The sequence below is a fragment of the Neolamprologus brichardi genome, chromosome 9 (genome assembly GCF_056152115.1).
Source record: "Neolamprologus brichardi isolate AB-2024 chromosome 9, ASM5615211v1, whole genome shotgun sequence".
Lineage (NCBI taxonomy): Eukaryota > Metazoa > Chordata > Actinopteri > Cichliformes > Cichlidae > Neolamprologus > Neolamprologus brichardi.
Window position 1 is genome coordinate 36,012,581 of NC_142112.1, and position 126,139 is coordinate 36,138,719.

Here is a 126,139-nt window from a genome sequence, read left to right on the forward strand (position 1 = left end):
CATGAATGGTCTCAGGACGCTTTACTGTTGGCATGACACAGGACTGATGGTAGCGCTCACCATTTCTTCTCTGCACAAGCCTTTTTCCAGATGCTTCAAACAATCGGAAAGAGGCTTCATCTGAGAATATGACTTTGCCCCAGTCCTCAGCAATCCATTCACCATGTTTACATGATTTTTGTTAAGTTAAATCATGTTAACATGGAATAAACAGAAAAGGAAAATTGTGTTCTGACTTGTTTAGAAATATATTTTTCTTTTGTTTTTTTATTCTTAGTTTTTTTTTCCAGCTCCAGTCCGTAAAGTTAATCTCCAACAAGTAGGACAAAGGATCACCTGCAGCTCAGACGGGATCAACCTGAGCTCACCTGGTCCATCAGCCCTTCATCCAGCATCACCAACAACAACACAACAGCCCATCAGACATTGGTAACAGTGAAACAGTTTATTAGTAACGTGGGATCGTTTGTGTGATTTAAGCTGACTTGCAGTGGTGAAGGATGACCCACACTGATCACAGAGGTGCTTTTTAACCCCACTGTGAATCAGTTTATGTTGTTTGAAGTAACTTGATGTGGTGAAGCTTCTCCCACATTCTTTGCAGTATTTCAGTTTGTCTCCAGTGTGTCTTCGTTGATGTGTTTTTAGGGAGCCTTGCCAACTGAAAGTTTTTCCACAAAGGTCACAATGAAAGTCTTTCCCACCACCACAGCGATGACAGGGTTGAGAACTGGATCCATCTGTGTCGCTCTGCTTCTAAACAAAGACACAAAGACAGTGTAAGTCAGTCCTTCAACATTTTTATCCTGAACGTCGCCTGAAATAAAGAGCATCTCTGCAGACGTCCAATTACATTTTACTGTTTCAGTTAACACAGATAAAAATATAAATACATACCTCACACTAACTGCACTTGTAGAGTCTCTTTCTGGTGTGGATCTTTTGGTGTTCTCTCAGGTAACGTGGAGATTTAAAAGTCTTCTCACACAGGTCACATTTATAAGGTCTCTCCTCAGTGTGGGTAAACATGTGGCGTTGTAACTGTGCGTCACCTGTGAACTGTTTGCCACACTGATCACAGCAGTACACATCATGTCCAGTGTGAATGCGTAGGTGTATATTTCGGCTGTCTATCCGACTGAAGGTTTTTCCACAGATGTCACAGCTGTATGCCTTAATTCCAGAGTGGGTAACTAGATGACTCTGTAAGTGGCTACTTTGAGTAAAAGCTCTGCCACACTGATCACAGCTGTACGCTTTAACTCCACTGTGGATGAGTTGGTGTGCTTTTAGAGCACTCTTCCAGGAAAAAGTCTTTCCACACAAGTCACAGCTGAACGGTCTCTCTCCAGTGTGGATGACCTGATGACGTTTTAGTTCATACAGAGTAAAATCCTTCCCACACTCATCACAGGTGTATGTTTTCTCTCCCTTTCTTCTGTGAGGTTTGTCGGCCTCCTGAGAGCGCTGACTTCTCGCTCCATGTTGGTCCTGCAGTGACAGAGATACAAACAGAGCCAGTGAGTGAAATGCAGTCGTGGGACAAACTCAACCTTCAAACTCCCTCCATTAACACTAGTTTTAAACCTGAAGGTGGAGTGTGGCACCAAACACCTTAAAGGTCTCTTATCCCCCACCTGCTGGTAGTAGAAACACATTACATCCAACCTGGTGTTAAAAATAATTCATGACTGTTCAAACGTTTCACTGTAGTAAACATTGGATTAATTTTTGATTAAAGGCGATTAAATGTCATTAATTTTCAATCTATATTAATCGCATTTTTATTTATATGAGCAAAAAAACTCAAAAAAGGGAAAATATACACACTTAATGTGTTTACTGCCTGATATCGGGCTACCGTTGTGGTGCTTTGAACGTGTTTTTTGCAGTGATAAACCAATATTAAGTCTGTTCGAACAACAATAATACCAATAATAATAATAATATTATTAATAGTAATCAGAATAATAATAACAATAATAATAATAATAATAATAATAATAATAATAATAATAATAATGTACTTCCACAGCATGTCTATTATCCCAACTGCTCTCTGCAGATGGCCCCGCCCCTCTGTGGGCCTTATTCTGCTGGAGGTTTCTTCCCCTTAAAAGGGAGTTTTTCCTTCCCACTGTCACCAACATGCTTGCTCAAAGAGGGTCATATGATTGTTGGGTTTTTCTCTGTATGTATTATTGATTCAGAATTTATTTGTCACATACAGGTTGCCCTGCAGTGAAATGAGACACCCCCCCCCCCCCCCCCCCCCCCCCGACCTTACACATATAACACAGACATTACATTGGGGTTACAAGTCGGAGATCGGCAGTTACGGAAAAAAACACTGAAATGTACACACAATGGGAAGGTACAAGAGGAAAAAAAGAGACCCCTACTCATGCTGTGCTTCCATGGTAGGACAGCACGAGAACAGGAAACAAAAAAACTCCTCTGCACAAAAAAAAGCACATGAATGTTCACAGCACAACATTATGAAGACATAACAAGCCACAGGGATGGGTAGGGGATGAGGAGTAATCCCAGGCAACACAGCAGACATTGTAGGATCCACATTACAATTAAAAGCACCTTGAGGCGACTATTGTTGTGACTTGGTGCTGTATAAATAACACTGAATTGAATTGAAAATTTAATTAATATTTATGGGCTCAAAGTGTAGTCATTAATATTTTGTACTTGTAAATCAGTTTTGTATGTGTAAAAAGAATTTGTGTGTGCGTAAAAAAAGATTTGTGTGTGGACTTAGCCAAAAAACAAACAAACGTGTGAATCTCTGCAAGTTACAAGTACGAATTTTGACCCTATTTTTCTTCCTTTCATCTGATTGGTCAATGTCATGTTAATCACAAATGTAACAATCCAATCAGAGAACAGATGGGTTTGGCTGTCGGAGGGGCACTTTTTTGAACTGGGCTGTAAAACTGGGCTGTAAAAACTACAATATTACCACCATAATACTACATTAATACTAAAATCATAACTGAATGCAGAGCGACTGAAAGCTCTGTTCCCCATAGTACTAAGGTGTGAGGACGGAACAGTAAGATGAATAGCAGATGATGATCTGAGAAGGCAGGAAACAGTGCTGATATGGAGCAGGTCACACAAATATGAAGGAGCAGATTTATGGATACACCTGTATGAAAGAAGTAAGATTTTAAAATGTATCCTGGCTTCTATGGGCAACCAGTAAAGGTGCTGAAGAACTGAGGTAATATGAGCTCTTGACAGAGTGCAAGTTATGACCAGAGCTGCAGAATGTTGAAGAAGTTGGAGTTTATGAAGGGACCTTTTAGGGAGACCAAATAGGAGGGAATTACAGTAATCAATACGGGACGTAATAATCACTCAGAGCTGCTTTTCCATGCAGTAGAATTGCTAACATGCTAACACAGTTTAATGAGCAGAGTTGTTCCAAACAGTCAGGCTAATATGACAAGATCAAAATATAAATACATACCTCACAGTAACTGCGCTTGTGGAGTCTCTTTCTGGTGTGGATCTGTTGGTGTCGTCTCAGGTTACGTGGAGCTTTAAAAGTCTTCTCACACAGGTCACATTTATAAGGTCTCTCCTCAGTGTGGTTAAACATGTGGCGTTGTAAGTGTGTGTGTTTAGCAAAGTGTTTGCCACACTGATCACAGCTGTACACATCATGTCCGGTGTGAATGCGTAGGTGTATAATTCGGCTCTCTATGTGGCTGAAAGTTTTTCCACAAATCTCACAGCTGTATGCCTTAATTCCAGAGTGGGTAACTAGATGCCTCTGTAAGCTGCTACTTTGAGTAAAAGCTCTGCCACACTGATCACAGCTGTACGGTTTAACTCCACTGTGGATGAGTTGGTGTGTTTTTAGGCCACTCTTCCAGGTAAAAGACTTTCCACACAAGTCACAGCTGAACGGTCTCTCTCCGGTGTGGATGACCTGATGACGTTTTAGTGAACCCTTCACAGTAAAATCCTTCCCACATTCATCACAGGTGTATGTTTTCTCTCTCTTTCTTCTGTGAGGTTTGTCGGCCTCCTGAGAGCACTGACTTCTTGCTCCATGTTGGTCCTGCAGTGACAGAGATACAAACAGAGGCAGTGAGTGAAATGCAGTCGTGGAACAAACTGAATCATGCCCATCCCTCCTGCTGTACACAAATATTAATACTAGCATGCTAACACACTCAGAAAAGTAATGAATGTTTACCAGATCTATACTTATTTTTATATTTCCTGTTGTTGTTTCCTATTAGATATTTCTATAATTTTCTCATTTTTTTAATAATAATAAATCCAATGTAACAGTTACCAGCTTGGTTTAGTGAAGGAAAATGTCAGAGTCTGATTGCAACCCGAGGGATTTATTTTATAAATCATACTAACTACCTAAAAAAAGGGAAAAAAAACATCTGTATTTCTATCTGCTTAATTTACAAAACAGATGATTTATTTGTAAAAAATGTTTGGAATCATGTATGATTGTGTTCCACTTCTAATGTCTACACCACTTTGTATTGGTCTTTCACGTGTGTCAACAGAAAATTGTACTTAGTAGTCAGTATAATCTTTTAATGACATAAGTTTGCATATGGTAGAGTACTGCATGTTGACCTTTTGATGACTTGTTGTTCACTACAAGACTTGTTATAAATTTCTTCCCACTGCGATAGTGACAGCTGGACACTCTTATCTTCACTTTGTACCAGGCAGAGGAGTCGTTCCTTTGTCACACGCACGCACGCACACGCGCGCACACACACACATATACACATCCACATTCCAGTGTAACGAACAAACGCACCCACTGATGTATATAAATAAAGACCAGGGCAGTCTCAGAGCCCTCACTCCCGTGCGAGTGCTCTGTGACTGCCCTTGCTGCAAGTAAAACTGTGTGTTTCTCCTCTCTGATTCTCAGATGAAGAAATGTCTTAGAATGCATCTCTTGAAAACGTGGTATTCCAATGAAATTGATTCATGTTTGTGGCTGTAATGTAACAAAATGTGAAAAAAAAGTTAAAGGGAGCCAAAAACGCAAGCCACTGTAAGTCCTCATGTGTTGAAATCAGACATTGGGTCTGTACATGTGACATTATGTTTTTTCAGATAGTGAAAGATGCTGCAAAACAATCTGAGGCAGATTAACTGTGTTATTTAAAGACTGCATGAAGATCCTCTGCAGGTTAGTGCAGGATAAACAGGTTAGTTTGCTGAACTGTGATGGATTTAAAGTAAAGAACAGTGTGTGACTGGTGCACAGTGACTGTGGTGCTCATGTAACAGTTAGATTACATCAAGTGTAGCAGAGATTCATTTAAACTGAAGCTCATGATGCTGACATTCATTCCCTGAGTTCCACCTTCATACCAACAGTATAGTGTCTAATATAAAGACAGTGTACTGTCAGTGTAGAGGATGGAAATCAGCCAGGACAGCTCATGAAACATCTGCTGACATCTGGTTGAATTCAGTTGTGTACATCCACAGAGAGCAGCAGGTCAGCTGATCACAGCCTGTACTTTAAGAAAATCTACTGGAGCTCTCAATAGAAATTATTGTGAGCTGTGATTCTTTTCCCCACGCTGAGCCACTACAGCTGATTTTAGGGTTCCCACCTGCTCAATCCCACTTTAACCTCTTCCCTGCTCATGTTCCTGTTTAGAGGCAAAGTCACCCTGTACAATGTAGGCAACAGAAAATACACACATGTTTTATTTTCCTTCATTTTCTACTAAACTGATTCAAACAGAGTACCTTTATTAGAAATAAATAGTTTTTATTTCATCTACTAATATTATTTTGACATTACATTAATAAAGCACAAGGTTCAGTTAGTTTTGGATAAAAATGTTCTTCAAGGAGCTACTTTTACTTTCTTACTCTAATTACATTTACTAGCCTGTACTTTTTCCACTGTTACTTGAGTAAAGAAGGCTCTGTGAGCCTGGTTCTGCTGGAGGTTCCTTCCTGTTAAAAGGGAGTTTTTCCTTCCCACTGTCACCAAAGTGCTTGCTCATAGGAGGTCATATGATTGTTGGGTTTTTCCCCCCCCCTCTGTATGTATTATTGTAGGGTCTACCTTACAATATAAACCATGTTCAGGCAACTATTGTTGTGATTTGGCGCTGTATAAATAACATTGTATTGAGAATTGAATTGATAATACTACTACTAATATTAAAGAAGGATAATTGATTGTGACTTCTTTGTGTTTGTAAACATAATTTAAAAATACATAGTATACAATAATATACAACACAGTGATATAACAGGTTGGGAGTATCAGAGTTTTAGACGTGACTGATTATTTGGTGAAACTGTGATGTTTTCCTCACCTTCTGTGTTGAGCTCATTGTTTCCTCTGTAGTGACTCAGCTGAGTCCAGATGGCTGAAAATGTTCCTCTGCTGCTCCGTCAGACTCTTCTCCTCCTGCTGATCAGCTGGGACACAAAACAGATCTTTGTTAGGCTCCACACTGCACTGAAGAGTCAAAGTGTCTCATATGTTCATCTGACAACACAAAGTACAAATTTCACTCTGATTGCTTGTAGAAATCTTGTGAGACGTGTTGTGCTGCAAAGTGAGGAAACTCTCTCACTCACTTATACTTCAGGAGGAACTTTGTGACATTGGCTCTAATATTCTAAGCAGCCCTTTACATGACAGGGCCAGAAAGTCCTATTTGAAGGTTTGGGAGAAGGACCATGTTAAAGGTGGATTGGGGTTTATACACTTTGTTATGATACAGGTAAGGCTGTAAGAGCCTGAGAAGGTGTCCTGAATGAACCTTGTAGGAATGTTTAGCTTATTTTAGAGTTTAGAAATGTGTTAACATAGAATGTAGAATTGTTGTAGAGACACTGACACTGCCCTCAATGTAATAAAGGCCTGACTGTGTCATGAACTTAGGAGTAGATTGTAGGAGACCCCTCCCCCAGTTGAACTGTGAAAGTAAGACAAAGAGGAGTTAATGCTGAGTGGAAATTCCCCAGAGGATATCTGGGTGGGGTCTCAACATTTGTAACTGGATAACTGTGGCCTGGAAGGGAGATGGGTTTTTATGACCTCTAGGGAGTCACCTACACCCACAGTGTTTTAACTGTCACGCACACACATCCACATGCACACTCACTCACAAGCACTCACATAGACACGCGGGAATGCGCACACACAGGCACTCACATGCTCGTGCACATAGACACAGACACCGAGTTTGCAGCACACCGTGGGGGGGTTTTATGATGGGGTCGCCTCTATAAAGCTGGCTGTAACTGACAAAGGAGTGAAGATTTTGCAGAGGGACATCGGCCTCGACTTCCCTTCTAGAAGTGCATGCTTGAATGAAGATGAATAAAGGTTTTGTGAAATAACTACTGAGTCCCGGTGCCGTCCCTGGATGCCTCGACGAATAAAAGAACCGGGGTAGAACTGATTTCGCAACAACCTCTAAAACCATCAACAATTCACACCCAGCAACAGCCTGAACAGCTCCTCCTGTGGTTTCCACAAACAGAGACAGACCTGTTACTCCCCCACACCACACTTTCCACACCTTCAGCCCCCCAGTCCCACAACCTCCACCATTCCCCAAACTTTGATTCTGTTCATCTGGATGTAGCGTTTTGTGGGAGAAACATTTCGTCACTCATCCAAGTGACTTCTTCAGTTTCAACTGACTGCAGGTTTCCTCAATCTTCAATAGTGCATTTGCATAATGACTGAAACGAGCACCACCGAAGGAACAATGGGCTGGGAGGTCAGTTATTGAGCATTAATATGCAAATTCTCATGAACATTGATCAACAACCACTGATCAAAGCTCATTGATCAAATGCTGTGATTGCAGCGACTCCCCAACTCTCTGTGAATGGTACTCATGGCCATTGATCAGCGATCTTTGATCAATGAGCTTTGATCAGTGGTTTCAGTGCTTTCCTTCCTGCTTTGACTGCAGCTGTGTTTGACACAGGAAGACATTATTACATTCTTCTTGATTATACTTTATTCTTTTTGGGGGAAGTGCAGCTTTAAACCTTCACATGATTCAAGTCAACCCAACAAATTAATCTTAACAATCACAGGTGAGAAAAACTTCTGTAGACTAAATGAAATAAAACCCAACATTCAATCCACAACATGATTAAAAACATGATTCTCCCAAATCACCAAGAGCTGCACATTAACCACCACAATATATTTTTATTCTCTGTGCTTTCAAATATGAACACTGTTTACTTTCATCTCTGTTTCATTAGTTTTTGTTAACATCTTCCTGTGCATCACTTTACAGCAGCCAGACTCATTAAAATGACACTTTGTAGGAGTTCACTTCCTCTCATGTGTTCATCCACAGCAGCTGGACAATAAAGTTTATTGTGACCCTGATACTGCAGCAGATCGCTCTCATCCATTTCCTGTTATCACTTCAAATAGAAATGAGGCTGTAGAGGTTTGGTGCATGCAGAAAAACAGCTGCAGGGACAATGAAAAGACTTTTCTGCTCCAACTTCTCCCAGCATGCTGAGCTAATGATTAGTTGGTGTTTTTCTCCAAACACTCTCTCACTCTTCTCTCAACGTGTTCACAATAAACTGTGAACAGACACCGAGGAGAGCAGCAGAAGACCTCATTCAGGAGCTAAACTCAACATGAACTGAACTCACAGTAAAGTTAGCTCGGTGCTTACCTTTAGATGAGCCCACAAACCGAGAGAAACTCCGTGATGAAGCTGGAACTCTTTCCAAACACAGGAAACAGATCAGGGAGCAGAGACCCACGTGGTTCACGCTGATCGCAGCTACGATCCAGGAGACAAGGGTGGGCAGATCGATGCAGATATCGATCCAAACGTTGGTACTACTTTATTCTCTTTGAATGAAAAAGCAGCTCTCTGTGCAAACACCTCCTCTCGTGCAGCGTCCTCACTTTGTTCCGCCCCTCCTCCTCCTTCTTCTTCTATATATCGGATTTTGGCGGTTGTCAAACATCAAAATGGTGAATTACCGCCACCAACTGGTGTGGAGTGTGAACTGGAACATCGACCAGCAACAATTTACTCTCTTTTAAAAGCTGGAATAAGGCCTGATAACTTTCACTTCTTGAGTCCTTTTGCAGTAAATCAATAAGATCCAGTTTCATTTTTATGTTTCTGAGGTTTTGGATCAGTTACCTTCTCACAGTGTAATGTAACATGTTCTATAGTTTCCTCTTTTTTTAATGATTTGAATGGAGGTTATAATCCACCATCACTGAACAGAAATGAATCTCTAAGTAGGAAGTCATCAGTTCAGTTTTTGATCAATTTGAGTGTATTTTACTGTGCTGGCTGAGTTTGATTCGATGAGGTTTTCTTAGTGGTTATATTAATGTCATTAAATAGTTTTTTTTATTTTTTATTAATGCATGTATGTATTTCCTTTTATATATAGCACAAATTTACAATGGGAGTTTCCAAGTTGTGTTTTGGACAATTTACCTTGCCCGGTGGCGCCAGTGTCCGGCAGCCTTGCCTCTGTCAGTGCGCCCCAGGGTGGCTGTGGCTACAATGTAGCTTGCCATCACCAGTGTGTGAATGGGTGGATGACTGGATATGTAAAGCGCTTTGGGGTTCTTAGGGACTAGTAAAGCACTATACAAATACAGGCCATTTACCATTTAGAGATTTGTAAACATATTTTAATAATCTTTTAACAGGAGTGACTGATTTTAAAAATGGGACTTTATGTCTGTGTAATATTTCATTAATCTCTGTTACTCTGTTATTTCTCTCCATAACAGATCCTCTGTGTGCAGCGCTTTGTGACTACCTGTCTATGAAAAGCGCTTAATAAATAAACTTTACTTTACTTATACATCACATATTATAAATCTTACTTTGATAAATATTTAGATCATGTGAAAACACAGAGCAGCTCTCTATGTGTGAAGCAGGGGTGTCAAACTCATTTCCATTAGTGTAAAGAAGTTACATATTTAACTGTTTTTCTACATGATGAAGAAAAAGCTGCTGTCAGCATGACTCTGAACCAAAGTGGGGAAAAATGTGCAAGATTACAGAAAAAGTACTTGTAGCTTATTGCACAAACTGAAAACAGAAACTTTTCTTTCATTAATTACTTTGTGTAGTATGAATGGCTATAAGGACTGTTTTTATCTGTAGGAAATGCTGTAAAACTTTAAAGTCTGCTTGTGCTTGTTTGCAGTGAGCAGCAGATCAAACAAGTTAAGAATTATAATTGGCTTCAAACACACATTCAGGCCTGTGAGACTCATTCAGACACTCAGTGAGCCACGACTCTGTGTTACAGGCACACATTTCTGTCACGGTCCTGGGTCTGTGTCCCTGTGTTTTGTGTTGTTGGGTTAATTCTGTTCTTCAAATTCTGTTTTTTTGTTCTGTTATATTTATTGTTCCTGGTTTCTGTTCTGTTCCTCACCTCATGTTACCATGTCTCAGTGTTGAGACTGCGTCTCTGTGTCTGTCTTGTATTTCCTCTTTTACTTTGACAGTCTGTGTCTTGTGTCATGTCTTCAGCTCTGCTCCCCGCCTCGTCACATCTATTTAATCAAAGCTGTGTTCCCACCTGTTCTCCATCCTCTCATTGTCCTCTTTGTGTATATTTGCTGTGTGTTTCCTTCTGCTCCCTGTCGGATCGTCTGTTTGTCATCCCGGTGTTTCACTCTGCATTTCCTCCTCAGTGTTTGTCTCATGCTCCTTGTTCCTGGTTGTCAGGTTTTTGCTATGTTCTCCATGTTTCACTTGATCCTTTGTTTAGCTGTTTCCAGTTTAGGTTTTCCTTCAGTTCCCTGTTTGCTGCTTACTGTGTAGCGTTGTGTCCAGCCAATAATAATTGTTTTTGTTAAATTCACCTCTCCACAGATTCTGCCTCACTGACTGTGACTATTTCTGCATCTCTCCCATTCAAAAACACTCCATACACAGTTTATTTTATGTAATGTGGGAACAAAAAGCAGAGAGAAGAGTCTGTTTCCCAAATCCCAAAGCTCGGACGGAAGTGAGGGCTCCGAGACTCCGCTCTGCCACTGCCCTCTTTATTATATACATCAGTGAGCACAGAGTGTGACCCCATGAAGACTCCCCAAAGCTGGTGCCAGGAGTCTAACGGTCCATCTAAACAAAAGGCACTTAGCCTAAAACTGACATAGATACGTTTATCCTACCATAAAACTATAAGAGAAGGTATGCCCTTCAATTGATTCAATGTAGAAGGTGTAAAAGTGAAGAAAACATCTATCCCATGATTTCCATCATTTTCTAATGTATTTACTTGTTGAATAATGTTCATTGCAGTCTCATTTATGTTGATGTCAATATCTGGAATGATGGCATTATTGTCTGTTTGAAGTTCTGGTAATGGCCCTTCTTCATCAATGCCATAATAGCTATCAACATGAAACATGTCATTTATAAACGACTGGATTCCCACATTGTTTGTGACACCTGGATGCCACAGCTGAAGAGGCATCTGTCCTCCTTGTGTAGAGAGACCATGGTTGTTCCACTGATTGACAAATTTGTTAATGCTCTTTCAATCCTTGGCAAATAAACATAATGCAGACAAAAAAAGATGTAGCTCATTCAGTGAATCCAACATACCCTGTTCTTCCATAAAGTTAAAGATATTTATAAAGTGTCTTGATACAACTCTGTTGAGTTCTGCCCACAGTCTTTCAATTCTTTGGTTATGTACTGAAACACCTGTAATAACACTTCCTACTCCTCTTCTCTGTAACATAAAACAGGCAACCTGTATATTTTCCATACCATGATCACACCTGACCCGTAGGGGCAAACCAAAGTTTTGTATTCCTTCCAAAAATAATGACAAGACACTTGAGGCTCTGTTTGTTAGAGTGAATTGTTAAATGTTGTCATTTTATGCTTGCCAACTCTGATGAAAGGGATTCCACTGTCCTTCCCCCCAGATTCTCGAGGTTCTGGGGGGCTGTAATGTTTTATTACAGACACATCCTTGTGCTTTTTGATGTAGGCTTCCTGCTTTTATGACCCTTTTGGTCAGCAGGAGGTCACACACACACACACACACACACACACACACACACATTCTCACATAACACACACACACACACACACACACATTTTTACAAAAGTTCACACATATACATACAATGCCTTGTCTTAGAACCATGTGGGCGTGGCTTTGCTCTGATGTTTTTTGTGTGAACTGTCTGTCAACAAAAGGCAGCAGGAGTCGAGGTCATTTTCGTGGTGGACACAGGCCTCCCTTGAGCAAGTAATCGATCGATCGACTGTCTTGTTTTCTTCATGATGAATAAGTCTCTAGAATTAGCGGGGCTTGTGGAAACACAGACCCAACACTGTTATTGGATAAGCTCGGCTGAAGCCATAAACATAGCCATGCAGGACAAAGCGTCATCTAATCAACTTGTGGTTGCTGTCTTTCTGTTGAAAGATCAGAAAGCATTACCACACTTCCATATGTTTGTTCATATTATTTAATAGTGAATTCCTGACACTGTACTTAAACAAAAAGAGGTACCATTTTGTATATTTAGTTCAACACCACCACACCTTAATGTCTTTTTCCACACTACGTTTACCTGGCACAATCGATGTTAGAGATTAAAATTGTGATGTAAAAAATTTTCAATTATAAACTTTTGTTTGCTCAGACTGCTTTCGTTTGTTTTGTGTGTGTCTTTGTGTCTGTGCAGTGATTTTTTTACTTTGTTTTATTGTATAAAACTAAATAAAAAATGATTATTTAAAAAAGGATTTAAGACCTTTTCTTAAATTTACGGTCAGAGTTTGTAATAAGCTGCAGGAACCCTGTTCAGTGAGAGGGACTGACTGTAAACATGTCTCCATTTGTCACTTCAGTTTTTACTCTGAAATACAGGAAATGAAATCACAGCTCAAACTATTTCTTTGTTTAACATTTTAAATGTTTATTTAACCATTGCAAACAAACCAAACAAGAAAGCATCTGCTGGACATTCTGCAGGACACGCTTTAAAATACATTCAATAAAAACTTGATAACATGACAAAAGATTTTGTCATTCAACTGCTGGAACAAAGTGAACCACTCGACATGAACACTGAAGCAGAACACTTTAGAAAGCTTAACCCTCTGGAGTCCAGGGTATGATCGTCCGTTTTTGACTACTTTGGATTTTACATCTCTGTTTCACCTCTAAAAACTTTTTACTTTGTCTTGTTTGGTATCATTCTTTTCAGCACAATCTCACGTCTGAATTTAGTTAATTTCTAATTTTAAGCCATCATGGTAACCTTATTCCCCCAACGATGTGGAGATCCAGCTTTTTTAGATCCCATTACAATCAAGAGACTCAAAAAGATCCTCTGGAAAAACGTAGAATTCGTCTGGCAGCTGAGGTGAGAAAAACAATCCAAGGTGTATCCCCCACAGGCATGTTTGTTTATCAAATAGGCTTTGGAAACACTGGACACAACATGGGGCAATAAAGAGAGCAGACAGAAAGAGTCCCAGGTGCACACTCAGCAGGGCCAAGTTGAATTAACTCTGTTTTATTTTAACAGTCTCTCGTCAGTATGCGTCATGTTGTGTTTGCTCCTGCCCTGTCTCGTTATGATAATCTGTGTCAGCTGTGTTTCCCGTGTGCTCCCACTTCCCTCGTTAACACTCTGTGTAGTTATGTCCACGGCTGTATCCCAATTCAGGGTCTGCAGCCTTAAAGGCTGCATTTTAAGGCCGATTACATCACAGCGACGTGCCGAAGGCTGTCCCAATTCAAAGGCTGCTCGAAATGCGGCCCTCAAATGCGTCCTTCATTTCCCTGAATTTTAAGGCTGTGGCAGTGTAGACTTCGTGGCCCAACATATCCCACAATTCATAGCGCGGCAGTCGGTGTGGATAATTTTGCCGCAGACGGCAGAAGCGGAGCGGCCGAAGAGTAAACTGTTAAAAGTAAGTACTGAATATTATGTCACTTATGTGCAAATGTTTAATAATGGAGAACATTAAAACATTACTGTTGGCCACATGTCGGCAAAGTTATGTGACATTAGCGATGTTTGTACTTTCAGCGTTTACTTGGTTTTAAAGCCTTTCAAATATACGCCGTTCGATAGTCGACCATAATCTTACAGAGAATGTGATGATTTTGTGGATAATTAAAGTCAGTCATATATCCACAAACACAACAAGCTGAAAGTCGATGATGCTGCTCGGTTTGCAGTCCTGAATATCACGGCACAAGCAGGACTCACTGCACTGTTAATGTTAGCTATGTTATATTGCTGCCTCTGTTCGGTGGTGTCGAGCTGACGGTTCACTCGTTAAGCTGAAAGAAAGATGCTTTAATCACAGGAGTCACACATGTGTCCACTTTACCATCTGGGAACTCTTCTTGTTTAGCACTCGTAATAACACAAACACTAAATCCTCATGTTTGTAGCAGTGTATACACCTGAGACACCTGTCTGTCTGTCCTGCACTCTCTCTCTGTTTCTTTCTCTCTGATTGTGGAATAAAAGTATGAACATGTATTTATAAGTTACACTTGTGTCTGAATCCTGCAGCTTATCACACATTTGATTTCCATGTGCAGTAGCGGTTTTTGATACGGGCGACACGGGTGGTTGCCCGGGGCGGTATCGTGGTGGGGGCGGCATCACGGGCATCGGGAAAAAAAAATTGTTCGTACTCATGCTGCCCTGACGTCAGCCAGCGCATAATGGCATAGGCACATCTCCGCTACATACAGTCCAGTATATAGAGAGACGAGACGACGAGGCTCCAGTTACAGCAGTGCAAGTAAACAAACAATATATATAAGAAGAGTAAGAAAATAAATATACACTTTAGGACCAGGAGTAAAGGGATCAATAAATGGTAAATGACCTGTATTGGTATAGCACTTTACTAGTCCCTAAGGACCCCACAACAACCAGTCATCCACCCATTCACACAAACATTCACACACTGTGTGATGGCAGCTACATTGTAGCCACAGCCACCCTGGGGAGCACTGACAGAGGCGAGGCTGCCGGACACTGACGCCACCGGGCCCTCTGACCACCACCAGTAGACAACGGGTGAAGTGTCTTGCCCAAGGACACAACGACCGAGACTGTCCAAGCCGGGAAGCAGCGAAGCGATTACAAGGCGAACTCCCAACTCTTGAGCCACAATCGCCCTGTACAATAATAATTTAAAATTTATAATTTACAGTTTGATGATTTAAAGTCTCACACACAACCCATCGAAAGGGGAGAGAAACCTGCCGCTTCCAAATAGAGCACATTTCATTCATAATGTTGTAAATCCAAGCCCATTATCTATTCATGATTTGAACCCTGGGTTGTGCGAAATCCCAGAAATAAACCTTAGACAAAGTGAATCTGTGAACTAAGGTGTAGGTCTGTTAGGTTATGTTGTGGTGATCCTCGGGTTGGGGGATTTGTGTTTATACTGGAGTCCAAAATTAAAACCAATGGAAGATGGACAAGAAAAGTTAAAAGCCATCAGGTGCTCAGTTTAGAAAAAATAGAAAAGAAGAGGAGGAGAAATGAGGGAGTGTTCGCCCGGGGCGCCAAACAGGCTAGGACTGCCACTGTCCATGTGTGACAACTGCAAGTGTCCAGAGTGAGGACAGATTGAGGGACCCACTGCTGCACATCATCTGTGAGGCTTTGCACCCCTGATGATCCACCAGGACAAACTCAGCAGTGTGTGAGGAAGAGGAGGAGGAAGAGCCAGCAGCAGCTGACAGATGGAGAGAATAGACAGACTGTTCCCTGTTTGTGAAGGACTGCTAGAAAAGTTTAAAATAACTAATTGTCTGTCCTGAATCAGTCTTATTAGGTAATGTTCAAATAATTTTATCATTCCAGTGTTTTCAGTGTGGGAGAAAGTACTCAGGGCCTTCAAGTTACACACTATGAAAGGCAGCAACACGTTTAACGTTTAGAAACCTAAAGTATGTATCAGCAGCAGAATAGACCTAACAATAAATGTTTGTTTCAGTTCTATGAAGCTTTGAGTATTTTGGATCAGTAGCACTGCTGTGTTTGTTGCATCATATTGCTGTAATTGTTTATATGCTTTATATATTCTGAGGTAAGTTGATCTATAGTGTTACATCATATTCTATAAGGATGTTATGTGTTTGTAGACTTTCTGCCCAGTTTGACCCATTTAGCAGAAGTCAGCCTTTTTAAGGCTCTGATATCTATTCTGTATGACTGAAAGCAGTTATGACATGGTCTGATTTTCTCACCCAATAAAGGAATATTTAATATATCAGTCTACTCTTCATTCTATCAGAAACAGTTATCACAGCTCGTACATTTTCTTTTTACACATATATGTAAGCATTGAGCCAAATTTAGTAATGCCAACATACTGAAGGAACAAAATTTGTCTCTTATATACAATAGATCTATATATACACTGTCACAGATACTTGACTGTCTTTGAGTGAAGATTTAAGGTGATAGGTGATATAAATAACTGCAACTTGAATCTTTACTGAATCCCAGTATTTGACACAGAGTTCACTCACATGTGCTGTACCAGTGTACCTGCACATGTGATGTGACAAAAGGGATTTGATTTGAGACTTCAAACTCACTGCTGTAATAACTAATAATGATTAGTATATTAACTATAATATTGGCCATATTATATTTACACTGACTTTAGTCTCATGAACAACATTAACTATTTGTGATTTACTAGCTAATCTTAAAATGACTGTTCAGTACAGAAATGAAGCCCAACAATCATGTTTTACAGTCCTGTGGTCTCAGCCTCAGATACTTAATTAAATCACACAAAGCTTGTGTAGAAACAAATGTACAAAATATGTTCTCCTTCATTTCTGTGAACCACACATTTCCAGCTGTTAGTATCATGGTTGCAAGGCAACCTGGGCAGCGCGACGGAGGCTAGACCATCCCATTTCACAAGCCTCGCACTTCTGGCCTTAGCGGTCTTTGAGTACGCGGCCCTTGAGGACCGTTGAGGCTGCGTACTTTAAAGCTGCAGACCCTGAATTGGGATACAGCCCACGTCTCCCTCAGTTCAGTGTCGCTTCATCAATGTCTCCTCCCCGAACCTGTGTGCCTTTCTGTGTTCCCTCGGTCCTCAGTTTAGTTTTCCCAGTTTAGTTCTGTTTCTTTGTAGGGCCTGCAATAAAGCAGTGATTTTGAGTTCAGTGAGTTTTGCATTTGGGTCCTCATCTGCCTTCACACAGCTAGTTCATGACAGATACTGTATACGAGTATATATGATTACATAGTATATCTGTGAGCATATATCCAGTGTATACAGGTATATACAGTATACATAAAAAAATCCACAATACTGCCTTTGGTTCCATTTTTTGCATTCAGCAGTTGCCTCACTGTTCTGACACACAAAACAAAAAAACAATTGACTACACTACACCAACTACAAACACAGTAACCGTCACAAACCTCTCACATCTTAAAACTCACTCTCTTTCCTTTGCTCTGTCTCTCACTGGCATCACTTCTAAAACCTCCACCTCTTCTGAAACAACTAAATGTAACATGTTGCCATATAATGTTTTTGATCAACATTGTACGCTTCAAATCCCATAGGGATTTGTTTCCTTTAGCCCACAAGTGAAGATTGTTTGCTAGCGCTATTCTTAGAAAACGCTGTTTAAACCATTTCTTCCAACTTTAAATACCACTGTTCTATTCAGAATAAAAACCCCATTGCCCGTATTTTTTAAAATCATAACTGGTTTTGTGTGGACTATCAACTAGAGATGGACCAATCCGATATTACGTATCGGTCCGATACTGATGTAAATTACTGGATCGGATATCGGAGAGAAATAACAAAATGTATCCATTAAAGTTAATTGAAATGATCAGCTGATCGGCTTTTCTGTCACGAGTCCGTCTTTCTTGTTTATTGCCATCTTCGCGCCAGAAAGAGGAAACCAGCAGCTGAACAACTGCAGCACGTTTAAGCTTGATAAGCTGTTGTTAGAATTTATTTACATTCTACACCAGGATCCTTTTCTACGTAGCTGCTGGCTGCTAACTGTGCAAGGGTGGATCTAGCAAAGTTTAGCCAGGGGGGCCGATAGGGCATTAACAGGAAAAAGGGGGGCACAAAGACATACTTTTCTTTCTTATTCTCATTTAAAATGTCGAGCTTTTAATAAATAATTATCCGAATCTTACACCCAAAGTTTTAATCTGATGTAAAATCAGAAGTCCATTACTGTATATAGTAACTATTAAGACTAATATACTCTAGTAAGCTATACTACTTTTTCCTTTGGGAAGATACCATATGTGCAGTCTGCAAATCTGTTGAAGAAAGATGTTGAATCTATTTAATTATTCTTGAAAAATAATTGATTTCTGAGCATTTTTTTCACACTGCATCAAATTAAAGTTGATTAAGTCAATTAAGCATCAAGAGGTGGAGGGTGGGTGGTTCCCTATTATTATTATTTTTTTGCTGGGAGTTTTAGAGCCCTATTAGTTAGGTTGCATACTCTTTAAAATACCAGAATAGGGAGGATGGAGCAGGTTTAAGTATATTAGATTGATCAGTTTTGCTGAACTATGAAATATTTTGGGTGCAGTGAATTTTTTGCATACAGGTATAACAGAATAGGTTTAGCTTTTGTGTTTTATTTTTAACTTGAGTATGAACTTATACAAAAAGCAGCAAGATATTAAAAAACACTTTTCTTAATTAAAAAACACACTATATCAGATTCATGTCGGTATCGGCAGATATCCAAATTTATGATATTGGTATCTGTATCAGACATGAAAAAGTGGTATTGTGCCATCTCTACTATCAACACAATTTAAAAACTGATATATACTTTAAAGTCTGCACTTTCAACCCAAGTTGAAACGGAGAGTCTGGGTCACTGAATCTTGTTGCTGCATCTTAAACTGTTCATGTGATTTTGACACACTGGCGCCTCCGTTGACCCCTCAGGGTTAAAATGTAACTAGGTGGATATTTTCATTGACAGCTACATCATCATGTGTTTACATCTGAACTCTGTGGAGCCTGATCTCAAGAGGTTTAAGTCTGACGCTGAAACCAGAGGATCCTTCTGTCTCTGCAGATTCACTGTGATTCTGTGATGGCAGTGTTTTCAGCCCTGAGTGATCACACTGATGTTTGCACAGAGCAGATAATGAAGTGAATGTTTTGGCACATTGGTAACAGTGAAACAGTTTATTAGTAACGTGGGATCGTTTGTGTTCGGAGTATGAACCGAGATTCCTGAAGCTCTTGTCACACTGATCACAGCTGTAGTTTCCTTTCATGTGTGTACGTTCATGAAGGTTACGACTAGTTGAATGTGAGAACCTTTTTTCACAGTGTCTGCACTTGTATGGTTTCTCTCCTGTGTGGACTCGTTTGTGTGTTTTAAGGTTACTTGCACTGAAGAAGGATGACCCACACTGATCACAGACGTGCTTTTTAACCCCACTGTGAATGAGTTCATGTCGCTTTATGTCAGTCATTTTGGTGAAGCTTCTCCCACATTCTTTGCAGTTTTTCAGTTTGTCTCCAGTGTGTTTACGCTGATGTACTTTTAGGGTGTCTTTTCGACTGAAAGTTATTCCACAAAGGTCACAACGAAAGTTTTTCCCACCACCACAGTGATGACAGGGTTGAGAACTGGATCCATCTGTGTCGCTCTGCTTCTAAACAAAGACACAAAGACAGTGCAAGTCAGTCCCTCAACATTTTTATCCTGAACATTGCCTGAAATAAAGAGCATCTCTGCAGACGTCCAATTACATTTTACTGTCTAACGCACTCAGTTTACTGGGCTGAAATAACTACAATACTACCACCATAATGCTAAAGTAATACTTATTTAATATTACAGTAACATCTGCTTTACATTGAAGTACTACCACACTAATATTTTTAGCAGGGCTCACAAAATCGCTAGCCCGATGTCCCGGGGATAGCGATTTTGCCAGTCGGGCTACCAAAATCTATATCTGCCCTGCCCGTCGGGCTGTCATAGGAAGGAAAAATATATGTCAATGCTTTTGCATTTTTTCGGAAAAGTAGCTGGGTAATTATGTCATTGGCATCGGTGAGCCACTGTCAATATGTGACATATTGAAATCGCGTTTGAATTTGCGCTTGTTTCTTGCTTTCACTTTGCAATCGCGCGAACTGTGTATAGAGAGCGACAGCACTGATTGGTGAGTGATGATAATTTGCGCACCAATTCCTCTGACATCATCTTATCAATCGTTAGCTTACTATGCAAACATGACAAGTGAAATCTCCCGCAGCAAGCTTAAACATGTGAGAGGTTGATCGCGCAGAGAATCGCTGAGCGTTATGTGAGTGCGTGTGTAAAAGCAGCAGGATATATATTTTAGTTCTGCTGAGCCAAATAAGACAGGTCAGGGTGAAGAAGTGACAGCCAAAGAAAAGCTTACCACAAAACAGAAAAGTTATGACAAATCAGACTATAAGGCAAAAAGAAAGTGCAGCTTTATGGTTTCATGGACAAAAGAATTTCTGTGGCTGCAATATGACGAGCTAAATAACCAGGGCTGCACATAAGTGGTCCGCAGTCGCGCATTCACTATCAAAATAAAAAACGCTCACAAGATAAGAAGTTGAAACGCGTGTTTGCGTACATAGGATTTTCTGGAGGAGGACAGACATTTGTTTAGAACTCTTAAAGATGTCGAAGAAGCTCCTTTAAGCAATTACTTTGGTGTTCCTCCACCTCCAAAGAAATGTCAGAAGGAGTCCGAACCACAAAAGAAGCACATATTCTCGGAAAAGTGGTTGCAGGAGGTGAGCTGGCTTCAAACAAATGATGAACGCACATAGAGATGGTGCAGAATGTGCCGTGAAAATCCCACTCTAGCGGACAAAAACACTGCCTTTTATATGGACGCAAACATGCGTTGCAACTTCTTATCTGGTGCGCGTCTTTTATTTTGACAGCGAATGCGCACATGCGGACCACTTATGTGCACCCGTGTAAATAACATAATGTTCTGCCGGGTGTGTTGTTGGTTTTCCCTCGATTTCTGAGTCGACAAGCGCCTTTGTTACTGGGACCAGTCATTTTAAGAAAGGCCCCCATTAGAACCCATGAGAAATGCATTATTGCTCAGTCTGCAATATCTTTCCCAGAACAAACACCAATTGCAAATAACATACTAAAAATAAACCTGAAAAATCTGTTTAGAACAGCGTACTATGTTGCAAAGAGTGAAATACCACTGGCAAAATTTAGCAGTCTTTGCAAACTTCAAAAAGCAAATGGCCTAGATCTTGGTTCCACTTGCCTCTTACCTGTGACTTCAGTGGAAATTTCAAATTTAGGATCTGACACAGACTGATTCATGTTCTACACAGTTCTTACAAGTTTATAGAAATTTCTGTTCAATTAGAACCAAGTATTTGAATTGATGATTGTAATTTGTGTTTCAACAATTTTTTGATTAATGTTTTGTTTCCGTTACAATATTATACATCAATGTATAATATTGTAACAGAAACAAAGCAGGAAACAAAACATCAATCAAAAAATTGCTCTTTTTTTATTGGGGCTACTTAAATTTATTTTGGGCTACCAAAAACTGAAGAGTCTCTGCCCAAAGGGCTACCAGGGATTTTGAAATTTTGCGAGCCCTGTTTAGGGTACCAATACAGTGCTAAACTACTAATGTACCACTGCAATAATACTGTAACTGTGCAGTTATAACACTCCGCTGAATGGCACAAAAAAGAAAATAATACCCTCATGACACTGCAATTATAATTTTTGTTAAAAGTCATAACTGACATGAAAATCTGAACAATCACTCAGAGCTGTTTTTCCATAAAGTAGAATTGCTAACATGCTAACACGGTTTAATGAGCAGAATTGTTCCAAACAGTCAGGCTAAAATAACAAGATAAAAATAAAAATACATACCTCACAGTAACTGCACTTGTAGAGTTTCTTTCTGGTGTGGCTCTGTTGGTGTTGTCTCAGGTAACGTCGAACTTTAAAAGTCTTTTCACACAGGTCACATTTATAAGGTCTCCCCTCAGTGTGGGTCAACATGTGTTGTTGCAAGCTTGAGTCTGTTGTAAATTGTTTGCCACACTGATCACAGCAGTACACAAGATGTCTGGTGTGAATGCTTAGGTGTCTATTTCGGCTCTGTTTCAGGCTGAAGGTTTTTCCACAAATCTCACAGCTGTATGCCTTAATTCCAGAGTGGGTAACTAGATGACACTGTAAGCTCCTACTGTGAGTAAAAGTTCTGCCACATTGATCACAGCTGTACGCTTTAACTCCACTGTGGATGAGTTGGTGTGTTTTTAGGGAATCCTTCAAGGAAAAAGTCTTTCCACACAAGTCACAGCTGAACGGTCTCTCTCCAGTGTGGACGACCTGATGACGTTTTAGTGAAATCTTCCCAGTAAAATCCTTCCCACACTCGTCACAGGTGTGTTTTTTCTCTCCCTTTCTTCTGTGAGGTTTGTCGGCCTCCTGAGAGCGCTGACTTCTCGTTCCATGTTGGTCCTGCAGTGACAGAAATACAAACAGAGGCAGTGAGTGAAATGCAGTCGTGGAACAAACTAAACCTTCAAACTCCCTCCATTAACACTAGTTTTAAACCTGAAGGTGGAGTGTGGCACCAAACACCTTAAAGGTCTCTTATCCCCACCTGCTGGGAGTTCTAACACATTACATCCAACCTGGTGTTAAAAAGAATTCATGACTGTTCAAACTCTAAGATCATGCCCATCCCTCCTGCTGTACACTGTTATTAATGCTAGCATGCTAACAAACTCAGAAAGGTAATAAATGTTTACCAAGTCTATACTTTTTTATGTTTCCTGTTTCCTATTATATATTTCTATCATTTTGTCATTTTTCAATATTAATAATTACAATGTAACATTTAAAAGTTGATTCAGTGAAGGAAAATATTTTACTTTTGCTCCCTACATTAGAAAAAGAAAATTGTATTTTGTACTCCTTACATTTACAAAACAGATGTGTTACTTTTAAGGCATCTGAGGGGTTTATTTCATCACTGCAGGCATCAAACATCAAACCAACTTGAGAAATGGAAAAAGTAACACATGAAAGACAATCCTGATCGTGTACTAATCACCAGGGTATGAAACATAAAAAGAGATGAAAGAGGCAAGACTGTGAGTCATAGTCAGGAGTTAAAGTGAGACGTTGTTCTTCTTTCTTTTTTGCACAGCACCTGAACAAACAGGTAATTTCAAATGCAGCGTTTCTATCAACAAACATCAGCAAACACACAAACTGTTTGTGTGCAGTTTGTCTCACAGAATACGGCCTCCCGTCTGCAGCTAAACACCCCATTAGCTTTTGTAATAGCTTTAGCCCGGTCGGATTGGGCAGCAAAGGGCTGCTTAAATACCGCAAACTCCTCTGCTCCTCCACTTGGACCGCTAGCACTGGCCATGATTATCACTTGACAAACTGACCACGTGCACCATACACAGACTTTTTTTCTCCTTCTTTTTCGAATCTTCGGATCACGTGCGTGCCGAACCGTGGCGTGGAATCGGTTCAGATTACGGATCAACTGTGATCCGTTGCACAACTACTAGCTTGGTTCACTGAAGGAGAACATCAGAGTCAGATTGTAACCTGAGGAATTTTTTACTTTTACTCCCTACATTACAAATATATATCTGTATTTTCTACAACTTACATTTACAAAACAGGCTTTTTACTTTTGGTTGAAGGTTTGCGGGGAGAAATTTCATCACTGCAGGCATCAAACATCAAACCAATTTGAGCCTAAACAGTAACACGTGAAAGCTAAGATGAAGATGAAAGAGGCAAAACTGTGTGACATAGTCAGGGGTTAAAATGAGCTGGTGGGGTTAATATGAGCTGGTGGGGTCCCCCCCCTGCATAGCACTAAACAACTGCAGGTGCTCATAAGTTGCAGTCGCAGTACTTCAGTACCTAGCTAGCTTGTTGTGTGCAGTTTGTCTCACAGTGTGTTGCTCGCTAAAGGTCCAGCTGCTGTACATCACAGGGAGAGAAAAGAAAGAGAGCTAACATCACTCAGAGATGGAGAAAGATAAGACACACAGGACAGGAGAGGAAGAAGAGAGGTTAGATTTAAAGGGAAGGACTGCTCAGTGGGATTTGATCAACTTGAGATTAAAGCTTACATGTAAGTCCTCATGTGTTGAAATCAGATATTGGGTCTGTACATGTGACATTATGTTTTTTCAGATAGTGAAAGATGCTGCAAAACAATCTGAGGCAGATTAACTGTGTTATTTAAAGACTGCATGAAGATCCTCTGCAGGTTAGTGCAGGATAAACAGGTTAGTTTGCTGAACTGTGATGGATTTAAAGTAAAGAACAGTGTGTGACTGGTGCACAGTGACTGTGGTGCTCATGTCACAGTTAGATTACATCAAGTGTAGCAGAGATTCATTTAAACTGAAGCTCATGATGCTGACATTCATTCACTGAGTTCCACCTTCCTACCAACAGTATAGTGTCTAATATAAAGACAGTGTACTGTCAGTGTAGAGGATGGAAATCAGCCAGGACAGCTCATGAAACATCTGCTGACATCTGGTTGAATTCAGTTGTGTACATCCACAGAGAGCAGCAGGTCAGCTGATCACAGCCTGTACTTTAAGAAAATCTACTGGAGCTCTCAATAGAAATTATTGTGAGCTGTGATTCTTTTCCCCACGCTGAGCCACTACAGCTGATTTTAGGGTTCCCACCTGCTCAATCCCACTTTAACCTCTTCCCTGCTCATGTTCCTGTTTAGAGGCAAAGTCACCCTCTACAATGTAGGCAACAGAAAATACACACATGTTTTATTTTCCTTCATTTTCTACTTAACTGATTCAAACAGAGAACCTTTATTAGAAATAAATAGTTTGTATTTCATTTACTAATCTTATTTTATTAATACATTAATATAGTACAACATTTAGTTAGTTTTGGATAAAAATGTTCTTCAAGGAGCTACTTTTACTTTCTTACTCTGATTACATTTACTAGCCTGTACTTTTTCACTGTTACTTGAGTAAAGAAGGCTCTGTGAGCCTGGCTCTGCTGGAGGTTCCTTCCTGTTAAAAGGGAGTTTTTCCTTCCCACTGTCACCAAAGTGCTTGCTTATAGGAGGTCATATGAATGTTGGGTTTTCTCTGTATGTATTATTGTAGGGTCTACCTTACAATATAAAGCACCTCGAGGCAACTATTGTTGTGATTTGGTGTTGTATAAATAACACTGAATTGAATTGAAAATTGAATTAATAACACTACTACTACTAATAATAATAGCTTCTGACTTCTTAATGTTTGTAAACATAATTTTAAAATACATAGTATATAATAATATACAACACAGTGATATAACAGGTTGGGAGTATGAGAGTTTTAGACGTGACTGATTATTTGGTGAAACTGTGATATTTTCCTCACCTTCTGTGTTGAGCTCATTGTTTCCTCTGTAGTGACTCAGCTGAGTCCAGATGGCTGAAAATGTTCCTCTGCTGCTCCGTCAGACTCTTCTCCTCCTGCTGATCAGCTGGGACACAAAACAGATCTTTGTTAGGCTCCACACTGCACTGAAGAGTCAAAGTGTCTCATATGTTCATCTGACAACACAAAGTACAAATTTCACTCTGATTGCTTGTAGAAATCTTGTGAGACGTGTTGTGCTGCAAAGTGAGGAAACTCTCTCACTCACTTATATTTCAGGAGGAACTTTGTGACATTGGCTCTAATATTCTAAGCAGCCCTTTACTATGACAGGGCCAGAAAGTCCTATTTGAAGGTTTGGGAGAAGGACCATGTTAAAGGTGGATTGGGGTTTATACACTTTGTTATGATACAGGTAAGGCTGTAAGAGCCTGAGAAGGTGTCCTGAATGAACCTCTAAAACCAGTTTTCAGCTAACGACTGCTTCAGTCTGGAAAACAGCAACTACAAGTTTAAAGACTCCATCAACAATTCACACCCAGCAACAGCCTGAACAGCTCCTCCTGTGGTTTCCACAAACAGGGACAGACCTGTTACTCCCCCACCCCACACTTTCCACACCTTCAGCCCCCCAGTTCCACCACCACCACCATGTAAACAGACTCTTTGACATACAGACCCCAACAAAGCAGCTAAACATTCATTTCATAGAATGAAGAATTCAATTATACTCAGATCTACCTGTGCTTTAATGACGGGGCCTTTAAACTCACACACTCAACAGCTTTAACCAGCTTTCCTTCCTGGCTCTGACACAGGAAGACATTATCAATCAATCAAAATTTATTTATATAGCACATTTTAAAGACTGAAGTATAACAAAGTGCTTTCCAGTAAAATCATGATACAGATAAAAATCACAATATAAAATATAAATTACAGATATAAATAAAATAAATAAAATATAAAATAATTAAATAATCTAAATGCAAAGCCAGATGTAACTTACCCTAATTATAGCCTTGAATGCCAGGTTAAACAAATACGTTTATAGACGTGATTTAAAAGACTGAATGGAATCTGATGCGCAAATATGACGAGGAAGAATATTCCATAACCTGGGTGCAGCAACGGCAAAGGCACGGTCTCGTCTAGTCTTCAGCCGAGACCTAGGTTGCACTAAGAGCAGTTGGCCTGATGATCTTAGGGCTCTTAGGGCTATACAGACAGAAGAGATCAGCTAGGTAGTCAGGTGCCATATTATTTAGGATTTTATAAGTAAACAATAAAATTTTCAAATCAATTCGATATTTAATAGGAAGCCAATGTAAGTTGGCCAGAACAGGGGTAATAGAATCATACTTTCTAGTGCCGGTCAAGAGACGTGCCGAGGCATTTTGGACCAACTGCAATCGCTGAAGGAGGGAAGATTGGAGGCCCAAGTAGAGAGAATTATAATAATCCAGCCTTGAAGTGATGAAAGCATGAATGAGTTTCTCCAGATCTTTGCGTGGTATATAAGGTTTAGCCTTAGAAATTAGGCGTAGTTGGTGAAAGCTGGTTTTTACCACAGTAGAAACCTGTTTATCTAGTTCGAAGGAACTATCCATGAAAACTCCAAGATTCCTAACAGCTTCAGTAAGGTGATTAGCAACAGGCCCGAGTGTGCCAGTCAGTTGTCCCAGATGCATATTTCTATGAAAAACAATAATTTCTGTCTTCTTTTCATTTAAAGTAAGGAAGTTACGTGATAACCAGTCTTTGACATCCCTCAGACAATCAAACAGAGGATGTAGTGAAGATGAAACATCCCCAGTCAAGTGAAGGTAGATTTGAATATCATCAGCATAGCAGTGAAAAGAGACATTATGTTTTTAAAAAATGGAGCCCAAGGGCAGCATGTACAGAGAAAACAACACAGGACCCAATACCGAGCCCTGGGGCACACCACAGCGAAAAAGGGCAGAAGAGAAATATGATTTAAACCATGATAGAACATTTCCTTTAAGGCCTACTACTTGTTCCAACCTTGCCAAGAGGAAATCATGGTCACCCGTGTCAAAGGCTGAAGTCAAATTCAATAGAACTGTAGCATTCCAGCCAGACTTTATTCAGACGATGCACTCAATGATCATTACGGATGGACCATGGTGGGGTATTCCAACCCATTTATTTACAAGTTACCATAGACACATCGTAAGAGCTGTAATCATGACATAAAACAAAATAAACATTCACTTGATAGATTGATTCACGTTTCCGTTATGCTAATTAATTCACAGAAAAGGCACAGGAGGTGCTAGCATCAGCCTGCTAGATCACTCATAAACTTATTAACAACCAAGTAATACATTTACAAATTGTCCGAAATGTAAACAACAAGTACAACAAACAAACATACCTGTTCGCCTTCCAGCTAGATGCTAATTTAAAGATGGATGGAAAACGGTAACTTTTTCATTAACCGTTTCTATGGCAAGCAGTAGCAGTACATCTTCCTTCTCGGAAGTTGCCCGTTCCGAATTTCAAAATAAGAGTCTAATCTATATTATAAGGTATAATTCGTTCAGGGATTTAACTGTTTGAAAAATATCAATAAGATAAATAATCTGGGTCATTTACAGAACTAAGACTGCAAAGCGCCCAGAGTCAGCGATTAGAAGAAGGTCATTGAAAACTCTTAGTAGGGCAGTTTCGGTGCTGTGACGCGGTCTAAATCCAGACTGGAATTTATCACTTATACTGTTTCTCTCTAAGTGGGTCTGTAGTTGCTGAAGCACTATTTTCTCTAAAATTTTTGACATGAAAGGGAGTTTAGAAATCGGCCTGTAATTTGCTAGAGTGTTATGATCAAGGCTGCTTTTCTTGATAACAAGTTGCATGACTGCATGTTTAAAGACAGTCGGAACAAAGCCAGATAACAGTGATGAGTTCATTAAAAATAAGATACAGGACCCGATTGCATTCAATGCATCCTTAATGATACGAGAAGGAATAATGTCTTGCAAAGAATTTGAGCTTCTCAGGTTATTAATTATTTCCCTCAAAGTCGAGGATGACACAGGTTCAAACTGTTGAAAAATCGTTGAACATTCGGAAACTGGGGCTTGATTTACTACCGGAGAATGTGGGGCCCTTAACACTGAGATTTTATCTATAAAATAATTTTCAAATTTTTCGCAGAGGGCCGGGGAGGCACCCATTGAAACATCAGAGCAGGGATTAACCACTGAGTTAAAGATTTTAAACAGAACTCGAGGATTGTGACTATTAGTTGCAATAGTGTTTGACAAAAAATAAGTTTTTGCCATTTTGGCAGCCTTCTGAAATTTAGACCGGCTCATATGCAGGATGTCAAGGGACACCTGAAGTTGGTCTTTTTTCCATCTCCTCTCAGCTCGACAACATTCACGCCTAAGAGCGAGGGTGGATTCATTTAGCCACGGTTGGCGAGAGGTTTTACGGCGTTTAGTCTTTACTGAAGCCACAGTGTCCAAAATAGAAGAGCATGTAGAAATAAAAGAGTCCTTTAGTGTGGGTTGATTTAATCACCCACTGAGTGATATTAAAAGAGTCAATAAGGGCAAGAAAGTCCTTAGCCAATAGGTCCGCCTCACAGCATATATGAATGTTAAAATCACCACAAATAAGAACATGATCCTAATTTAAAAAGATAAATCCTAAAAGATCAGAAAATTCACGGATAAAATCCTTGTTGTGCTTCGGAGGTCGACACACCACCGCACAGAGAGTCCGGGGGGGACCGGACAGCTCCAGTAGTTGTACTTCGAAGCTGGAATAGAGGCAGGAGGCAGATGCACTCGGAATTTACTTCTAAAAACCGAGGCTAGACCTCCACCCCTGCCCACGGTCCTAGGAGAGTTAAAGAAAGCACAATCCAGAGGAAGAAGTTCCGAAAAGGAAGAGGACTCACCGGGGCGAATCCAGGTCTCCGTTAAAAACAGGACGTCCAGCCTTGACGCCAGAAAAATTCGTTTACAACAAAGGACTTCTTCACCAGTGACCTAGTGTTTAGCAGAGCCATTCGGAGCGTAGTCACATTGATGCTACTAGGAGCACGTCCCAGCCGGCGGAGAGTGCTGTGATCCACACCTGCTCCAGAGACCCGCTTCCAGCTCCATACAGGTTGCTGGCCAGCATAGCGAATCCATCGATGACGACACAGTCTGAAAGTATACTGGGAGGGCCGCAAGATGTCTATGAACGAGCGGTGATTAACCACTCCATGTGCTTTTAAATAGGCTTTAATACGAACGCGAAAACCACTCCGTTTACCCCGTTTCCTATGTCGTTTCTTGTGTGGTGGAAAAAAGGCAGGTAGTATGTGCAGGCGGAAGTATCCGTTCGAGACTTCCAATATAGATCCGGCTTTTGATGATTCAAGGGTTGAAGATTTAAAAGAGTTTTTCAATCATAGGCAATTAGAGCAGTAACATCCGGAAAACATATAGAAAATAGTAAGGTGAAGAGTAAACAAAGCTCGCCGTACACACTGGCGCCATCTTGAAAAATTACATCATTCACACTCTCCTGTACATTAACCAGCACAATATATTTTTATTCTCTGTGCTTTCAAATATGAACACTGTTTACTTTCATCTCTGTTTCATTAGTTTTTGTTAACATCTTCCTGTGCATCACTTTACAGCAGCCACACTCATTAAAATGACACTTTGTAGGAGTTCACTTCCTCTCATGTGTTCATCCACAGCAGCTGGACAATAAAGTTTATTGTGACCCTGATACTGCAGCAGATCGCTCTCATCCATTTCCTGTTATCACTTCAAATAGAAATGAGGCTGTAGAGGTTTGGTGCATGCAGAAAAACAGCTGCAGGGACAATGAAAAGACTTTTCTGCTCCAACTTTCTGCCAACAAACGCTCAACTTCTCCCAGCATGTTGAGCTAATGATTAGTTGGTGTTTTTCTCCAAACACTCTCTCACTCTTCTCTCAACGTGTTCACAATAAACTGTGAACAGACACCGAGGAGAGCAGCAGAAGACCTCATTCAGGAGCTAAACTCAACATGAACTGAACTCACAGTAAAGTTAGCTCGGTGCTTACCTTTAGATGAGCCCACAAACCGAGAGAAACTCCGTGATGAAGCTGGAACTCTTTCCAAACACAGGAATCAGATCAGGGAGCAGAGACCCACGTGGTTCACGCTGATCTCAGCTACGATCCAGGAGACAAGGGTGGGCAGATCGATGCAGATATCGATCCAAACGTTGGTACTATTTTAGTCTCTTTGAATGAAAATCCAGCTTTGTCTGCAAAAACCACAAGAGCACCTGGCTGTAACCACCGGGGAGCGCCATATTGCGACCTCGACATTAACCGGAAACACGTGACCTCCACAGTAACCGGAAATACGTAAATTCAGTTAAATCGATTTGACAGCGAAAACTAAATTGTGTTTTTGTTACTAGTGATGCTGCTGATAAATAAATTTGGTTCCAAGTGTTTTTTAATACTCTGAGTTTATTAAAAAAAACATCACCATCCCTTTAGCTTGTTCGTGGCCAAAAGTGCCCATGTGTTATTTTTTATGTTTTCGGTTTTTTGCTACTTTTTCTACATAAAGGCTTTTTCATAAATATAAAATAGTCATTACTTTTTACATTTTTTATCCTTCAAACACCTTTTTCTGGTACAATGCACTTATTTGAAGACAACCTCAAAACTCACTATATATCAGCAATGCTGCTGGAAATTATTGTACAGTGGTCACTCGCTGTTATATATTTTTATTTTTTACAGCACATTGTGTTGTGCGTTCTGATTGCTGTAGACCATTGTCAATCAATCTAGTGCCGTGTCTCCTGTACAGCAGCGGTTCCCAACACCCGGGCTCATTTGGTACCGGGCCGCGAGAGTTGATGCTCGGTTGTGAAGTGTATGGTTTTCAGGGTTTTAAATCGTTAAGTTGGTTTCCCTCGGTCTTTTCTCGTGTTGTAGTCGTGTGTCTTATTTTGAAAGAACTATTTACGCGTTACCATAGCGACTAGAGAGCGTCAAGAAGCAGAGAGGAGGATGTTACTCTCAGTGTTGTTGGTTTCAGGAGTACGCTGATAATAAAGTTACACAATTACACAGTGAATTCGCGTTTATTTTTCTATTTACAAAATACCACCGTTTTTTTCTTTGTCTGTATCATTTTATTTTGTTGTATTTATCCGCGACACCTTAAAGGCCGGTGTTGTGCCAAAAAGTACCGCGCTCAAGTGAGCCCTCACTTACGAAGTCACAGTCAAGCTAGCTGCACCGCCAGCCGCACTTAAAATGTTGTTGCACTATTCTTACGCATATTACGGTACGGTTGCCGACTGGTTTAGAAACGCAGTCTTTTGTGTCCTAGCACTATATTACTTCACAACAGGCACGTGCAGAGGGGGGGGCTAGAGGGGCTTGAGCACCCGCCCCTTTCCTGATGGGTGCCCAAAGTGCCCTTTTGTTGAGGCAACTTTTTTATTTATTTATTTATTTTTTTAATGTGTGTGTGCGTGCGGAGTCCTGTCTGTGCCCCTCAACAATAATATTTAACTATTAATCACAGTTAAATAAAATAAAAGGATCTGGCTTGCATCTGTCACATGATCACATTTAACCAATGATCGCCCTTGACGGCAGAACGCGCTGGTTACGAGCCGGGAACGAGCTCACAAAGAGCACGCGCATTTTTTGCGGTCCAGAGCTGTAGGAGAAACACAAGTTAACTCAGAGACACAGACTGATGCGACGAAACCAGTAAGTAGGTGTACAGCGTACACTGTAGTGTATAGCACACAGGAGTATTGGCTTATTATGTACACGTTGGTAAGCTGTCTTGTTGCAACTGACGAACTGAAACAAACGAGCGTGCTATGTGTGCAACAGCGTGACAAACATTACCTGTCCTTTTATTAACTGCACAAGTAGTGCTGGTCATAGCTGCTGGCTACCTGTGTAAGGCTGTCATGGGTCTGTAGCTCTGTCACCGTTTTAGGGAACATATTTAGTTTTAAAGTAAGTTTCCGGGCTTTTCCTGCCTTTCTGGAGGGATTAAATTTCACTAAAAAACGGTCTAATATGCATGTCCACATAATTATGCATTATTATAATTATAATATATTAAAAAGCACATGCTGTATTTTAAAGAACATACATTAAGAAGCAGATTATATTAGATTATTTTTTAAATAAGACAAAATTTGGATTTTACAGCAGTAAAATTATTGTATCTCTACAGTTTAAAAATGTAATAAGCTTTGCCCTGCACAGAGTGGATAGTGAAACAAATGGAATCATCATAAATACATTGTTTCATATTTATTACTTCCCCCTCCTCATTGCTTTATTATTGTAGCTCTAATAATAAATAATAATGTAAGGATTCTGGATCAGCACCATGATGCCCATAGTATATCCAGTATTCTGAAGAAGGTCTAAAATGTCACTGTGTGTTCGTGCATGTGTGTGTTTTATTTAGATGGATTTTTAAAAAAAAAATATTACTCATGATATAACATTGTTCAGACATGCCTGGTAAGGACATGAGGAGGAAACAGTAGAGCTGTGTGAGGCTACTAAAGGCAGTGCTATAACATTTTTCTGTCATCATTTTATTATAGATTAAGTGCAAGAGTTGTTAGGTGTGGATAATTAGATTATCGTTTATTGCAATAGCAAGTTGTGCCTTGTTCTCAGATAGACATCAAGTGGAGAGTGATATATGAAATGATGGGATGGAAGGAAGAAGAGAAGCAAAGAGTGATTCACAGGCAGAGCCTAAATTATTTCTCACAGTTTTTTGTGTCCTTATGGTTCCAAGCGCTGTCACCAATCTTTGCATTTTGTTATTATCTCATGACACTTGTTTAATCAGCTACCATCTCTCCTATGGACTTTTTATGTCTACAGTCTCAGATCAACACAGCCCTGCCCTTCCCATATTAGATTCTTGATGAATGTGTGTTGTTGTTATTCAGCCTGGCTCAATGTGCCCCTTTTTAACTTTGAGCACCCGCCCCTTTAAACCTCTCTGCACGGCCCTGCTTCACAATCCACTCCCAGTTTTGGTTCATCTCCACTTATCGCCCTGTCATCCACGACCCAAATTACTGTACGATTCAGAGAAAATTAACAATAAATTTTACCCAATATACAGTACTGTACTTTTAATATCCTCTTCTTTGACATCAGATTACAGGAAAACTGTAAGAGGTGACACAGATATCTCACTGGATTCTGACTCTGGGTGACCCCCACTCTTCACCCTGTCATCCACACCCAAAATTACTGTACGGTTTTTGAGAAAATTATTAGTAAACTTTGCACAATTTACTATACTGTACTCTATATATTCTCATCTATTTTAATGATGTTTTTGAATTACTTGTATTCTCCTTAGGGGATCTTGGACATCATGGTACTGGTCCTGCTTACCAGCAGCTCAGTAAACTCTATAGTGACATTCAGCAATCCAAGAACCAGGTAGCGAGAAGAATAAGTGAAAAAGAAACATAAATTGTATATAAACTTACAATACATAGATATTAACTTAGACCAGTGGTTCCCAAACTTTTTGTGCTGGGCCCCCCTTTGTTTTACAAGAAAAATGTCCGCCCCCCCCCCCTCGCGCGCGCACGCACGAACACATCCTCCAACAAACACACACCCATATTTTGCTCCATTGCGGTTTATTCTATTTATATTATTAATTTAGGTTTTACCTAATATTTATTGATTTTATTCTTATTGATTTTTTTATCTTCTTACTCCATTTATATTTATATTGTATCCCATTCTTATTTTATTTTATTTTTTTATTCTGTATATACTCTTATTAGGTCATATCTCCAGTGTTTCCTTGGAGGAACTCTCTGCACCGGGGCTGTGATCGACCGTGGCTGCTGGGGCTCTGTGGGTCCTCTCAGCCTGGTTGGGGGGCTTCTTGCCTCCCTCCTGCGGTGTGCCCAGCCTGGAGGCTGCGGTCTGTGACCGGCTCCCGGTGCAGACGGTGTGTGTGTGTGTGTGTGTGTATCCATGATCGTTTATGTTAATGAGAACATGGGGAGTGAGTTGGAGGGCGGGGTGGGGTGGGCTGCTTTTAACCATGTAAAGCACTTTGTGCTACATCTTTGTATGAAAAGTGCTTTATAAATAAAGATTGATTGATTGATTGAAATACATTTTAGTATTAATTTTCTCAAAAACCGTACAGTAATTTTGGGTGTGGATCACCCAAGTTAGAGTTGGAGTTGGAGTTAGAATCCAGTGAAATATCTCTTTCACCTCTTACAGTTTTCCTGTAATCTGAGCTGAAATATGAGAATATTCAAAGTAAAGTACAGAAATTTGGGAATAGTTTACTATTTCTTTTCTCTGAAATTGTTCTGTACTTTGGGCTGTAAGGCAGAGGAGGAAGAGTGGGGGTCACCCAGAGTCTGAATCCAGTGAAATATTTTCGTCACCTTCAGAATTTTTTCCCCAAATCGGAATAAAAAAGAAGATCAAAAATACAGTACAATAATTTTATTTCGTTGGGGTAAGATCAGGGTGAGAAGACAATTCTTTGGAAATATATTGTCAACTCTTACAGAATTTAACATTTGTAGCGCAACAATTATCTCTCTCTATCATATATATGATATTTCTAAAGTTAAAGTGGATTGAGCAGTAAAATAACAATGAAAGGATACAGAAGAGTCATATTTCCAAGCCAGTCGGCACCCGTAACGTAACTCGCGTAAGAATAGAGATTGACAGACCACGTGACTTTCGCGCATTGCATGGGAACTCGTGGCAAAACAATCCAAGTACCGCATCAAATGCAAGCATTTGCAGCACCGCAAAGCATAGCGCGACAATTTCTGTTCAGCGCCAGACTTGCTTGTAACCTATATGTTAAGAAAAATGACGTATTAACTACTACAAAACACTGACCTTTTTGGGAATGCTTGGAGCAGACTAACATGTGAGCTGGAGTGTTCTGGGACGTTATATTTGGTCTTTGAATGGCTGCAATCCAGGCCATCCGTCGGCTCTTTGTTACTTCGGAAGCATGACTTGAACAATTTCTCTTCAACGACGTAATCCGATAACAACCGATCTCTTTACCCGTCGGCTTCCCGTGGCTATCATGCGACCGGCTATTGCAGTTAATAATACAACAGCTTCTTGCCATTTTTTGTTTCTTTTTTATCGCTGTGTAACTGATTTCAATTGAAAGCCTGTGTGCACTAGTACCGCTTGCCACGAGTTCCCAGAATCCTTTGCGGTTTTACCCCTTAATGACGTCACATTTTCAATCTCTTATAGAGATTGAAAATAACAAATAAGAAAGAGTCATGGTGATACTGGCACAATAGGTCTTTATTGTTTTAACTACTATTCAACAGTCTTATAAAAAAAATATGAACAACGCGAGTATATACTAAACCTGTAGGCATTAATTATTCCATCGTGATGTGTGTAGTCATTCGTGACTGCGCTACATACTGAAAGCAACCTTCTGACAAGCGCCATAATTCGGTTACAAGAAACGTTAAAGTTCCATAAATGCATACCTTTGACTAACAACAAAGGCATAAATCTGTTTGGGGTTTTTTCTACATTGTATCAGTTGCACGGAAATAGCTGTCAACTAGTGATGTGCGATACCACTGATTTTCTTTCCGATCCGATACCAAGTAATATTCAGGGTGGTATCGACGATACTGATCCGATACCGATACTTTGTACAAAAACTTATTTTATTTATTGTATCTCAAATTATAGCATCATAATGATTACAGGACATCAGATTTCTTGTTCTTATCACTTAATAATGCAGAGTTCATCATATAGAAATAAAAAAAACTGTTGTGGCTATTTGAACACCTTGCCTGCCTGCAGCACTAAAGGACTCGTGAGAGTCTGTCTCGCCCTAGCAGCACCTGTCCCTCTCCTCCTCTTCAGTTCGCCTCAACATACGCTCCTCATATTCTGTGATATAATTTACTCTGAGGTGTTTGACAAGGTTAGTGATGTTGCCACAACCATACATGCCAAGACTCCCGATTTTTCCGGGAGAATAAATTTCAGCGCCCCTCCCGAAAATCACCATTCTCCCGAATTTCTCCCGATTTTCCACCCGGACAACAAAATTGAAAAACCATATTGTAGAATTCATAGTGCGGCCCAGCCAATTCCAGTTTCCAACAATGGCGGCAGCTACTTAGTTTTAATATTAGTCTTATTTCTCTTTCTGGGTCGCAAAAAAACTTTTAACATATTTTCAGGTAAGAATGTAGCTGTGTAAACTTCAAATATCTGAGCCGACCGACACATCATCTTCAAACCCCCGCGGTCTTTCGCTACTCGGGTTAAACATGATATATAAGTCACATTGATAACTTAAAAATGTTATTGTTTGGCTTTTTCAGTGTTTTATTTGTTCGTGAGTAAATCGGTTTGGCTGAGATTAAAGTTATTAGATTAGATTAAATTAAATTTAACTTTATTAATCCCTCGGGAGGGTTCCTCCGGGGTTTTCACACAGCTGAATAAACGTCAAACAGAAAACTGATTAAACAGAAGTGTGAGACGGTCGAGAGTTTACGTCAGTGCCCGGTTATATTTTAGATAGCAAGGAGCAGACGGCAGAGTTTCCCTCCACCGAGGGAGCTCGTGACGTACTACCCGGCTTTCTTTAGACCGCGAAGGCCAGGTCCTCAGGTGGAAGCAGCCTCTGAATTAACGTATTTTATCCGATAAAATAACCCTGTAAAATGTATTTATCCCCTCCCCAACAGCCCTTTTGAATGTCTCCCTAGTATGGCCACAACACCACACTCTTGGAGCACTTTTTTGCCACATGTATCGCAAACCACGTCTCAGCTGTTTGTGGAGGTAAAATATGTCCGCACATGACTCCAATTACGCTCAGCTATTGTTGTGAGTGCGAGTGATGGGTCGTTCGCGAACGAAATGGCTCTTAGAGCCGACTCTTTGAAGTGAACGACGCGAGCCGGCTCCTTATTGAGAGCCGTGAGTTTTTTTTTCTTTCTCTCACCCTCTCTTTCGCCCTTTTTTCCGCTAAACTCCGCATGCGCGGCCTGTACTTTGCGCTGGGCAGAGGGGGGAGGGGCGGTAGTTACACGCAGTAGCACAGGAACAGAGCCAGAGAGAAAGAGAGCCAGGGGCAACAACGTCACATTAGAAAGGTATAGTAATCATCCACTATTTTCAGTTGCAGATGATAAAGGATTCAGAAATCATGCAGGCCCATATGACAGAGAATGTGCATCTTCTTTTTGTTTTAATATTTTAATTTATATTTGTGTTGTGGTTTGCAGTGTTTTGTGTTGTTTCACGTTAAATTTGTTTAAAAGGAAAAAGCTGAAAATTTAAATAGTTAAAAGTTTAAAATGTAAATAGTTGTTTTTTGTATTATATGATTTATTTATTACATTTTATGTGGAGTGAATAAATAAAGTATATTTATGGTGGCCCTTAGAGACAAAGCACGTACAAACTCCAAAACACGTACAAACTCCTAAGCATGTACAAACTCCAAAACGCGTAAAAACTCCAAAACACGTAAAAACTCAGAATCACGTACAAAAGACAACAGAAGGGCTCCAGGATGCAGGGCGCAGTGTTGAGCTTTTGTTAATTAGTGGCTACACAAGCCAGGAAGTATCAACAACCAGATTTGGTGTGTGGTAGTAACAGGTAAATGAACTTTTTTTTAAATTATTTGAATAAATATGAGTGCTTGTCTATAAATACACAAACAATACACACATGCTTTCAATTGTGTAATTTAAGTGATCTGGGTAGCTCTGTTTTGGAAGTTCAGTAAACTCTAGAAATGTGTTTTGAAGTTTGTATATGCTTTAGAGTTTGTACGTGCTTTGTCTCTAGGGGCCATATATAAACATATATAAATAAAACCACTTTTTTTACATTAGTAATTCCTTTTCTGCATAATTTTATATTATTGTTAATGATTAAATGATTAAAGCAACAAAACAACCTGAAGAGCCGGTTCGGAGCCGAAAGAGCCGGCTTTTTTTAGTGAGCTGAATCTCTAAAAAGAGCCGGAAATCCCATCACTAGTGAGTGCGCATGCCAAGGGGCTGCGAGACATTTATACAGCCGTATTTCGCACATGACTATGAAAGGCGGAAGAGGAAGTAGTTCCTTTGAATGTAGACAATCCCACGGACGGCAATCACTTTCTGGCAGACAATCACTTTTTGGCACAACACCAGAATGAAAATGTCTGGAGCACACCAACAGATATTTGGAGATGGAAAAGAGCTGGATACCAGCTCATCTCACAGCTGCTATCCAGACTAGACGCCTTCTTTTGGTAACATCCGTTACAAGAGCTGCCTCATGTTGCTTCCAGGTGGAGAAAGAATGAAAAGATAAACCATTTTCAACCTTATTCCCTTGCCGGTCGTGCGATCTAACATTACAACCGACCACACAGCAAGTACGAACCATAGCTGGTGTTATCCGTGTGCTTTCGCTCCTCCTTCGCTAGCGCTTTGTTTTGACCCAGAAACATGGCTCCTCAACCAAAAATCCTGGCCACACCCCTCTCGTGACGTCGAGCTCCAAAAGCCCAATTAGGCTAATCATTGTGTCACTTCCGGTATTTCAGACAATCCCCTTTCCGTCAAGGATTTTTAATTTGTTGCTGATTTTTGCTTTGTTGCACTTTTTAAATTTGTTGCGATTTGCACTTCCCAGCCACCGTACTAACCTCATATTGTGGCTGGATTATCTCAATTGTTCTCCCCTACTGGAGTTTGGTCCGTTTACAGCAATTTTCCATGTGACTGCATTTGTCAAAAAAAACAAACAAACAAACAAAAAAACATCGGTAACTTTCATCAAGTGGAAAAAAGTTATCCTTCATTCTCCAGGTTCACTGTGTTATGCTTTGTTATGCTAACATAGCTGTGTTGCTAGCGATCACTAGCACAGCATTATATACCAGCTAGCTCAACTTCAGTAACCCTAAAAACGTCACTGCTGTTTAGTTTTCTGTCTTCATTTATGTTGGAAGTGATAACAGAGCTGTACGTTTTATTTTTGCCCAGAAATCTCTCAGTCAGAACATAGTATATCATGTTTTGGTAACTAATGAAACCAGCAAGCTAACTTTCCGCTAACTTCCTGCTAACTTTGAATGGCATTAAATTTAATAACTTCTGTTTTCATGGATGCCTGGATGTTAAACTTAATTGTTACACCTGGTAAAGCAACAACACTGATCATTTTATTAAAGATGAAAGAATTTAGACAGTTTTTAACACTCAGTGACGCTGTGGTGTTCGTTTGACTTTGGGACCTGAAGCGGACAGAGTTTTGGACCCAGATTACTATGAGTCGCGAGGCTCCTGACTACGGTAGCCATAACACTCAAACAATCCATCAAGTGGTGCGGCTTCGTAGCTTAGCAAAGTCACACTAAAACATTTTTTGACAGATTTTTGAGCGCTGTGTACCACATAAAATCAGGTCGAGGTCATTAAAAACACAGCCAGAATTAATATATAAGGAGCACCAGATTATAAGGCGCACTGCCGATTTTCTTTTAATCTTACACTTCTGTTACATAAGTCTTTTCTTCTTCTTTTTTTTTACATAACTTTCTGAGTGCCAGTCCAAGGATCCATTATTTTTAATTTTGTCCCTTTGTCAGTTTTATGGCCAAAGTGAGTCTTCAAAACAGCAGTTAATAGTTAATCATTTTGACAATTTTTTCGAGTTTGCTTGCCAGAAGTAGACTACTATCTATGATAAGAAAGTGGTTTCCTCATCTTCTGGCAGCTGAGGTGAAAAAAAAAACAATCCCAGGTGCATTCCCCGTGGGCCAGGTTTGTTTACCATATAGGCCTTGGAAACACAGGACACATCATGGGGCAATAAAGATGAACAGAGAGAAAGAGTCCCAGGTGCACACTTAGCAGGGCCAAGTTGAATTAACCATGTTTGCGCTTGTCACTGGTGGCCATAACACAATCAAAGGTTACTTATTGAACCCATTACTGCATGTTAGTGATCACCATATGGTCGTACAACAAGTGGCACATACTTCATTAATATAATTGTACATAATATTTGAAAAAAAATTTTGGTTTTAAACATGTAGTTTAGATGCACACATATGCACACATATACTGACAGACAGACAGACAGTAAATGTAACTAGTGGAACATGTTCATTCACAGCTAAATGAGTCTGACCCTCAAACCAGAAGAGGATCTTTCTGTCTCTTCAGATTCACTGTGATGGGAGTGATTTCAGCCCTGAGTGATCACACTGATGTTTGCACAGAGCAGATAATTTAGTGAATGTTTTGGCACATTGGTAACAGTGAAACAGTTTATTAGTAATGTGGGATCGTTTGTGTTCGGAGTATGAACTGAGATTCCTGAAGCTCTTGTCACACTGGTCACAGCTGTAGTTTCCTTCCATGTGTGTACGTTCATGCCTGTTACGATTATCTGAATATGAGAAGCTTTTGTCACAGTGTCTGCACTTGTATGGTTTCTCTCCTGTGTGGACACGTTTGTGCTTTTTAAGATGACCTGCAGTAATGAAAGATGACCCACACTGATCACAGATGTACTTTTTAACCCCATTGTGAATGAGTTCATGTTGTTTTAATCTACTTGATGTGCTGAAGCTTCTCCCCCATTCTTTGCAGTATTTCAGTTTGTCTCCAGTGTGTCTACGTTGATGTATTTTTAGGGTCTTTTGCTGACTGAAAGTTTTCCCACAGAGGTCACAACGAAAGTCTTTCCCACCACCACAGTGATGACAGGCTTGAGAACTGGATCCATCTGTGTCGCTCTGCTTCTAAACAAAGACACAAAGACAGTGTAAGTCAGTCCTTCAACATTTTTATCCTGAACACCGCCTGAAATAAAGAGCATTCTGCAGACGTCCAATTACATTTTACTGTTTCAGTTAACACACTCTGTAAAAACTGTAAAAACTACAATACTACCACCATAATACTACATTAATACTAAAATCATAACTGAATGCAGAGCGACTGAAAGCTCTTTTCCCCATAGTACTAAGGTGTGAGGACGGAACAGTAAGATGAATAGCAGATGATGATCTGAGAAGGCAGGAAACAGTGGTGATATGGAGCAGGTCACACAAATATGAAGGAGCAGATTTATGGATACACCTGTATGAAAGAAGTAAGATTTTAAAATGTATCCTGGCTTCTATGGACAACCAGTGAAGCTGCTGAAGAACTGAGGTAATATGAGCTCTTGAGGGAGTGCAAGTTATGACCCGAGCTGCAGAATCTTTGAAGAAGTTGGAGTTTATGAAGGGACCTTTTAGGGAGACCAAATAGGAGGGAATTACAGTAATCAATATGGGACGTAATAATCACTCAGAGCTGCTTTTCCATGCAGTAGAATTGCTAACATGCTAACACAGTTTAATGAGTTGTTCCAAACAGTCAGGCTAAAATGACAAGATAAAAATATAAATACATACCTCGCAGTAACTGCACTTGGAGAGTCTCTTTCTGGTGTGGATCTGTTGGTGTTCTCTCAGGTAATGTGGAGATTTAAAAGCCTTCTCACACAGGTCACATTTATAAGGTTGTTCCTCAGTGTGGGTAAACATGTGGCGTTGTAAGTGTGCGTGTTTAGCAAAGTGTTTGCCACACTGATCACAGCTGTACACATCATGTCTGGTGTGAATGCGTAAGTGTATATTTCGGCTCCCTATCCGACTGAAGGTTTTTCCGCAAATGTCACAGCTGTATGCCTTAATTCCAGAGTGGGTAACTAGATGACTCTGTAAGCTGCTACTGTGAGTAAAAGCTCTTCCACACTGATCACAGCTGTACGCTTTAACTCCACTGTGGATGAGTTGGTGTTGTTTTAGGTGACACTTCCTGGAAAAAGTCTTTCCACACAAGTCACAGCTAAACGGTTTCTCTCCAGTGTGGATGACCTGATGACATTTTAGTGTAGACTTCTCAGTAAAATCCTTCCCACACTCATCACAGCTGTATTTGTTCTCTCTCTTTCTTCTGTGAGGTTTGTCGGCCTCCTGAGAGCGCTGACTTCTTGCTCCATGTTGGTCCTGCAGTGACAGAGATACAAACAGAGGCAGTGAGTGAAATGCAGTCGTGGAACAAACTCAACCTTCAAACTTCCTCCATTAACACTAGTTTTAAACCTGAAGGTGGAGTGTGGCACCAAACACCTTAAAGGTCTGTTATCACCACCTGCTGGTAATAGAAACACATTACATCCAACCTGGTGTTAAAAAGAATTCATGACTGTTCAAACTCTAAGATCATGCCCATCCCTCCTGCTGTACACTGTTATTAATGCTAGCATGCTAACACACTCAGAAAGGTAATAAATGTTTACCAAGTCTATACTTTTTTATGTTTCCTGTTTCCTATTATATATTTCTATCATTTTGTCATTTTTCAATATTAATAATTACAATGTAACATTTAGTCTGATTGTAACCAGAGGGATTTTTTTTAATAAAACATACTGACTACATTAAAAAAAAAAAACACCTTTATTTTTAACTCCTTAATTAACAAAACAAATTATTTATTTGTAAAAAATTGTTTGGAATCATGTATGATTTTCGTTCCACTTCTAACGTGTACACCACTTTGTATTGGTCTTTCACGTGGTATTCCAATGAAATGTGACAAAATGTGGAAAAAAGTTAAAGGGAGCCAAAAACGCAAGCCAATGTAAGTCCTCATGTGTTGAAATCAGACATTGGGTCTGAACATGTGACATTATGTTTTTTCAGATAGTGAAAGATGCTGCAAAACAATCTGAGGCAGATTAACTGTGTTATTTAAAGACTGCATGAAGATCCTCTGCAGGTTAGTGCAGGATAAACAGGTTAGTTTGCTGAACTGTGATGGATTTAAAGTAAAGAACAGTGTGTGACTGGTGCACAGTGACTGTGGTGCTCATGTCAGAGTTAGATTACATCAAGTGTAGCAGAGATTCATTTAAACTGAAGCTCATGATGCTGACATTCATTCACTGAGTTCCACCTTCATACCAACAGTATAGTGTCTAATATAAAGACAGTGTACTGTCAGTGTAGAGGATGGAAATCAGCCAGGACAGCTCATGAAACATCTGCTGACATCTGGTTGAATTCAGTTGTGTACATCCACAGAGAGCAGCAGGTCAGCTGATCACAGCCTGTACTTTAAGAAAATCTACTGGAGCTCTCAATAGAAATTATTGTGAGCTGTGATTCTTTTCCCCACGCTGAGCCACTACAGCTGATTTTAGGGTTCCCACCTGCTCAATCCCACTTTAACCTCTTCCCTGCTCATGTTCCTGTTTAGAGGCAAAGTCACCCTCTACAATGTAGGCAACAGAAAATACACACATGTTTTATTTTCCTTCATTTTCTACTTAACTGATTCAAACAGAGAACCTTTATTAGAAATAAATAGTTTGTATTTCATCTACTAATATTATTTTGACATTACATTAATAAAGCACAAGGTTCAGTTAGTTTTGGATAAAAATGTTCTTCAAGGAGCTACTTTTACTTTCTTACTCTAATTACATTTCAGAGCCTGTACTTTTTCACTGTTACTTAAATAAAGAAGGTGAATGAATATTTTTACTGAAGTATTTATAACACTAATATCTGTACTTCTACTTAAGTATAGAGTAAATGTACTTTTGCCTCATCTGATAATTTCTATAATATTATTTATATCAGTGATGGCCAAATGAAGCTTTCTGAAACACTGAAGCTTGTATTGAAAAAGGTTCATTACTCAAAGCTTTTCAACACAGTCCTCTTTGGTGACATCTGCTGGCCAAAAATATGAAGAGCAGCTTGGATGTACAAATTATAATAAAGAGCTTCATTATAGTTGCCCACTTTACAGAGCTCAGCTGACAGCTTCTGTTTCATATCGGGCTGCTGTTGTGGTGCTTTGAACGTGTATTTTTGGGGATGATGAAAAAACCTTCCTTATTTTAACGTGTGCTGTGGTCTCTAAAAAAACAACATAATATACGACACAGTTATATAACAGGTTGGGAGTATGAGAGTTTTAGACGTGACTGATTATTTGGTGAAACTGTGATATTTTCCTCACCTTCTGTGTTGAGCTCATTGTTTCCTCTGTAGTGACTCAGCTGAGTCCAGATGGCTGAAAATGTTCCTCTGCTGCTCCGTCAGACTCTTCTCCTCCTGCTGATCAGCTGGGACACAAAACAGATCTTTGTTAGGCTCCACACTGCACTGAAGAGTCAAAGTGTCTCATATGTTCATCTGACAACACAAAGTACAAATTTCACTCTGATTGCTTGTAGAAATCTTGTGAGACATGTTGTGCTGCAAAGTGAGGAAACTCTCTCACTCACTTATACTTCAGGAGGAACTTTGTGACATTGGCTCTAATATTCTAAGCAGCCCTTTACTATGACAGGGCCAGAAAGTCCTATTTGAAGGTTTGGGAGAAGGACCATGTTAAAGGTGGATTGGGGTTTATACACTTTGTTATGATACAGGTAAGGCTGTAAGAGCCTGAGAAGGTGTCCTGAATGAACCTCTAAAACCAGTTTTCAGCTAACGACTCTGCTTCAGTCTGGAAAACAGCAACTACAAGTTTAAAGACTCCATCAACAATTCACACCCAGCAACAGCCTGAACAGCTCCTCCTGTAGTTTCCACAAACAGGGACAGACCTGTTACTCCCCCACCCCACACTTTCCACACCTTCAGTCCCACCACCTCCACTATTCCCCAACAACCAATGATTAAAACTCATTGATCAAATGTTGTGATTGCAGCGACTGTGAACGGTAATCATGGACATTGATTAATGAGCTTTGATCAGTGCTTTCCTTCCTGCTTTGACTGCAGCTGTGTTTGACACATGAAGACATTTTTACATTCTTCACGATTATACTTTATTCCTTTTGGGGGAAGTGCAGCTTTAAACCTTCACATGATTCAAGTCAACCCAACAAATCAATCTGAACGATCACAGGTGGGAAAAACTTCTGTAGACAAAATAAAATCAAACCCAACATTCAATCCACAACATGATTAAAAACATGATTTCACCAAATCACCAAGAGCTGCACATTAACCACCACAATATATTTTTATTCTCTGTGCTTTCAAATATGAACACTGTTTACTTTCATCTCTCTTTCATTAGTTTTTGTTAACATCTTCCTGTGCATCACTTTACAGCAGCCAGACTCATTAAAATGAGACTTTGTAGGAGTTCACTTCCTCTCATGTGTTCATCCACAGCAGCTGGACAATAAAGTGTATTGTGACCCTGATACTGCAGCAGATCACTCTCATCCATTTCCTGTTATCACTTCAAATAGAAATGAGGCTGTAGAGGTTTGGTGCATGCAGAAAAACAGCTGCAGGGACAATGAAAAGACTTTTCTGCTCCAACTTCTCCCAGCATGCTGAGCTAATGATTAGTTGGTGTTTTTCTCCAAACACTCTCTCACTCTTCTCTCAACGTGTTCACAATAAACTGTGAACAGACACCGAGGAGAGCAGCAGAAGACCTCATTCAGGAGCTAAACTCAACATGAACTGAACTCACAGTAAAGTTAGCTCGGTGCTTACCTTTAGATGAGCCCACAAACCGAGAGAAACTCCGCGATGAAGCTGGAACTCTTTCCAAACACAGGAAACAGATCAGGGAGCAGAGACCCACGTGGTTCACGCTGATCTCAGCTACGATCCAGGAGACAAGGGTGGGCAGATCGATGCAGATATCGATCCAAACGTTGGTTTAGTTTGTTTTATCATCCAAATTCACTATTTTACTCACTTTGGATGAAAAAACCTCCGTCTGTCATCCCGGAAGGCACTTCGTCTTCTTTACATTGTTTATTGTCAAACAACAAAATTGTGCTTTACCGCCACCAACTGGTGTGGAGTATGAACTGGCACGTCGACCCTCAAATGCACACAAACAATTTACTGTGTTTTAAAAACTGGAATAAGGCCTGACAACGTTCACTTCTTGAGTACTTTTGCAGTAAAACAATAAGATCCAGTTTCAGTTTTATGTTTATGTTTTGGATCAGTCGCCTTCTCACAGTGTAATATTTCCTCTTCTCTTTGATCGCCCAGAGATGTGGTGCAGAATATGCCATGAAAATCATTTGTTTGAAGCCAGCTCACCTCCTGCAACCACTTTTCAGAGAATATGTGCTTCTTTTGCAGTTGAGACTACTTCTGACATTTCTGTGGAGGAACACCAAAGTAATTGCTGAACCCTCTGGGGTCCAGGGTATAATTTGCCGTTTTTGACTACTTTTGATTTTACCTCTATATTTCATCTTTAAAAACAGTTTATCTCGCCTTGTTTGGTATAATCTTTTCAGCACAACCTCAAATATCTGAAATTTGAGTTATTCTTTTCATTTCGGCATAATATATTAGCACAATTTATCTAAGTTCAAGCAAAAATTCAAACTCAGAGTAGAAAAAAGTTATATTTTTTACTGTAAAACCCATAAACATGTTTGAAGAATCCTTTTCATAACTTGAAATGCAAATAGAAATTGTACATTTCTAAAGATTCTGCACATGTTTTGCAAACAACAGTTATCTGGTACTATTCGCTTAAAAATGCAGCCAATGCCTCAGGTGTTTTTATATAACAATTTAAATGTATTTACAGAACAAACAGGTGTTCTGCATCAAATAAGAAGGCACACAAATTATTTGTGCCAGTCCAAAAAAATAGTTTGTGTTCAGTATAAGACAGAAGAGAACACCACAGGCCTAAACCCTGCAGGTCTGACAGCAGGAGGTGGATCAGTCCAGTTTTCCATGTGGGAACAGCGTTTACACTGGAATCTGCCTCTGATGGCTTTGATGGAGCAAAGACGCTAGAAGAGCATCTCTCAGCATGGGCCCGAAAAAAGTTCTGTCAGCTGAGGAAGGCGACGATATTAAGAAGTCGCTGGAGTTTATGACAGAGGAGATTTCTGCTGTCAAACTGCAGCAGAAAGCCATCCTGGACCTGGTCGAGGAAGTTAAGGCTCTCCGCATACAGAACGCCGAGAAGGATCGGCGGCTGGCGTACCTGGAGAACAGAGTGGCGGATTTGGAGCAGTACACCCGAATGAACGATGTCATTATCACGGGGCTTCACATCAAACCCCGGTCAAACGCCCGGGGGGTCGCCGCCGACAATGTAGGAGGGCCAGGAGAGGAAGATGTCAACTCCACGGAGCTTCAAGTGGTTACCTGTCTACGGTCCAAATGTGTGGAAGTGGATTATAACAATATTGAGGCTTGCCACCCTCTACCCCGAAAAAATGACGGTGACAAACCAGCCATCATTGTGAGATTTGCAAACAGAAAACACAAAACAGCACTGTTAAAACAAGGAAAGAAACTGAAAGGAGCCGATGTCTTCATGAATGAACATCTGATAAAAAGAAATGCGGACATCGCCAGGAAACACATTACTTGAAAAAACTGGGAAAAATTCAGAATACATGGACCACCAACTGTAAAGTATTCATTAAACTCAATGGAACACCGGAACAAGCCAAAGTGTTGGTCAACAGAAATATGGAGGAGCTGGACAAATACTGAGGTTCAATTTACACTGGAGGTATGAATACACATGTGACGTGACACACAACACAACACATGGCACAGTCTAAAAGAGCTTCATCTGCATCCGACAACAATATCAATATAACTCATTGGAATTCTGTTTATCATAATCTGGAACTGAGAACATTTCGATACACAGACCATAATGTTCTAGACTTAGAAAAGGATATAGACCCGGAAAATATAACATCAGCAATAACTGCTGCTACTTCACTGATGAACAGTTTAAACACACCATCAACATGGAAAATACATTATCAATAATCCATTTTAATAGCAGAAGTTTGTATGCCAACTTCAACAATATGAAGGAATATCTAATTGAGTTGACAAATCCATTTGGAATTATTGCCATTTCTGAAACATGGATCAATGCGGAGAAAGGACTGGACTTTGGACTGGAGGGATATGATGTGAATTTTGTAAATAGAAGGAACAAAAGTGGAGGGGGAGTAGCTGTGCATGTGGATAAAAACCTAAATTACAAGGTGGTAGAAAGTATGACAACTGCGATTGATAATTTGTTAGATGGTATAACAATTGAAATTTATAAGGAAAGAGAGAAAAATGTAATAACTAGCTGTATATATAGAACACCTTTCTCTAGTATTCAAGTATTTAATGACTTCATAGAAGAAATATTCTCTAAAACAAATCAAAAAGTTATGTTTATCTGTGGTGATTTTAATATTGACCTGTTGAATAAAAAAAAAATACAGCAAAAATAGAAAAAAAAAATTCGACTCGCCATCGTATTTTTTGCCTGTTAAAAAACATTCAACTGAAGACTCATTCCACACACTTATATAAAAACAAATTAAGGTGCAATATGGACATTATGGACCATGCTGGTCAGCCTCTGCATCCTCTACACACGGCCATAAACAACCTGTCATGAAACGCCGTGTGGCAGGCAGGAGATGAGGACTCAAAGTGCAGGACAGGATTTATCTAAGTTCAATGAAATGAAAAGGGAAAAAAAAAAAACGCTTGGACACTGCTTGGACACAGGGCACCCACACAAACACAAAGCAGGAGATGAAGCATCGCGGAATATGTTTACAAACAAACTTCATTCTAAGCCAAAGACTAGAAAATATGGTCAAACACATCTTCCCTTTGATTTCACCTGCACAAGTGCTGAGGTAGGTCTCCACTGCAGAATCGGTTCTCCCTTCATCGGGAGCAGCGCTGGGCTCTTCAAATCACCGTCAAACAGTATCCCACATTCTTGATTTTTAGTTCTACTACTACTCCTGACATTTTGGAGATGTTAGCTCTTTATACAGTAAAGTTATAGTGGGATACAAATAATATCAGGCTGATCCTGCCACATTTTGTTCCCCCGGTTCAAATCACGGACAAACAGTATCCCACATCTGCTCTGTGTTGGTACAGGGCATTTAAGGTGATAACAGTGGGTGGATTATATTCTTAAACTTAGTTACAGCGCTTTTAGAAAGACATCTACTTTGATAAAGTCTACTCTCCACTGCTGTGTAACCAATTATTGTAAATGTAAATGTTATCAGGAAATGATCAGGCAGGAGAGGGTTTTCAGGAAACAAATTTTCAGTTTCTATGCCATATGTTGAAACAAGATCTAGAGTGTGCTTAAAGTGGTGGGTGGGTTCTTTTACATTTTGAGAGAAGCCAATTGAGTCTAATAACAGATTAAATGCCATGTTGAGGCTGTCATTCTTAGCATCTACATGGATGCTAAAATCACCCACAATAATTATTTTATCTGAGCTTAGAATTAAATCACATAAAAAGTCTGAGAAATCAGAGAGAAACTCTGTGTAAGGCCCAGGTAGAATATAGATGATATTTCTCTCTTGGCTCTCGGCGAAGGCGGTCACACTTTTCTCCTCTCCTCCTTCCCCTTATCTTCCCTGCTTAGCCTCTTGTGTCCTTGTCCTGTCTCGTGTGTATTACTTTCCCTCGAACAGTCTCTCACTGTCGTTCTCTAAAACCTAAAGAGAATTATGGATTTGATCAACTGGTCTCTGAATGCTATTGACACCCTTTTCTCAACGAGAAGTCTGGGCTCGGGAGAGCCCGAGTGCCCTGGAGGGACTTACCCTGCCGGATACACGATGGACGGGTGGCAAAACTGGAGGATCATGTGCCTGGCGGGACTGTCGATCGAGGACGCTGAAGATATCTACCTATTCGGAACCATGATAACAGGGTTCTTGCTGATCAGAGCTGGCTTGGCCCTGGCTTATCGGAGAATTAAGAGAGCGGAACCGGCTGTTCAAACCCCCCCCAAGGCTGCCCGCTGGAATTGAAGCGATGGGACGAGGCGCGACCTCTCACAATGAACGCAGCATGGTTAACACCTTGGAGACACTTACAGCTGCCGTGAAGACTCAAAATAACACAATTGAGTGTATATTGGGATACATCAAAGAGAGGCCTGCTCAAAATGAGACCCTTGAGCGAAAGTTGGATCACATCGTAGAACGGCTCACTGCAGTTGTGGGGTCTCAGAATCAAAAGGATGACAACACCACGGAACGGAAGTTTGATACCATCATGGGGAGGTTCTCCAGCGGGAGATTGAGAGACCAGTGTTGGAGTGTTAAAGAACAGCTTTGAAATTCTCCTGAGCTGCTCGCATAAAAGAAAAATCAGCAACATCAACATGCGGACACCACGGCGCCAGCTGCAGGCCCAAGGCTGGAGCTGAACAAAAACTCCCTGATAACGACTGTTTGGTGACTATTCTTCCCATCCCATGCAAGGCCAACCTGGGTTGGCTAGCAGACTGTTTACTTAGCCTGATAGAGTGAAGGACACTGTCTCAGCTGAACTATGGACACGCACACACATACACTTACACTGATAAGCACTCACACATCCCCCCTCCCCTTCCAATGCCTTTGATGCTTGTTGCCTCCTGGGAACACGAGGCGGGTCTGGGCCCGCGCTGGAGAGTCGGTGCAGTGGCAGGATGGCTGCTGTGTTGCCTGGGATTACTCCTTATCCCCCACCCAACCCTGTTGCTGGTCACGTGCTCTATAATGTTGTACTGTGGACATTTATGTGCTTTGTGTGCAGAGGAGTTCTTTTGTTTCCTGTTCTCATGCTGTCCTCCTGTAGCCCAGCATGAGTAGAGGTCTCTTTTTTTCCTCTTGTACTTTCCCATTGTAGTGTACATTTCAGTGGTTTTTCTGTAATGCAACCGTTCTCTGACTTGTATCCCCATGTGATGTCTGTGTCGTGTATGTAAGGTCGGGGGGTGGGTTCATTGCACTGCAGGGCAACCTGCCACTGCATGTGGCGAATAAAATTTGAACTCAAACTTGAACAAGTAAGACTGGTTTCTGAGTTTTACAGCTGGGGTGGACAAGGCTAAGCATCAGGCTTTCAAATTAATTAAAAGTCTGTCTTGGTCTTTCGTTGATAAATAGGCTGGTGTGAAAAATTGCTGCCACACCGCCCCCTTGGCCTGTGCTTTGAGGTTTCTGGTAGTTAGAATGACTCGGTTATTGATTGGGAGTGAGTTGTGTAAGGGCGGTCTAACCTCCTTTTTTGTTTTTTGTTTATTTGTTTGTGCCACTTCCCCTTATATCCCAGATACAGGGCATGCATGGCGCTGTTTCCCAGCTGTGCTGAGACCCGAATTGTTTGCCGTGCGTGCCGCAGGTAAATCGATTGCAGTGTCGCTAAACGGGGTGTAACGGTTTGTAGTGTTGTGTTATTTTTCCGTTTATGTGGTAATTCTCATGTTCAGCTGGGATATCAGCAGGATGTGTTGTAAGTCCTGTCTGGAATAACTGGGAATTTGTATGTTTAATTAATGTAATAAATAAATTATCAATTTATTTCTTTGCCCCCTTGTACTCATACCTTGTCCTCAGTTACATTTTGGTGTTGTTACGAACAGGATTCAATGGGAGTGAGCATTTTGTTTTTTTTGTAACCAGGTTTGTAAGATGGTCTCGATTGCCATCATGGAGGGAAGTGAGCAACAAACAATGGCCCAACGTATACTGGAGTTGGAGAATGAACTTAGAGACTTGAAAATGGCATCTGTGGGTACAGAGAGGCCCTCGACGCAATCCTGTGGTATATGTTCAACAGTATAGAAAGTTGCCATTATTTTCAGGGAAGTTGGACAATATGACTCACTGACTCTAGATGACTGGATTGAGCAAATGAGAGACTTTTGCGCACGAGAGGCAGAAGAGAAAAAGAGCAAGCTCAAATTATTTTGAACCATTTAGAGCAGGGGTCGGCAACCCTAGGCACGTGTGCCACAGTTGGCACGCGAAGAATTAACTGATGGCACGACCATAGCTGGACTGGCCATCGGGCATTTGCTTGATGGGCCGATGATTTTTTTTTTTTGTAACGGTATAAACAATGAAAGGTGGTGGATTGGCCAGATGGTGGCCGGTGTGTAAAAATAACTCAGTTGTTTGGTGGTGGCTATGGCGGAGCTTGCACAGATTCAGTAAAATTAACAAGTGGTGGAGGCCAGCAGGTGGATGAGGGAGAGGGGAGGCAGGAGGAGCAGAGACCCGAGGCGGCCCCGGTCCGAGTGTCAGGTGAACTGAACTTCAGGTAAGAAGTTATGACCTGCAGTCTATCTGGGTCAGATATAAACCAAGTTTAGGTGGAGTTTATTTTCGTTATGCTGACTTTTTACAGTCAGTTACAATAACTGGTGCGTACTAGCTAGCATGACATAGTTCCTATACAGCTGGGTTGGTGCTATGATGTTACTGATAGTGAACTTTATTTTATTCATAAGGTTAGTTAGTAGAGTTGCCAACCGTTCCGTAAAAAGACGGAATCGTCCCGCATTCAGAGAAATTACGTTTCGTGTTGAGCTGAGAAGGGACGCAGTTTGTCTAGAATGGAAAAAGACACAAAGGTGGATTTATTCTGTCATTATGCTGCACAGCTGCCTCTTCTTCTCTCATTCTCTCCCCCTCCCTCTCCCGTTGCTACTTTAATCATGAAACTGATCAATGATCAGCTGATCGGCTTTTCTCTCTTGTTTGTTTATCGCCCACTTTGCGCCAGAAAGAGGAAACCAGCGGAGGTCGTGCTAAACAACAGCAGCATGTTTAAGCTTGATCAGCTGTTGTTAGAATTTATTTAATATTACTTTCTAATATCAGCTGATGTTTGCTGGAGCCACAGCTGTAAAACCTGCTGGCAGTGTTGGGGAGTAACGGAATACATGTACCGCCGTTACGTATTTAAAATACAAAATATGAGTAACTGTATTCCGTTACAGTTACCGTTTAAAAAGGTGGTATTTAGAATACAGTTACTTTGTTGAAATAAATGGATTACATGGCGGTACTTCCCTGTTTCATATTGTGGCGTGTCAGGACTGTTTGGGGTTTGTTTGACAGCTACGTTCTGTTGTTCCAGGCGGCAGCGTTACGGTTGCCATGGTTACAGGGTGACGCTCTCTCTCTGCGTGTTTCCTGGGTGAGAGAGGCCTTTTTGTTGTTGTTGTGCTAAGCTAATAGGCAGAATGCTACCGATATAGCTCTAAAGAATGTAGCATCATAGGCAGTGTAGTCCGTGCTGCAGGGAGAATGGACTGCCATACACGTTATGTGTCTGTGAGCGAGGGAGGGAGAAAAAGGAAAAGTACGAGCTGTCATCGAGCAAAAACGGGAGCTGGAAGCATGTAAATATAATAATAACCACTGCAGCCAAGAGGAGTGCCTGACGAGCCCAGTTGTAAGTAAGCGATTAAGACTCGACTGTACACCGTGTTCGTGTTTTCCTCCGAAACAATAAGTTCTGTTGCAGCAGCCTTTCAACGCCTCTCTCTGTCTCTCGCTAGCAAAGTTGACCCAGACAACAAAGTAAAGCTAGTTTTCGGCTACGAGCCAGAGGTCCCTTTACTACGGTTCGGAGCCGCGGACCTTCAGTGACAGTAATAAATCACAGCAATAGTACATTCATGTAGTTGTAAACAGCATGATAATATATTAAGTAATCCAAAGTATTCAGAATACGTTACTCTCATTGAGTAAAGTAACGGAATACGTTACAGAATACATTTTGGGGCATGTATTCTGTATTCTGTAATGGAATACATTTTAAAAGTAACCTTCCCAACACTGCCTGCTGGTCATGATATCGATTTGTTATCTGGTGAGAGGGAAACATGAAGTTGAAACCAGAAGATGTCCTTACTGAATCATCAGAGCTGAACAGGTGATGGAGAAACAGGTTTACCTTTTAGGTGACATGAATGAGTTGAAGGCAAGTTATGAACTGTTTCTGAGAGACAAATAACACCAGGATCTGTTTCTAAGTAGCTGACAGCTGGTAACTGTGCAGGGGCGGGTCTAGCAAAGTTTTGCAAGGGGGGCCAGGAGGGGCATTAACAGGAAAAGGGGGGCACAAAGAAATACTTTCTTATTTTCATTTAAAATGTCTAGCTGTTATTAAATAATTATCTGAATCTTACAACCAAAGTTTCTATCTGATGTAAAATGTATAGAAATCATACATTTACCAACAAGACTGTACATCACTGTCACAACAGCGTTTGTTTTCATTCAAAGGCTTTATGGCTTTAATACCTGGTGGGCCGGTCTTTAGTCAAAATGCCCGGGTTGTTTTTTTTGTCCCAGTCCAGCCCTGGGCACGACACACAGTGAATTAATCTGAGAAGGTGCATCAAAAAATAAATGGCCGCACCAGCGGTGCACATCGCACATCAGCTCGCATAGACACATTAGTTGTGCCGCTTCTTAATGACGGTATCTTAAGTAACAACCCCAACTACCAGATTCAAATTGTAATTGGCTAAAAATAACTTAGCTTACTGGTGAGAGGGACGTTTTTAGCTTTCCACATTCTGACACTTAGAGTAGTCTATCTATCTATCTATCTATATATATCTATCTATCTATCTATCTATCTATCTATCTATCTATCTATATATATATATATATATATATATATATATATATATATATATATATATATATATATATATATATATATACATATATATATCTCATAATAATCTGACAATACCATAATATTGGCTATATTATAATTACATTACCACAGTGAGATGACTTTAGTCTCATGAGCAACATTAGCTAATTGTTATTTACTAACTAATCTTGAAATAACTGTTCGGTACAGAAATGAAGCCCAACAATCGTGTTTTACAGTCCTGTGGTCTCAGCCTCAGATACTCAACTAATCAAAGTGATGTCATGACAAAAATGAATGACCAACAAAAATTTTTCTCCTTCATTTATGTCACACAAAGCTGTATGAAACGTTTCTCGTGGTTAGTATCATGGTTGCTAGGCAACCTGAACAGCGCGACGAAGGCTAGACCTTCCCATTTCACAAGCCTATCACTTCCGCACTTCTCGTACTTATAGAACGCACCGTACGTAGTATGCATAGTGCGCGTACTTCAAGCGTGCAGACCCTGAATTGGGACACAGCCAAGGAACACCGGACTCTTTCAAAGTAAAACAGGAAACATGGAGATTAGACACGACATGAACTTAACATAACCACACAGACATGAAGCATGACAGGTAGACGCACGAACCAGGGAGACTGAGTACGGGGGAAGATGACAGAAGGAACTTAAGAAACAAAACCTAAAGAGCAACATAGGACTTAACTAGATGACCCAAACTAGAGCATAAATGAATACACAAGATACATAAAAACTCAAACACTGGGTCACACGACCCAGGACCATGACAATTAGTGTTTAACTGTAAAGGAGGTCAAAAGCTCCTTAGACAGAGGTTCTAGTATAAGCACAAAAGTAATGAAAAGTCATGGGAGGATTAGCTTTAGTAATAGCCGGTGGGATTTTCATGTTATGTCAATTGCCCGAACACAGTGCTCATGCCTGATATGGTCTACCCGTTAAAGGGGGACAGAGCAACAAATCAGGGAACTGACATGTACATCCTCTACCTAATCACCCGAAACCCCGGCTGATTGTGACCCAAACCTGTTTTCACACCTTGACTCATGTGATTAGATAGAGGATCATCAGGGGGTCCTTTTGTCCCTCTTTGGGGGAAACTCCCACTGGGTTTAAATCTGGGACTCCCCACCATTTGACCTTAGAACTGAAGAAGCTTCTTGGATGAGAGGTGAAACGTTTTCAAGCAACTTAAAGACGTCCAGACACTTTCCAAGCTCCTTAGACGACGATGACCTGGATGACTGAGAACCTTCACAGACTCATCATGGTAACCTTATTCACCTGACTCCTGAACTCTGCTTCCTCACATCTGACCAACGTTAAACTCATGGACTGAACATACACACGCACAACCACCTAAACACACACAATGGACAAAAACAAACCAATGGACAACTGTACCCTCATACACACAAGAATAACATGGACTGAACCACCACTCACAACCACTAGCACTTTATATAGCCTCTGTAGAAATTATCCACATATTTCACTTATCTTAACTGCACTACTGTATAATTCTGTATAAATAATCATTCTGTATAATACGATAATTTTAATTCTACAACTGTTTATAACTTGCATAGTTCATATTTCTGTATAATTTTTTTAATTTCATATTTCTGTATAGTTCTCATATTTATATCCTGTTCACAGCTTGTACACCACCACAGCCTGTACATACCTATAGTTATGGCATATTCATAACATACCTTCATACCGTGAACATTATAACATACCCAAAATAGACCCATAAATAGACCCATATTTTGTACTCTCATACCTATAACAGACCCATTTCTGTAATATATTTATATATCTACATTATTGCTAATATATATTTGTAATATATCTATATCATGGCTAAAGCACTTCTGGATGGATGCAAACTGCATTTCGTTGACTTGTACTTGTGCAGTGACAATAAAGTTTAATTCTATTCTATTCTATTATTCCCTCAACAATGTGGAGATCCAGTTTTCTCACCTTCTGGCAGCTGAGGTGAGAAAAAACAATCCCAGGTGCATCCCCCGCAGCCCAGGTTTGTTTACCAGATAGGCTTTGGGAATGCTGGACACAACATGAGGCAATAAAGATGAGCAGAGAGTCCCAGGTGCACACTCAGTAAGTTTAATTAACTAAACACACAGGTTAAGACAAGGTTTGCAAATGTAAGTAAAACAATGACAACATTTAACAATTTCAATGTAACAATAGTGTATACATGTCAGTGTAAGTTCAGTGTATACAGGTATATATGTCGTAAAAAGTCCACAACACTGCCATTGGTGGCTTTTTTGCATTCAGCAGTTGCCTCATTCTTCTGACACACAAAACAAACCTTTGGACTACATACTGCAAACACGGTAACCGTAGCAAATGTCTCACGTGTTACTGTTATCCGATTACTTTTTTCAAGTAACGAGCAAAGCAAGGGATTACTATTGCAAAAATTGTAATTAGATTACTGTTACTTTCCCGTAGGAACGCTCCGTTACTGCGTTACTAAAACCGTGATTTTTTTTGTGAGAATGTCTCATGACAGTGACGTAAGCGAGTGCGACGTTCGTGACAACAGCTGTGTGCAGATCAACAATGGATCATATATCGAGTGCGGGAGAGAGTATGAGCATGCAGCGTTTAAAGCGTGGAAGTACTGACCTTACTTTGAGTTTGATTCCATAAAAAGTGACAAAAACATTAGTGTCCGTTGTGCGTGGGAAGAAAACTTCTTTTTACAGCGAAAAAAACCCCTAAACTTCCAAGCAAGTGAGCTAGGACGTAATGAGAAATTCACAGAGAAACTTGCGGATTCTTCAACTGACCGCTGCGGCACACCTGCACCAGGGTAAACCTCCGCCTACCCACTCCTGCTTTACAGGTGAAAATAGAGCAAAAGGACTGCTAGTCTTTGATTTTATTTATTTTCTGCTGTGTTTTACTTGCATCTATTTGAAAGACTGAGTGTAAACACAAAAAAATATTTTATTTTATGTGCTGGAATGTGCAGAAAATAGGTTTAAACCAAATTTCTTCCAGTCAGAGAATGTTGCATATAATTACATTTTTGCTTGATGCATAAAGTTAAAAGATTAAAACTAATAAAAAAAAGTTTTAAAAAGAGACTTTTCCATTTTTTCATTTGATTACATTTTGAATGATGGATTATGTAGAAAAAGTAGAATTGGGCTGAAAGATCTATCGCTTTATCACCTATTCAGGTTGTAAATCGTGTTGTTAAAAAGTAACTAAGTAATTAATTACTTTTGAAAATAAGTAATGAGTAATGTAACAGGATTACTTTTTTGGGAAAGTAATCAGTAATTAGTTACTGATTACTTTTTTCAAGTACCTTGACCAACACTGCTAGTGTCACTCCTAAAACTTCCCCATCTTCCTAAACAACCAAATGCCACATGTTGCCATATAGTTTTTTTATTGATTGACGTGGTACACTTTAACACAAAGAGGGAAGGATGTTCTTTTTATTTATTCATTTCTTTGCCTGCAAGCGGAGAGTGTTTGCTAGTGCCTTCCTTAGAACATGCCGCTTATACCCTTTCTTCGTGCTCTAAATACAATGCTGTTTTATTTATTTATTTTTAAATTGCATGTATTTTTTTAAAATCATAAATCTGGTTTTACGTGGCCTGTCAACACAATTTAAAAACTGGTACATAGTTTGAAGTCCACACTTTCGACTCAAGTTGAAATGGAGACTCTGGGTTAGTGCATCTTGTTGCTCTTACTTAAATTGGTCAAGTGATTTTGACATGCCGTTGACCCCTGAGGGTTAAAACGTTACTAGAGGAACATTTTTGTTCACAGCTGTCTCATCAGATTTTTACATCTGAACTCTGTGGAGCCTGATCTCAAGGGTTTTAAGTTTGACCCTCAAACTAGAAGAGGATCTTTCTGTCTCTTCAGAGTCACTGTGATCCTGTGATGGCAGTGATTTCAGCCCTGAGTGATCACGCTGATGTTTGCACAGAGCAGATAATGAATTGAATGTTTTGGCACATTGGTAACAGTGAAACAGTTTATTAGTAACGTGGGATTGTTTGTGTTCAGAGTATGATCTGAGATTCCTGAAGCTCTTGTCACACTGGTCACAACTGTAGTTTCCTTCCATGTGTGTACGTTCATGAAGGTTACGATTACCTGAATGTGTGAAGCTTTTGTCACAGTGTCTGCACTTGTACGGTTTCTCTCCTGTGTGGACTCGTTTGTGTTTTTTAAGCTGACCTGCAGTAATGAAAGATGACCCACACTGATCACAGAGGTGCTTTTTAACCCCACTGTGAATGAGTTCATGTTCTTTTAAGTGATGCGATGTAGGGAAGCTTCTCCCACATTCTTTGCAGTATTTCAGTTTGTCTCCAGTGTGTCTACGTTGATGTATTTTTAGGGCGTCTTGCCAACTGAAAGATTTTCCACAAAGGTCACAATGAAACTCTTTCCCACAGTGATGACAGGGTTGAGAACTGGATCCATCTGTGTTGCTCTGCTTCTAAACAAAGACGGTGTAAATCAGTCCTTCAACATTTTTATCCTGAACGTCACCTGAAATAAAGAGCATCTCTGCAGACGTCTAGTTACATTTTACTGTTTCAGTTAACACACTCAGTTTACTGGGCTGCAATAACTACAATACTACCACCATAATACTACAGTAATACTAAAATCATAACTGAAATGAAAATCCGAATAATCAATCAGTTCTGCTTTTCCATGCAGTAGAATTGCTAACATGCTAACACAGTTTAATGAGCAGAGTTGTTCCAAACAGTCAGGCTAAAATGACAAGATAAAAATATAAATACATACCTCACAGTAACTGCACTTGTAGAGTCTCTTTCTGGTGTGGATCTGTTGGTGTAGTCTCAGGTAACGTGGAGATTTAAAAGTCTTCTCACACAGGTCACATTTATAAGGTCTCTCCTCAGTGTGAGTCAACATGTGGCATTGTAACTGCATGTTGGTTATAAACTGTTTGCCACACTGTTCACAGCAGTACACATCATGTCCGGTGTGAATGCGTAGGTGTGTATTTCGATTCCGTATATGGCTGAAAGTTTTTCCACAAATGTCACAGCTGTATGCCTTAATTCCAGAGTGGGCAACTAGATGCCTCTGTAAGCTGCTACTTTGACTAAAAGCTCTGCCACACTGATCACAGCTGTACGGTTTAACTCCACTGTGGATGAGTTGGTGATGTTTTAGAGTATCCTTCCTGGAAAAAGTCTTTCCACACAAGTCACAGCTGAACGGTTTCTCTCCAGTGTGGATGACCTTATGCTGTTTTAGATTAGCCTTCAGAGTAAACTCCTTCCCACACTTATCACAAGTATGCGCTTTAACTCCACTGTGAATGAGCTGGTGTCTTTTTAAGCTTCCATTGTGCCTAAAATCTTTCCCACAGTTGTCACAGGTGTATGTTTTCTCTCTCTTTCTTCTGTGAGGTTTGTCGGCCTCCTGAGAGCGCTGACTTCTCGCTCCACGCTGGTCCTACAGTGACAGAGATACAAACAGAGGCAGTGAGTGAAATGCAGTCGTAATGCAGAACAAACTGAACCTTCAAACTCCCTCCATTAACACTAGTTTTAAACCTGAAGGTGGAGTGTGGCACCAAACACCTTAAAGGTCTCTTATCACCACCTACTGGTAGTTCTAACACATTACATCCAACCTGGTGTTAAAAATAATTCATGACTGTTCAAACGTCTGTGAAGGTTCTCAGTCATCCAGGTCATCGTAGTCAAAGGAGCTTGCAAAGAAAAGCGTCTGGACTTCTTTAAGTTACTTGAAGACGTTTCACCTCAAACTCTAAAGCATATACAGATATTATGTATTGGTCCGATACTGACCTAAATTACTGGATTGGATATCGGAGAAATAAAAAATGTAATCCGATCCATTAAATATCACGAAAGCACGTCACAAAACTTGTGACACGCCGTAACTCGCCTCATAATGTTAGCATGTCGGAGCAGTATGCATCACGTGATAGAGCGGCTGTGGCGTGCGAGACCTGTCGATGGTCTGGTTGAGCATTTGGATCTTCGCTAACAACCCAGCATTTCATCTCCGAGGAAGTTTTCCCAGAGAGAAGTAAAGCAAGTGTGTAAGTTCATCTCTGAATGTTTGTAAAGCATTCCCGCGTTAAGCTTAACAACCAATATATTGAGCGACTGCCTCTCTCTCTCTCCTGCTGCTACTTCAATCATGAAACTGATTAATGATCAGCTGATCTGCTTTTCTGTCGCGAGTCCGTCTCTCGTTTGTTTTTGGCCGACTTCTCACCAGAAAGAGGAAACCAGCGGCTGAACAACTGCAGCACGTTTAAGCTTGATAAGCTGTTGTTAGAATTTATTTAATATTACTTTCTACACCAGAATCTTTTTCTAGGTAGCTGACAGCTGGTAACTGTGCAGGGGCGGATCTAGCAAAGTTTAGCCAGGGGGGCCGATAGGGCATGAACAGGGAAAAGGGGGGCACAAAGACATACTTTTCTTTCTTATTCTCTTTTAAAATGTCTATCTTTTAATAAATAATTATCCGAATCTTACACCCAAAGTTTTAATTTGATGTAAAGTGAATAGAAGTCCATTATTGTATATAGTAACTATTAAGTCTAATATACCCTAGTAAGCTATACTACTTTTTCCTTTGGGAAGGCTGCAATTCTGTTGAAGAAAGACGATGAATCTATTTAATATTTCTTGAAAAATAATTTATTTCTGCGCATTTTTTTTGCATCAAATTAAGGTTGATTATGTCGATTAAGCATCATGAGGTGGAGCGTGAGGGGTGGTTCCCTTTTTTTTTTTTGTTGCTGGGAGTTGGAAGCCTATTAGTTAGGTTGCTTAATATTTACGCTAAGTAATCTTTAAAATACCAGAATAGGGAGGATGGTGTAGGTTTAAGTTTATTAGATTGATCAGTATTCCTGAACTATAATTTTTTTTTTAAAACTTGAGTATGAACTTATACAAAATGCAGCAAGATACAAGAAAAACCCAGTTGTATTGATTAAAAAACACTATATCGGGTTCATATCGGTATCGGCGGATATCCAAATTTATGATATCGGTATTGGTATCAGACATAAAGTGGTATCGTGCTATCTCTAGTTCAAACACTCTAAAAGTTCAAGGGGGTCGAATACTTTTGCAAGCCACTGTAAGTCCTCATGTGTTGAAATCAGATATTGGGTCTGTACATGTGACAATTTGTTTTTTCAGGTTGTGAAAGATGCTGCAAAACAATCTGAGGCAGACTAACTGTGTTATTTAAAGACTGCATGAAGATCCTCTGCAGGTTAGTGCAGGATAAACAGGTTAGTTTGCTGAACTGTGATGGATTTAAAGTAAAGAACAGTGTGTGACTGGTGCACAGTGACTGTGGTGCTCATGTCACAGTTAGATTACATCAAGTGTAGCAGAGATTCATTTAAACTGAAGCTCATGATGCTGACATTCATTCACTGAGTTCCACCTTCATACCAACAGTATAGTTTCTAATATAAAGACAGTGTACTGTCAGTGTAGAGGATGGAAATCAGCCATGACAGCTCATGAAACATCTGCTGACATCTGGTTGAATTCAGTTGTGTACATCCACAGAGAGCAGCAGGTCAGCTGATCACAGCCTGTACTTTAAGAAAATCTACTGGAGCTCTCAATAGAAATTATTGTGAGCTGTGATTCTTTTCCCCACGCTGAGCCACTACAGCTGATTTTAGGGTTCCCACCTGCTCAATCCCACTTTAACCTCTTCCCTGCTCATGTTCCTGTTTAGAGGCAAAGTCACCCTCTACAATGTAGGCAACAGAAAATACACACATGTTTTATTTTCCTTCATTTTCTACTAAACTGATTCAAACAGAGAACCTTTATTAGAAATAAATAGTTTGTATTTCATTTACTAATCTTATTTTATTATTACATTAATAAAGCACAAGGTTCAGTTAACTTTGGATAAAAACATGTGGTTAAAAAGTTCTTCAAGGAGCTACTTTTACTTTCTTACTCTTATTACATTTCAGAGCCTGTACTTTTTCACTGTTACTTAAATAAAGAAGGTGAATGAATACTTTTATTGAAGTGTTTTTTAAAAACTAGTATCTGTACTTTTACTTAAGTATAGAGTAAATGTACTTTGAACGTGTATTTTTTGGGGTCATGAAAAAAATGTTATGTCCATTTGATTATTAATAATTTTGATGAATAAACCTTCCTTATTTTAACATGTGCTGTGGTCTTTCTTTGCTGCTGACTTCTTAATGTTTGTAAACACAATTTAAAAATACATAATAATATGCAACACAGTGATATAACAGGTTGGGAGTATGAGAGTTTTAGACGTGACTGATTATTTGGTGAAACTGTGATATTTTCCTCACCTTCTGTGTTGAGCTCATTGTTTCCTCTGTAGTGACTCAGCTGAGTCCAGATGGCTGAAAATGTTCCTCTGCTGCTCCGTCAGACTCTTCTCCTCCTGCTGATCAGCTGGGACACAAAACAGATCTTTGTTAGGCTCCACACTGCACTGAAGAGTCAAAGTGTCTCATATGTTCATCTGACAACACAAAGTACAAATTTCACTCTGATTGCTTGTAGAAATCTTGTGAGACGTGTTGTGCTGCAAAGTGAGGAAACTCTCTCACTCACTTATACTTCAGGAGGAACTTTGTGACATTGGCTCTAATATTCTAAGCAGCCCTTTACTATGACAGGGCCAGAAAGTCCTATTTGAAGGTTTGGGAGAAGGACCATGTTAAAGGTGGATTGGGGTTTATACACTTTGTTATGATACAGGTAAGGCTGTAAGAGCCTGAGAAGGTGTCCTGAATGAACCTCTAAAACCAGTTTTCAGCTAACGACTCTGCTTCAGTCTGGAAAACAGCAACTACAAGTTTAAAGACTCCATCAACAATTCACACCCAGCAACAGCCTGAACAGCTCCTCCTGTGGTTTCCACAAACAGGGACAGACCTGTTACTCCCCCACCCAACACTTTCAACTCCTTCAGCCCCCCAGTCCCTCCACCTCCACCATTCCTAAAAGTTTGATTCTGTGCAGCCATTCCCCAACTCTCTGTGAACGGTACTGTCCCGATTTTTTGATGTTGGTCTGAGAACAAAAAAACATTACTCAGATCTTGTCCAGTCAACAACAAATATTTATTAAGCACATGTGTGGGAGATGTACACGACACCACCCTCAGCGTAGTCCAGTAGATCTAAAAGAGGAAGCACTTCGATATACAGTTTTATATGTCAGGGTTCACGCCGCTTCATGCGTAAGCAGATAACATAACATGCGCGGCAGTTGTCTGCAACTCCTTTTATATTATTGATGTTTGTTCCTCACTAACAGTTTCAGCACTCTCTCACCTCCATCTGTTTCCTGTTTCTCGTTGTGAGGCCCCATGATCGTATATGACACATCCTGAGTACATCCTGTTCTAATCTGCACAGGCACATATTCAGTTACAAGCAAAACACTACTTTAAATGTCTTCCAGTTTAAACCTTCTATAACCTCTTGATTAATATGGCACTTATTTAAAATTACAACATTTATATTTTCCACAGTACTCGTGGTCATTGATCAGTGGTTTCAGTGCTTTCCTTCCTGCTTTGACTGCAGCTGTGTTTGACACAGGAAGACATTATTACATTCTTCACGATTATACTTTATTCTTTTTGGGGGAAGTGCAGCTTTAAACCTTCACATGATTCAAGTCAACCCAACAAATCAATCTGAACGATCACAGGAGAAAAAAAACTTCTGTAGATAAAATAAAACCCAACATTCAATCCACAACATGATTAAAAACATGATTCTCCCAAATCACCAAGAGCTGCTCATTAACCACCACAATATATTTTTATTCTCTGTGCTTTCAAATATGAACACTGTTTACTTTCATCTCTGTTTCATTAGTTTTTGTTAACATCTTCCTGTGCATCACTTTACAGCAGCCACACTCATTAAAATGAGACTTTGTAGGAGTTCACTTCCTCTCATGTGTTCATCCACAGCAGCTGGACAATAAAGTTTATTGTGACCCTGATACTGCAGCAGATCGCTCTCATCCATTTCCTGTTATCACTTCAAATAGAAATGAGGCTGTAGAGGTTTGGTGCATGCAGAAAAACAGCTGCAGGGACAATGAAAAGACTTTTCTGCTCCAACTTCTCCCAGCATGTTGAGCTAATGATTAGTTGGTGTTTTTCTCCAAACACTCTCACTCTTCTCTCAACGTGTTCACAATAAACTGTGAACAGACACCGAGGAGAGCAGCAGAAGACCTCATTCAGGAGCTAAACTCAACATGAACTGAACTCACAGTAAAGTTAGCTCGGTGCTTACCTTTAGATGAGCCCACAAACCGAGAGAAACTCCGTGATGAAGCTGGAACTCTTTCCAAACAGGAAACAGATCAGGGAGCAGAGACCCACGTGGTTCACGCTGATCTCAGCTACGATCCAGGAGACAAGGGTGGGCAGATCGATGCAGATATCGATCCAAACGTTGGTTTAGTTTGTTTTATCATCCAAATTCATGATTTTACTCACTTTGGATGAAAAATAGCTCCGTCTGTCATCCCGGAAGGCGCTTCGTCTTCTTTACATTGTTTATTGGCGGTTGTCAAACAACAAAATTGTGCTTTACCGCCACCAACTGGTGTGGAGTGTGAACTGGCACGTCGACTCTCAAATGCACACAAACAATTTACTGTGTTTTAAAAACTAGAATAAGGCCCGATAACCTTCACTTCTTGAGTACTTTTGCAGTAAAACAATAAGATCCAGTTTCAGTTTTATGTTTATGTTTTGGATCAGTCGCCTTCTCACAGTGTAATATTTCCTCTTCTCTTTGATCGCCCAGAGATGTGGTGCAGAATATGCCATGAAAATCATTTGTTTGAAGCCAGCTCACCTCCTGCAACCACTTTTCAGAGAATATGTGCTTTTTTTGCAGTTGAGACTACTTCTGACATTTATTTGGAGGAACACCAAAGTAAATGCTGAACCCTCTGGGGTCCAGGATATAATTTGCCGTTTTTGACTAGTTTTGATTTTACCTCTATATTTCATCTTTAAAAACAGTTTATCTCGCCTTGTTTGGTACAATCTTTTCAGCACAACCTCAAATATCCGAAATTTGAGTTATTCTTTTTATTTCAGCATAATATATTAGCACAATTTATCTAAGTTCAAGCAAAAATTCAAACTCAGAGTAGAAAAAAGTTATATTTTTTACTGTAAAACCCATAAAAATGTTTGAAGAATCCTTTTCATAACTTGAAATGCAAATAGAAATTGTACATTTCTAAAGATTCTGCACATGTTTTGCAAACAACAGTTATCTGGTACTATTCGCTTAAAAATGCAGCCAATGCCTCAGGTGTTTTTATATAACAATTTAAATGTATTTACAGAACAAACAGGTGTTCTGCATCAAATAAGAAGGCACACAAATTATTTGTGCCAGTCCAAAAAAATAGTTTGTGTTCAGTATAAGACAGAAGAGAACACCACAGGCCTAAACCCTGCAGGTCTGACAGCAGGAGGTGGATCAGTCCAGTTTTCCATGTGGGAACAGCGTTTACACTGGAATCTGCCTCTGATGGCTTTGATGGAGCAAAGACGCTAGAAGAGCGTCTCTCAGCATGGGCCCGAAAAAAGTTCTGTCAGCTGAGGAAGGCGACGATATTAAGAAGTCGCTGGAGTTTATGACAGAGGAGATTTCTGCTGTCAAACTGCAGCAGAAAGCCATCCTGGACCTGGTCGAGGAAGTTAAGGCTCTCCGCATACAGAACGCCGAGAAGGATCGGCGGCTGGCGTACCTGGAGAACAGAGTGGCAGATTTGGAGCAGTACACCCGAATGAACGATGTCATTATCACGGGACTTCACATCAAACCCCGGTCAAACGCCCAGGGGGTGGGCGCAGCTGACAATGTAGGAGGGCCAGGAGAGGAAGATGTCAACTCCACGGAGCTTCAAGTGGTTACCTGTCTATGGTCCAAATGTGTGGAAGTGGATTATAACAATATTGAGGCTTGCCACCCTCTACCCCGAAAAAATGACGGTGACAAACCAGCCATCATTGTGAGATTTGCAAACAGAAAACACAAAACAGCACTGTTAAAACAAGGAAAGAAACTGAAAGGAGCCGATGTCTTCATGAATGAACATCTGATAAAAAGAAATGCGGACATCGCCAGGAAACACATTACTTGAAAAAACAGGGAAAAATTCAGAATACATGGACCACCAACTGTAAAGTATTCATTAAACTCAATGGAACACCGGAACAAGCCAAAGTGTTGGTCAACAGAAATATGGAGGAGCTGGACAAATACTGAGGTTCAACTTACACTGGAGGTATGAATACACATGTGACGTGACACACAACACAACACATGGCACAGTCTAAAAGAGCTTCATCTGCATCCGACAACAATATCAATATAACTCATTGGAATTCTGTTTATCATAATATGGAACTGAGAACATTTCGATACACAGACCATAATGTTCTAGACTTAGAAAAGGATATAGACCCGGAAAATAACTTCTTCTATAACATCAGCAATAACTGCTACTACTTCACTGATGAACAGTTTAAACACACCATCAACATGGAAAATACATTATCAATAATCCATTTTAATAGCAGAAGTTTGTATGCCAACTTCAACAATATGAAGGAATATCTAATTGAGTTGACAAATCCATTTGGAATTATTGCCATTTCTGAAACATGGATCAATGCTGAGAAAGGACTGGACTTTGGACTGGAGGGATATGATGTGAATTTTGTAAATAGAAGGAACAAAAGTGGAGGGGGAGTAGCTGTGTATATGGATAAAAACCTAAATCACAAGGTGGTAGAAAGTATGACAACTGCGATTGATAATTTGTTAGATGGTATAACAATTGAAATTTATAAGGAAAGAGAGAAAAATGTAATAACTAGCTGTATATATAGAACACCTTTCTCTAGTATTCAAGTATTTAATGACTTCATAGAAGAAATATTCTCTAAAACAAATCAAAAAGTTATGTTTATCTGTGGTGATTTTAATATTGACCTGTTGAATAAAAAAAACAAACATAAAATGACCAACGAATTTCTAAACACTATGTACAGTTTGAGTTTACATCCTAAAATAACCAGGCCTAGCAGAATTACACCACATTGTGCCCCCTTACTTGACAATATTTTCACTAACAATATGGAAAACGACGTTGTGAGCGGATTATTAATTAATTACATCAGTGATCACTAGTGGTGCAACGGATCAAAAATCTCACGGTTCGGATCGGATCATGGTTTTAAGTCACGGATCGGATCAATTTTCGGATCAGCAAAAATAGAAAAAAAAAAGAAATTCGACTCGCCATCGTATTTTTTGCCTATTAAAAAACATTCAACTGAAGACTCATTCCACGCACTTATATAAAAACAAATTAAGGTGCAATATGGACATTATGGACCATGCTGGTCAGCCTCTGCATCCTCTACACACGGCCATAAACAACCTGTCATTAAAACGCTGTGTGGCAGGCAGGAGATGAGGACTCAAAGTGCAGGACTCAGACTCAAGGGATGAACTCAAAACCACAGCTTTATCTGCTGGTCACAGAAAAACGGGCATACAACATAAACTAAACTGGGGAAACAACAAATTAAAACTCAGAGGGAGCTCCACACAGCAAGAGGGACGACACGACACTGACTCAGAGAAACACAGGGTTTAAATACACTGGGAAGTAACGAGGGGAATGAGACACAGAAGGAGAGCACAGCTGGGGGAAATCAGAACTGACGAGACAAGGAAGCGTAACTGAACACACTGAGATCAGACACGGAACTTCAAAATAAAACAGGAAACACACACGCAAAGACAAAGACTCAGAGACGCGGGCTTAACACAGAGACCTGACTACACTGGAGGCAGGGACGACGGAAAACAGAGGGAGCACAGAATAAACACTGGGAAACCAAAACACAAACTGTCATAATTCATAATATCAAAAATAAGAGTACAAAAATCAAAAACACTGGGTCACCGACCCAGAACCATGACACAACCAGAGAAGTCTGTTCAGTGAGAGGTTGCTTCTTCCAAAGTCAAGGACCAGCAGACTTGAAAAGTCCTTTGTCCCACATGCCATCAAACCAACGCTGTAATAGACTCACAATACTTGAAATGTGCCGTTCCCTTGTATTCTTATTCCTATTTATTCTATTTATCCCTTTTGTATTCTCTGTATTTATATATGTGTATATGTGTCTATATGGTATATTTCTGCTCATATTCTGCAACTTCTGTCGGTGCTGTGTTACTGGGAACTGAATTTCCTGGCGGAACCCACCCGAGGGATAAATAAAGTTTCATCTAATCTAATGTAATCTATAGGGCAGTGCAGGCTTTGTATCTACCACTCTGCTGTTATATAACGAGCGGTCACGGGGCTTTCCGTTGCCCTGGAGGTCCACCCATTTGTAGTTGGGAAATAGCGTGGCTCAAGCATGTTCATCACAGTTTAAACCACTTGTTTTGCACAACGGAATACGGCCTCCCGTCTGCAGCTAAACACCCCAATAGCTTTTGTAATAGCTTTAGCCCGGTTGGATTGGGCAGCAGAGGGCTGCTTAAATGCCGCAACGTCCTCTGCTCCGGCACTTGGACTGCTAGCGCTGACCATAACTATTGCTTGACAGACTGACCACGTGCACCATACACATACCTTTTTTTTTCTTTTTTGAATCTTCGGATCACGTGCGTACCGAATCGTGGCGTGGGATCGGATTTGGGAACAACCGTGATCCGTTGCACTTCTACTAACCTGTAAATTTAGTCTTTTCAAGAAAGCAATTTTTTCTTTTTTACACCATAAAAGCCTTATTTTTGTTGATTTCCTACTGCTAAGCAGAACACACATGAACTTTAAGGCCTGGATAAATTTGAAACGTTGTTGTCTACAATGGAAAATGGCTAAAAAATAAAAACAGGTATTCAGATCCTAATTTTCTAATATTTGTGTCTTCCAAGATGGCGCCGCGTATGGATGCCCTGGTGCTTCAGTGCGTTGCTTCTGTTTTGTTTTTGTGCCTAACTTCTGTGTCTGGGCACTCCTCTGGATATTCTTACACCAGAGAAGAGCTTCTTAACTACAGGACTACAACACCTGTGGATTTACTTCCAATATTTGTCGCATCTGCGGCAGATTTACTGCAGACTCTGATCAGGAAAGTGAGACGCCGAAGGAGAGGAAAGCGAGCCGGCGCACTCGTGCGTCTGAGGAGACGCGGACTGCGAACTGCTCTTCCTGGGATCTTCCTTTCCAACGTACGCTCACTCAGGAATAAGATGGACGAGCTGGCCCTGATGAGAAGCATGAACAGAGACTTTGCCTCCTCCTGTGTCTTATGTTTTACGGAGTCGTGGCTCTGTGAGGACATCCCGGACTGCGCGCTCAAGCTGGAGGGTTTTCATCTGCTGCGCGTGGACCGGCAGGCCTCTCTCTCTGGTAAGACCACAAGTGGAGGTGTCTGCTTCTACATTAATAGTGGCTGGTGCACAGATGTAACAGTGATTGCTCAGCACTGCTCTTCCTCTCTGGAATACCTTTTTATTCACGGCAAACCGTTTTATTCTCCGCGGGAGTTTGCTTCATTCATCTTGGCCGCTGTTTACATCCCGCCAGATGCGGATGTGCAGGCAGCTCAGTGCGCACTCGCGGAGCAGATACTGCACATGGAGCGGACATTCCCGGACTCTCTCATTATTGCTCTTGGGGACTTTAACAAAGCCAATTTGAGCCATGAGCTTCCCAAATACAAGCAGTATATTAAATGCCCGACCAGAGAGGAGAGGACATTAGACCACTGTTACAGTACGATCAGCGGGGCCTATCGTGCGGTGCCCCGCGCTTCACTCTGACTTTCTGACCACGTCATGATCCACCTGATCCCCGCCTACAGACAGAGGCTGAAGCTCTCCAAACCTGTCGTGAGGACTAAAAAACTGTGGAGCAACGAGGCTGTGGAGGAGCTTCGCACGTGTTTGGAGTCTACAGACTGGGACACAATGAAGGCTGCTTCTAACAGCTTGGGCGAGTTTACGGACACCGTCACCTCCTATATCCATTTCTGTGAGGACAGCATCGTGCCATCACGCACCAGGGTGAGTTATAACAATGACAAACCCTGGTTTACTCCTAAACTCAAAAAGCTGTGGCTGGAAAAGAGAAAGGCGTTCAGAAGCGGAGACAGGGACCGCTACAGAGAGGCCAAGTACAGGTTCACTAAAGAAGTGGACATTGCTAAACATCAGCACTCTGAGAAGATGCAGCAGCAGATCTCAGAGAATGACTCGGCCTCTGTGTGGAAAGGTTTTAGGAATATCACCAACTACAAGCCTAAAACCCCCCACTCCACTGATGACTTCATCTTGGCCAACACCCTTAACGACTTTTACTGCCGTTTTGACGAGCCATCAGGCAGCCTTCACACCTCCAACGGCCCCAACAAAAGAGACACTTTGGACACTCATTCCCCCACCTCTCCCCCCTCCATAGAGCCATCACCACCATCAAATACTTCACCTACAACACCCCCCTCCTCACCCCATACAAAGGAGGATTTCACACCACCTCCTCCCACCACAACTCTTCATATTCATGAAGCAGATGTGAGGAAGCAGTTTAAGAGTCTGAATGCTCGAAAAGCTCCTGGCCCAGACAGTGTGTCTCCTGCCACCCTCAGACACTGTGCAAACGAGCTGGCCCCAGTGTTTTCTGGCAACTCCTCACTGCAGGCATGTCATGTGCCTGCCTGCTTCAAGTCCTCTACCATAATCCCTGTCCCCAAGAAACCTAGGATCACTGGACTAAATGACTACAGACCTGTGGCTCTGACATCTCTGGTCATGAAGTCATTTGAGCGCCTGGTTCTCTCCTACCTCAAGACCCTCACGGCCCCCCTCCTGGACCCCCTGCAGTTTGCATACAGAGCCAACAGGTCTGTAGATGACGCTATCAACATGGCTCTACACTTCATCCTGCAGCATCTGGACTCCCCAGGAACCTACGCCAGGATCCTGTTTGTGGACTTCAGCTCTGCCTTCAACACCATCCTTCCAGACCATCTCCAAGGCAAGCTTTCCCAGATGAATGTGCCTGATCCCATCTGCCGGTGGATCACTGACTTCCTGACGGACAGGAAGCAGCATGTGAGGCTGGGAAAGAATGTCTCGGACTCCCGGACCATCGGTACCGGCTCCCCTCAGGGTTGTGTTCTTTCTCCTCTGCTCTTCTCCCTGTACACCAACTGCTGCACCTCCACCCACCAGTCTGTCAAGCTAATCAAGTTTGCAGATGACACCACCGTTATTGGACTCATCTCGGACAGGGATGAGTCTGCCTACAGGAGGGAGGTTGAACGTCTGGTGTCCTGGTGCAGCCACAACAACCTGGTGCTGAATCCCCAGAAGACAGTGGAGATTATTGTGGACTTCAGGAAGCACACAGCCCCACTCCCCCCCCATCATCCTGACTGACACCCTCATCACCTCTGTGGACTCATTCCGCTTCCTGGGTACCACCATCACCCAGGACTTGAAGTGGGAGCCCACCATCACCTCCGTCATTAAGAAAGCCCAGCAGAGGATGTACTTCCTGAGGCAGCTGAAGAAATTCAACCTGCCAACACGGACGATGATGCAATTCTACACTGCAATCATCGAGTCCATCCTCACCTCCTCCATCACCGTGTGGTACGCTGGAGCCACTATCGGGGACAAACAGAGACTGCAGCGTGTTGTGCGCTCTGCTGAGAAGGTGATTGGCTGCAGACTCCCATCTCGGCCGCATGGTGTACCAATGAAAATAAAGTCTATGAGCATGGATTCTCAGCAGGGCTGAAGATGCGGCTCCCATTTACCGATGTGCCATTACTAACTAACATATGAATTTATCTTGCAGGTCGGATGTAATTGCATCGTGGGCCAGATATGGTCTGCGGGCCATAAGTTTGACATCCCTGGTGTAAAAACCTGCTCTGTACAATGAGTCTAGTTTCTAGTTTTCCTCGATCATCTTGTAGACTTGCTGTTCTTTACTTTGATAACTGAATAAATTATTCCTTTCTGCTCATGTGAATTCCTCCCCATCCATATAAAACATCAAACTGATTTAAGGATGTCATAGAAAGTCAACGAGCTGTAGAAGTTGTGCTTCATAATAAATACACAGCATGTGACTGTTTTTAAGAGTTTTTAACACAAACACTGACTTTCAAGGAATCACTGAGGCCAGTTTTCCTTTGAGGAAAAAAAAAAATCCATCTGACGCCACACGAGCCGATTCATGCTTTTGGTATTGCCTGCATCAGTATTTCTTCTCTCTTCATTATCAGCTATTTGAGTTTGCATCACTGCAGTATTAGATAAAACCCTCAACAAGCAGACGACCCCCGACAATATTCCCAAACTGCACTGATAGAAACTTGAAAAGACTTAAACAACAAAACCAGAGAAGCTGGAATTGAGCTAGCAGCTGAAATTATTTTGTCTCTCGACTCATCAGAACAGGAACTTTCACAGATGGAAAACCTGCTTTAGATTTGTGTTTTGAAGTCATCTGACGAACACACACTAATCTGCACTACACAATGCCTTTGAATGGGTGTTTTCATGTATCAGACTCTTGTTCACACTCTAGATTTATGACACAGTACAGAACAAAACACAGTTAAAGGGATGGAGGAACTTTTTTCTGTTTTACATTGGGATTAAAGTTTCAGCCATTTCAGTTATTTGATATCTAATATGTCATTTTTATCTGAGGTAGACGTCTCTGGCTGGACACAGACTGTGATGCTCAGCTTTACGGTACAGAGCAGCTTTTCCTACACAATATACAAAATACTTCTCAAATCACATCTCATGGCTATATTATGTTTGCTGCTTATGTTGATTATGAGTTTAATATCCAGCTGTTGCACTAAATGAAAAACACTTAAAATGAGCAGTGTTACAATTTATGAAGCTGATGAAAGACTTTATTACTAAAACATGCAGGAGTGGTTTTTAACTTAAAGGAGCCATAATAAGTCATGATACATTAATACAATATGCATAAGAGAGCAGACCATGTTTCATTCATACATCATTCTACCAGTAATCTAGTTCATCAGTTTGTAGCTTCACATATGTTGCCCATTTTCTTCACGCAGCTTCTTCGGTGTAGCATTTTTTTTTTTTGCAAATAAAACTGCAGCAGCTTGACCAAACAGTGATTTAACGTCTCACAGTAAGGATCCTTGTGATCAACTGAATTTAAGAAATCTCCCAGTGTGTGTGCTGTACACAGCATGTGCACAAGGGAGTCTCCAACTGCAGTGAGTTATGGCACAACGCCATTGAACATACCCACGTTGACAGCAGCCTCGCTTGTGCACGTAGCGACCAACTTTGTTGTCCAGTCCTCCAAGCCTGTGTCCTCAAGAAGTCTCACAAGTTCATCCCTGCGCGGTGCGGTCACCGTTGCTGAACACAGACACAATGTAAATGATTTCCTGCTCGACTTTTGTGATGTCCACAGATCCATCAGAAAGCATCCCACAAAGTATTTTCTTCAGCTCTGGCTCCGGTTGGTGTTTCTTCGGTGGTGGCGAAACACCAAAGAAGCTGCAGCAACACGTGTCAGGTTGAATGAGATGGTCGAGTATGCAAAGGCGCTTGGTAACATAAGTGTCACTACATATTTGTAATTTTTGTCGCACATGCGCACCTGTGTAGCAGTTAGGTGCATCCCTGTCTATAACACAGTTTAACATATTTATCTTACTCATCACCTGTTTAATTTTTCTGAGTACACTAGAGGAACATGTTCATTCACAGCTGGCTCATCACATTTTTACATCTGAACTCTGTGGAGCCTGATCTCAAGGGTTTTAAGTCTGACCCTCAAACCAGAGGATCTTTCTGTCTCTTCAGATTCACTGTGATGGGAGTGATTTCAGCCCTGAGTGATCACGCTGATGTTTGCACAGAGCAGATAATTTAGTAAATGTTTTGGCACATTGGTAACAGTGAAACAGTTTATTAGTAACGTGGGATTGTTTGTGTTCAGAGTATGAACTGAGATTCCTGAAGCTCTTGTCACACTGGTCACAGCTGTAGTTTCCTTCCATGTGTGCATGTTCATGAAGTTTACGATGACCTGATCGTGAGAAGCTTTTGTCACAGTGTCTGCACTTGTATGGTTTCTCTCCTGTGTGGACTCGTTTGTGTGTTTTAAGGTTACTGGCACTGATGAAGGATGACCCACAGTGATCACAGACGTGCTTTTTAACCCCACTGTGAATCAGTTCATGCTCTTTTAAATCTGCTGATCTGGTGAAGCTTCTCCCACATTCTTTGCAGTATTTCAGTTTGTCTCCAGTGTGTTTACGTTGATGTACTTTTAGGGTGTGTTTTCGACTGAAAGCTTTTCCACAAAGGTCACAACGAAACTCTTTCCCACCACCACAGTGATGACAGGGTTGAGAACTGGATCCATCTGTGTCGCTCTGCTTCTAAACAAAGACACAAAGACAGTGTAAGTCAGTCCTTCAACATTTTTATCCTGAACGTCGCCTGAAATAAAGAGCATCTCTGCAGACGTCCAATTACATTTTACTGTTTCAGTTAACACACTCAGTTTACTGGGCTGCAATAACTACAATACTACCACCATAATACTACAGTAAAACTTATTTCATGTTACAGTAACATCTGAGTTACATTAAAGAACTACTATGCTAATATTTGCAGGGTACCAACACAGCGCTAAACTACTAATGTAACATTGCAGTAATACTATTGTCTACAAGCACTAAAGTTATAAATAAGCATTGATACTACAGCTACAATACTACAATACCATTACGTAATGATACAACTTTGTTAACCATAAGAGAAGATTACTGAATGGTTTGGTTTTGTACTTATTTTTGTGTTTTTTTTTCTTCCATGCACTCCTGACAGAGGAATGAACCGCTGTATACAAAAGGCCATTTATGCAGAAATAATAACAATATCATGATATATCAGGAAACTGCCTTAACATTAAGTAACAACATCATATCAAAATATAAATACATACCTCACAGTAACTGCACTTGTAGAGTCTCTTTCTGGTGTGGATCTGTTGGTGTCCTCTCAGGTGATGTGGAGCTTTAAAAGTCTTCTCACACAGGTCACATTTATAAGGTCTCTCCTCAGTGTGGGTAAACATGTGTTGTTGTAACTGTGGACCTGTTGTAAACTGTTTGCCACACTGTTCACAGCAGTACACATCTTGTCTGGTGTGAATGCGTAGGTGTAAATTTCTGCTCTCAATCCGACTGAAGGTTTTTTCACAGATGTCACAGCTGTATGCTTTAATTCCAGAGTGGGTAACTAGATGATTCTGTAAGTGGCCACTTTGAGTAAAAGCTCTGCCACACTGATCACAGCTGTACGCTTTAACTCCACTGTGGATGAGTTTGTGTGTTCTTAGGGAACTTTTCCAGGAAAAAGACTTTCCACACAAGTCACAGCTGAACTGTTTCTCTCCAGTGTGGATGACCTGATGCTGTTTTAGTGACTCCTTCACAGTAAAACCCATCCCACACTCGTCACAGGTGTATGTTTTCTCTCCCTTTCTTCTGTGAGGTTTGTTGGCCTCCTGAGAGCGCTGACTTCTCGCTCCATGTTGGTCCTGCAGTGACAGAGATACAAACAGAGGCAGTGATATATATATATATATATATATGTGTATGTATGTATGTATATGTGTGTGTGTGTGTATATGGGTTTTAGACGTGACTGATTATTTGGTGAAACTGTGATATTTTCCTCACCTTCTGTGTTGAGCTCATTGTTTCCTCTGTAGTGACTCAGCTGAGTCCAGATGGCTGAAAATGTTCCTCTGCTGCTCCGTCAGACTCTTCTCCTCCTGCTGATCAGCTGGGACACAAAACAGATCTTTGTTAGGCTCCACACTGCACTGAAGAGTCAAAGTGTCTCATATGTTCATCTGACAACACAAAGTACAAATTTCACTCTGATTGCTTGTAGAAATCTTGTGAGACGTGTTGTGCTGCAAAGTGAGGAAACTCTCTCACTCACTTATACTTCAGGAGGAACTTTGTGACATTGGCTCTAATATTCTAAGCAGCCCTTTACTATGACAGGGCCAGAAAGTCCTATTTGAAGGTTTGGGAGAAGGACCATGTTAAAGGTGGATTGGGGTTTATACACTTTGTTATGATACAGGTAAGGCTGTAAGAGCCTGAGAAGGTGTCCTGAATGAACCTCTAAAACCCGTTTTCAGCTAACGACTCTGCTTCAGTCTGGAAAACAGCAACTACAAGTTTAAAGACTCCATCAACAATTCACACCCAGCAACAGCCTGAACAGCTCCTCCTGTGGTTTCCACAAACAGGGACAGACCTGTTACTCCCCCACCCCACACTTTCCACACCTTCAGCCCACCAGTCCCACCACCTCCACCATTCCCCAAACTTTGATTCTGTTCATCTGGACGTAGCGTTTTGTGGGAGAAACATTTCGTCACTCATCCAAGTGACTTCTTCAGTCTCAGCCGACTGCAGCTTTCCTTAATCTTCAACAGTACATTTGCATAATGACTGAAACGAGCACAGCAGCTGGACAATAAAGTTTATTGTGACCCTGATACTGCAGCAGATCGCTCTCATCCATTTCCTGTTATCACTTCAAATAGAAATGAGGCTGTAGAGGTTTGGTGCATGCAGGAAAACAGCTGCAGGGACAATGAAAAGACTTTTCTGCTCCAACTTCTCCTAGCATGCTGAGCTAATGATTAGTTGGTGTTTTTCTCCAAACACTCTCTCACTCTTCTCTCAACGTGTTCACAATAAACTGTGAACAGACACCGAGGAGAGCAGCAGAAGACCTCATTCAGGAGCTAAACTCAACATGAACTGAACTCACAGTAAAGTTAGCTCGGTGCTTACCTTTAGATGAGCCCACAAACCGAGAGAAACTCCGTGATGAAGCTGGAACTCTTTCCAAACACAGGAAACAGATCACGGAGCAGAGACCCACGTGGTTCACGCTGATCTCAGCTACGATCCAGGAGACAAGGGTGGGCAGATCGATGCAGATATCGATCCAAACGTTGGTACTATTTTAATCTCTTTGAATGAAAAAGCAGCTCTCTGTGCAAACACCTCCTCTCGTGGAGCGTCCTCACTTTGCTCCGCCCTTCTTCTTCTTCCTCCTAGAAATTGTATTTGTGGTTGTCAAACAACAAAATAGTGCATTACCGCCACCAACTGGTGTGGAGTGTGAACTGGAACGTCGACCAGCAACAATTTACTCTCTTTTAAAAACTGGAATAATTCCTGATAACTTTCACTTCTTGAGTCTTTTTGCAGTAAACCAATAAGATCCAGTTTCATTTTTATGTTACTGAGGTTTTGGATCAAATCAAATCAAGTCAAATTTTTATTTGTCACATACACAGTCATACACAGTACGACATGCAGTGAAATGCTTGGACAAATGCTCGTGACCTAAAGAAAATAAGAAAAGGCTATGAATAAGATAGGAAATAAATAAATATGAAAATAAAAAAGGGGTAAATTTAACCAGGAAGGAATAAAATAAAATAAAATATAAAAAATTAAGTTAAGAATGAGATAACTGTACAACACAAATTAGAATGAAGGGTAAATTTAACTGGGAAAGAATAAGATAAAATATATAAATTAAAGTTGAAAATAAGATAACTGTACAACAAAATACACAGTATAGACATATATAAACATATATAAGAATGTATGAGAAATATAAATATATATACACACAATAACAGCAGCTGTACAAATATTAACTGGAAATGAGGAATATAATGTCCAGTGTTGTGCAATCCACATTATATAGTGTCTTGTGCAGTGCAAATATGCTTAAAGTGATGAAGTGAAAACAATGTCCAGAGTGTCCAGTGTGTGTAAGAACTATATGTGTGGGTCAGTACTGTGTGGTGGTGTGATTGAGAGACCGTATCGCCTGCGGGAAGAAGCTCCTCCTCAGTCTCTCTGTGTTGGTCTTCAGGGAGCGGAATTGATCAGTTACCTTCTCACAGTGTAATATAACATGTTCTACAGTTTCCTCTTTTTCGAATGATTTGAAAAGAGATTATAATCCACCATCACTGAACTGAAGAGATCTCTAAATAAGAATTTATAAATTCAGTTTTTTATCAATTTCAGTGCATTTTATTGTGCTTGCTGAGTTTGATTAGTTGATTTTAGATGATTTTTTATTAATGTATTTATGTATTTCCTTTTATATATAGCACTTAATCACAATAGAAGTTTCCAAGGTTTTTTATTGCAAGGTAAAGGTGATTTTCAGCTTTTTGAAAGTATTCTAATAATATCTCATCTTTTAACAGGAGTGACTTATTTTAAAAATGGGATTCTGTATGTCTGTGCAATGTTTCATTAGTCTCTGTTACTCTGTTGTTTCTCTCCATACTCAACCTTGTTTTTGTTTTCCTTATAAAACACAGTTATACATCACATATTATAAATCTGACTTTGATAAATATTTAGATCTTCACACATTTCAGGGTCCAAGTGTAGGTTTGGTTTTATCCCCACAACTATGGCGTTATTTTTGTGCCACTATTCTGAGCGTACGTAAACAAAAAACAATTGCAGGTGCAAGTGTTGCATTTTGAGGAGAAATTTATTTTGAGTGAAGAAAAGCTGAATTTGAGTGAACAAAATTCATTGCTGTGTGCAAAAAATGTATTTCAGTGTTTGCTATTATCCACACACACACACACAATAGCAGCCCCTCTTGCTCAGTTTTTGCATTTGCGCTTGCTCGCAATGTGTTGCTCAAGCTCTCTGCCTGTGGTGTAGTAAGTGATTTGTTTTGTCAGTTCAGCCTTATATATTATGTTTAACCCGAGTGACCACCCGGTCAGCTGGTGGGTAACAGGCATCGCTGAAAACGTCAGAGCACTTGTGCAAATATGTGATGTCTTGATAAATCGAGCAGATATTAGAAGTTTACACAGAAACATTCACGCATGAAAATATCTTAAAAGTTTTTTTTGTGACCCAGAAAGAGTAATATTTCAAACTCCGCCACTCTGTGTTCCCTCGCCACTGCCTCGTTTGAGTTTTGGATGAAATGGATTCTGGGATATTGCATTTTGTCATTTCGAGCTGATTGGAGACCAAAACAGCCAATCTGATTTTTTTTGCATCCAAGTCTGTGATTGGCTGGTTTTGTGGCACAAATATAATGGTGTACAGAAAGAGTTGAGCGTGCACGGGTAGAAATGTTGAGAGCGCGAGCAACACATTGCGAGCGAGCGCAAGTGCAAAAACTGAGCGACAAGGGCTGCTGTTGTGTGTGTGTGTGTGGATAATAGCAAACACTGAAATACATTTTTTGCACACAGCAATGAATTTTGTTCACTCAAATTCAGCTTTTCTTCGCTCAAAATAAATTTCTCCTCAAAATGCAACACTTGAACCTGCAAAATTTTTTTACGTGCGCTCAATTTTTTTTACGTGCGATCAGAATAGTGGTACAAATATAACACCATACACAACATCCTAAATATTTAACTGTTATGTATGAGCAAAAACGAAAAATCAAACATAACATGATATATGCATTACTGTCTTCAGTAATGCATACATTACTCTAGGGAGCACTGTTGTTAAGGAAGTACCTGCTCTGTACAATGAGTCTAGTTTCTAGTTTTCCTCGATCATCTTGTAGACTTGCTGTTCTTTACTTTGATAACTGAATAAATTATTCCTTTCTGCTCATGTGAATTCCTCCCCATCCATATAAAACATTAAACTGATTTAAGGATGTCATAGAAAGTCAACAAGCTGTAGAAGTTGTGCTTCATAATAAATACACAGTATGTGACTGTTTTTAAGAGTCTTTTAACACAAACACTGACTTTCAAGGAATCACTGAGGCCAGTTTTCCTTTGAGGAAAAAAAAAATCCATCTGACGCCACACGAGCCGATCCATCTTGTTGGTATTGCCTGCATCAGTATGCACCGCTGCAGTATTAGATTAAAAACCTCAACAAGCAGACGACCCCCTATGAGCGAACACTTTGTGATGGTGGGAAGAAAAAGCAGAGAGAAGAGTATGTTTCCCAAATCCAAACTGGAAGCTGCTTCAACAGGAGAGAGGCCTGATATCTGAAGGCTCTGCTCTCATTCTAGTTTTCAAAACTAATGAGCAAAAGTACGACTGCAGTCTGAGAGCGACGTGCTCTGTTGGGATCATACGGTACTACAGTATAAGGTCTTTCAGCAATTCTTCGCTCAAAATAAATTTCTCCTCAAAATGCAACACTTGCACCTGCAAATGTTTTTCTACGTGCGCTCAGAATAGTGGCACAAAAATAACGCCATCGTTTTTACTGCCCTATGCACTGCCAAGAAAATGGTCCTCAAGAACTGGAGAAATAAAAATAATCTTAATTCTAGCCAATATAGAAACCATCTAATAGATCACATTAGTTGATACAGCCTCTGCACCCGCATTAGATCAATCCCTAGGAGCGACTTCTCAGAACGGGCTCATTGAAAGCAGCATGGTTAAGACCTTGGAGACGCTTACAGCTGCCGTGAAGACTCAGAATAACACCTCCGAGCATATATCAAGGAGAGGCCTGCTCAAAATGACACCTTTGAGCAAAAGTTGGATCACATCGCAGAACAGCTCGCTGCAGTTGTGAGTTCTCAGAATCGGCTATCTGAGCAAAAGGATGACAACACCACGGAACGGAAGTTTGATACCATCATGGGGAGGCTCTCCAACGGGAGATTGAGAGACCAGTGTCGGAGTGTTAAAGAACAGCTTTGAAATTCTCCTGAGCTGCTCGCATAAAAGAAAAACAACAACATCAACATTATAATGCGGCTACCTCCTCGGCACCAGCTGTGGGCTCAAGGCTGGAGCCGAACAAAAACACCCTGATAACGACTGTGTGTTGACTGTTCTTCCCACTCCATGCAAGGCCACCTGGGTTGGCTGGCAGACTGTTTACTTAGCCTGATAGGGCGGAGGACACTGTCTCAGCTGAACTATGGACACAAATACACTAACACTAATAAGCACTCACTCATTCCCTCTCCCTTTCCAAACGCCTTCGATGCTTGTCCTCTCCTGGAGAACACGGCGGGTCCACGCTGGAATAATAGCGCAGGGGAGGATGACTGCTGTGTTTCCTTCGGATTACTCCTCACCCCCTACCCAACCCTGTGGCTTGTCACGTGTTCCATAATGTTGTACTGTGGACATTTATGTGCTCTCTGTGCAGAGGAGTTTTTTTGTTTCCTGTTCTCATGCTGTCCTCTATAGGAGCCCAGCATGAGTAGAGGTCTCTTTTTCCTCTTCTACTTTCCCATTATTGTGTACTTTTTCAGTGTTTTTCTGTAACGCTGCCGATCTCCGACCTGTATTCCCATGTGATGTCTATGTTGTGTGTGTAAGTTGGGGGTGGGGTGGGGGGTGGGGGTTTCTATTCCACTGCGGGGCAACCTGCATGTGGCCAATAAAGCCTTGATTCATTCATTCATTCATCCCTCTGGGCTCCACGCAGCAATACTACACATGAGGGAGGTATGGGGTGGTTGATGCCCTCAGGTGGTTCTTCGTGGTTCTTTGTGTCCGGGGCTGGGCGCTCTGATATGTACCAGATCACTCCTGGTGGCTGCTCAGCAGGGCCTGGGTCCAGGCCTCTTCTGGGGAGTGCAGGGACCCTTAGGTTTACTCTGGCACAGCTGTCTGCCGGCAGAGCTGGCGGGCACGCTACTGCAGCCCCTTCTGGCTTCTGTGGCTGCTGGGTGACCCCTCGTCTGGGGATCCTCAGCCCTTCCCATGAGGGTGGCACGGATGCCCCTCCAGTGGTCCTCCTTGGGCTCTCACACTCTGGGGCCTCTGGATGTCTGGGGCCTGGATCTTCTCCATGCCTGGAGAAACCTTTTGAAAACAAGCGCGTTGATCCACACAGGTGTTCACTGTTCATAGACAAACTAAATCTTTCTTGGCTGCTACATCAGGTTGGCTGTCACTTCAGTCTTTACTCTGAAATACAGGAAGTGAAATCAAGGCTCAAACTATTTCTTAATTTAACATTTTAAACTTTTATTTAATCGTTGCAGAATTTCACAACACCAACAACCTTAACAAGAAAACATCTGCAGAACACGTTTTTAAATACATTCAATAAAAACTTGATAACACGACAACAGATTTCTTCATTCAACTGCTAGAACAAAGCGAACCACTCGACATGAACATTGAAGCAGAACCGTTTAGAAAGCTTAAAATGTGACAAGCAGAACATTTTCATTCATAGCTGCCTCATCAGCTCATCAGAACAATGTTTGTCACAGTTGGATATTCAACTGCAATTTGAAGAATTCTCTCCTTCAGGTTGTTGACCATATCCTTAGGAAAGCAGAGGACTTAAGAGTTCTTACTGCACGTGCTTTGTACATCCTTTACAGCAGAGTCACCCACAATCAGAGTTTCAGGCCTAGCCTTTAGCTTTCCCTGTGGCCTTTTACTTTTCAACAGATTTTCAGACCTTACTTCGCTACTTTTAGATGGATGGTTGTCCGATATAGATCCAGGGTCCTTTGATAGTGGAGCAAATCTGTTCTGCAGTTTCACATTCAGTTGTTTTGGAGGTTTGTTGTTAACCTTCCTATTCATGGTTGTCCAGTCCTGTTTCCTCCCATATACAGGGGTAGAACAGCTTCTCTGTGTCGTAGGAAGTGAAGGCCAGTCGGTTTCAGAGATTTCAGCTCGCTGTGCCCTGCCTGTGATACGTCCTCCCCCTTTCTTGAGACATGATTTATGTCTTGGTTTCAAGACGCGCATAATGGGGGGATTATCACTTGAGGATTTATTATAATGCACAGAGTCTACTTTCTTGGTCATGCTATCTGTGCTCTTTAGCTGTGTACTAGCTTGTCATCGCCATTGTTTTGAATCAAAGGCAAGGTTGTTTCATTTCCACACAGTCCATTTACCTCCACGTTTACTTCTAAGCGATGAATCTTCTGCAGGAGGCTGTGGTAGTCATCTGTGGAGAGGGAAGGCATCTTGTTGCTAGTTAGCCTAGCGGTTAGCACCTTTCCATGTTATTAAGGCTGTAATCAGGCTTCAGCTGTGTCTAGGCCACAGACACACGGAGCGCTGAAGATACGGTAACTATAAAAATGTTGCTGTTTCTGTTAAGAACGCTTTAGTCCTAATGATCTATAAGTTTCCAGAAGCTATCGCAGGTAAGCTCATACGGAAAAAAGGGAAAAATCAGCATAAAAATCAATAAAAAAAAATTAAAAATCAATAAAAGAAGCAAAGCATTTAAAGAGCAAAGAGAGGAAGCGTCCACACTCACAAAAGGGGGAGGAGGAGATTCTATCTAAACTCTGTGGAGCCTGATCTAAAGGGTTTTCAGTCTCTGTTCTTTCTCTCTCTTCTGATTCTCTGTGATCCAGTGATGGGAAGGATTTCAGCCCTGAGTGATCCTGCAGATGTTTGCAGAGAGCAGAATATGAAGTGAATGTTTTAGCACACTGGTAACAGTAAAACCGCTCATTTGCCACATGAGATTCCTGAAGCTCTTGTCACACTGGTCACAGCTATAGTTCTTTTTTTAATGTGTAGCTTCATGAAGGTTACGATTACCTGAATGTGAGAAGCTTTTGTCACAGTGTCTGCACTTGTATGGTTTCTCTCCTGTGTGGACTCGCTTGTGCCTTTTAAGCTGACTTGTACTGATGAACGATGACCCACACTGATCACAGAGGTGCTTTTTAACCCCACTGTGAATGAGTTCATGGCGTTTCAATGTACTTGGAGTGGGGAAACCTTTCCCACATTTGTTGCAGTAGTTCAGTTTGTGTCTAGTGTGTCTTCGCTGGTGTGTTTTGAGGCTTGTTTGCTGACTGAACATTTTTCCACAAAAGTCACAAAAAAATTCTTTCCCACCACCACAGCAACGACAGAGTTGAGAACTGCATCCATCTGTGTCGCTCTGCTTCTAAACAAAGACACAAACACAGTGTCAGTCAGTCACTTCAACATTTTTATCCTGAACATCGCCTGAAATAAAGAGCATCTCTGCAGACGTCCAATTACATTTTACTGTTTGTTTGCATCATAGCACTTACCTTACTGAACTACTATAACTAAAATTATACAAAAAAGTATAAGCACGTCATATTCAAGATGCACACATGCTTAACTTAATGTTACCCCAAATTTGTATCCAGAACAGAATTTTGTTTGACTCACTAAATACAGAATGAAGACTAATATAGTGCTTTAAAGTTGGCAGATGACCAGTGTTGGGCAAATTACTTTGAAAAAGTAATTAATTATAGCTACTAGTTACTTCTTCAAAAAAGTAACTGAGTTACAATATTCTAAAAGTAATTAATTACTTGAAAAAGTAACTATTGCGTTACTTAAACAAACAAACAAAAAAATGTTTAACCCTCTGGGGTCCAGGGTATAATTGGCCATTTTTACTACCTTTTGATTTTACCTCCATATTTCACCTTTAAAAACTTTGCCTTGTTTGGTATCATTAGCACAACCTCACGTGTCTGAATTTACAGTTATGTTTTCATTTTGACATACTGTATTAACACAATTGGTCTAAAATCAGACAAAAAATATAAAATCAGAGTAGAAAAAGTGATTTGTTTTTACTGTAACAACCACAAACATGTTTAATGAATCATATTTCATAACTTTAAATGCAAATATAAATTGTCAGTTTTACAATCCTATGCACAAGTTTTGCAAACAACAAAGTTATTTGCATCCATTTACCTTTTACCTTGATTTTTTAATTAACCATTTCAAACTATTTACAGAACAATCAGCTGTTCTGCATTCAATAAGATGCCACACAAATTATTTGTGCCACTCCAAAAATTTCTGTCCACTATAAAGGAGAATACCTGATACCTGCAGGTCTGACAGCAGCATGTGTATCACTCCTGTTTTTACCTGGAGACAGCAGTCGCCTCATTGTTCTGACACACAACACAAAACTATCCACAACACTACACACTAACTACACAAGACAACACATTAACTACACGCTCCAAACACGCTAAACATCACAAATCTCTCACGTCTCAAAACTTGGGTTTCTTGAAACTTTAACCCTGGGCACAAAGAATGAAGGTCAAGTTCAAATGCTTAGCCAACCTAGATGCTCATGTCCTCCAAGGCCTAGTATTGTGGATAATACAAATTGTGCACAATTTAAAGTTTTCACTGGTTTTCATGTTCGTTGTGACCATGACCCAATTTTTACAAAACTAAAACTTTTCAAGCAGTTATCAGTGTCTACCATCACACAAACTTTGAAAGCGACATCATGAAAACTGTGGATGATACATTGGTGACAAACAGACAAACAAATAACCTGAATTGATAAGATACTCTGTCGCATCGAAAGGAGAATACAAATACATACCTCACAGTAACTGCACTTGAAGAGTCTCTTTCTGGTGTGGATCTGTTGGTGTGCTTTCAGGGAATATGGAGCGTTAAAAGCTTTATCACACAAGTCACACTTATAGGGTCTCTCATCAGTGTGAGTAAATTTGTGGATTTGTAAATGTTTGTATGCTACAAATCGTTTGCCACACTGATCACAGCAGTACACATCCTGTCCAGTGTGAATCCGCTGGTGTTTGTTTCGATTCTCTATATGGCTGAAGGTTCTCCCACAGATGTCACAGCTGTATGCTTTAATTCCTGAGTGGGAAACTTGATGAATCCTTAAGTGGCTACCTTGAGTAAAACTTTTATCACACTGATCACAAGTGTATGCTTTAACTCCACTGTGGATGAGCTTATGCCTTTCTAAGCCTTGTTTCCATGTGAAACTTTTCCCACACTGATCACAGGTGTGTGCTTTAATTCCACTGTGGAGGCTTTGATGAGTTTTTAGGGCACTCTTTTGAGTAAAAGACTTTCCACACAAGTCACAATTGAATGCTTTAACACCACTGTGGATGAGTTGGTGTGTTTTTAAGTTTCCAGGCCGAGTAAAAGCCTTCCCACACTCGTCACAGGTGTATTTTTTCTCTCCCTTTCTTCTGTGAGGTTTGTCGGCCTCCTGAGTGCTCGGACCTTCTGCTCCATGTTGGTCCTGCAATGACAGAGATACAAACAGAGGCAATGAGTGAAATGTGCCTTGTGAGGTCAAATTCAAAGGGTTGCATATCAATGGATTAGTCCATCTTTTATATTGCTCAAAAAATTGAAAATATATATCTTAGACCAAAAATAGGCAATAAGCCATTTGATTTTTAAGTAAGAGCTTTAAGTAACTCAATGAGTCCTTATACACAAATGTTAATGTTAACTCAGAATGGCACTAAATATGTAGCAGGTCTATACTTTTCCATGTTTTCTTTTATTTGTTTGTAACATTTATTAGCACAGCGTGACAGTTCATGATGTAATTACTTTATCTGGTTCTTAACATAATTTCAAAGCATTATTTGAACATCCTGATAAGGGATTACACTTTCTTAGGTATACGTTGATAATACAGGGTTAGATTCCTCCTGCCTTCAGAACTCTCTCAGTTCTTGTTATCAAAACGAAATGTCCTGAATACTGCTCACTGAAAAAAATTATTCAATGTATGAAAATGTGTGGTTTTAATTTTAATCTTGATTTTTAAAGTCTTTGTTTCAGTGTCCTGTTAAAATGTGACCTTTTATTTTGTCTTTTAACGTCATTTTAAAAAAAATGTAACAGCAATATTTTCCTCACCTTCTGTGTTGAGCTCATCGTTTCCTCTGTAGTGACTCAGCTGAGTCCAGATGGCTGAAAATGTTCCTCTGCTGCTCCGTCAGACTCTTCTCCTCCTGCTGATCAGCTGGGACACAAAACAGATCTTTGTTAGGCTCCACACTGCACTGAAGAGTCAAAGTGTCTCATATATTAAAAGTACAAATTTTACTCTGTGACTCTTCGTAGAAATTGTTGTACTGCAAAGTGGGGTAACTCTCTTATTAAGAAACACTTCAGGAGTAACTGTGACATTGGTTCTAAGCAGCCTTTTTACTATGACAGGGCCTTAAACTCATATCTCAAAGGATGGATTTGGATTTATACACTTTTGTGGGATATGACTAGTTCTGGCCTATTATGCTAGGGTAGGCATCTAAAACTCTCATTCTAATGTGCACTAAAATATGTATTTTTGAATAAAAACAACGTTTATTCTGTGAATGTCTGTATTTGATCCCTGGAAGAAAAAAAAAGAAGCAGAGCAAACAAAGACCTGAGCAAAGCAACTTTTGGACCATTAATTTGTTCCAGCATCTGCAGGATGAATAGAAGCAGTCAGTGCATGAATAAACATCTGCACATTGATTTTCTATTAGAGGAACAAAGTGAATGGAGACACTGACAGAGACAAACTCTTTCCAAACCCTCAGAACAAAAGCTGTCCATCTTTGTGTGACTGTCAAAATCCTTTCTACAAATCCTGCTTGAAAAGATCTTCCTCCCCTCGCCTGCGGCTACAGCATCTACTCTTGACAATAGATTGCTGTTGCTGACCAATATTAGCCCCTTCCACTACCACCTACTTGGCTCAGCTCGATTCAACCTTCAGCATTTTCCATCAGGTGGATTAGCTGGTACCAGGTAGTTAATTTTTTACCTAGTCCATGCGAACACTGTGGTCCAGAAATGAGGTGCAGATGCTTACCCTCAGTTCAGCAGCAAGTACCATTGTCTCAGTGTTCTCCATTGTTCTGTTGTTTTTGATGTATACGAATTATGTCATGGGACTTTTCTCCGTGTTACTGTAACGGCCCTAAGTACACTGAGTTGGTACTCGACTGTAATGAGTTAAGAATCGAGTCGACTTGACTAGGAACTATTGGAAAAGAGGCATGTGTGGACCCAGTAGAGAAGCCACGGTGCCTTTAGGTGCATCGGAAACTCAAGCCAGAAAAGTTTTTTTTCAAGTTTCCTGGTTGACATAAAAACATTATCATTACTTTCTTATAATTTTTTGTAGCATTTTAAGTAATTAAGAGCTAACATTATATCAATATTAAAGTTATCAAAACAACCTCATTTTTATTACTAATTCAACAAAGTGTTTGTTAAACAGGGCAACAACTAAAGTGACACAAAACATATGCATTGCTTTACAGGTATTTTTTAATAGGTTTCTACTTATTATATTCTACCTCAAAAATATTATGTTGTAATCAGTATACTTCATCATATGCTTGCTCCAAATGTCTCTGTGAAAAAGACAAACTAATTTAACTTTGTGAATTTCTTTAATTATCAGATAAGTCATGCCCATTATGATATCTACATGGAATCATTTAGATTCCAGCAGCACCTGCTCATCAACATGTCATACAGACAGATTTTTAATTAGAACTGCAGTAAAGAAATGACCTGGGCATGTAACCACTATTAAAGTGATTACACAGGTACTTGAGGAGCTTTTATTTATCTGTTTTTAAATTTGTAACATCCGTTAATGTAGAAGTGAATGGCACATGCTGACTTTAGGATTTAATAACTACGTGTCTTCAGTTAAACCAGCTAATCATATAAAAACACACAGAATATCGTGGAGGTTTTTATGGCGTTGTAATCATACCTAAAGTACAGGGCATGTATAATGCACAAGTCTTTGTTATATAATTATTACAAAAGGTTTCATTAATGCGATCAGAGAAAGGGTTAACAACAATATGGTGGAGCTTGCTGATTAACACGTGGTTAAAATATTCAGATCATAAGAATGAGTGGTTTTAATAAATGCTTGGAGTGAACTCCTGTGGCCTTTGGAGTGTAGACTGCTGGGTATACGAGATGCACCTAAAGGCACCATGGATTCCTTACTTGTGCCCACTTGAACAGTAAATAAGGATGTTGCAGTGACCGAGTCACTGCTGCATGTCTTTATCTTTTTGTCTCCTCCAATTTCCGTTTTGTCCTGTGTGTCCTTGTTGGTATCTCCATGCTCCTCTTTTCTCTTTTGCAATCCTTTTACTGCCCAGCTGCTCTCTACAGATCATTTTAGGAGTTCACTTCCTCTCATGTGTTCATCCACAGCAGCTGGACAATAAAGTTTATTGTGACCCTGATACTGCAGCAGATCACTCTCATCCATTTCCTGTTATCACTTCAAATAGAAATGAGGCTGTAGAGGTTTGGTGCATGCAGAAAAACAGCTGCAGGGACAATGAAAAGACTTTTCTGCTGCAACTTTCTGCCAGCATGCTGAGCTAATGATTAGTTGGTGTTTTTCTCCAAACACTCTCTCACTCTTCTCTCAACGTGTTCACAATAAACTGTGAACAGACACCGAGGAGAGCAGCAGAAGACCTCATTCAGGAGCTAAACTCAACATGAACTGAACTCACAGTAAAGTTAGCTCGGTGCTTACCTTTAGATGAGCCCACAAACCGAGAGAAACTCCGTGATGAAGCTGGAACTCTTTCCAAACACAGGAAACAGATCTGGGAGCAGAGACCCACGTGATTAACGCTGATCTCAGCTACGATCCAGGAGACAAGGGAAGAGGATCGATCCAAATGTGGACGTTAACGTAGGTATTATAGGTGGTATGATATTGAATCGACGCTTTTTATAATTTCTTTCCTCTAAGTTCAGTACTTTGCCCCCGTTTCACGAAAAAGCTGCTGTCAGTGCAAACACTTCCCCTCCTGCAGCGACACTTTGCTCCGCCCCCTTCTTCCTGCTCCACATTGGTTTGTTGCTGCGCGGTCACGTGACTAGGCTGCCTTTAAAAAACTAAACGTGAGCTGCAGAGAGTGAGAAAGGGGAGCGTATGGAGATATCTTAAATTAAAACACTGTAAGTAACAATGCGTGTACATGAGACTTTCTTACAAGGATATCCTGGCCAATAACAACAGCAAAATAATCAATGGAGCTCCATAAACACACTCACATAGGCGAACATCCAAATACACACAGAAAAAAATAACAGATTATACTAAAATAGAGACGATAAAAATTAGATACCAAAGTAACCAAAACATAATTTTCAGTATCATTAAAGAATTAATACCTTCATTATAATTATTTTCTTATTTGCTTATTATTTATTTACATTTGCTTCAACTATCTAAAAGTCTGAAGGACAATATAGAGACGATAGCTGTATTTTACAGCATAAAATAATGAAGTCCTCATTGTTTAGCAAAATATTAGCAGAATAAATAATACTGTGCAGAAAAGTCAAAATGTATTTGCATTGACTCTTTATTTTGAACATGTGTATAACACGTATTTAAATAGTACGGCAACAGAGAAGAAAGGGACAAATAAACAAAACAAAACAAAAGAAAAACAAAGCAATAAAAATCATAAACAACTTAAATGTTCGACAAGGAGTACGAAGAAGCATAAGCTCATTTAATCCCACCCCCTTTCCACTGTTTAGTAATTATACATTGTACAGATACAGGGAAGCTTTAAATTTAATTCCCCCTTCAAATTGTATCCCTGTTCTTTTTTTAGAATTTTTTTTAGAATATTGGCAGGAAGTAGGTTGTTTATTGCTTTATACATAATTTGTGCAGTGCCAGTGAGAAAATAAACGTAAAGTCCTCATATGAGGATGTAGGATCTTAGGAGGCCACTACAACTAGATTTATTCACAGAAATGTCTTCATTTTAGGGACTATGTTGTGCTATGAGCATGTACATGGCAATAGTGGGAAGGAAAAACTCCCTTTAAAAGGAAGAAACTGTTAGTCACAGTTGAAGCGCCCTACTGTCAGATGGCTGCTGTTAAAGCTGCAAACTGTGCAGTAGTTTGTGCTTTGGTGGAGCTGAAATGCATTAAGTGCCTTAGAAGCACAGAGATACTTGTTTTAATGTGTAATGCAATTAAACTCACAATGTCTTATAACAGCACTGAAATGACAGGATATACTGTGTCCATCCTTTCTTTCTCATTCAGTAACTGAAAAACTATTTTGTAATTAAAACCTTACCCACCAGGGGGCAGCGCTGTTCCAGAAAGTTTTACTTTGGTTGCCAACCCTGCAATAATAAGAAAAGCAGCAAATATTCTGCCACGAGGAATTTGAGGCCCCATAAAAAAAATATCACTTTAGACCCCAGCACTTTAAATTTGCAAACCATGACAGCCTTAAAAATATAACATTAGACAGACATGGATCCATATTCTGCTTAGTTAAATCAGTGAGTCCTGTGTTCTGTTTTGCTTCCTGTCTCTTTAGGGAGTAATTCGTTCCAACTGTGTTCCCACCTGTTGCCCATCCTCTCATTATCCTGTGTCTTTGCCAGTTTCCCGAATCACCTCAACTGGTTCCTTTCAATGTAGAAGTTTACTCTGAGCCCGTTTCGGATGGCTGAAGTCCTCACCCTGTCTGTAAGGGAGAGGCCAGCCAGCCTTCAGAGAAAGTTCATTTATGCTACTTGTCTCCGTCATATTATTCTTTGAGTCACTATTCAGAGCTATGACCATAGGTGAGGGTAGGGACATAGATGGACAGGTGAATCATGACTTCACTTTCATGCTTGACCCTCTCTTCACTAAACAGACAGATGCAGCGTCTGCATCACTTCATCCATGTCCACAATCTCCTGCTGCCCTCACGGGTGAAAAACACCCTGAGATACCTAAACTTCTCCACTTGGTGCAGCAACTTGTTCCTGACCCTGAGTGGACTTGTCACCTCTTTCCAGCTGAGGACCACAGTTTCAGACATGGAGGAGATGTTAATTATCATTCTGCTGTGTCGGCTCCAGTGAGAGCTGGAGCCACCACCTGATGTAACCAACATAACCACATCATCTACAAAAACCAGAGATGAGCTTCTGAGGACACCAAAGTGTAAGACTTTCATGACATGGTTGAAGAGTGCAGGTCTTTGGTTCTTTTGACACAGGGAACATGAGACTCCTGGGTTCTGGATTAGTGATGGGATTTCCGGCTCTTTTTAGAGATCCGGCTCTTTCGGCTCCGAACCGGCTCTTCAGGTTGTTTTGTTGCTTTAATCATTTAATCATTAACAATAATATAAAATTATGCAGAAAAGGAATTACTAATGTAAAAAAAGTGGTTTTATTTATATATGTTTATATATGGCCCCTAGAGACAAAGCACGTACAAACTCTAAAGCATATACAAACTTCAAAACACATTTCTAGCATTTACTGAACTTCCAAAACAGAGCTACCCAGATCACTTAAATTACACAATTGAAAGCATGTGTGTATTGTTTGTGTATTTATAGACAAGCACTCATATATATTCAAATAATTTAAAAAAAAAAGTTCATTTACCTGTTACTACCACACACCAAATCCAGTTGTTGATACTTCCTGGCTTTTGTAGCCACTAGGAAACAAAAGCTCAACACTGCGCCCTAGCATCCTGGAGCCCTTCTGTTGTCTTTTGTACGTGATTCTGAGTTTTTACGTGTTTTGGAGTTTGTACGTGTTTTGGAGTTTGTACGTGCTTTGTCTCTAAGGGCCACCATAAATATACTTTATTTATTCACTCCACATAAAATGTAATAAATAAATCATATAATACAAAGAACAACTATTTACATTTTAAACTTTTAACTATTTAAATTTTCAGCTTTTTCCTTTTAAACAAATTTAACGTGAAACAACACAAAACACTGCAAACCACAACACAATTAAATATAGATTAAAATACTAAAACAAAAAGAAGATGCACATTCTCTGTCATATGGGCCTGCATGATTTCTGAATCCTTTATCATCTGCAACTGAAAATAGTGGATGATTACTATACCTTTCTAATGTGATGTTGTTGTCCCTCGCTCTCTTTCTCTCTGGCTCTGATCCTGTGCTACTGCGAGTGTAACTAACGCCCCTCCCCCCTCTGCCCAGCGCAAAGTACAGGCCGGCGCATGCGGAGTTTAGCGGAAAAAACGGTGAAAGAGAGGGTGAGAGAAAGAAAAAAAAACCTCACGGCTCCCAATAAGGAGCTGGCTCGCGTCGTTCACTTCAAAGAGTCGGCTCTAAGAGCCATTTCGTTTGCGAACGACCCATCACTATTCTGGATCAGCTGGTTTGGGGACCTCTGGATACTGAGCCCCTGGATCAGTTGGATAAGGACACTATAGCTCTGGCTGCAAAGGTTCAGACTCAAGATGCTCAGGATTTGCAGTCTCAGACATGGTCCTGGTGTTGGTAACACTCGGCATTGACTGATGAAAAGAAGCAGAATCGCTGCAGTAAAAACAGGTATTGAGTTGCTGCAGCGACAAACAGGAGCAGAGCTGCAGTAATGAATAACAAATCAATGACAAACATAAAATAGCTGTTAGATTATAGCATGGTCACAATCATTGTTGTACTGCTGAAATTTACCTTTCACTCTGTGAATCTAACTTAAATGTGTTTAGTAACAGTAGTTCAATAATTATCAACTCCAACATGAACAGCTACGTTTCCCTCATGATGGCAGAATGATGCAGACAGACTAGCTCAGCGTTTCCCATCTCCTCAGTTACCTAATGTGTAAATATTGTGTAAGTCTCTCACTGTCCTTTGTCTCATTGTCCCTCACAGTTGTGTTCTCCATCAAAGTACATTTTTCCTGTTGAGCTGAAGTTTTAATTTTCCTCGTTTTGTTACTCATATTATATTGTACTTTGTTTCAGTTTAATAGAGACACCTTTTTATTTTATTCACCTGTGTTTGAGCCCTACTCCTACTACTCAGTCAGCCCATACAGCTTTACCTTTTCAGTTTCGATGGTGCAAGCTAATAAATTATGAAAAGTGCAATACAGGCCTCTTACCCTTCTGTGTGCTGCAGATTGCAGAAGTTGTCAATAGGCCGATCAGTACAATTCCAGACCCCAAAGCTGTGATAATGGCTACAAGGTTAATGTGACGTCCTGAAACAGAAGAGTCAATTTCTACTAATAAATTCCTCAAGGAATTCCGCAAGGAATCCTGTTTAAATCCAGTATAAAACTTCGCAGTTAAAATACAGTTTCTATATTTTTTCCTCTTTCTTTTAAACTTTGTAAATCTTCTCGAACTATAAAGAAAAGGAAAATATTGAAATTAAGTGAATGTCTCTATTTAAAAAATGTCATGATGTGATATTATAGTATATAATATATATTATATCAGAAATCTGTCCACTATTTAAGCTGACTAAATATTAACTGATAACTTATGGCAAAGGGGTGGGATTAAATAAGTGTGTACTTCTTCCCACTCCCTTTGAACATGTAAAGGAATCAGAAAGGGAGCTATATTGAAATATATTGACTTTTATGTAGTATTTTCTCTCTCTCTTATTTTCTTTACTAAATATACCTATATATTGTTTACATGTTTGAAATATATTAACAACAACAACAATATGCAGTCATGTTAGCAAGGCTGCTTAATAGAGAAGAGAATTTCAAGCTGATAATTTTCACTTTCTTCTAAAACAGGGGTATAATGCAACCTAGAACAATATAATGATTCTACAATTCTTTAATTAGAGGTATAATGTAGCATAAGACAGTGTAATAATCCCACAGTTCTATGGAGCCTATATGATGCCATCATAGAACGAGGATACAATATGATCACCTCAGACACAGAAGCCCAGTCCACCTGCTGGTCAAACGTCTCTTTTATGCAATTTTATTCTTAGGGATGTGTTCAACTTCATTTGTCAAGATACAAAATGACTGCACAGTAAATTAAGCTTAGACTTTCTAACACTACAGAAAATAAAAAAATGTTTTTTTAGCTGAAATAATAAAGTAAAATAAACTAATTAATATAGACCAGGGGTGGCAAAAGTACAGACATTCTGCGCTTAAAAGCACAGATAATTCTGTTTAAAATACGCTGATAAAAAGTTACAATAATATGACTGGATGTGCATGTTTTGAGTAGATGGGTACTTTGTCCCTGGCCTTCTATAGGATTCAAGCTCTGAAGTCATTCAAGGTAAATTAGAAACAATGATGAAACAAGAACAGTGAGGTAAACACCAATGTGAAATTAAAATGTTATTTATGTTTATAAAAAAGATGCACATAATATACAATGAAAAAGCATGATTGAAAATTAACAATGCAAAAACAGAATGTAATCAATTTACTAAATTTAGTAAAAACTGTAAAAAAAAAAAAAAAAAGTTTCAGTATTAGTTGAGAATGTGAAAGAGACTTTGAGGAAAACATGATTTATATTTCAGAGATTGTCACGGTTCTGGTTCGGTTTGACCCAGCATTTTAAGTTCTTATATTTTGGTTTATTTTTGAATGATGGATCATATCGTTTCTCTGGTGCCTTGTTGATTATTATTATTATTATTATTATTATTATTATTATTAACCTATTTTCAGTGATTCTGGTTTAGGGGTTTGTCTCATGTTTAGCATAGTTTGAGTTCCATGTGTTATATTCTGTCTGCCTCTTTGTGTCGAGTCTGCATCCTTGTGTGATGGTTTCTTGTTTCCTGTTTTATTGTGAAGGTCTGCGTCTCATTTGAGTGTATTCAGTTTTACCTCCCTTGTCTCGTCTCGTTAGCCTAATTTGAAATGCATACTCCAAATGCGCCATCGATTTCCCCAAATATCAAGCGTGGTCCGGTGCACGCTTCGTGGTCCCATATATCCCACAATTCATAGCGCGGCGGTGGGTGTGGATAATTTTGCCGCAAAATACGGCAGAAGGGAGCGGCCGAAAAGTGAACTGTCAAAATTAAGTACTGAACATGACGTCACTTATTCATGTGCGAATGTTTAATAACGAAGAACATTAAAATATTGCTGTTGGCCACATGTCGGCAAAGTTATGTGACACTAGTGATGTTTGTACTTTCAGCATTAACTTGGTTTTAAAGCCTCTACTTCTAAATATACATATAGTCGACCTTAATCTTACAGAGAATCTGATGATTTTATGGATAATTAAAGTCAGTCATATCTATCTATCTATCTATAGATATATCTATAGATATAGATATATCTATAGATATCTATCTATCTATATCTATAGATATCTATCTATCTATATCTATAGATATCTATCTATCTATATCTATAGATATCTATCTATATCTATATCTATATATATATAAAAACACCCAGCACGCCCCTGCGGGCGGTTTATCCTTCAAGCTCGGGTCCTCTACCAGAGGCCTGGGAGCTTGAGGGTCCTGCGCAGTATCTTAGCTGTTCCCAGGACTGCGCTCTTCTGGACAGAGATCTCCGATGTTAGTCCCGGGATCTGCTGGAGCCACTCGCCTAGCTTGGGAGTCACCGCACCTAGTGCTCCGATTACCACGGGGACCACCGTTACCTTCACCCTCCACATCCTCTCGAGCTCTTCTCTGAGCCCTTGGTATTTCTCCAGCTTCTCGTGTTCCTTCTTCCTGATATTGCTGTCATTCGGAACCGCTACATCGATCACTACGGCCGTCTTCTTCTGTTTGTCTACCACTACTATGTCAGCTGGATAGCGTAGTGGTTAGACTACACGCCTTTGGAGCAGAGGATCGCAAGTTCGATTCCTGCCTGGGGCGTCTGTATCCAGTAAGGGTCCTAAGGCTAGACCCCCTATGCTAAGCGAGCCTACCGCAGATATGAGCGAGACAGATAAATATGAAGGCATGCCGGCTCGGACGTCGCCCGGATCAACAAGGTCCGCGTCAGGTGTTGAGGAACCAGGGCACCCTGACGAGAAGTGGGCTACTGGAACAAGAACAAGAAGGCATCGGTGGGCAAGAGACGAAAACAGGGCGTTGTTGGAATGCTACTACGCAAGTAACCCCGGCGGAAGGGGCTACATGAATAGGATGAGGGACCTATGGATATATATATCTATATATATATATAGATAGATATATATCATAATAATCTGACAATACTATAATATTGGCCATATTATATTTACATTACCATAGTGAGATGACTTTAGTCTCATGAACAACATTAACTAATTAATATTTACTAGCTAATCTTAAATGACTGTTCAGTACAGAAATGAAGCCCTTGAATCATGTTTTACAGTCCTGTGGTCTCAGCCTCAGATACTCAACTAATCAAAGTGATGTCATGACAGAAATGAATGACCAACAAAACAATTTTCTCCTTCATTTCTGTCAAACAAAGCTGTATGTAACGTGTCTCGCGGTTAGTATCATGGTTGCTAGGCAACCTGAACAGCGCGACGAAGCATATACCGTCCCATTTCACAAGCCTCTCACTTCCGCACTTCTCGTACTTATAGTACGCACCGTACGTAGTGCACGTACTTCAAGCGTGCAGACCCTGAAATGGGACACAGCCACTGTGTGTAAGCCCTGCGTTCTCCCTGCTCTGTGTCGGGTCGTTGACATCCACTTCCTCTCTGTGCTATGTTTGAAAGTCATTCATGCTCTTGGTTCTGTTCCTGTGCATTATCTCGTTTTAGGTTCCAGTGTCCAGTCTAGTGTCTAGTTTCATATTCACCATTTATTGGTCATGTTTGAGTAATGTTTATTTCTCTGATGAGTCATCCCAGTGAATAAACTGCACTTTAAGTTAACCTCTTGGTTCTGAGTCTGGCGTGTGGGCCCTCCATCCTACCTGCATCACAGCACGCTATGACTACTCCGTGATAGAGATAATGTTTCCTGAGGAAGAACTGTCATGGTCCTGGGTCGGTGACCCAGTGTTTTGAGGTTATTGTTGTTATTTTCTAGTTTCTTCTGATTTTGTATTAGTTGTTAGGATTTGGTTCTGGTGTTCAGTGCTTTATTATTCCTACCTGTGTTCTTCCCCCTTGTGCTCTGTCCGTGTCCCTGAGTTTGTGTTTGTAAAACTGTTTGTGAGATTTCTGTTTTACTTTGAAGGTCTGTGTTTTGTCGTGTCTAATTAGGTTCAGCTGTGTTCCCCTCTGGCGTGTCATTCCTTCATTACCTTGTGTGTATTTATAGTGTGTGCCTGCCTGTGTTCCTCGTCACTCTGTCTGTGTGATTTGGTATTCCCCATTTCTATCTACCCTCCTTTCTCAATGTCTTTCCTGCATGACTCCCCATGTCCTTATGGTTTCAGGTTTGTTTACTAGTTTACCCAGTATAGACTTTAGTTGCTCCCTGTTCCTTATTTCCAGTTTTGTACTGTGTTGTCACTACAAATAAACGGTCACTCGCACCCCAGCCAGTACCTGCATTTTGGATCCTTTTCTCACTTCACCACACGACTGCTGCCCCAGCGTGACAAGAACAGAGCCAAAAACCAAAGCTCTAGAAAACCACAACCAAAATACATCACAATAATAGAAAACACAAAATGGTGGGTCAAAAGACCCAGGAGTATGTACAAACACTCCTCATTGTCCAGGTATGCTAGTACTAATCATTTGAATTGAACTGGACTTTTACTTTTGCTTTGTGAAGATGTTTTGCTTCCTGGACTATTGTAGACATTGTGTGTGCATCATATTCTAGTGAAATGTTTTTATCCATTATTAATCATTTTTGGACTAAAGTGCGGAACTGACTCTTTTTTTCAGTGTGAACAGTCTGACATCAGTTGGTTCAGAAGTGAATGTCTTGCTTTGTTACTTCTTGAAATTTACAGGAAAGAACGACGATGCTTTCAGACATACGAGGGGCAAAAAAAAAAACTGAACACTGGTGCATTCAGGCAACAGTGCCTTACTTTTGGTAGATTCTTGTCTCCATGATAAGAAAGTGACATGTCACATGACTGTTTCACAATATTATCTTTATCTAAAAAATGTAATTTGTCATTAGAGAACTGGACCTTTCTTGGGGGTTTCGCCTTCACAGCATTGCTGTGGTCATCTCTTTGCCTTGGCCTTCTCTGTCTGGTTCAGAATTTTCTCTGCAAGCAAAAAGGTGCTAACATTTAGCAAACTCAAACTTTTTCCTTTCATGTGTATTGTTGTTCACTAATCAAAAAAACTCAATGGAGCTTTCGTAACAGTTGTTCTGATCTTATCTTGACTTTGCCATACAATTTTTCAGAAGCCCTGCTTCCGAAAAATTTTCAACTTCATTTAGTGAAACTCAGCACATTGCAAGAGGTTTTATGACAACAACATTAGTTTTGAGTCAGCATCTGTAAGCAACTTACCAAGTTTTGAAATAGATCTTTAATAATTTAAAAACATTTAACACTTACATTTAAAAATGATTCTGCAGAAAATAATAATACTCTGTTTTTGAAGTTTAAATTCAAGTGATGAAAAAGGCTGCCAAATTACTAATTAGACAGTATATATTGACTTGCTTCAGTGCATTCCAATACAAAAAGAAAAAGGAAAACTGCCGGCTTATATCTGAGTCACTTCTCACCTCTTTGCATTTCTCGCCTCCTTGCCTGTCTTCTGATCTGAAAAAGGAGAAAAAACATCAGTACAAACAGCTTATACTAAACTACCTCAAAAGTTAATTCTTAATAAAGTGAAGGGAGAAAATTTTTTTACCTTTCATTTTACAGTACCAGATTAGAAGCACTACTACTAGTAGTAGTAGTACTACTATAGCAATGATAAGCCACACTGGAATGACTCTGTCTGAAGATTGGAAGACAAAAAAAACAACAGTACCTAGAGATGTTTTTATTTTCCACAGATTTTACAGTTAATAACTTTAATACTGACCAAGAGTTGTTAGCTTATGTTGCCTTACCTTTAATACTATCTAACTTGAGAAAGGTGTTTGTAATGTGTGTCTCCACAGCGTCACCGATTTCACACGTGTATGTTCCCTCCTGATCTGAGGATAAGTCCTGCAGTGTGAGGCTGCCTGACTCTGACACATCCTTTACATGCTGCTTCCACTCCTCTGAGACTGTGTAGCTGGCATCAGACCGGCTCAGGATTATTTGACTGTGGTTGAATCTCCAGACAAGATCGGTTAGTGAAGAGTTTAAGCTGGAGCAGGGAATTGTTGTTGTTTCAGAGTAGGTACCCTTAACTGAAACTAAAAAACACAAGCAAAGACAAAAACAAAGCAAATTAACTGGAAGAAATCAGGGCTTCAAGGAGCTTTACTGTCATTTGCATTACATGTTAATATGAGGTGGAATGAAATTATGGACACACGGTCCCGGAGTGAAAAGGAGCAAAAAAAATTCTGTTTCTTCATTATTAAATATAAAAGTAATAAATAAAATGAAATGACAAGTAACAAAACAATACAATAAATATTACTATAAATACTACTATAACTAGAGTGCAACAACCTTACCCATACTCCATACTAGTGTTATAGCGTATATGTATAACTATAGGTGTAGATAAATACTTTAGCAGCAAATGGGCATGATGACCAGCATTGATAAAGTGACGTGTCAGTAAGTGCCAGTAGTGATTAAGGTGCTACAATAGCAGTTCTTGTCCATTTATGCATTCAGAAGTCTCACAGCTTCTGGAATGAAGCTGTTTCTTAGTCGGGTAGTTTTGCATTTGATGCTCCTCAGCCTCCTGCCTGAGGGGAGCGGGACAAAGAGTGTGTCTGCTGGGTGAGTGGGGTACGTAATCATACAGGTGGCCCTCTTCCTGCATTTGGATGTGTGTATGTCGAGGCTGCCTCCGACAACTCTCTGTGTAGCGTTCACCACCCTCTGTAGAGCTTTCCTCTCTGCCACAGTGCAGTGTCCATGCCACACGTTGATGCCAGAGCACAGAATACTCTCCACCACACATCTGTAAAAGGAGATGAGGACTGATCTCTCCATTCTTGCGCGCTTTAGCCTCCTCAGGAAGTAGAGCCTCTGGTGAGCCTTCCTGATCAACTTTTTTTCCTGGGTGAGGTTGCTATCTAAGTATATACCCAGGAACTTGTAGCTGGCTACTACTTCGACTGCAGATCCACCAACGTGCAGGGGTTTGTGTGTGTGCGCGTCTTCCCCTCCTGAAGTCCACAATCATCTCCTTCGTCTTCTTCTCATTTAAGCAGAGATAATTTTTCCTGGACCAGTCCTCCAAATGTTCCACCTCCTTCCAGTATGCAAATGTACTGTTTATAAGATTGGGGAAACCCACAGTCAGCTGAGACTTAAGAAGTCACTCGTATGAGTGACGAAATGTTTCTCCCAAAAAAAGCTACGTCCGGATGAACAGAATCTACTTTTGGAGCTTTACTTACCTGGATGATTGAGCATGCATCAAGAAGTGGACATCTATGTCACTGCCTCTGTTCAAAGATGCTCGTTCACAGTGGACAGAGAGGGCAGTTCATAGTTTGACCCTAGAACATTTGACCCTAGAACTGAAGAAGCTTGTCAGATGAGAGATGAAATGTGTTCAAGCAACTTAAAGAGGTTCAGATGCTTTTCTTTCCAAGCTCCTTAGACCTTTAGCAAAGTTGATGAAAACTTACATAAAGTCCAGAGGGATGAGTCAAAGAAAACAGGAATTCAGAAAAGCACATGAAACGCATAAAGGACAAGGAGCAGAGACAGAAAAAACACATTATGAGAAAGAGAAATATAAATACACAGAATAAACTGGGAGCAGGAATGTGTGGATATAGGTACACAAAGCTCTGATGACGTATCCAAAGAAAGTGCTGACAGCCTGACATGAGGGTCAAACTCCTCCATTGTTTGTATTCCTCTGTGAGCAGGTGTACTCAAAGTGTTTCGCTCAGCTGTTTTGGATCTGTTTCTGATCTCTCTTCATCAAGGCGCAGTACTGAAGACGCAATCAGTGTAGCAGTTCTTCATCAGATGATTATTGTAGCCTTTGTGATCTCAGTAGCACACTAAAACTCTGAAACTTTAAACTTTATTAGTTGAAAGATTTAGCTTTTCAGTTAATTAAGATCTGACACTATCCTATAAACTAAATAAATCCTAAAGAAACCCTAACTTTCTTGTGTGACTTCCATAACATTAGTTCTGCATGTTACATACAGTGGTCCCTTGCTATAACATGGTTCTGTCATGGTCCTGAGTCTGACGAATCAGTGTTTTATGTTTCTTTATAATATTCTGTGTTCTTGTTTATTCTGTTATGTCTTTGGGTTCCGTTTGCCATTCGTTAGGGTTTTGTTTTGTGCCTGCCTGCTCCCACTTCTCTGTGTTCCCTCTGTCTATGGTGTCACTGTGTCTGCTTGTGAGTCTGTCTGTTCTGTGTCTGTTAGTTTCCTGTTTTATTCTGAAGGTCCTTGTCTTATGTGAGTGTGTTCAGTTTACGCAACCCGCGACAGTTTCCCTTTTTGCTCTCTCGCTGTTTGCTGATCTTTTTTGTGCAATTTTGCATGCTTTAAAAAACAAAACAAAAAAACAGTGAATTGTGTCCTGTGTCCTGATTGGCTGTAGACCACTGTCAAACAATCTTGTGCTGTGTCTCCTGTACAGTACAGAATGGTTTCAGCTTGTCAAATGTACATAAATCTTTGATCGCTAGCAGTGTGACTCTGAAGTGCAGTGAAGTGAAGTTTTCTCCCCAACAAACACAAATGTTGGTGAAACGTTTTGCACCATCAGAGGCAAACGCAGGTGTCTTTGGTTTCATTTTATAATACTGAACTTTATTTTCTTTGTTTAAACAAGAGAGAAAAGTGTGAAAGTTCATGTGGGTCGGAGAAAAGTGTATACAGTGTGCAGTGAGAGGTTTTACAGCCATAAAACATCAATAGTAATTGTAAGAAATGTAACTACCGCAATAAATAAGGGACCACTGTATATAAAAAGTTTTCCTTCAGCAGAAAATTTATAACATGTTGAATGTGTTGGGAAAAATGAACACAATGTTTGAAAATACTCACCTTCCAGCTGATGTTAAATTAAATTTGTGAACATAGCATGTTGTATGTCCAGCCGGGCTAACCACCTTAATATTGCTGTAAACTCTGACCTTGAGCTAAACTCGGTTAACTAACCCATTAATCTTGGTTCATAGTTGCTCCCATCTGGTTTGCGACGGGTTATTCCACATAATGAAATATAATCTGTTCTTTTTGCATTCTCGAAAGAAAATTTCAGAAGTAAATAGTCTGTGGATTTGGACTCAATACTTACTCAGCTGCCTCCAAGTTGCCCTCCTGTTGTTCCTGTGTGTGCTGACTATGCAGATGTAGACCAGATCTGTATCTGTGTGTGGAAATATCAGGAAACTGCTGATGTTGTAAAGCTGCTGCTCAGTCTGATGGGCTGTTGTGTTGTTGTTGGTGATGCTGGATGGAGGCCTGGTGGACCAGGTGAGCTGAGGTTTAGGGTAGATCCCCTCTGAGCTGCAGGTGAGTCTGTTTCCTACCTGCTGGATAATGATTTGACGCACCAGAGCTGTAAAACAAAAGAGAAACTTGATTCGCCAATAACTGGGGTTTGAGGACAAGGGTGTATGCACCATTCAATAACAGTTGTTGTTTTTAGTTATTAGAAGGCCAAAGTTAGGCCCACTATCTACTCTTCCCAGACTTAAAAGGTGAACTGTAAACTAAAAGAACTATTCTTTAATTCTGTCACTGCACAGAATAAAATGATGCACAGCTGTAATTAGACTCCATTTTGCAGTTAACTAATGCTTCAGTATAGCCAATGCATGTTGTTCGTGATCAGCTATTTCTTCTATTGCATATTACATTTAAACGTCAGCCTCCTCTACCAGATACCTGGGAGCTGTTACTGATGTCACTGCTGTAGATCCTGGTGGTGTGGTCTGGATCAGTGAGTTGTTTCCAGCCCTGTATTCTCATCCCTTATGTTCCAGGACCTTTTCTCAGTGTGTCCTGTCCATGTCAACTGACATGGACCTTGTTAATCTAGGGGACATAACTAGTATTGTTTCAGTTACATATCTCTTCTTATTCCGAGGTAGGCTTCAACGGAATGCACACCCATCATGTGGCCCCACTGTACTATCCACCCATTATTATATATCGACAAAATGCAAGTCCTGAGTATATATTGGTCTGAGGGAGCCTTTTGTGTAATACCTGACTAGATCTAAAAACGTCTGTATGCCTACAAGAGACCTTCTTGACTCTATAGTTTTAAGTTATACTGCATATTTTTCATACCATTCACTTTCAGGTTAACAAATGACTCCTGGTTTCCTTCAATGCTGCTTATGTGGCACTTGTATCTGCCCTGGTCCTGGATTGTAACCCCTGTCACTTGGAGTGAGGCATTTCCAACTGAGATCTGATCCTTGAACAGAGAAGTCCTGTTTCTGAAACGTTGGTCCTGATCTCCAAGTTGGTCTTTGTTGTGGTAGAAGGAGTGGACACGGATATTTGCTGTCCCTTGAACCCAGTGGATGAAAACATCAGAACCACTCTGGAAACTGCACGGTAAGACACATCTCTCCATAAAAACACAGGACGCCTCAGGACCTGAAACATCTGGTAAGAGGACACAAGTCCACATCAACCTCTTAATACCAATTCAATTTTATTTATATAGCGCCAAATCACAACAGCAGTCGCCTCAAGGCACTTTATATTGTACAGTAGATTGTACAATAATAGATAAACCCAACAATCATGTGACCCCCCATGAGCAAGCACTTTGGCGACAGTGGGAAGGAAAAACCAGCAGAACCAGGCTCAGGGAGGGGCGGCCATCTGCTTTGAACGGTTGGGGTGAGAGAAGGAAGACAGGATAAAGACATGCTGTGGAAGAGAGACAGAGATTAATAACAGATATGATTCAATGCAGAGAGGTCTATTAACACATAGTGAGTGAGAAAGGTGACTGGTAAGGAAAAACTCAATGCATCATGGGTAGGGATGGGTACCGGTATCCAGTGCCATGATGGCACCGGTTCTGACATAAACGGTAATAACCAGACCGAAAAGCAGCGCACATTTCAGTGCTTTATTTTCCCCTGAGATGTCATACACTTTGAATTCTAGCCAATCATTTTACCTTTCCGAGGATAGTAGGCGGGTCCAGGTACGTACGTTCTTTTAGAGCAGAGCTACATATTAAAAATGCCCAAGGCGAAGCGGTCAAAAGTCTGGCTGTACTTCACAGCAAAAGATGCAAACTCAGCAGCCTGCAACAAGTGCTTTAAGGTGATACTGTGATACTGTCAAAGGAGGTAACACCTCAAATCTGATGAAACACCTGGCGACGCATAGCGTTTTTTAAAAAAGCCGAGAAATTCACCGTATTTGATAGCTTGCTGCGAGACCTCACACCGAGCACATCTACTGCGGGTGTGGTGCCTGTTATCGGACCCGGAGTTAGCAACATCCCCCAAAAACCCAAAGAGGAGAGTCCTGGCCCCTAGCCCTGCCAGTGTAGCAGAAATGATGATGGATGATGATGCAGCAGCAGCCGTTCTTCTCTGCATGAGTAGCTTAATGTTGTTCGTGTGTAATTTACGTTGAGTAGGCTAACCACGGTATTACATTAATGCATGTAAGGTGAACTAGCAAACACAGTCGTAGTTACATGGGGCTGTCTTGTTGTTTCATGGCAGATACTCCCTTCACCCTGGCCAAAAAGGCTAAAATGACCAAAGAAAAAGAGGGAAACAGTTAAACATGAGAGGTTTTTGGACAAAGTTTATGTTTTTTCCATTGTTTAAGCACTGCTTCCAGCCAAGAGTGATGCCATATATCCCCTATAGCTGCAGAAAAGGCTAACATTGTTATCTTTTTACAAAAAAACAGCTAAACATGAGAGGTTTTTGGACAAAGTGTGTGTTCTCCATTCTTTAAGCACCGGTTCGAGCACCGTTTAAGCACCGGCACCGTTTCAAAAGTACAGGTTTGGTACTGGTATTGGATAAAACCTAAATGATACCCATCCCTAATCATGGGAATACCCCGGCCGGACAGATAAATATGTGATGAAAGTAAAAGTTTAGTTCTGAACTTTCAGTTTTAAAATTACCTGCTTTGCCTACTTCTCTTTCTCCACATGAACTGGTATGTAAATTATATGCAAAATCAGAAAAGCCCTGCACCCACACCTCTCTCACTAACTCCACAGTCTCAGTAAGTCCAAATTCGCCTAGCTCTGCTCCAGAAAGCAGATTTACTGAAAACTAAATTTGTCCATCCTGGAGTTTGGAAAATTCAGACAGAAAGCTCATTTAACCTCTGAGCAAGTCACTGGAATAACAGACTCTGAACCTAACCTACTGACAGGAAGCATCTTTTCAATAGCTCCCCTCCCCCTCCTGCTGCATCCACAGGCCTTTTACTTCCTCATTCAAAGTCAACATGAGTAACAGCTAGTCATCATATTTACAGCACAGTGACAAAAGTCACTCGACATTGTTGGTCACTGATGTATTATCATCCTTATTGTGAAGTTTTAAAATGTAAAATTTGTATCTTGACACATTTTCCTCTGTGCTGCAACATTTACTGTACATTATTGTCTTAATCATTATTTAAATGAAAAACAAGGCGGGAACAAACTCACCTGCTCTGCCAGGAATGATCATCCACAGAAAAGAAAAGACCCTCAAAAACATGGCACAGTTGTTACGGGTCATCCTCCGGCTGCAAGTCACACATCAGCATAAACAGTCACTAAAAGAAGAACTGATACTGACACAAGTTGGGTTTTTTTTTTATATCCAGTGAGGCAGGATGGACTCAGATGACTATTTACACAATCTTCAGGCAGGGATAAATCCACAGACTTTATTAACAAGGTCCTTGGAAAGTTTGTTAATGAATCCAGAGTTTTAATCTCACAAAGAGGAACAGAATCTCCTCCACAGCTCTCTCACACATTTCTCCCTCACATGGGAAAATGGCAGGACTGCTGCACAGAGGAGAGAAACAGGTAAGTCATCATCGAGGCAGCTACAGGAACACAGACTTACTGATGGGAGATGGGTTCACTGACGTGGTTGATTCAAGAGACGCACAGGAGGATTGTAGGACTGAAACAAGGTCGCCTCTTTCTTTGTTTGCTTAGCTGGAAAAACAAACACCTGCTAGGAGCCTACCAGAGATAAGGGAGGGGCAGGAGGAGGAGCTTTTTCATGAAAAAAATCTAACTGCAAGGCTCAGTACAATAATTGGTGAAGTCTGGGTTAATTGTAAACATTTAATGAATAAATTGCGATAATAAGTTCTCACATTAAACTGAGATGTCATACGATGCGTCCTTATGAGGAGCAGCACAGGAAGCTGCTCCTCATAAGGATAGTTCATGCATTCATTACTTCCAGGCTGGACTACTGCAATTCATTATTATCAGGATGTCCTTAAAACTCCCTTAAAAGTCTTCAGTTAATCCAAAATGCTGCAGCAAGAGTACTGACAGGGACTAGAAAGAGAGAGCATATTTCTCCTGTTTTGGCTTCCCTTCATTGGCTTCCTGTTAAATCCTGAATTGAATTCAAAATCCTGCTCCTCGCATACAAGGTCTTAAATAATCAGGCCCCATCTTATCTTAATGACCTTGTAGTACCATATCACCCTATTAGAGCACTTCGCTCTCGCTCTGCAGGCCTACTTGTTGTTCCTAGAGTATTTAAAAGTAGAATGGGAGGGAGAGCCTTCAGTTTTCAGGCCCCTCTTCTGTGGAACCAGCTTCCAGTTTGGATTCGGGAGACAGACACTATCTCTACTTTTAAGATTAGGCTTAAAACTTTCCTTTTTGCTAAAGCATATAGTTAGGGCTGGACCAGGTGACCCTGAATCCTCCCTTAGTTATGCTGCAATAGATGTAGGCTGCCGGGGGATTCCCATGATGCACTGAGTTCTTCCTTTCCAGTCACTTTTCTCACTCACTATGTATTAATAGACCTCTCTGCATTGAATCATATCTGTTATTAACCTCTGTCTCTCTTCCACAGCATGTCTTTATCCTATCTTCCTTCTCTCACTCCAACCGGTTGCAGCAGATGGCCGCCCCTCCCTGAGCCTGGTTCTGCCGGAGGTTTCTTCCTGTTAAAAGGGAGTTTTTCCTTCCCACTGTCGCCAAAGTGCTTGCTCATAGGGGGTCATATGATTGTTGGGTTTTTCTCTGTATCTATAAAGTGCCTTGAGGTGACTTTTGTTGTGATTTGGTGCTATATAAATAAAATTGAATTGAATTGAATTAAAGCAAAGAGCAGAGAGCTGACAGACTGATGAGGAGACCAAAGGAGCAGCTGGAAAGGAGAAAACTCAAATTGTACTTCTGTGAAAACCAGCCTCACACCTGATGCACTGTGTCTGTGTATTAATTTAACTGGAAAATGTTTCAACGGTGGAATAGTGTAAAGATTTTCACTTGACTTTCGGGAGCTCCTGACTGAATACATGATCCAGCAGTTACATAAACATGACTCTATCCATCGAGCTCACCTGCTGTGCCTCCGTGTTCAGCAGCCTTTCCTCTGTTTCTCAGGATTTGTGCTTTAAATAGTACCTGCTTCTGGGGTTCATTATGTGTCAGTCATCATATTTGAGCTTATACATTTAAGATGTTGTGAATAAGTATTGTGGTTGTATCCTGTAGTTGTTTGTTTGGATCCTTTCTACGATCAGCATTCATGCGTTCAAATGTTGTTTCACAACAGCAGAGCGTACACACACTGTAAGTAAAACTGGTTCTATAACTGCAAACACTGAGCTGTGCTGACTGCCATAGTGGAAAGTAAAGAAGTACTAAGTTTAATCAGGTTGGTTGAATATGTTTGTACATTTCTTAATACTTTACTTGAGCATTTTCTTTTATATTCATTTTTATCACTGTATACTTTTTATTGCACTAATTGACAGTTTATTACTTTTCAGATTCTTCATATACAACATTGTCAGCTGGAATGAGACATAAATTATTCACGCTGGACTTAAACCATATAGATGTTATCAGAGTATGAACCATTTCACAATCAGGTTAAGCCTCGTGTGACCCTAGTGAAAAATGGGGCCCGTTTGGGTCCCAAGGGCAAAGGATGGGTGTAAATTTTGAGGGATGCTCAAGTAACCCTTGAGCATTGTTAACAGGTTTTTACTGTAGATGTGGTGTTATTGTAGTATGTGGTTTCACCACTATGTGAAGCCACTTTACTTTGTGAGGGGTTGGAGCTACAGGTGGGTTTGCAGACTGTAAAATGTCCACCATTTAATGATATTTTTGAAATAAACTCTGGTTTTAAACAAACTGCCCGCTCAAAAGGAGATTTCACTGTCAGCTGTTCCTGATTGTTGCAACATGAAGACAAATTCCATCAATTAAATATGAAAATAAAACTTATAATTTAAAAGTCACTGATTAACCATTTAATATGATCATTTAAAGTCATCATCTTTGCATTTTTTTAAAAACGTGCTGTACAAACACTACATCCAGTAACTGTATGGAAGACAAATGAATTCTCTGTTATTCAGTGCTCATTAAACCATCATTGTTTCTCATCCTCCTGTTACTACAGTCTTCACCCAGAGATCATGCTTCCTTCCAAATTTGAACAACTTGAGTTATTGCTAAAATATATTTATTTTTGTTGCCACACCTTCATTTTCCACAAAGATTTTATTTTAAAAACACTCCTTAAGTTTTTAGTAATAAAATCTTTGATCAGTAACACTACTCATGTCCAGTCATCAGAGGCATACTAGATTTATGTCCTTAAAGTCACCAGTTATCCTGATAGAGTTATTGTTTTATTATTGCTTTTTAAACTGACCTAAACTGACCTGTAATGTTGCAGGGCTCTAGACTAACTGTTTGCCATGGGCGCACCGGCACAAAAGTTAGGCGCACTTAAATTTTTCAACTGCATCGCTTAACACCGCAGTTTTACATGTGCACTTTTTTGGGGGGGGGAATTGCAGTTCATACAGACAATATTCATTTCTAAATTATTAACTAACAATCTTGTGCTTAAAGTGCTTTGTCAGTATTGTAGAAAATGTTAAACTTAATCATCATCTCGGCCTCCTCTGACGACCTGTTTGCTGTTGCATACTGCTGAAAGGCAGTGGGGAGAGCGGACACTTGGGCAGTCCATTTATTGCAGCATATACTGTGTTTTCTGGATACACTGTGCTTTTTCAATGTTCAAAGATTGATGACACCGTGTCAGAAGACTGGCTATGAATTTCAGAAGGATCAGGCCTTAACTTAACAAAAAAGTTATCAATAGTTCTTTTCATCTTTTCTTATTACCCACAACTACATCCACTTCTCTCAGGCCTAGGCTGCTCACTATCATCACTGATTTCTATAATCCATTTGATTCCGATTCTCAAAGTCCTGATTTGATTCAATTTAGCCTCAGACAGTCAGAAATATTATAATTCTGATCACTTATCAGTACTGATACATGTGAGACTTCATCAGAATTGTGAACATCACAGCAGATGCCTTTGTGAAAGTAACTGAGAATAAAACACAGAAAAACATGAAGGAGATTTTCCTGGTCTGACATTTTATAGCAGATAACCTTAAAAATATTCTGCAATTTGCATAATTTTAAAAAGTTTAAATTTCTTCAGAACAACAGAAAAAAAAAATAGGCTTTCTTGTCCGAGGTCATTTACGTGAAAAAAAGAAAAGAAAAAGACAGTGCTGTAAACAACGGTAGACTGATGGGTAATAAGTGAATGAATAATGCAGAAATTTGAGACGGGAAACTGTTCTTGAAGTACAGAGAGAGAGAGCTGTGCATGAAGTGTGATTTTTATCGTGGTGGAAGCAAAACAGCAAAACCCAGAGGGAATTCATGATGACACTGATCAAATGTGAAGCGCAGTTTGCTGCTTCTTTTGCTGATGGCTTGGTGAATTTTGGTTGGAGAGAGACAAAACCTGTAGCTCAGAATCAGCGCAAAAAGACGTAAACACAGAGCTCCGACAGCGTGTCCATCTACGGGCCGTCGGGTGAGAAAGCGGAGAAAGACAAAGCTGATTCTGATGCGTCAGGTCCGTTCTGTGTTTATGTCTTTTTGTGGAATCCGTGTACCTGCTCTCATTTACTGTTTGGTGGTTGTTGAAATAGGTTTGTGAGCTTTAATCTGAGAATCTGGTGTTTCCGGCAAAACACAGTTATATTTAAAAGTCGATTCAGGATTAAATGAATCGATATCGATTTATTCAAGCTACTCACCTCTCTCTTCCAACTGCACTTTCAAATGGACCATGGCCAATCAGAGAGGTCCCGCCCCTGACTATCTCTGATTGGTTTAGTCCACGATAAGGACATAATGTGTGTCTGTTGTTGACCATGCGGAGAGTTGCAGGGATTTTTATTTTATTTTTGTTACCCGAACAGTTGCGACCAAATATTTTTTTAGTTACACCACTGAAAAATTTGGTCGCATTTGTGACCAAATTGTTCGCACTCTAGAGCCCTGTGTTGTCTGTCATCACTGTCAGTGCTGTATGTTTAATATCACTGTGGCTTCAGTGTATCTGTTCTGTTTTACAGTTCATAAACTTTTGTCTTCTGTTTACTGTCTTTGGTTAGAGAAGCGCTTTTAGCAGCTTATCAGAGGAAAATGTACTTCCTGAACAACAATGCCGCCTAGAGGCTGAAGACAGTAATGCATATATCATGTTGTTTTTGGTTTTTCGTTTCTGCTCATACATAACAGTAAAAGTTTAGGATGTTTTGGGGATAAAACCAAACACTTCAGTCAACCCACACTTGGACCCTGAAATGTGTGAAAATCTAAATGTTTATCAAAGTCATATTTATAATATGTGATGTATAACTGTGTGTTATAGGGTAAAAACAAAAACAAGTGTGAGTATGGAGAGAAACAACAGAGTAACAGAGACTAAAGAAATATTACACAGACATAAAAGAATCCCTTTTTTAAAACCAGTCACTCCTTTTAAAATACAAGATATTAGTAGAATATTTTTACAAAGTTGAAAACTCCTATTGTAAATAAGTGCTATATATAAAAGGAAATACATACATGCATTAATAAAAAATAAAATCTAAATTGAAGGGAAATGAATATAATTGTCACGGCTGTGGCAGCAGTCGTGTGGTGTTGTAAGGAAAGACCAAAGATGCAGATCAACGCAGAGATGCGAGTGAGTTTTAGTGCAGGAGGGGAAAACAACAAAAGCGAGGACAAAACTGAAACATAAGCTAAACTGGGGAAAAGTAATGAACAAACCTGAAATCATACGAACACGGGAAAACCTCACGGAGAATGCTGGGGTTAGAGACACAGCGATACACAGACAAACCAACAACAAGCAGAGATAGACACACTATAAATACACAAGGTAATCAGGAAAAGACCCACAGGAGGGAACATAACACGAACCTAGACAGAGACTGTTAGGAGAAAAACCTCAGGAAAGCAAAGAATCACGGGCCCAGAGTTAATTCATGTACATGGGCGATTGCCTGACCACGTTCCGTCAACTACAGAGACGTGCAGGAAAAGCGCCAGGCATCTGCTCAAACTTTATTATACACTGTCTTACCCACGTAACACTCATGGGTGGAGTACAAGTTAGGAAAAAACAACTTCTTATCTGGTGATTGCATACGAGGCTGCACAGGATGCATCCTTGCAAGACAAAGATGGACAAGTTGATTAACGATCTTGTAGTGGGTTAAAACAATACATGTGGGTGTTGTCTAAACTTGAGCAACTTCCTCATGTGGTCACTTTGTTCCAGTTAAAGAATTTGCTGACACGCTATGTACAGGCATTTCTGTGCAATTCAAAAAAGCTAAACATAAACAATTAAGAAAGGTAATAAGGTAAAATCTTTTAACAGAGACCTTCAATGTAAACAGAAAAATTCAAAAACAAACTCAGGGACATGAACAGAGCACTGGGGGAGGACATGGGTAGGTACACTAAACACTAAACACAAAAACCCTAAGAACAAGAAAACAAGAATTAACCCAAAACACAAGATGATAACAATATTAAACACAAAACTCTGGGTCTAACGACACAGGACCATGACAATAACCACTAAGAAAAAATGACCTCCTATTAAGAGTTTCATTTCAGTTCAGTGATGGTGGATTATAACCTCCATTCAAAGCATTCAAAAAAGAGAAAAGAAAACTATAGAACATGTTATATTACACTGTGAGAAGGTAACTGATCCAAAACCTCAGTAACATAAAAATGAAACTGGATCTTATTGATTTACTGCAAAATGACTCAAGAAGTGAAAGTGATCAGGCCTTATACCAGTTTTTAAAAGGGAGTAAATTGTTGCTGGTCGACGTTCCAGTTCACACTCCACACCAGTTGGTGGCGGTAAATCACCATTTTGTTGTTTGACAACCACAAATACAATTTCTAGGAAGTACAAAAAGAAGGCGGCGGAACAAAGTAAGAATGTTCCACGAGAGGAGGTGTTTGCACAGAGAGCTGTTTTTCCATTCAAAGAGAATAAACCACTACCAACGTTTGGATCGATATCTGCATCGATCTGCCCACCCTTGTCTCCTGGATCGTAGCTGAGATCAGTGTGAACCACGTGGGTCTCTGCTCCCTGATCTGTTTCCTGTGTTTGGAAAGAGTTCCAGCTTCATCGCGGAGTTTCTCTCGGTTTGTGGGCTCATCTAAAGGTAAGCACCGAGCTAACTTTACTGTGAGTTCAGTTCATGTTGAGTTTAGCTCCTGAATGAGGTCTTCTGCTGCTCTCCTCGGTGTCTGTTCACAGTTTATTGTGAACACGTTGAGAGAAGAGTGAGAGAGTGTTTGGAGACAAACGCCAACTAATCATTAGCTCAGCATGCTGGGAGAAGTTGGAGCAGAAAAGTCTTTTCATTGTCCCTGCACCTGATTTTCTGCATGCACCAAACCTCTACAGCCTCATTTCTATTTGAAGTGATAACAGGAAATGGATGAGAGCGATCTGCTGCAGTATCAGGGTCACAATAAACTTTATTGTCCAGCTGCTGTGGATGAACACATGAGAGGAAGTGAACTCCTACAAAGTCTCATTTTAATGAGTCTGGCTGCTGTAAAGTGATGCACAGGAAGATGTTAACAAAAACTAATGAAACAGAGATGAAAGTAAACGGTGTTCATATTTGAAAGCACAGAGAATAAAAATATATTGTGGTGGTTAATGTGCAGCTCTTGGTGATTTGGGAGAATCATGTTTTTAATCATGTTGTGGATTGAATGTTGGGTTTTATTTTATCTACAGAAGTTTTTTTCTCCTGTGATCGTTCAGATTAATTTGTTGGGTTGACTTGAATCATGTGAAGGTTTAAAGCTGCACTTCCCCCAAAAAGAATAAAGTATAATCATGAAGAATGTAATAATTTCTTCCTGTGTCAAACACAGCTGCAGTCAAAGCAGCTGTGTTATATACAGATTATAGATGGATAGATAGATAGATATAAGTTCCTCCTGAAGTATAAGTGAGTGAGAGAGTTTCCTCACTTTGCAGCACAACACATCTCACAAGATTTCTACAAGCAATCAGAGTGAAATTTGTACTTTGTGTTGTCAGATGAACATATGAGACACTTTGACTCTTCAGTGCAGTGTGGAGCCTAACAAAGATCTGTTTTGTGTCCCAGCTGATCAGCAGGAGGAGAAGAGTCTGACGGAGCAGCAGAGGAACATTTTCAGCCATCTGGACTCAGCTGAGTCACTACAGAGGAAACAATGAGCTCAACACAGAAGGTGAGGAAAATATCACAGTTTCACCAAATAATCAGTCACGTCTAAAACTCTCATACTCCCAACCTGTTATATGACTGTGTTGTATATTATTATATATTATGTTGTTTTTTTTAGACTATTATGTTTACAAACATCATTAAGTCACAAGCAAAGAAAGACTACACCACAGCACATGTGGAAGGTTTATTCATCGAAATTATTTATTAATCAAATGGACATAACATTTTGTTCATCACCCCAAAAATACACGTTCAAAGCACCACAACAGCAGTCCGATATCAGACAGAACTGTCAGCTGAGCTCTGTAGAGTGGGCAATTATAATGAAGCTTCATTAGAATTTGTAGATTCAAGCTGCTCTTCATATTTTTGGCCAGCAGATGTCACCAAAGAGGACTGTGTTGAAAAGCTTTGAGTAATGAACCTTTTTCAATACAAGCTTCAGTGTTTCGGAAAGCTTCATTTGGCCATCACTGATATAAATAATATTATAGAAATTATCAGAGGAGGCAAAAGTACATTTGCTCTATACTTAAGTAGAAGTACAGATGCTCTATTGACGACTCTGCAATAGTTGGTCTCATCACTGATGGGGATGGCAAGGAGTACAGAGAACTGACCAAAGGTTTTGTTGACTGGTGCCAGCTGAACTACCTCCAGATCAACACTAGTAAAACCAAGGAGCTGGTGGTAGACTTCCGCAGGCACAAACATCCCCCACTGCAACCACTGAACATTCAAGGTATGGACATTGAGACTGTGGACAGCTACGGGTACCTCAGAGGAGGCAAAAGTACAGCTATTCTGTACTTAAGTAGAGTACAGATACTAGTGTAAAGAAATATTCTATTAAAAGTGGAAATTGAGATTCAACTTCTTTACTCAAGTAAAAATTAAAAAAGTACCGTCTCTGAAATGTACTCAGAGTAAGAAAGTAAAAGTAGCTCCTTGAAGAACATTTTAACCACATGTTTTTATCCATCGTTAACTGAACCTTGTGCTACATTAATGTAATAATAAAATAAGATCAGTAAATGAACTACAAACTATTTATTTCTAATAAAGGTTCTCTGTTTGAATCAGTTAAGTAGAAAATGAAGGAAAATAAAACATGTGTGTATTTTCTGTTGCCTACATTGTAGAGGGTGACTTTGCCTCTAAACAGGAACATGAGCAGGGAAGAGGTTAAAGTGGGATTGAGCAGGTGGGAACCCTAAAATCAGCTGTAGTGGCTCAGCGTGGGGAAAAGAATCACAGCTCACAATAATTTCTATTGAGAGCTCCAGTAGATTTTCTTAAAGTACAGGCTGTGATCAGCTGACCTGCTGCTCTCTGTGGATGTACACAACTGAATTCAACCAGATGTCAGCAGATGTTTCATGAGCTGTCCTGGCTGATTTCCATCCTCTACACTGACAGTACACTGTCTTTATATTAGACACTATACTGTTGGTATGAAGGTGGAACTCAGTGAATGAATGTCAGCATCATGAGCTTCAGTTTAAATGAATCTCTGCTACACTTGATGTAATCTAACTGTGACATGAGCACCACAGTCAGTGTGCACCAGTCACACACTGTTCTTTACTTTAAATCCATCACAGTTCAGCAAACTAACCTGTTTATCCTGCACTAACCTGCAGAGGATCTTCATGCAGTCTTTAAATAACAGTCTTCCTCTCCTGTGTGTCTTATCTTTCTCCATCTCTGAGTGAAGTTAGCTCTCTTTCTTCTCTCTCCCTGTGATGTACAGCAGCTGGACCTTTAGCCAGCAACACACTGTGAGACAAACTGCACACAAACAGTTTGTGTGTTTGCTGATGTTTGTTGATAGAAATGCTGCATTTGAAATTACCTGTTTGTTCACGTGCTGTGCAAAGAAGAAAGAACAACGTCTCACTTTAACTCCTGACTATGACTCACAGTTTTGCGTCTTTCATCTCTTTTTATGTTTCATACCCTGGTGATTAGTACACGATCAGGATTGTCTTTCATGTGGGTTTTTTTTTTCAGGCTCAAATCAGTTTGATGTTTGATGCCCTTAGTGATGAAATAACTGTCCTCAAATTCCTTAAACCAAAAGTAAAAAATCTGTTTTGTGGATGTAATGAGAAGAAAGTCCTTTTTTCAATGTGGGGAGTAAAAGTAAAGAAAATAAGGAAAAATTATTTTAGAGTTTTTGAACAGTCATGAATTATTTTCAACACCAGGTTGGATGTAATGTGTTAGAACTACCAGCAGGTGGGGATAAGAGACCTTTAAGGTGTTTGGTTCCACACTCCACCTTCAGGTTTAAAACTAGTGTTAATGGAGGGAGTTTGAAGGTTCAGTTTGTTCCACGACTGCATTTCACTCACTGCCTCTTTTTGTATCTCTGTCACTGCAGGACCAACATGGAGCGAGAAGTCAGCACTCTCAGGAGGCCGACAAACCTCACAGAAGAATGAGAGAGAAAAAACACACCTGTGACGAGTGTGGGATGGGTTTTACTGGGCAGGCTAAACTCAAACGTCATCAGGTCATCCACACTGGAGAGAAACCATTCAGCTGTGACTTGTGTGGAAAGTCTTTTTCCTGGAAGAGTGCCCTAAAAAGACACCAACTCATCCACAGTGGAGTTAAAGTGTACAGCTGTGATCAATGTGGCAAACAGTTTATAAACAACACATTGTTACAACGCCACGTGTTTACCCACACTGAGGGGAGACCTTATAAATGCGACCTGTGTGAGAAGACTTTTAAAGCTCCACGTTACCTGAGAGAACACCAACAGATCCACACCAGAAAGAGACTCTCCAAGTGCAGTTACTGTGAGGTATGTATTTATATTGTTATCTTGTCATTTTAGCCTGACTGTTTGGAACAACTCATTAAACTGTGTTAGCATGTTAGCAATTCTACTGCATGGAAAAGCAGCTCTGAGTGATTATTCAGATTTTCATTTCAGTTATGATTTTTGTTTACACAATCATGAAAAACTAAAAGTGCTGAAAATGAATATGATGGTGTTATTTAATGTTCAGGCAGTTTCCTGGTATATCATGATATTGTTATTGTTTCCGCATATATGGCCTTTTGTTTACAGAGTTGATTCCTCTGCCAGGAGTACATGTAATAAAATAAAACACAAATGAAAATAAGTACAAAACCAAACATTCAGTAATCTTCTCTTGTGATTAACAAAGTTGTGTTGTTACGTAATAGTATTGTAGTATAGTAGTAGTGTTAAAATACTCATTTAATGTTATAACTGCATTGTAATGGGGGTAGTAGTGTTTTTCTTGTGTCCCATTCAGCTGAGTGTTATAACTACACAGTTACAGTGTTATTAATGCAGTATTAAATTAGCATTATTGCAGTGTTACATTAGTAGTTTTGCACTGTGTTGGTACCCTTCAGATATTAGCATAGTAGTACTTTAGTGGAAGTCAGATGTTATTGTAACATATTAGTAGTATCAGTATTAATGTAGTATTATGATGGTAGTATTGTAGTTATTGCAGCCCAGTAAACTGAGTGTGTTAACTGAAACAGTAAAATGTAATTGGACGTCTGCAGAGATGCTCTTTATTTCAGGCGACATTCAGGACAAAAATGATGAAGGACTGACTTACACTGTCTTTGTGTCTTTGTTTAGAAGCAGAGTGACACAGATGGATCCAGTTCTCAACACTGTTATCACTGTGGTGGTTGGAAAGAGTTTCTCTGTGACCTTTGTGGAAAAACTTTCAGCCATAAAAAAAACCTAAAAACACATCAACGTAAACACACCGGAGACAAACTGAAATACTGCAAAGAATGTGGGGGAAGTTTCACCACATCAAGTAGATTAAAACGCCATGAACTGATTCACAGTGGGGTTAAAAAGCACCTCTGTGATCAGTGTGGGTCATCCTTCACCACTGCAAGTGAGCTTAAAACACACAAACGAGTCCACACAGGAGAGAAACCGTACAAGTGCAGACACTGTGACAAAAGCTTCTCACGCCCATGTCATTGTAACAAGCATGAACGTACACACATGGAAGGAAACTACAGCTGTGATCAGTGTGAGAAGAGCTTCAGGAATCTCAGTTCATACTCCACACACAAACAATCCCACGTTACTAATAAACTGTTTCACTGTTACCAATGTCCCAAAACATTCACTAAATCATCTGCTCTGTGCAAACATCAGCGTAATCACTCAGGGCTGAAATCACTCCCATCACAGTGAATCTGCAGAGACAGAAAGATCCTCTTCTGGTTTCAGGGTCTGTTGGATTTAAGTCAACCCTGCTGGTCAAGGCAGAAATGGTTACTGAAAGCAACCACACAGACACTGTACATGGTGGTGACCTCTCAACTACATCTCCAGTCACTTCATTTAGGGCATGACCTTTTAAACAATCAACATGCATCAACTCTAACAAGGTCAGACTCAAAACCCTTGAGATCAGGCTCCACAGAGTTCAGATAGAATCTCCTGTAAACATCTGTTGAGACAGCTATGAATGAAAATGTTCTGTTACTTACATTTTAAGCTTTTTAAGAACACTGTTCTGCTTCAGTGTTCATGTTGAGTGGTTCGCTTTGTTCCAGCAGTTGGATGAAGAAATCTGTTTTCATGTTATCAAGTTTTTCTTTAATGTATTTTGAACCATGTGTTCTGCAGATGTTATTTTGTTCACATTGTTTGTGTTATGAAGTCTAGCAAATATAAAATAAACATTTAAAATGTTAAACCAAGAAATAGTTTTAGCAGTGATTTCATTTCCTTTATAGAGATTGAAAATATGACATCATTCTGGGGTAAAACCGCAAAGGATTGTGGGTATGAGTGGCAAGAGGTACTAGCGCATGCAGGCTTTCACATGAAAACAGTCACACAGCGATAAAAAGCAACACAAATAATGTCAAGAAGCTGTTGTATTATTAACTGCAATAGCCAGTCACATGACAGCCATGGGAAGCCGATGGGTAAAGAGATCGGTTGTTATCGCATTACGTCGTGAAAAAGAAATTGTTCAAGCCATGTTTCCGAAGTAACAAAGAGCCGATGGATGGCCTGGATTGCAGCCATTCGAAGACCAAATATAACGTTTCAGAACAATCCAGCTCACATGTAGTTATTACGTAAGTTATCATAACATAATTAATTACAAATAAGTCTTATATTGATTTGAATTGAATTTGTTGCGCTATGCTGCTTTGTTCACTGTGGCTTTGCGGGCTAATATTTGTTGTGTTTTGTAGGAAAACCAGCCTACAAAATGCTGGAATGCGATCCAGACTGGGCACCCTCTATCAACCTTCGTCATACCGAGTTTAAAGCTGCTTCCACAGCGAGATTTGATCGGTTAAGAGAGAGAGCAATATCAAAACAGCCACGAAACGTCCCACATATATGTGCCCAAGTGTTGTATTACAGCAATCAAGTGATGAATAACTGTTTTCCAGTATCTTGTTTTGATGTTTTTTTTTCAGTGTTTATTTGTTTTTTACCGAAGCAGCTAATAAAGCACAATGGAATACAATTTAGCCTCTTTCTTGTAAGATTCTATAATAGAATGAAACAATAATGCCAGTTATAAATAAAGACAATGAATTGAATGAATTACAAAACACTCATTTTTCTATTAGATCTGAAAATGTTGTGTAATACTACAACCTGAAACGACAAGTAGATTGCGTTGGCCTGTACAGGAGGGGAAAAAATTAACAACAGCTGTGAAATGGAATAGTCCAAATCACCAAAGTAAACAGGACCTGGGCTTGTGGCAGGGATCTGAAGTTACTAAACATTTTGTGAGTAAAGACTGAAGTGACAAATGGAAACATGTTTACAGTCAGAGCAAGGGCGTAGATTTGGTTTTGGCATTGGTGGGGACGGATGATTCAACCGCCGAACCCTGCCCTGTTTCTTTTTTTTTTCCCTTTTTGTCTTTGCTTCTTGATAACAAAAGGAGAAATATACTTGCCTGCATATGCTATTCTACATGCTTTTAAGCCATTTAAAATCAAAATTCATAGTTTTATATGTGAATTATATAATTTTAAATTAATATTAAACAAATGACTAAGTATTTTAGACTTTAGTTTACTTCAGCCATATTCCATATAAATCAGGTATCATACAAAAATAAAAAAAGTTTCAAATACAGTCATGACAATAAATGAATATGACTTTAAGGACTTAACAACATTACTTCAGTTATAGTACACCAACATCTCTTATACATTAGCACTAAGGGAACACTCAGTGACCTGGTGGTTTTTGTCCATCTAAGATTACCACAAAGTAAAAGATCTCTCAGCAAAATTATATGCATTTTAGGCACTACTGCCCCGATCAAATCAGTGAGCTGGGATTTTTTATTCTAAACAAAACTACTGTTACAGCAACAGACATGGACTACTGGTGTCCCACACAACAACTTAATGTCCAGTATGTGAAGGAGCCAAACACATGCCTTCTCCTCTTGTTAACTGAGATAAACTGCTGCCATATTTGTTTTACATCTATACTGTCCAGTCTCTCCTGGTGGACATGGCAACACGTTATTCATGGTTACATACAATTTTAGACTGATGTGAGCCAAAGCCTAGCACATACTTGCCATACTTGAGACCTCAGAATTAGGGAGCAGAGGATCGCAAGTTCGATTCCCGCCTCGGGGTGTCTGTATCCAGTAAGGGTCCTAAGGCTAGACCCCCTATGCTAAGCAAGCCTACTGCAGACATGAGCGAGACAGATAAATATGAAGGCCTGCCGGCTCGGACGTCGCCCGGATCAACAAGGTCCGCGTCAGGTGTTGAGGAACCAGGGCACCCTGACGAGAAGTGGGCTACTGGAACAAGAAGGCATCGGTGGGCAAGAGACGAAAACAGGGCGTTGTTGGAATGCTACTACGCAAGTAACCCTGGCGGAAGGGGCTACATGAATAGGATGAGGGACCTATGGATTCTTCGATACCCAACATCCACAATGACGGCGAAACAACTAGTAGCTCAGTGTTCCAACATTCGAAAGAAGGGACTGCTCTCACAGCTAGAGATTGACGAGGTACAACATAAATGCTACGGCAAGGGGGAGCCAGCACACCAGGTCACCCGAGATACCAAGCCCCAAGTGCGATAGGAGAAGGATTGTTGAGTGCGAGAGGAACTGACCTGAAAGATAGGATGATGGCCAAGCTTGAAACCTGGACCCCCCCGTAGCCGGTTACCAAGATTACGTGAAGTACCACGTGGAAGCTCCTGTCAGGCATCATAGCGGCTAAGATGAACAGGCACATGGGTCAATACAATTGTATCTACTGTTCTGATTTTATCTACTGTTTTTTTAATCCATTTTAAATCATGCTTTTTATTTGTTTTTGTTCTTTAATGTCTCTGTAAAGCACTTTGAATCACCTTGTTGTTGAATTGTGCTATATAAATAAACTTGCCTTATCAAGTTTTCATTGAATGTATTTTGATCCATGAGTTCTGCAGATGTTATTTTGTCTTGCAAATGTTAAATAAACATTTAAAATGTTAAACAAAGAAATAGTTTGAGCTGTGATTTCACTTCCTGTTTTTCAGAGTAAAGACTGAAGTGACAAATGGAAACATGTTTACAGTCAGAGTCAGATGAGTTGTTTTCAGTGGCACAGATGGAGGTTTATCAGAGGAGGAGACTTGGCTGTTCTCCACTCACAATGAAGGGTTCCTGCAGCTTCTTAAAAATCTGACCTGAAATGTAAGAAAAATAAAATATTCAAAACCTTTTTTTCCTAATCTTTTTATTTAGTCTTAGACAATAAAAAATAAAAGGTAATGCACATACACACCCAACACACCCAACACATACACAAAACTCGTTTGGCTCTCGGCGAAGGCGGTCGCACTTTTTCTCCGCTCCTCTCCCTTATCTTCCCTGCTTAGCTTCTTATGTCCTTTTCTTGTCTGGTGTTTTTACTTTTCCCTGGAACACTCTCTCACAGTCTAAACTCAAGGCGGGAGCTGAACAACAACACCCTGATAATGGACTGTGTTTAGACTGTTCTTCCCATTCTATGCAAGGCCACCTGGGTTGTCTGGTAGACTGTTTACTTAGCCTAGCAGGGCGAAGGACACTGTCTCAGCTGAACTCTGGACACGCACACACATACATATACACTGATAAGCACACACTCCTCCCCCCTCCCTTTCCAAACGCCTTCAATGCTTGTTCCCTCCTGGGGAACACGGCGGGTCTGAGCCCACGCTGGAATGGTAGCGCTGGGCAGGATGGCTGCTGTGTTTGCTTTGGATTACTCCTCACCCCCCACCCAACCCTGTGGCTTGTCACGTGTTCCATAATGTTGTGCTGTGGACATTTATGTGCTTTTCTGTGCAGAGGATTTTTTTTTGTTTCCTGTTCTCATGCTGTCCTCCCAGGGGCCCAGCATGAGTAGAGGTCTCTTTTTTTCCTCTTGTACTTTCCCATTGTAGTGTATATTTCAGTGTTTTCTCTGTAACGCTACCGATCTCCAACCTGTATCCCTATGTGATGTCTGTTGTGTGTGTAAGGTCGGGGGTGGGGGGGTGGGGGGGGTGGGGGTCTCATTTCACTGCAGGGCAACCTGCACGTGTCAAATAAAGCATTTATTGATTGACAAAGATAAAAAAACTAAAGCAGACAAACTTTCAGTAAGTCACATACTTAATCCCTCATATAACAGCTACACACACGTATAGATATGGAAGCCCGTTTCCACCCCTAAATAAAAACAAAAAAACTAGTATCCATAACTCGAAATTTTGAGAAATATAACTCAAAATTTCGAGTTACTTTTCTCAAAATTTCGAGTTAGCTCTGCCAATCAAAAATCTACGTGAATGAGGTCGCTTTCTTGTTACCTGGAAGCATATGGCGCAGAGGAACGCGCACTCAAAAACGGATCCCAACAAATTGGTGCTTTCGCGAGTACGTTTGCTGATAGTAACACCATGTGATTCAGCTAATAACACAGGGATTTCATCATTTGTGAAGCCACGCTGAAAACACTCAGCAATCTGTGCATTCACGACTGGATGTAATACCGGTAGCTTAGCTGTAGCATTTGTAGCTGAGGGCTTCAGCTTCCGGTTAACAAGGAAATGACGTCATTCACGTAGATTACTGATTGGCAGCGCTAACTCAAAATTTCGAGTTACTTTTCTCAAATTTTTGAGTTAATAAGTCAAAATTTTGAGTTGATAAATCGAATGGGTGCACACTCAAAACTAGATTGTGTCGTGAGCTACTGTATAACAACAAATGGCGCCAGGCTCTTCAGCTTTGAATGCCTTCCTACAAATGATAACTGGATAAAAGGTATACAAAACCGGTGTGACAGCGATTGTTACATACAAAGTTGAATAGAATGCAATGTGAAGGTTAACCAAAGGTACCTATAAGGTTTCTGTTACACGCTAATGACACCTGTTACGTCTGATGAAACAGACATTTTGCTGAAAGCATGTGTAATAAGTGTACAGCACTGTATAAAACAAAATCACAAATCACCCAAAACAGGGAATATGACTGAAAACTATATAAATAAGGAACAAAACCAATAAAAATGTAACCAGACAAATGAGAAAATGTGGGATTGACTGTATTGTGATGCTGATTGTAGTTACAGTGCAAATGGACACTTAAAAATGCCATTCCCACTTCCCCACCATAGTCAGAGCTCATAATGTAGGTAGGCACAGATACTTTGATGATAATATGGTGGCTTTATAATAGGTAATTTTAATTTACATCCTTCCTTACAGACACCCTTCCTTCCTTCAGCTCCTCATCTTACATGACAGATGAGGAGCTGAAGACTTATTTGCCATCATACGGTGATCGTCTAGTATTTGGATTTTGCAGACGGAGGGGCAGCAGCTGCAAGTCAGCGCTTTTTGAACGGCTGAAATCCAAACTGTCCAAAAGAAAATTATCTGAAGAGGATGCCAGTAGCACACGGCAAGAAGAACATTCCCAAACAACCCATAAAAGAAATGCTCTGAAGAGAAATAGAAAAATAGAAATAGGATGGATGCATTATGATGAAGACACTGAGGTTTTAAAGCAGGTTAGAGCTAGACGAGGAGGAGGAACAAGAAAAATAGACATTTGTAAGGATGCCAAGAAAAGGGACATATTACAGGTTGCAACAGGCCTGTTCTTTCCAGATGGAGAAAACATTCAGGGGCCCTTAGGAGCTGGTTTTCACTTCATGACGAGGAAGTGGATCGGTGTTAATGCTTGGAGGTCATTTGTGTCCTGTGATAGCTTTGTAATGGTGCATTAAGGCATGAGTCAGTATTTAAAAAGTAATCCCCTTC

The 126,139-nt window shown here is 40.3% G+C and overlaps 5 protein-coding genes, 1 long non-coding RNA gene and 4 pseudogenes across 7 annotated transcripts; 3 read left to right on the forward strand and 7 right to left on the reverse strand.

Annotated features, from left to right (window-relative positions):
* Nucleotides 1-421: 421 nt before the first annotated feature.
* LOC102784415 (uncharacterized) lies at nt 422-6,111 on the reverse strand. The gene is made up of 4 exons (XM_087845528.1): nt 6,100-6,111; nt 3,488-4,084; nt 898-1,491; nt 422-756 (listed from the first exon to the last, which is right to left on the reverse strand). Exons 1-3 carry the CDS (start codon nt 6,109-6,111, stop codon nt 904-906), a joined length of 1,197 nt encoding a protein of 398 aa, XP_087701654.1. The 3' UTR covers nt 422-756; nt 898-903.
* A 9,908-nt stretch (nt 6,112-16,019) lies between these two features.
* On the reverse strand, nt 16,020-22,233 carry LOC148101573 (uncharacterized). Its single transcript, XM_087846470.1, has 2 exons — nt 21,988-22,233; nt 16,020-19,729 (listed from the first exon to the last, which is right to left on the reverse strand). Exons 1-2 carry the CDS (start codon nt 22,117-22,119, stop codon nt 19,061-19,063), a joined length of 801 nt encoding a protein of 266 aa, XP_087702596.1. The 5' UTR covers nt 22,120-22,233; the 3' UTR covers nt 16,020-19,060.
* A 17,815-nt stretch (nt 22,234-40,048) lies between these two features.
* LOC148101574 (uncharacterized) lies at nt 40,049-63,635 on the reverse strand (annotated as a pseudogene). Its single transcript, XR_015719665.1, has 4 exons — nt 63,545-63,635; nt 59,968-60,648; nt 42,039-42,635; nt 40,049-41,378 (listed from the first exon to the last, which is right to left on the reverse strand). The product of XR_015719665.1 is annotated as an uncharacterized LOC148101574 (transcript).
* Nucleotides 47,461-48,155, forward strand: LOC148101575 (uncharacterized; annotated as a pseudogene).
* Nucleotides 63,636-66,821: 3,186 nt separating the features above from the next.
* LOC148101576 (uncharacterized) lies at nt 66,822-67,519 on the forward strand (annotated as a pseudogene).
* A 6,721-nt stretch (nt 67,520-74,240) lies between these two features.
* LOC102780670 (uncharacterized) lies at nt 74,241-77,070 on the reverse strand (annotated as a pseudogene).
* Nucleotides 77,071-83,353: 6,283 nt separating this feature from the next.
* Nucleotides 83,354-88,154, reverse strand: LOC102784130 (uncharacterized). Its single transcript, XM_035915413.2, has 3 exons — nt 88,053-88,154; nt 86,740-87,420; nt 83,354-85,287 (listed from the first exon to the last, which is right to left on the reverse strand). The coding sequence occupies exons 1-3, from the start codon at nt 88,068-88,070 to the stop codon at nt 84,901-84,903; spliced, it is 1,086 nt and encodes a 361-aa protein (XP_035771306.2). The 5' UTR covers nt 88,071-88,154; the 3' UTR covers nt 83,354-84,900.
* A 6,254-nt stretch (nt 88,155-94,408) lies between these two features.
* LOC148101577 (butyrophilin subfamily 1 member A1-like) lies at nt 94,409-107,742 on the reverse strand. The gene is made up of 6 exons (XM_087845675.1): nt 107,660-107,742; nt 105,298-105,621; nt 104,297-104,560; nt 100,957-101,250; nt 95,088-95,197; nt 94,409-94,502 (listed from the first exon to the last, which is right to left on the reverse strand). The coding sequence occupies exons 1-6, from the start codon at nt 107,730-107,732 to the stop codon at nt 94,413-94,415; spliced, it is 1,155 nt and encodes a 384-aa protein (XP_087701801.1). The 5' UTR covers nt 107,733-107,742; the 3' UTR covers nt 94,409-94,412.
* LOC118455714 (uncharacterized) lies at nt 100,074-100,816 on the reverse strand. Its single transcript, XR_004844241.2, has 3 exons — nt 100,752-100,816; nt 100,621-100,657; nt 100,074-100,147 (listed from the first exon to the last, which is right to left on the reverse strand). It is a non-coding gene; the product is annotated as an uncharacterized LOC118455714 (long non-coding RNA).
* A 6,778-nt stretch (nt 107,743-114,520) lies between the features above and the next one.
* On the forward strand, nt 114,521-120,537 carry LOC102779904 (uncharacterized). The gene is made up of 4 exons (XM_087845676.1): nt 114,521-114,742; nt 115,709-115,814; nt 118,200-118,628; nt 119,451-120,537. The coding sequence occupies exons 2-4, from the start codon at nt 115,797-115,799 to the stop codon at nt 120,027-120,029; spliced, it is 1,026 nt and encodes a 341-aa protein (XP_087701802.1). The 5' UTR covers nt 114,521-114,742; nt 115,709-115,796; the 3' UTR covers nt 120,030-120,537.
* Nucleotides 120,538-126,139: the final 5,602 nt, after the last annotated feature.

What these genes read in the sequence shown, in the direction of transcription:
- LOC102784415 (XM_087845528.1), bottom strand. An exon ending in ACAAGCGCAGTTACTGTGAG is followed by an intron (nt 1,492 to 3,487) that starts GTATGTATTTAT and finishes CTGTCACTGCAG; the next exon opens with GACCAACATGGAGCGAGAAG.
- LOC148101573 (XM_087846470.1), bottom strand. Translation starts at nt 22,119, where the DNA reads ATGTTGACCCACACTGAGGGGAGACCTTATAAATGTGACCTGTGTGAA. An exon ending in ACAAGTGCAGTTACTGTGAG is followed by an intron (nt 19,730 to 21,987) that starts GTATGTATTTTT and finishes GTCTTTGTTTAG; the next exon opens with AAGCAGAGCGACACAGATGG.
- LOC102784130 (XM_035915413.2), bottom strand. An exon ending in TCAAGTGCAGTTACTGTGAG is followed by an intron (nt 85,288 to 86,739) that starts GTATGTATTTGT and finishes GTCTTTGTTTAG; the next exon opens with AAGCAGAGCGACACAGATGG.
- LOC148101577 (XM_087845675.1), bottom strand. Translation starts at nt 107,732, where the DNA reads ATGACCCGTAACAACTGTGCCATGTTTTTGAGGGTCTTTTCTTTTCTG. An exon ending in GGCAACTTGGAGGCAGCTGA is followed by an intron (nt 101,251 to 104,296) that starts GTAAGTATTGAG and finishes TGTGTTTTTTAG; the next exon opens with TTTCAGTTAAGGGTACCTAC. An exon ending in CACAGAAGGGTAAGAGGCCT is followed by an intron (nt 94,503 to 95,087) that starts GTATTGCACTTT and finishes TCTTTTCATCAG; the next exon opens with TCAATGCCGAGTGTTACCAA.
- LOC102779904 (XM_087845676.1), top strand. An exon ending in CCAAGTGCAGTTACTGTGAG is followed by an intron (nt 118,629 to 119,450) that starts GTATGTATTTAT and finishes GTCTTTGTTTAG; the next exon opens with AAGCAGAGTGACACAGATGG.